Source organism: Eleutherodactylus coqui, chromosome 12, assembly GCF_035609145.1.
Source record: "Eleutherodactylus coqui strain aEleCoq1 chromosome 12, aEleCoq1.hap1, whole genome shotgun sequence".
Lineage (NCBI taxonomy): Eukaryota > Metazoa > Chordata > Amphibia > Anura > Eleutherodactylidae > Eleutherodactylus > Eleutherodactylus coqui.
Genome location: NC_089848.1, coordinates 114,968,430 through 115,111,499, shown reverse-complemented (window position 1 = coordinate 115,111,499; position 143,070 = coordinate 114,968,430). Strand labels below are relative to the sequence as shown.

Genomic DNA, 143,070 nt, shown 5'->3' with positions numbered 1-143,070 from the left:
ACCCTGGACTCCAGACTGATACATTGTAACAGACTTCAGAGACTTGCTAATGTGTTTACCTAACAGAGCATATCTACACTTGATATATTGTATCTTGTCAGCTGAGAGCAAGACAAGCTATGTACAAGCTTATGACCTTTGAATATATATACGAGAGTGTTCCCATTCACAAGCTGCAAGCAGAGGTCTTGCAATGGTAAAGCAATGAAGCACAAAGCATATGAGAAGGAAGGGGGGGTCCTCAATGGATTCTAATTGCAGAATTGCAAAACGCAGGCATTAAAAGGCATGTAGTTTTGATTTTTCCTTCACATTTGCGGATACAAATTGCGTATTCCGCAAGCGGAAGAAAAATTGCAGCGTGCTGTATTTTGCTGTGGATGGCCTCCATTGAAGTCTGACTTGCAGCCCCTACGCAATTAACATTGTGTTTGGGCTGCAGGTACCCATGACGTCGTTAAGCAACGGCGCGGGAAATACAAACAAAGAAAAAATACCCTGTACTGCGTATGACCGCCTGCGAGCCGCTGGGGTCACCGGCAATACAGTATAAGCAGGTACGCAGGGTCACCAGCCAGGCTCACAGCTGGAATCCACTGTGTGAATCCGTTTGTGTGAATCCAGACAAAGTTGCAGAGCTTTTTGTTTATTTGAAAATTAAGAATTCTTAACCTTAAGGCTTATTCAGATGACCGTATATATATCGGCTGGGTTTTCACGTTCGAACGATATACGGTGTCCCTCTCTGCAGGGGGAGGAGGCTGGAAGAGCCGGGAGCAGTGCACTGAGCTCCCACCCCCTCTCCGCCCCCTGGCACTATGTGCAATGGGAGGGGGCGGAGCTAAGTCTCAGAACATAGGTCCGCCACTGCCCCTCCCATTGCAAATAGTGGCGAGGGGGCAGAAAGGGGGCGGGAGAGGACGTGAAAACCTGGCCCATATACGGTCGTCTTAAGCCGCCCTAAAATTGGAAAATCTGCGTGAGTCACAAGCCACAGTTTAAGGGCTCACTCACATAGCTGTATGTTGCCTACCTAATATGCGCACATTTTTAGCACACATAAAATATGCAGAGCACGTGTATTTGCTGTGTAGGATAAATCTCCATAGCCTATATTGGTGCATTAAACATACGTGTGAGTAGCACAATAGAAATCAGTGGGCTTCTAGCCTAGTGTATTACGCGTGTGAAAAATGCATGCATTATATGCGGGCAACATACGCCCATATGAGTGAGCCCTGAAGCTTACTCTTTGGACTCCTCTCTGAGAAGCAGCGGTAGGAGGACAAGCCGTACACTATGCAGCGTTCAGGAACTTTGCCTTCCAGCAGGGAGGACAGACGGTCCAGTACATCCGCCCTGGAAAGTATTTACTGCTGTTCTATTATTTCCATTCTTCGTATTCTGCAGTACTGTACACCGGTCGGAATCACTGACATCAGTGGTCGAACCCAGAGAGGTACAATCAGAGGTGTAACCTGAAGCTTCTGGGCCCCAATGCAAAACCTGTAACAGGGCCCCATCTATAATGCTTTATTCATAGTACTGGGCTCCCTATATGGAGAAGAGAGGCCTTTTGGGCCCCATAAGGCCGCATGTCCACGGGCGCATTTGATTTGCGGAATCCGCGTGGGAGATCGACAAATCAAGCTACCCGTAGGGAAGCATGGGCGTCCACAAATTAATTAAAGCATCGGATTTGATTTGAGGACCTTCTGGTCCAGAAAACAAATCACAACATGCTCTATTCCTGTGTGGATCCCGCACTTACGGCTTCCATTGTAGTCAATGACGTGCCGCGGATCTGCAAAAAGCAGTGCAGAAGAAAGAAGACCCGGACTGGTCTGGAGGAGACCTGCACAGGTAAAAAAATGTCCTTGTCCGTGGGCAGGGTCGGCTCCTGCTGTGGGCAGAATCCCACCCGCCCGTGGACATGAGGCCTAAAGCTCCTGGGCCCGGGTGCACCCACATTCCCTGCACCCTCTATAGTTACGCCAGTGGGTACAATCAAATGTACACAGGGTAAAATGTAGCTGGAGAGTCAGACTAAGGTTCCTTTTACACTGCGGAGACGGAATCCGTCTCTGCCAGCAGCAGCTTCCGCCCGTACCTGGTCTTTTTTTCAAGTTTGTTTTACCACGTGCCGCTGCTAGGCGACAACGCGGAATCTGCGGCCCGTCCACAATGTTTATTGCAGATAGGCTGCGGGTCGGATGGCCTCCATTGACTTCATTGCAGGCAGTCCGCGTGGAATCCATGGAAAATGCAGCAAGCTGCAATCTTTCCTTCGCTTGCAGAAACTGCAATTGGTTTCCGCAAGTGTGGAGGAAGAGTCGATTTCCCATGGCATGCTAGGGAAGCTATCTGCCGCGGATCAGCGGTGCTGAAGCCCGCTGCAAATTCCACAGAAAATATCCGGCTGTGGGCAGGAGCCCTAAGAGATCCTTAGACGAGTGTATTCCAAAATATGCTTGCTCCTGTGCAATGTTTTTGCAGAATGAACAAGGGTACTTTGCGCACGAGCGTATTGGTGCAGACACAGTTGGTTCACATGAGCGGGGAATCACCCCACCCTGACCTAAATGGCTATTAAGCCAAACGAGGTGCCGTTGTTCAGGAGTATCTATGGGCACATTTGTGCACCTACCATAGAACTCTAGGGGTCTTTTTGGTATACAAATGCACACAAAATAGAACAGGTCCAATTTTTTGCACCCGCAAGAATCGCCCGCTCAAAAAAAAAAGGAGAATGGACCTATAGAAATCAATGCGCTCTGTTACCCGCCGTTTCAGTCGGATTTATCTGCATTGAAAAAACGCGGAAAAATGTGCTCGCGTGACACCACCCAATTAAAGCAGCTTCACACGGGCATAAGCGTATTAACGCGCTCATTTGCACTAGGTATTTGCAAAATGGGCATTGTGTTTCTATGCACATCTGTACGTATTTTACTATAGTTTTGGCGCACCTGTGCAAAAAAAGTACACAAGCATGTTGCCATTGATTTCAATGGGCAATTAGGTTTAATTAGTTTAATATGTGCCATTTTTGTGCACAATACACATGAAAATGGAACGTGCGGTGTATTTTCTTTTTGTGTGAATGAAATAGGCAAGTGCTATCTTGTGCGTAGTATTAACACGTGAGAATCCCACTTGTGAAAAGGAAACCATTGAAATCACACCCATGTGTTTAGGCCCTCAGGCTTCATTTACATGAGCGTATATCGGCTGCGCTTTCGCGGACGGCTGATATACTCTGCCCATCTGATGCATCATTTTACAATGCAACAGTTCAGATGGGTGTATTCTATTCCCGCGGCGTAAAAGTGCCTGGCTGGGCGCTTTTACGATGGCCGGGAAATATAGTTCACCAACTATCTTCCTGGCCGGAATACGGCGACGGCTCCATAGACTTCTATGGTAGCTGCCGGAGAAGGGAGGGAGTTTAACAGCATGTCTGCTAAACTCCCACCCCCTTCCCTTCTCCTCTCCATCCCTTGCCGGCTGTTTGCAATTGGATGGGGCGAGACGGGGCGAGAACTAGTGTGCTAAGCTCCCACCCTGTCCTGCGCCCTACCATTGCTCGCAGCTGACATGGGATGGGAGCTTAGCACACTAGCTCCTGCCCCGTCCCGCTCCCTCCCCTTGTTAAAACCCGGCAAGGGGGGAGAAAGGGGGAGGCAGTTTAGCAGAGCTGAACTGTCTCCCCCCAGCTGACGGCAATCCGGGCTTAGTGTATATGTGTATATGTGTAAACAGCAGATTTGTGCGCTCGTTCACGTGATTTTCTGTCGCATGCAAATCACAATGAAATCGCAGGTAAAGCTGGCTTCAGACGACTATGTGCAATTGCAGAAGCTTCAGCGCAACGCATTAACACAGTGAACGAGGTTTGCTGAGGTAGATGTTTGCACGTATCTCTGCATAGTACGGTACTTTTTGCACACCCAGGGCCAGTTTACAAGCGTGTGCGACACACCCTATCCATTATTTAAAAGGCTATTTAGCCTAAAGTCCAGATATCTTCTAATTCCCATTGAATTGCGCTGCTTATTGCGCATTGGTGCGCATATTGAGTGTTTACGCAACTCCCATTGACTTCTATGGGGTCCCCTGGTGTTCAACTACGCAGAAAAATAGAACAGGAGTCCTACATCTCACACAGATATACAAATGATTAGAGTTGTGGTGTGATTATTTCATACTATGCTGCGCTCCTGCATCATCTGAGAAGCGGGCCCACAGCTGAGGAAACAGCGGGGTAGAGAAAAGCCTTGTCACGGGGCTCTACCGTCTCCTCCCCTGGGGGTAGCTCGGGACCTGACCACGTTACCTCTGGGGGGGATCACAGTGGTAGTAATCGGGGGTTACCTTAAGTCCAGTTGTCACTTTTGACGCCACCGTTCCATCCTCTGCGCAGGGACGTAACTAAAGAGGATGCAGGGGATGCGGTTGCACCCGGGCCCAGGAGCCTTAGCGGGCCCATAAGGCCGCTCTTCTCCATATAGGGAACCCAGTACTATGAATAAAGTATTATAGTTGGGGGCCCTGTTACAAGTTTTGCATCGGGGCCCGGGAGCTTGAAGTTACGCCTCTGCGACTAATCTTCCAGATGTAATAAAGTAGTTGTTACCATGCAGGGCGGCGCTCGCTGCACCGGTGTTGGCTCCGGCGTCCCGGAGCTCTGCAGTCGGGGCTCTCCCGGCGGCGTGGGGCAGCCAGCGTGCGGCGGCGTGGGCGTGTTAAAAGGCTGGCAGTGACCTGAGCTCACTGCCAGTTATTGGTTCTGTTAGCCACTAGTTAATCTGTCTGCAGCAAGTCTCAGCAGCTCCTAGTTAGCTAGTCAGCTTCCTCCAGCCTGTCTTTGCTCAGTCTTTGTTTTGTTGGTCTGTTCCACCTGGCTCTTCTGTCGGCACTCTGTCCCTCGTTAGTTAGTTCCATCTAGGTAGTCACCAGGTCCCTAGCCAGAGCAGGGACCGCCGCCCAGTTGTCCGCCTGGGGTTAGCCAGGGCCGAGGCAAGTAGGCAGGGACAGTGGGGTGCGGGAAGTTCAGGGCACCCCACCTGGCGCTCGGGGGGCAGAGTGCCGTAACAGTAGTCCACATACAGGGCAACTTTCTGAACAAAAAACGGGGACAGTCGGTTCCGTCCGTTTACTGGAAACTCTTGAACTTTATTCCAAACAAACAGCATTGGTACAGAAACGACAAGCCAAAGTAGTGCAACAGGGAGGACTCTCGGGACATTCGGACAAGCCACAGTCCAAGTTATCTGTGTGATTCCCACTCCCGGCAAACTCTTTCTCTCTCTACTGGTGAACACTCACTCTGCTGTTTCTTCGTCTTCTCGCTAAGGAGTTGTTTGTTTCACTCCCAGAGCTCACCAGAAGTGCTGAGGATTCCTGAATTGGTTAGGTGCAGGCTGAGCATCAGACCATCGCTTGGCCTCCTCCATGCTCGACACACAGTCTGACTCGTTTGGTGTGTGGGTATCACTCTCCCACACTGCACTGACTAGACCAGACTTTCTCTTCTTGCATTCTTGCAAACATATATATAAAGCATAGTCACATGACTCACAATACGTTACATTTTTCAGACAGGACACCACATACTAGACATTAACCCATGCAGTCCTGCAAACATCCAATACACATAAATCAAATGCACTCTACAAATAAGACGCTGACAAGACAATGACACGAGACATATAACATTATGGAGGGGCCCTATTAACTCTGGGCCACTACACTCCCCCTCACTTTCTCCAAAGTCTTCCCGCTGTCAGTGCTCCCCGGCTTCTGGTTCTCAGTGTCCTGTAGTTGCCTCATCTGACCAGTGCTGCTGCACATGATCTCCAATGCGAAATCTATAACAGCGGACCCAAATATAATGCTTTATTCATAGTACTGTGCTTCCTATATGGAGAAAAGTGGCCTTATAAGAACATTAGGGCTCCTGGGCCCGGGTGCAACCGCATCCTCTGCATCTCCTATAGTTATTCCCCTGCTCAGTAGTAATAGCGACCCCCACAGTGGCCTCAGTAGTAATATAATACAGCCACTTATATCAGCCCCAGTAGTAATAGTGTCCCCTATATTGGGCCTAGTAATAATAGTGTCCTCTGTATTAACCCCAGTAGTAATAATGACCCCACAGTGGCCCCAGTAGTAATAGTGATCCGTATATTAGCCCCAGTAGTAATACTGTTCCCTATATTGGCCCCGTGTAGTAATAGTGACCCCCACAGTGGCCTCAATAGTAATATAATAGTGCCCCCTATATCGGCCCCAGTAGTTATAGTGACCCCAGTAGTAATAGTGTCCCCTATGTTAGCCTCAGTAGTAATAGTGACTCCCACAGTGGCCTCAGTAATAATAGTGATCCCTATATTTCCCCCAGTAGTAATATTGCCCCCTATATCCGCCCCAGTAGTATATTGGCCACAGTAGTAATAGTGACCCCCCCACAGTGGCCTCAATAGTAATATAATAGTACCCCCTATATCGGCCCCAATAGTTATATTGACCCCAGTAATAATAGTGTCCCCTATATCAGCCTCAGTAGTAATATTGCCCCTATATCCGCCATAGTAGTAATAGTGACCCCAAGGGGCCTCAATGGTAATATAATAATGCCCCCTATACACAGCCCTGGTAGTAATAGTGACCCCAGCAGTTTTTGTGTCCCCTATATTAGCCCCAGTAGTAATAGTGTCCTCTGTATTAGCCCCAGTAGTAACAGTGACCCCCACAGTGGGCCTAATAGTAATAATGATCCCTATATTAGCCCAAGTAGCAATATTGTTTCCTATATAGGCCACAGTAGTAATATTGACCCCCACAGTGGCCTCAATAGTAATATAATAGTGACCCCTAGAACGGCCCCAAGTAGTTATAGTGACCCCAGTAGTATAAGTGTATCCTATATTAGCTCCAGTAGTAATAGTGTCCTCTGTATTAGCCCTAGTAGCAATAGTGACCCCCACAGTGGCCTCAGTAATAATAGTGATCCCTATATTAGCCTCCGTATCAATAGTGTCCCCTATATTGGCCACAGTAGTAATAGTGACCCCCACAGTGGCCTCAATAGTAATATAATAGTGCCCTCTATATCGGCCCCAGTAGTTATAGTGACCCCAGTAGTAATAGTGTCTCCTATATTAGCCCCAGTAGTAATAGTGTCCTCTGTATTAGCCCCAGTAGTAATAGTAACCCCCAAGGTGGCCTCTGTAGTAATAGTGATCCCTATATTAGCCCCAGTAGTTAATAGTGTCCCCTATATCAGCTCCAGTAGTAATAGTGACCCCCCACAGTGGCCTCAGTAGTAATATAATAATGCCCCCTATATCGGCACATCTTGTATACAAGCTAGAGGCGGTACAACAGGGTACTAGAGCCTCCATGCCCACCCGTATCACATCTTGTATCCAATCTAGACATGGTACAAGGTACTAGAGCCTCCATGCCCGCCCGTATCACATCTTGTATCCAAGCTAGAGGTGATACAACAGGGTGATCTGGAATATGATTTCTCCAGCAGGCTTTGGGGTATTTTGTCGCTTTCCGAATTGAGTATCGTGTGCACACATCATCGAACCAGAATCAGACACCAATGTTGGTCTAAAACTGGGAGAGTCTCTACCATGTGTAGAGGCTCAGGCTTTTTATTATAACACATGACAACCGCCCTTCAATGGGCGTGCAACAGATTACATCAGTAACATATAAGATTCTCATTTGTCGGATCATACAGAATCCCCCACCTCTCTGCCCACCCCCTCCAAGTGGTGAGGTAGTATGGACTTTTGTCCTAGCTGAAGTCAGCTCCGTGTAGTGATGACTCATTGTTTACCTAGCTTCAGGATGAGGAGTGGAAGGGGGCTAGACAAACACTCAGTATTAAACACAGGATATAAGGATATACACAGAGACTATGGCCCTTAACTCTTAGAAGCTGGTTGTGCAACTTGTGTAACTTCTATGTACTTAACTAACATTAGATCAGACATCCATTGTCTAGCAAATACTATGATTAGATTGTGTGTGTGTCCTTTAAACTCCTGAGCTAAAAGTCATTACAATAGCAAAATACATTTGGGTTATATTAAACGATAGACATTTTATAAATAATCATCATGTCTATCACAAGGGTACTGGCACCTCCCTGCCCATCCATATCACATCTTGTATCCAATCTAGAGGTGGTACAACAGGATACTAGAGCCTCCTTTCGAGGGGTCAGTTTTCACAATAAATTCTCCTTTTGCTCTGTTATTGTAATCACTTATATCAAAGTTTTTTATAGCGAGTGTATGACTGTCAGACTTGCAGTACTAGATTGTATCACTAGGTGGCATTATTGTAGTTATATAATGCAGTGTCAGACCTGCAGTACTGGATTACATCAATAGATGGAATATTGCAGTCATATAAAGTCTGAGGGGGGGGGGGGGGGGTAAAGCCTTTCCTCGTGGAGACTGCCTAGTAGGTGTAAGGAGATTTAAAAGGCCATGCAATGCTCCTCTGGGAAATGTAGTATAGAAATGCAAGATAATACAATGCATCTGCAGCACTGCCTACTAGAGGGCAGCTCTCCAACCTTCTACCAGGCCTTGTAGCAATGACTAGGAATATAATCCAAAACCAGAATCTTCTCCAGAAGGAAAAGATAAGCCACATACAGACAGACTGTTCCAGAGTTTTTGTCCCTGATCAGTGTGCAGCAGGTCTCTGGCTGGCTGGATGAGAGGCCTATGGCATTGATCGGGAGGGATATAGTTTTGCTTAGATTCCAAGTCTTGTCACAAGACCTGTTAGGGACTTTTCACAAGTGCACCTATCTGCTGCTGCAGAGTTCTGCTCCATAACCCACAATGTATACAGGCAGACTTCGGTGCAGAACTTTCTGCATCTTTAGGTGCATCTTGCAGAAATATTCTGAACTTGTGAAAGGTCGCTTGGAAGGTCATACATTGACTTGTCGGAAAGTTATCTTCTAGTAGGTGGTGCTGTCAAGGCACTGTAACATCTCCCATTTACATGCAGTTATGTAATATGAAGTGCCAAACTTGCAGTGCTAGATTACATCACTAGGTGGCATTATTGTAGATACATAGTATAATATGTATAGTGTCAGATCTGTAGTAGGCTTCTTTCACATCTGCGGCGGGGTTCAGTTTTTCTGCTCAGTTCAGGCATCAGGAAAGGGGAATCCCTTAGCCGAACAGGTCCGTCTTATGACGGAATCGAACAGTGTAGAACGGACCGCATTGACTATAATGGGGTCCGTTCACTTCCCGCTCAGCTGGCCGGTATAGTCGCTATTTCCTCCGTTATTTTGTGCCGACTCTGCGACAGAATGGAGCTTCCAGCACAGATGTGAACCAGTTGTGCTAGCTGAAATAACTAGATGATATAGCAGTGAAAAATGGTTTTCCTCCCCAAAAAAAAGATTATATTTTGGAGACTTCTCACTGTATAAAATTAGGACGGAGGGATTTAACAGGAATTACGGCTCGCTGCTGTAGGTAAAGTTCAGCTGTACTGACTGCTCACTGAGATGCTCGTTTGTACTGTGAGTATGCCTGTGGTTCCCTGCTCTGGCTGATAATAAGGGGGGGGCGCCAGTGTGTCCTATGAGGAGGAGTTAGAAGGGAAGGGAAGCACCAATTTATTCTGCAGCGCTTTCAGGTAATTTATTTATCACCCCCCAGCACGCTGGGTACTCAGAAGGATGGAAGGCTGAGTCAACCTGAGGCTACCTAAACCACGTGGGGATTGCACCTGCAACCGTGAGCCTCTCATGAGCGAGAGATTAGGACTGCATACAACTGCCTTAACACTCTGCGCCACACTGTTGGTGGTCGGTGACCAATCAGCGGAAAATAAATGACAATATAACATTTTAGTATATAAAGTTTATTATTGTACATCAGGCAGACGATTATCTCTGGTCACATGACCGTACAATGGCAAAGTGGCTGTATTGTTGTCAGTCTATTATTACAGTGTTGCTCCACCTCTGATGAAGACTGCAGTCCGTGTCTCCAGAATTGGTGCGGTTTACTTCTCGCTTTTCTTTCATAGTTTTGCACTTTATTTCAGTTATTGTACTCGACTGTTCAGTTACTGATTTCGTACCATTTTAATCATGTGATTAATTATACCTGTGATGTGGCTTCATATAAGTTTCATATCTTGACACTAAAGGAGTTATCTAAGCAATGCCTGCCCTGATACACGGGAGTCGAAGTGAACATGCTGCTCCGACCCTTGTGTAGTGGCCAGCGCTCGTAATTGCAAGGGTAGCTCTTATTAAAATCAATGGGAATTACGCTTATAATTGCAGGCTAGGGTCCCATTGAATTCAATGAGAGCTGCACCTGCAATTACAAGCATATGCCACTACATAGGGTCGGAGCAGTGCTTCCACTCTAACCCTGATATATCCCAGTGGGCACTGCCTGGATAACCTCTTTAACCTACAAATAACCAAATCCACTTTGCATATTTAGATGTATTACTTATTCTTGTATCTTGGGGTGGGGTTCACACAAGCCATAACTAGAATGCAAATAAAGCCATAATAGGATCTGTCAGCAGCAGCATACTGATGGTTTCCAGGTGACGAGAATTATCCTACACTGCACAGATTGAGGATTGGCTAACCGTAACAAAAATCCTGAATGAAGGTGAAGTGTCATAATAAAAAGTAAGAAACATAATAATACAGAAACATACAGTGAGGCTGAACCCCAGAGCTTACGATCTACAGGACATGTAGATTGTCCATTCATAATAACTACACAGATTCGCTATTCTTTAATTGTATCATTTAAATAAGATATTCGACCCCCCCCCCCCCCCATGGTGTATGGAGACCCCCTCCAGTCAATTCGGACCCTCTTCTTCTTTTCGCTTCCATTGTGGTCTGTAGAGTAAGGAAGACACAACACTTAAGAAGTTTCTACAAAAATAACTATGTAGGGAGTTCCTGAAGGCCCCCTAATGAACGTGACCCTACATTTACATGTAAAGGTACCCTACAGTTTTACGCAAGCGTTTTAGCGCGGTTATTTTGCCGCAATAAAACGCCGGCCGAAAATCATGATCATCTGAAGCATTGGATTCCAATGCATCCGTTCAGATGGGCGATTTTCCATTAACACACCACCGGAAAAGATAGGACTTGTCCTATCTTTTGCAGGAATACACTGGCCGTTCCCATAGACTCCTATGGGAGCCTATGAGAGCCATCAGCATTGCTAAAGTCCCTCCCCTTGACAGTATCTCCCATAGGCTGGGGCGGAGAGGAGGAGGGAGTTTAGCACATAAAAACCCAGCAGTCTGAATGGGCGAGAAAATGGGAGATGCATCCGCGACTTGGTCACGGCTGGCTCTCGTTCATGAGATTTTCAGCTGCGATGGGCGGCCAAAAATTGCAGCGCCCGTGTGAAAGAGCCCTTAAAATAATGAATGGCACATTTGCCTCATTATATCGTGTTACACTGTTTCTCAAGTTTACTATGTAGGATTCCGGAAAAGCTGGTGACAATCCCAGTGGGGGTGGAATGGCGGCCATATTGGTTGTCACCAGCTTTCCCAGATACAGATTGGACATAATTGTCAACAGTACATCATTTTTGTAATCTTGATACAGACGTTTCTAATCCTACCCGCTGATCAATCGTCCTCCTCACTGGAGCTGGAATCGTCCCGAATGGGCCCCGACCCCAAAGCAGATCTACAGCCAAGATGGCGGCACCGATTTCCTGTCCTAAGCTGTATGGGCTGCAGTCTGCTGCGTGGTCCCTGGCGTCTGATCGCTGGCATCTGGAGGGAAGGAGACAGATCAAGCTTGGGTACAAAAGCTCTGCTATCACACATGATAGGATTAGATACAGCAGCTCAGCAGACAGTATCACACATGATAGGATTAGATACAGTCACTCAGCAGACAGTATCACACATGATGGGATTAGATACAGCAGCTCAGCAGACAGTATCACACATGATGGGATTAGATACAGCGGCTCAGCAGACAGTATCACACATGATAGGATTAGATACAGTCACTCAGCAGACAGTATCACACATGATAGGATTAGATACAGCAGCTCAGCAGACAGTATCACACATGATAGGATTAGATACAGCAGCTCAGCAGACAGTATCACACATGATAGGATTAGATACAGCAGCTCAGCAGACAGTATCACACATGATAGGATTAGATACAGCAGCTCAGCAGACAGTATCACACATGATGGGATTAGATACAGCAGCTCAGCAGACAGTATCACACATGATAGGATTAGATACAGCGGCTCAGCAGACAGTATCACACATGATATGATTAGATACAGCAGCTCAGCAGACAGTATCACACATGATAGGATTAGATACAGCGGCTCAGCAGACAGTATCACACATGATGGGATTAGATACAAAGGCTCAGCAGACAGTATCACACATGATAGGATTAGATACAGCAGCTCAGCAGACAGAATCACACATGATACGATTAGATACAGCGGCTCAGCAGACAGTATCACACATGATAGGATTAGATACAGCGGCTCAGCAGACAGAATCACACATGATATGATTAGATACAGCAGCTCAGCAGACAGTATCACACATGATAGGATTAGATACAGCGGCTCAGCAGACAGTATCACACATGATATGATTAGATACAGCAGCTCAGCAGACAGTATCACACATGATAGGATTAGATACAGCGGCTCAGCAGACAGTATCACACATGATAGGATTAGATACAGCAGCTCAGCAGACAGTATCACACATGATAGGATTAGATACAGCGGCTCAGCAGACAGTATCACACATGATGGGATTAGATACAGCGGCTCAGCAGACAGTATCACACATGATAGGATTAGATACAGCGGCTCAGCAGACAGTATCACACATGATAGGATTAGATACAGCAGCTCAGCAGACAGTATCACACATGATGGGATTAGATACAGCGGCTCAGCAGACAGTATCACACATGATAGGATTAGATACAGCAGCTCAGCAGACAGTATCCCACATGATAGGATTAGATACAGCAGCTCAGCAGACAGTACCACACATGATAGGATTAGATACAGCGGCTCAGCAGACAGTATCACACATGATAGGATTAGATACAAAGGCTCAGTAGACAGTATCACACATGATAGGATTAGATACAGCGGCTCAGTAGACAGTATCACACATGATAGGATTAGATACAGCGGCTCAGCAGACAGTATCACACATGATAGGATTAGATACAGCAGCTCAGCAGACAGTATCACACATGATAGGATTAGATACAGCAGCTCAGCAGACAGTATCACACATGATAGGATTAGATACAGCGGCTCAACAGACAGTATCACACATGATAGGATTAGATACAGCGGCTCAGATGACAGTATCACACGATGGGATTAGATACGCAGACAGTATCACACACGATAGTCTTGCACTCACCTCTTCACTTGAGCTGGAAGACTCGTACCTCCAGTCGGGGTTGCACTTGGGTGAGGTACAGGGCTGCTGACGCGCTCGCTCTTGCTGCGGCCGTTGTACCCCCGGTGTCACCCTTTTTTTTGGCCCAGTTGTGGTTTTTCTCTATTAGAAGAAAAAAAAAACATCACAAATCTTAGGGATAATATTTCCGTATAAATCACTGACCTGCAAGAAGCAAATATCTCCAGACTTTAAGTACATTTCCTGCTGTGACATCACTCGTCTACTAGATGGCGCTGCAATAAGGTTGCATTCACACGGCCGAGAGCAGGTAGTGCCTGAGATTCTCATCCCACAGCACAGGAACACGGTGACCCTGTATTGTGCGATGTGCGGCAGGCCGCATGTTACACGGCCTATTCCAGTGTCAAAAAGGCACAAAAATAGGACGTACAGAGATTTCTCAAATTCGGACCATCAGTGTGAGACAAGTCATATAACCGGCATAGAGCTGACAGCACCCATCATGCCGAGGAATGACCCTATCATGTGGTCACATCAAAACCGCCTCATCCTGTATAAACATCTCTACATGACCAGATGACAGATGTACGCGGCCGCCGTCCCTCGCCATCTAAGGATGCTGGAAACCACAGAACCGACCTTCTCCTGGGAGAGCAGAACGTTCCCAGAGCTGCGGATGAGGCAAGAACAAGCAGAAAAACAGGGTCCCAAGTTCAGGTCCTCTTTAACCCCTGGGAAACCTGCAGATCATTGCTCCAGAACCTCCACATGCTCTCTGCAGAACATTCCTCCGCTGCCTGCAGAGCATTAATCTGTCTCTAGAATCCAGTAAGGTGTTTTAAACCAGAACATTACAGCAGACGTTACCTGCAGAGTCTTACCCTAAGGGCGCCCACCCACTGGCGTTTGCGATTTCCGTGCGTGAAAAACGCAGCGTTTTCCACTGCGTTTTCGCTGCATTTTCGCGGCTTTTCCGTTAATTTCCATTGACATTCATGGGTGCATTAAGAGAAAAATAAGGACACATATGCAACTGACAGTTCCTATGTTAAAAATTGCAACGGACCGAAAAAAAAAACGCCAGTGGACAGGAGTACATTCAAAACTAATTGCTCTTGAGAAAAAACGCAAAACGCAAAGGAAAAAAAATCGCCAGTGGGTGGGCGCCCTAAGACAGAACATTGGGGCACATTTAGGAAAGGGTTTATGCCAGTTTCTAGCGTTACAAAGTCCACATTTTTGCGTAAATGTATACTTGCACAAAAATTAGCTTCTTCTTTCTGCGCCAAAGTGAAGAGTAGGTGGGGCTTGTTGGAATGTGGCGTGTCCGCCCCAAACCGGGAGATTTATGCATAAATTATACCAGAAATGTATGCCAGGTTGGACCTGGCGTATATTTCTGTGTAGGCGCACGCAGCTACCGGGGGTGTATTCAGGACACTGTGTGCCCAGGTAAATTATACTAAGGGCGGCGCAGGAAATGCTGGGCTTAGTAAATTGCCCCCATTTTTTAAACCGCCGGATCTGTTAAAATACCGGATCTGTTCGCATCCGTTTTTTAAATTTTGAAAAGAGAAAAAAAAATTCTGAACTTTATTCCATGGGGGGCTCCTCTAAAATCTCTTGCAGAACATTACTTCTTTGCAGAACATTTCACCAGCCCAAAAGGTGGAGTGAAAGGAACTTATTCATTGTAACAAACTTTAACTTTCTGGGAAGAACTAAGTAGAACAAGAATGTTCCATTTTGACAGCAAGCAGAGTTCTTAAAAATGGCAAGGGATTAAACAAAATCTATTAGAAAGTTGCAGAACTTGCCATTTTACAATTATTAAAGGGATATTCTTGGACTACACAATTGATGGCGTATCCTCAGGATAATCATCAATAGTTGATCAGCAGGGTCTACTGTTCGAAATCCCCACCGTTCAGTTGATTGAAGTGACAGCAGAGCTTGGGTGAGCACTGCTGTCACTTCAGTCCATATCAGGCACAGTGCTGTACATTGTATAGCGGCTGTGCCTGGTATTGCAGCTCAGTCCCACTCACTTGAATGGGACCGAGGCCATATAACCAATGAACACGATGTCACGATCCTGAGAAGAAGCCTAATGCCTAACTGAAGGCCGCAGCCTCTTTAATCAACTAAACAACAATGGCCCCCACCAATGACCTATCCTGAGGATACATCATCAATAGTGTAGTCCTGGAAATGTCCTTTAAGCATCATCTATATAAGCTGCATCGGCCCATAAAGTATATATGTATACACACGCACCATCCCTCTGTCTGCTGCTATGCGGTTCTCACCTCGGTCACAGTTGTCACTCTCAGGGTGGGGGTCACACTTTCCTCACAGCAGCCAAGACACCGGTCATTAATGGAATTTGGTTCGGTTCCCAGAGCTCCAAGCCTCTCTGAAGGGAGAAGAATCTGGCTCACTCTGTTGGGGATCTTTGGCGCGGTGGTAGCTTTACCCTGAGCACAAAGTGAAGAAAATCTCAATGTATAAGCTGCCCATGTAATAACAGTCCACTTGTCTTATATTGATCTTGTATGCATCTTGTTTTACACTCCAGTCACATCCAGAGCTGTATTCACAATTCTGCATTGCAGTTAGCTCTAGGCTGCAGAACCTGACTGCTGCTCCTAGGATACTGTACAGCAGTCCTATGTAAGACACCCTAGATCTCCCACAAAGTGCTGCAGCATCACACCTAGAACAGGAACAGGTTTAGGTCTTTGTGTGAGATTCTAGTGCTGCGTTCTTCATTATTTTGCGCTCTCTGGATGTTGGAGATTTTTCGGATGCCAGATTATATATTTCCCTCTGGGGGGTTCTCTGTTGGTTACTTACTGGGATTATATTTTTGTCTCCACAGCAGCCGAGGCAGCGATAATCCCCAGTCCCAGGCTCTACCGGTGGTGGAGAGACCACGATCACCTCCCCAGCAACCTGCAAGAAACGTGGTTATCTCCAGGACAGTGGTCAATCCGCTGAACTGAATGTATACTGTATGTGTATTATATGTACTGCATATGCAGCATGTGTATTGTATGTGTATTATATGTACTGTATGTGCAGCATGTGTATTGTATGTGTACTGTATTAGTGCTATATGAGCTATACCTCCCAAGTGTATGGGACAGGATAGAAGAATAGCAATGCACAGTGCTCAGATTATAGCTACATACATACGGCATGATACATTCCCCAAAGTAATATGAAAAACGTTTGGGACCGTGTTAGCCAATAGAGCAAAGTGTTATTGCTTTCAGTAGGAGAAACCAAGTAATCTTGTAGATATGATAGCTTTTAATGGCTAACAAAAATACATGGTGTTACAGCCAGCTTTCGGATGCTTCTGTTATCCACCCTTCATCAGGCTAAAATGAAACTGGTTTGGATGGCACACAATTATAACACACAAATGCAGAGGGGAAGGTGCACACCCCTCCAGATCTAAATAAATGTTCACACACAGAAATTTGAGACTTAAACTAACACTAATCTAAGAAAAGACATAAATGCTTAATCAGTCCACTGAGCAGAGGAATGTGACAGTTTTATGATATCTCTTATCTTTACTTGAACTGCAGATGGCAAGATGGTAATACTAGCTCTGCAGCACCACCTATTGGATGGCAACAATCAATTTCTTAATTTTTATGAGAAAAACAAAGCACAAACAATGGTTTGGAAGAGGACACCCATCTTAACCTCCTTCAGACCTTTCATATTCTCCACTTATGCAAGAATCCTGGGGCGAGGTTCATTCCATTCTTGAGGGCATCAAACATGGCCATAAATTTGTATTCCAAAATTCTTCTGTGACGCTCTGACTTGAAGTAGCCCTTCAGTATGATAACTCTGATCTGCTCTATGTTATGTCCGTGACCACTAAAATATTTTGCCACAGGTAATTGCGTCTTTTCCTCTCCAATTGAGTGGCGGTGAGATCTCATCCTGGCTCTCAGTTTTTGTCCTATCGGGGAGATCTCACTGCCACTCAATTGGAGAGAAAAAGACGAAATTACCTGTGGCAAAACATTTTTGTGATCACAGTCATAGCATAGAACAGATGAGAGTTATTTTACTGAAGGGCAACTTCAAGTCCCAGTGTCACAGAAGAATTTGGGCGTTTAAATTTATGGCCATGTTTGAGACCCTCAAGAATGGAATGAACCTCGGCCCAGGATTCTTGCATAAGTGGAGAATATGAATGGTCTGAAGGAAGTCAAGATGGGTGTCCTCTTCCCAACCATTGTCTGTTTTTTGTTTTTCTCATAAAAAAATAGAAATTGATTGTAACAATGTTGCCATCCAATAGGTGGTAGTATTATCATCTTTCCATGTGCAGTTCAAGTAAAGATAAGAGACATCATAAAACTGTCACATTCCTCAGCTCAGTGGACTGATTAAGCATCTATGTATTTTCTTAGATTGGTATTAGTTTAAGTCTCAAATTTCTGTGTGTGAACATTTATTTAGACCTAGAGGGGTGTCCACCTTCCCCTCTGCATTTGTGTGTTATAATTGTGTGCCATCCAAACCAGATTCATTTTAACCTGATGAAGGGTGGATAACAAAAGCATCCGAAAGCTGGCTGTAACACCATGTATTTCTGTTAGCCATTAAAAGGTATCATATCTACAAGATTACTTGGTTTCTCTTACTGAGAACAATCACACATTTCCCAAAGTCTCACACCAGACCATGTCATACAGTGCACACATGAAACCAAATAGTACCCACATAGTTCCATAAGTTACCAGTAGAGATGAGCGAGCATTGTCCTTAGCGGGTATCTCCCCGCTCGGAAGAAAAGGTTCGGCTGCCGGCGCGTGTGAGAGGTGAGTGGCGGCCATGAGCAGGGTGGAGCGGGGGGAGAGAGAGATCTCCCCTCCGTTCCTTCCCGCTCTCCCCCGCCGCTCCCCGCCCCCGGCAGCCGAATCTTTGCTCCCGAGCAGGCGGGTACACGCTAAGGGCAATGCTCGATCGAGCAATTGCCCTTAGCGAGTATGCTCACTCATCTCTAGTTACCAGCATAGAGACAGTATCTTCCCATATAGTGCCCCGTGGTAGTTACATTATAACAGTTGCTCTCATAATCACTACTTTGCAGTTTAAGACCCCCTTCACATGACGCACGCCTCAGTGCAACTTGTGCGTAGTGAACAAGGCTTTTTTTGCGCACATATCTGTGTATTTTACTGTATTTTTGGTGCCTGCATTTATTTTTATTTGCGCGTGGCAAACAAAGATGCACTGATTTAAATAGCTAATTAGTCTGAGTTCCAGATATTTTTTCCTGCGCAATTATGCAGTGTTTTATGCTTCTCCTAGCGTATTGCACGTGCATTTGAGCATCACCATTGACTTCTCTGAGGACTTTGGGTGTCCGAATCCAAGAAAATAGAACATGCTGCTTTTTTTTCTTTTTACGTGACTGAAATACGCAGAAAAAATACGCACGTGAACAAACCCAATGAAATCTAAGGGTTCTATTCTATGCATATTGCATGTGTAAATTTTGCATGCGCCAATATGCCCCTGTGAAGGGGGTAATTGGCTGAACTGGATGGGCATAAGTGATGTCTCCAGTCAGACCCCCAACCCTCTACTGCTCCATGTATAGTGAATTCACCAAGAATGCCAAGGATCTGTGCCCGGGGTTGTACGACCAGATACTTTTCTTCCTCCCACGTTGGGCCATGCGCACTGGCTGGTTAAGGCCTCCTCTTCTTCTTACCAACTGAATCTGCCCTGGGCTTTTCAACTGTTAGATACATGGAGAAAAAAATACAGTATTTATCGATGAAGGAGTCCACAAAGATCTTATATATATATATATATATATATATATATATACGCATACGTACATCTTAGCCTGATGTGGTGTGGTTTGTTATCAAAATCTGCCCTCATGTGGATGCATTCTGTAACTACATGCTATGCCTCATCCCCATCATCACCATAGCATCTACAGGGTAGGCCATGGAAAAGTAGCCCAACAATGCGCAAAGGGACCTCTATGTTGGTTTGCCCTGAGCATTTAATGTATTCAAAATAGCTGATGCCTTTGTATTAAGTCTATTATTCCTAATTCCACTGAATAATTGTCCTGAGCATGAATGTTTTTTATATATATATATATATATATATATATATATATATATAGACTGCAGTCGCCATCCTAGGACGGATTTTCTACTAGTTATTAATATGTATTATGGTTTATTCAGAAATTATGAGTAAACAGAAATCAGTTTTTTATTTTAATGCAATTCCTTCTACTGCCTGCAGGTGTCACTGTTACAGAGCACATATTATCTGGGAACTATACAGAATAAAGGTTGTGTGTTGTGTCCTCTAGCACAGGAATGTGATGCAACAATACAATGTACTATAATGGTGGGCCGATAAACCAGGCAACCCTATGGCCTATGTTCCTCTTTCCCCTCCTCAAGTGGTTGGTGCCTGTATTCCACCACCATAGTATCACCCACCTGTTGCCTTGTAGTGGCACCGTTGCCCTCTACCACCACACTCAGGGTGGTCAGCAGCAGGGTAAGGGACGTGAGGGTCTTCATGGTTGCACAAGTCCAGAGCTCGTTGAATGTTCTGTGTCTGGAGGTTCTGTACAGAAAAAAATGACAAGGAGAAGAGACGGTGAAACTGTGTTCTTTTTCCAGCGGAATTGCGAAGCATATTGCGCATTTGCATGCTCATAGACTTCTATGGGGATCTTTGCTGTGCAAATACAGAGGAAAATACAGTATATTTGCAAGCATGAGAAATGGGAAGTGTGTATGAACCCTCTGATATGAATGGGTTCTATTCTCTGCATATAGCACATGTGCAAATTTTGCGTGCCCAAATACGCACGCAGATTCGCTAGTGTGAATGAGCCCTTACGGTACTTTCACATGGGGCGATTATTGCCTGAATAGTCGTTTGTAACAGTGATTTTCATTGATAGTCATACCACGTCCACACAACCACTGTCAGCGCACTGAGCATAACATTTCTCAGTAGTCATTAGTCGCTTAATTTCAGCTCACTGAACCGAAACAACTATTGAGTAACTTCTCGTAAATTCTTGTAAATAGGAGTCATTCAGTCTTTCAACAATTCCCTTTTAAATGGGAATGGAGGACGGCAGCGGGGAAAAAGTCTCACGTCACTGAATGACTATTGGTCCTGGGTGAAAGCACATGAGCGATAGTCATTGGGAAGACGGTCGGGCGCTTATGCGCCTAAGAGTTGTCCTCTGTAAAGGTACCTTTAGTCTTTACTGTCACTGCTGTGTTGCCCCCAGTGGGCATACTGCAGTTCGCCGTGGGTGGGCTGCAGTGTGATTGACAGCTCTAATACTAGAACTCATATAATGCCATAATCCGGTGTTGGGAGATCAATACACAATGTGATACCAAGTCTGTTCACTGGCAGGAAGATCTATAGGAAAAGCTAATTCACCCAGCAGATCCCTACAATCGCCACCACGCTGGCAGTCTGAGGCTGGCAAACATACCAACCCCCCTCACCCTTGGCACAGCCTGCCCTGAGTAGACACATCTGCTCTCGCCTCAGCCTGAGCTCAGCAGATTTGGTGGGCTGTGTAGGGTCTAAAACATGACATGTTGCAGTCTTCCATCAGGAAAAACTCCATATGGCTGTCTATAAAACCACCGAGGTACAGTATGGCCCCATAGACTTCTACGGTTCTCTATGTGGAGCCTCGGACACAGATTCAGCATGAAGTCTCGGATGAACTAGCGAAACATGCTGCTGCTTCATCTGGGAAAATGTCAGGGGCATAAGAGAAGCTGGACGGACCATATTATAGTCAATAAGGTCCATTCAGAGTAATTACACCATACAGCGCACATAAAACCGTGTCATTAAGTGTCCAAATGTGCAGCACACCCATACTTGGCAGCAGTGTTGTCATAATCACTGCGATGGAGTCTTAAAGGGAACCTGTCATGACCCCACAGCACCATAAACTAAGACTTGTATAAGAGAAGGCACGCATCGGATTCTGAAAAGAGTCTAATTTTCATGCTGCGTGTCGACTTCAGGGGAGGATACTGTCAGAGCGGGTGAGTATAAAAAAATTACCTCCCCCGGCTCCCTGTCATTTCCCCTAACATCTCCATTACATAGCTTATGGTGTTGTGGGGGCGTGACAGGTCTAGAGTGAGTTACTATCCCTGCGATCATGTAAGGGGGGTGAGCAGTGCCCTGCTCCCCTCTTACTTATGATCACGGCTCAGCCACTGTTAGCCCCTTCGTGGCATTCTGGTTGGAGCTCTTTATTTAAAGGGGAATTCCGGGCTATTTTAATTCATGACCTACACTCTGGATAGATGATTAGTAGTTGATGGATGGGGGTCCGCCACTTGGGACCCCGGTCCATCGGCTGACCTCCTGGCCCACTGTCAGTGCAGCAAGCTGGACGTTGTCATCAGTTCTCACTGCAGGGTTCCCACTGCAAGGGGTTGCGCTGGGTTCACTCCCATTGAAATTAGTGGCAGCGCCGTGCTTCTCTTCCACTTCCTGCTTTTCTAATGGTCAAGACTGGTTGTGACATCCTGACCATAACAAATAGCACCGTGGCACTCCCATTGATTTCAGTGGGAGTGAACCTGGCACCCACCCTACTTCCAGCAGTGAGTGCTTATGAAAACTCCCGACCATTCTTTAGATCTTAAAAAGGAAAAGTAAAGGGGTCGCAACCTGATTGTTCAATTCTAAGTGCAAAAGTAAGTGACCCCCTATATAATGTACATAATCTAATTCTCTAACTTCCCGATGTTATACAAACTTGAAATTTGGCATGACCATTCTTTAGGTCATATATAGGAAAAGTAAATGGGTCGCACCTTGATTATTGAATTCTAAGCGCCAAAGTAAGTGCCCACCTTAGTTATGTGCCTAATCTAATTCTCTAACTTCCCGGTGTCATACAAACTTGAAATTTGGCACGACCATTCTTTAGGTCGTATATAGGAAAAGTAAAGGGGTGGCAACTTGCTTATGTAAATCTAAGCTACAAAGTAAGTGACCCTCAATGTTATGTATCCAATCTAATTCTCTAACTTCCCGGAGTCATACAAACTTGAAATTTGGCACGACCATTCTTTAGGTTCTAAATAAGAAAATCTGTGAAAATCTGTGAAACATGAGATAGTCCTTTTTTTTAGAAACCATAAAGCCTCTGTGTATATACTGAGGAGACACTAACACTCTTCTGTATGTATATATACTAAGGAGAATCTAACTGACCTCTGTGTGCATATACTGAGGAGAATATAACTGACCTCTCTGTGTATATACTGAGGAGAATCTACCTCACCTTTATTTGTATACTGAGGAGACTATAACTGACCTCTGTCTGCATATACTAAAAGGCTATAAAGTACATAAGGAAGCGGCCATGGACTGCAGGGATAGAACATGTCTTTAAGGCTAAGAAGGGGTTGCAACCTTTAACCCCTTCCCGCTGCAGGGCGTAAGTTTACATCCTGGCAGCCTGGTACTTCTCGCAACAGGACGTAAACTTACGTCCTGGAGATAGCGCGGGATCACATAAGATCCCGCCCTATCCCGCAGCGGGAGCCGGCTGTCAGTCACAGCCGGTGTCCCGCTGCAACAGCGGGGGGGCATCGGAGATGCGCCCCCCCGCTGTTAACCCCTTCCCTGTCGCGATCTAAGTAGATCGCGGCAGAGAAAGAGTTCACAGAGGGATCGCGCTCCCTCTGTGTCTCCGGCCGGAACTCACGATGTCATCGCGAGAGCCCGGCATCTCACCATGGCAACAGGACGCCAGACACTGGCGTCCTGTATTGCCAATGCCTATGCTCGCTGTATAAGCGATAAGGCATGGCAGAGCAGTAGCTCTGCCATGCCTTATGACAGCGATCATCGGTAAAGTGATGTAAGTCCCTCAGAGGGACTCAAATTATGTAAAAAAAAAGAAAGAAAAATGTAAAAAAAAGAAAAATGTAAAAAAAAATGTAAAAAATCCCCCTTTTTTATGCTTTTTCTCAGATTAGCAAAAAAAAGGGTTAAAAAAAATTAAACTCCACATATTTGGTATTGTTGCGTCCGTAACGATGTGTACAATAAATTGCACATGCATTTCACTGTGCACGCAAAAAAACGCTAAAAAACTGAGGCAAAATGCTATTTTTTAGCATTTTGCCTCACTAAAAACGCAATAAAAGTGATCAAAAAAGCCATATGTACCCCAAGATTGTACCAGTAAAATCTACAGCTCATCTCGCAAAAAATAAGCCCTCATAGAGCGCCGTACATCAAAAAATAAAAAAGTTACAGGACTTTGAATGCAGCAATTTAGAATAGAAAAAAGATTTCCAAAAAAAAGGGTTTTTATTGCAGAAAAGTGGGAAAACCTAAAAAAAATGTAAGAATTTTGGTAACGTTGTAACCGTACCGGTCCGCAGAAAAAATGGAATGTCTCATTTATGCTGCATGATAAATGCTGTAAAAAAAAATTAAAAAATCTATGGTAGAATTGATGCGTTTTCTCTCCCTGCTATCATTAAAAAAAAAAAAAAGTTTTACAATATAGTCTATGTACCCAAAAGTGGCACCGATAAAAACTACAGTTCGCCACGCAAAAAACAAGCCCTCACACGGCCGCGTCGACGGAAAAATAAAAAAGTTATGACTTTTGATATACGGAGAAGAAAATCCGCCAAAAATTGTTGCGTCTTTAAGCCCAAAATAGGCCGCCTCATGAAGGGGTTAAGGGTAAAAAGTGAGGAGAGTGGGAGGGGTGGCACAGCCGGGTATATCAGCTAGTATCTTCTTAATGCTCTTATTCCTCTGGAGCAGAATTATGTTTTCTTCAGCAAAAATTATATTTTTTATTAAAAAAAAGTGTGCTGCCTCCATCTGTCACCGCCACGCCATAAAGTAACACCACTCCCCTCCTGCTGCACCACAGTCCTCGCATCAGCTGCTGGGTGAAGACATTACAGTAACTCCAAGCTTCTGTCTATTAAGGACTTTTCCTATAGATAACCTACTGGTATCATCAGGATAGGTCATCCTTGGGCCCGCTGTTAGTACGGACTGTGTGAGAGGCTGATGGCGCTGTCCGTATGGCAGAGGTTTGGTTTGGTACATTGGGCACCGCTCCCATTGAAATCAATGTTGACAGTGCTATCTACTTCCAGCACTGTCCGCACTGACGGTCAGGCCAGGGATCCCAAGCGACAGAGCCCGCGGATCAACTATTGAAGACCTATCCTAAGCATAGGTCACCAATAGTAAATGCCTAGGAAACCTCTTTAATGATAATGTCATGTACAGCTGGACGTCAGCTGGGGCTGTCTCTCTTTTTTTGTCTTTTTCTCTTTTCTGCTCTTTTTTCTTTTCCTTTTTTTCCACTTTTTTTAACAGAATCCAGATGACTAAAACGAATCGTCCAGTCATAAATCTGAATTCTTGTATAATGACAAGTTCTGCAACCCTCAAATAAACTTTGTGCTTCAGTTTCTCACCATTGTCACATCTCTGCCTGGTGTCAGTGAATATAGATATTTTTGCCTGAGCCTCACACGCAGCTGCAGTTTTGTCACAATGTATCTGGTAGACAAATGCCAGAGGCATAATAATTTAGAGCTCCTGGGACGCCAACAGAGCCCTCCCAACTATCACATTTACGTCATTATACTAGTCTCCTCATATGAGGCAGAGGGACCTTGTTAGGCTCCCAGGTGTGGCCCCAACTTCCATAATCCCCTGCAGCCATCCCCTGTGATCTCTATATGAACACAAGCGAAAACCCAAATCTTTCTTTTGTCCTGGACTCCAGGCTCATAGCTGTGACCTACACCGATACATTGTAGCAAACATGCAGCCGTGCCAGTAGACTGATGGGGTTCCAGCCTCTAAGTTCTCTGGATAGTTGAAAAGGGGTTAATATTAAGTATATATCTATTCTGTACATGGCTCATCCCGCAGACATCTACTCAGATCACGTCAGCCAGTGAGCAGGATGTTTGGTCAAGAAATCACTTCCAGACCCCCCCACCCCAGATTTCCACATCTCCCCTATATTTATATAATTCCGGGTTTTCTTCTCACATTCTTCGCTTTCTCTTGGGGCTCAGGCTGAATCCCACTGAATGGATGAGCCCCCTGCCAGCTCAACGCCCTACGCCCCTCGTGGTTATGAGCCCCCTCCTCAGCCTGAACCAGACCACAAACAGCGCAGCGGCTCAACGCAGCATGTTCTGCAGGAAGAAGATCAAAATCCTTCTAGAAACAAGACTCAGAGTCTTCGGAAACCCTCTAAGTGTAAGAGCTCATTCACACACTGGAACATTTACAATGCGCCACAGAATATTCCGCTGTCGACATTCGCATTTTTAAATGGTGATCCGCTTTAAAATCCAGATGTTAGACTTTGGTGTGAACTTTTCTGCATGGCAATTCCGCAGCGAATTATGGATTGTTCTAATTCATGTGAAAGAGCTCTAAAGGCTATACTTGTCCCACTTGTGTAAGTGATCATGATGTCACAGGGTGCAGTATGTGATGTCATCTCTCTATTTTAGTAGCTTTATCTTAAGTGATGACATCATTCTGTAATTGCTTTTCCATTGCTCCTCTGCAGCGGGCATTTCTAGCACCAATGCTAAGACTTAATGCTACCTATGCATATGTGGCGCCCCCTAGATCTAGTACCTGAGGAGGCACGTAAATTCCCGCACACACCAGGTTATAATTTAGCAATCAGATTGCTAAATTATAACCTGTACTATTAAAGTAACAACTGTCATTTCATTGGCTGAGCTGGTTTTCATATAGAAATTAGATATTTAACATGTCTTAGGGCGTCTTCACACGCAACGATTATATTGTTCGGTTAATCGCTGGATTAAGCGGATGGAGATCTCCAACGCATTCCGCCTCCATTCAGTGAGCAATTATTGCTCTTGTGTAAAAGCGATAATCGTTGAGACATGTGACCTGGTCCCACCTGAGCTCCCACAATACACTGCTCTTTCACTTTAGAGAACTGGTAAAATTGTGAATGCAGCTCTGGATGTGACTGGAGTAGAAGCCATAAGGCGACTAGAATCAATGCAAGAAAGTAAAAATGGACAACTAATAAAAAAAAACAAGATAATCCCACGTCTCCCAGTGTAGAATACATGGAGCTCTGGGTTCATACCACTGGTTATAGTGAAGCAATCACAGCGCAGCGCGATCGTCACTTCTCTGAAGCCCTCCTGTGTGCGGTTTTATAACGTACCCAGTGTTATATATAGACCCAGACCTGTAATGAACCTACAGTGCGAGGAATCTGCTGACTGACCACAGGGATGAAATCCTGAGTCCTGCAGGACGGAATATACCAACTTTCTCGGAAATAGTATCACACATAAAAAGGCTTAGATACAGCAGCTGAGCAGACAGTATCACATGTAACAGGATTAGATACAGCAGCTCAGCAGACAGTATGTCGCATGTGATAGGATTAAATACATTGGTTCAGCAGACTGTATCACACATCATAGATTAGATACAGCAGCTCAGCAGACAGTATCACACATCATAGATTAGATACAGCAGCTCAGCAGACAGTATCACACATCATAGATTAGATACAGCAGCTCAGCAGACAGTATCACACATAAAAAGGCTTAGATACAGCAGCTGAGCAGACAGTATCACATGTGACAGGATTAGATACAGCAGCTCAGCAGACAGTATGTCGCACGTGATAGGATTAAATACATTGGTTCAGCAGACAGTATCACACATCATAGATTAGATACAGCAGCTCAGCAGACAGTATCACACATCATAGATTAGATACAGCAGCTCAGCAGACAGTATCACACATCATAGATTAGATACAGCAGCTCAGCAGACAGTATCACACATCATAGATTAGATACAGCAGCTCAGCAGACAGTATCCCACATCATAGATTAGATACAGTAGCTCAGCAGACAGTATCACACATCATAGATTAGATACAGCAGCTCAGCAGACAGTATCACACATCATAGATTAGATACAGCAGCTCAGCAGACAGTATCACACATCATAGATTAGATACAGCAGCTCAGCAGACAGTATGTCTGGCTTCATACAGGCATAAGCATAATACTCTGCATGCGTAATAATACTCTGCGCAAATATGCACGTGTGCATAAGCTCTATATCATACAGAATAGGATAACATATTGCAGCTCAGCAGATACATGCTAAGATTAGATACAGCAATTTAACAGACAGTATCACATATGATGTGCTTAGATACACAGAGAATACATATTCTAGAGGCCAGAGAATTTCCACCAGCTGCTGAATAGTCCGAATCTCATTGGACGCTCTGGGGCAATAGCATGGAAGGCTTCCTTAGAGTCAGTATACACAGTTGTATATGAATGCACTGGATTTTAACCCTTTGCAATCCAATTTTGGATTTAGGGTTTCCTAGGCGGGTTTCTCTTTCAGCCATTATACAATGGCGCCACCTGCTGGCTAGAGCCAATACTGCAGTATGGAACATGCTGGGGAGGCCCCCGACAACAGAGCGGCTAGTAATCTGCAGTAAGAATACCCTGCCGGACGTCTTCCGACATCGGAGCTGTACAGCCTTCAATCAGAATATCTTCAGACGTCAGACAGTGGATTGGAAAGGGTTAAAGACCTTTATATATGGTACTATCCAAAAGCAAAATTTACGAAGTACATAGCAAAGTGTCTCCTGTCTGCAGTTTTATAATGTACACAGAGGGCTATATACAAAGAGACCTGTAATGAACCTGCAGTGCGAGGAATCTGCTGACTGACCACAGGGATGAAATCCTGAGTCCTGCAGGACGTAACATACGAACATTCTCGGAAATAGTATTAGTCTGGGCTCACTGGGTTTGCCAGCGTACCGCACACTAGAGATACATGTGTGCTTGCTGCTGGCCGCCAATCCCCATGCACTATCTTGGTGTGTATGCATGCGTAATACGCACCAAGATAGAACATGTCGCAATTGTTTTCCACGCATATTTTGCGCAGCTCGCAAGTGGCACAACTGAAAGTCTATTGGGAGATTGGTACTGCGGATTAGGCGCAGAAAACCTCAGTGTGTAATACTTAATAGCCTATGCTAGTTTGAAACACCCTTACATATAAAAGGCTTAGATACAGTAGCTTGCAAATTAGTATCACATCTGATTGGATTAGATGCATCAGATAAATACATAGTATCACTCATGATAGGATTAGATACTGAGGCTCAGAAGATACAGTAGTATCACACACACTTGAATTAGCTACAAGAGTATCACACGTGATAGGATTATAATAGGACTAGATATGTAACTCAGTAGACTGTATTACACAAAATTGGATTAGATACAGCAGCTCAGCAGAAAGCATCACACATAATAGAATTAGATACATTGGTTCAGGAGACAATATCACACATGATAGAGTTAGATATACAGCTCAGTAGACAGTATCACACATGATAGAGTTAGATACATTGGTTTAGCAGACTGTATCACACATGCTAGGATTAGATATACAGCTCAGTAGACAGTATCACACATGCTAGAATTAGATACAACAGTTTAGCAAAAGGTATCACGTGTGATAGGATTAGATACACAGCGCAGCAGTGGTGTCTCCATGTGAATATATTGGGGTGTTTTACCTCCTTCAGCCCCTCTTCTTTCCCCCTGTACCCAGATCTCCCCTCTTCTCTTCCTGCTGGATCTGGCTGTGTGGACAGGAATGTCAGACAGTTCGTTTTGGCAAGAGGAGAATGTGGTCCATGGGTTAGAGTACAGCCCAACATCTGCAGGGCTCCTCCTCGCTGCACTCTGTCCTGCTCCTGTATAAAGCACAGCAGTCTGTGATGTTATATAGTGACTCACCCTGACTCACTGCTCCAGGCCCTGGGCTGATTATTTCCTGGCCGGTCAGAGGGGCACAAGCAGAATCCCAGCAGGAGCGGTTCCCAGGATTTGGCCAGAGATGGGAATAAATAATCCAGAGTTCAGGTAGTTTCCACCAACCACAGAGTAGTCAGACTCTGACCAGACGTAAGGGCCTGCAAGACTTCTATGGAGTTAGTATATAGAGATGTATATGTAATGACTAAATATATATATATATATATATATATATATATATAGAGAGAGAGACATTTGATTATCTGTATATAAAGTAATTTGCAAGATTATTCATTCCCCCGTCATCAAATATGTCTGAAATACAAGTGACGCTTTCATTGCAAACCAACATTTCCAGATCACAATTCATTATTTGGACTTGTTTAATATAACATTGAAAAACTGAAAATTGCTGCGTGCGTAGGGTTGTGGTCGACATTACTGGCAGCCTTGGTAGTTTATTATAAAAGAACAACACCTTAAGTGGCCTGTACTATCCTTTATCGTTAGAATACTTTCATAGTATGTCCAAATACATTCAGCAAAAAAGGTTCCCTCTTATCAAAAAAAGTTTCCCCATCACTATACATGCAGTCATTACTGAAAAGAATACACCGCAGTATATGACAAGGAGAGGATTAAAGGCACCTTCCCCAATACCCTGTTGGACATCCTTTGGCAACGATGGCCCCTGAATGTTTTTGGAGTCGTCTGGAGCTTTTTGCACCCGTCCGCTGGTCGTTCCTTCCACTGCAGTTCTCTCAAGCTGCTGAATGTTGGTTCCTCTTTCTGCTCTTTCCAAAGATTTTCCATTGAATTACGACCAGGACTCATTGCTGGCCAGTTGACATGAGTGAGCGTACTCACTAAGGGCAAATACTCGAGCGAGTATTGCCTTTTGCGAGTAACTGCCCGCTCGTCTCAAAAGATTCGGGTGACGGCGGGGGAGAGCGGTGAGTTGCGGGAGTGAGGAGGGGGGAGCGGGGGGAGAGAGTGAGAGAGAGATCTCTCCCTCCTCGTTCCTCCCCGCTCTCCCCCGCCGCTCCCTGCCCCCCGCCGGCACCCGAATCTTTTGAGACGAGCAGGCAGTTACTCACAAAAGGCAATACTCGTTCGAGTATTTGCCCTTAGCGAGTATGCTCACTCATCTCTACTGGCCAGTTTAAAACAGTCCATTTTCCCTCCTTAACCATTGTGTACTTCCAGCCGTGAGCTTTGATTGATTATTGTGCTGTAGGACCCGTTTTGTTTGATTCAAACCTATTCTTACACTTTGTAGCACATGATAATTCTCCGATTCCATTCTCCTTGTAACAAGTTCAAGCCTCCCACCCCAGAGGCAGCAGAACAGCCCACAAGGGCAAGGAATAAAACTGTTAAACATCAAAGCCATCCACCATTCATAGGCAAGTGAAAGTCATGTTAGTCCTCACAAGGTGGGGAGCGGTAAGGCCCCCTGTCCACGGCCGTGATGGAATATTGCTAGTGATATTCCGCCTCGGGGATGCAGGGGGGAGAGCTGTCAGCTCTCTGCAGTGAGCCTATCTGATAGGCTCACCATGGAGAATCGTGGCAAATCGCGGCATGCCGCAATTTGAATCCTGTGAGCGGAGAATCGCTATGATTCTCCGCTCGTGGACAGGGGGGCTGCGCTATGGAAAGCGTTCACTGCACTACCTGCAGCCGGATTATCGACGCGGGTAACTCAATGACCTATCGCCCGTGGACAGGCAGTCTAATTTCTAATTAATCACAGGTTACAGCTTGGTCACACTAGCCTTACTGATTTGCCTTCCTCTGTTCCGTTTTTGGAGCAGAGAAACAGAAATAAAATCGAATTAAACATTCCCATTTTTTCCCCATGGATTTCAATGGGTTTTCAAAAAAAATGGAAATGTTTCTGTTTGCTTCCGTTACATGTCATTTTTGTTCTTAATGCAAGTAGTGCAGCAGTCTACCCCTGATCCCCCATCCACACTGCTGATAACACCCCCTGCATTGCCCTACAGAGGATTCTGTACCTTCACCCAGATGACCATGTTATGTGGGATCCGTGGCTGCTTTTATTAGTGTTAAATGCACACTGTGCCGGTTACTTTTATAAGGGCCCTATGGCTGGCTATAATGCCACTAGTTATACGATTGCAGCATGTGAAAATGGGCCATTGGCATGGGATTAACTTGAATCCTATGGGCCCCAGGGAAAGTTTTGGGTTTGCCTTTCTCCCCCTGCTTGTTGTTTGAATACGTTGGTCTTAGTATTGTTGCTAAAGTCTATAAACATATATGTCTCGCCCTAAATAATAATACAAATAATGAATATAGAATTATATAGCCTGCAAACTGTGATTACAATACTGTTATATCAAGTGATCAAGATTGACTTTTTCACCAATTGGAGTAATTGACTTTCACTTTTCTTCTCTATCTGATCTAGACCACCATGATGACTTCTCCCAACCACAGCTCATCTCTGCAGATTTTAACACACAGACATCTTTAGTTCTTCTCTTTCCATAAACTGCTCCACCTTTTCCCCATCTCTGTACAAACTCACCATCCATAGTGCCCTAGATGGTAATGATGTCCCCTTTGTGTCCCCATACAGTATTATTGCCCTCTTTGTGTCTCCATTATAGATGAGCGAGTATACTCGCTAAAGGCAATTGCTCGAGCAAACATTGCCTTTAGCGAGTACCTGCCCGCTCGAGACGGAAGGTTCGAGTGCCGGCAGCGGGCAGGGAGCTGCGGGGGAGAGCGGGGCAGAACAGAGGGGAGATCTCCCTCTCTCCCCCCCCCCCCGCTCCCTCCTGCTGACAGCCGCTACTCACCGCTCCCCCGCGCCGGCACCCGAACCTTCCGTCTCGAGCAGGGAGATACTCGCTAAAGGCAATGCTCGCTCGAGCAATTGCCTTTAGCGAGTATACTCGCTCATCTCTAGTCTCCATACATTAGTAATGTTAGTGCCCCAATATAGTCATATTCTTTTAGTGCTCTCTTTGCACCAATTCAAATTTTAAAAAAACTCAGGTAACCCCATGCATACTACAAGCATCGAGGTCCTTTCCTGTTGGCTACACCTTAGCGCAGGTAGTACGATCGGTAATGTCATTGCACTTTCTGAGCGGAGAGCATGGCATCTCTGTGCTCCTCACTAAGAGTAAGTGGAGGGCAGGGAGCTGATGGCTCTCTGGATTGCCTTAGTAATCCACTGGATCTCCAACCTGAGGACATGGATGCAATTGAAAGCAGCACTCGCCCAGGGATCCAGTTGGGCTCGATTCCCCTCTAAGCCCAGATGCACACCCTCTGCGACCACAAGTGTTACGCCACTGGTAACCAGGCTATCACTTTATAGGGGCCTCAAGCCTCATAAGATGCAGCACTTTATTGTCTCCCAACTTTGGCAGAATCAGAGAGAAGTAGAAAAATGATATTAACAAAAGAATACGATTCAATAAGTTTGTATATATATATATACACTACCGTTCAAAAGTTTGGGGTCACCCCAACACCTTTGACATTCTAGCTGTTAATTTGCTGAGGTAAGCTTGTGAAATTGCACCCCACGCTTCTAGAAGCATCTCCCACAAGTTGGATTGGTTGGATGGGCACTTCTGGCGTACCATACGGTCAAGCTGCTCCCACAACAGCTCAATGGGGTTCAGATCTGGTGACTGCGCTGGCCACTCCATTACCGATAGAATACCAGCTGCCTGCTTCTGCTGTAAATAGTTCTTGCACAATTTGGAGGTGTGTTTAGGGTCATTGTCCTGTTGTAGGATGAAATTGGTTCCAATCAAGCGCTGTCCACTGGGTATGGCATGGCGTTGCAAAATGGAGTGATAGCCTTCCTTATTCAGAATCCCTTTTACCCTGTACAAATCTCCCACCTTACCAGCACCAAAGCAACCCCAGACCATCACATTACCTCCACCATGCTTAACAGATGGCGTCAGGCATTCTTCCAGCATCTTTTCATTTGTTCTGCGTCTCACAAACGTTCTTCTTTGTGATCCAAACACCTCAAACTTGGATTCATCCGTCCACAACACTTTTTTCCAGTCTTCCTCTGTCCAATGTCTGTGTTCTTTTGCCCATCTTAATCTTTTTCTTTTATTGGCCAGTCTCAGATATGGCTTTTTCTTTGCCACTCTGCCCTGAAGCCCAAAATCCTGCAGCCGCCTCTTCACTGTAGATGTTGACACTGGTGTTTTGCGGGTACTATTTAATGAAGATGCCAGTTGGGTACCTGTGAGGCGTCTGTTTCTCAAACTAGAGACTCTAATGTGCTTATCTTCTTGCTTAGTTGTGCAACGCGGCCTCCCACTTCTTTTTCTACTCTGGTTAGAGCCTGTTTGTGCTGTCCTCTGAAGGGAGTAGTATACACCGTTGTAGGAAATCTTCAATTTCTTAGCAATTTCTCGCATGGAATAGCCTTCATTTCTAAGAACAAGAATAGACTGTCGAGTTTCAGATGAAAGTTCTCTTTTTCTGGCCATTTTGAGCGTTTAATTGACCCCACAAATGTGATGCTCCAGAAACTCAATCTGCTCACAGGAAGGTCAGTTTTTTAGCTTCTGTAACGAGCTAGACTGTTTTCAGATGTGTGAACATGATTGCACAAGGGTTTTCTAATCATCAATTAGCCTTCTGAGCCAATGAGCAAACACATTGTACCATTAGAACACTGGAGTGATAGTTGCTGGAAATGGGCCTCTATACACCTTTGTAGATATTGCACAAAAAAACAGACATTTGCAGCTAGAATAGTCATTTACCACATTAGCAATGTATAGAGTGCACTTGTTTAAAGTTAGGACTAGTTTAAAGTTATCTTCATTGAAAAGTACAGTGCTTTTCCTTCAAAAATAAGGACATTTCAATGTGACCCCAAACTTTTGAACGGTAGTATATATATATATATATATATATATATATATATATATATATATGGTGCCGCGTGCTGACATAATGAGTTGGAATGTGCTGGACTGGACTGTATGTTATAATGTAACCATGCCGCACATTACAAAGAGTTAGAATGGAAGAGGACACCTATACTCCATTATATGTGTTGATCACGTCATTATAGGGTTAACCCAACAAACACATGCAGCTTACACAATTTCAGGACTGTTAAAAAGAAATTGTGATGATATCGCAGAGAACAAAATAACCAGAATAAAAGTCAGGAAATAATAATGTCTCAGGACGAAGTGGTGACCACAGGATGAAGGGCAGAAGCCACACACAGGGCCGACATCCAGCTCTCAGCAGATCCCACCCCAGCTGTAATAATTGTTACAATGTATCCGTTCCTCTATTTATTCTATTCTGTAAGAACAGCTACAATGTATCAGCTGGAGGGAGCAAACCCAACCCCAGGCCACGAAGCTGATGTAACTTGCAGAAAAAGTAGCACAAACCCCGCAAATCCTCATGTGTAATGACTACATTGGGAATTCACCCCTCTATTAAGGTTCCTCCTCTCAGTCTATGCACCAATTTCCATATAATCTTCTGCCTCTCACTGGGGATTTAGCTCCTTGTAGTTAATAATTTTCTGTCTCTGCTGTAATGTAATCATCTCTCCACATTCAGATTTCATGCTGAGTTTGTATGTATTCACAACAGTCAGTTTGAACGAGCAGAGCTGCAGTATAAAGCATGAAGGACAACATCAGATTCCAATACATAACATACTGTAGCTTTAAGTTACAGATCATAGCGTGTGAAAAGGCTGCAAACACTGCAGACAAGAATTAATATCACTCAAATGTAATGACTTTTATAGAATTGTTAGATTTCCAACCGATTGGAAAATATCACGACAATGTAAAATATAACCATGTGAGGCAATATATGCATTTATCAAATGGGAAATTCCAATAATCCAGAAAATGAGTAGCCGGCCAGATGTTATGAAAAAATCCCTCGTCTTTGCTAAATACAAAAAAGCCTAGACCTCCTGGGAATCCTCATTTTTAGGTTAGCCATTAAGGTACCTTTATATGGGTTAACTGGTGGGTGCATAAATGCCTGCTAGTCTTCCCAACGACAATCGGGTCTGTGCTTTTACATGAGAGCAATAGTCATTCAGTGAATGGAGGTGGAGTGCACCAAAAATTTCTACTGGACGGCCGCCTCTATTCACATTGAACAGGCAGTCATTCGAAGATTGAATGACTCCTGTTTACACTGAGCAAGAAGTCGCTCCCTAGTTGCTTCAGTGAGCAGGAACAAAGCGATCAGCAATTTCTCGATATGTGGTTGTATGTACAAGGTACAGCTATTGCCAAAAATCACTGTTTTGAGCGATTATTCAGGCGATCATCGCCCCGTATAAGGGTACCTTTAGTTTTATAGTTGGTGTCGCCTCCTAATGTCTCTTAGGACTGTGAAAAATCTGGACCATCAGACAATTTACACTTCTGGATGGTTTGCAGAGATGAGCGAGCATATTCACTAAGGACAGTTACTCGATCGAGCATTGTCCTTAGCGAGTACCTGCCCGCTCGGAAGAAAAGGGTCGGCTGCCAATGCAGGTGAGAGGTGAGTTGTGGCAGTGAGCAAGGGGGAGCGGGGGGGGGAGGGGGGAGGGGGGAGAGGGAGAGAGAGATCTCCTCTCTGTTCCTCCCCGTGCTCCCCTGCCGCTCCCCGCCCGCCGCCGGCAGCCAAACCTTTTCTTCCGAGCGGGCAGGTACTCGCTAAGGACAATGCTCGCTCGAGTAATTGCCCTTAGCGAGTATGCTTGCTCATCTCTGATGGTTTGTCATTGAGGCTATTCCAGATTATCAGATATTCTGGACTGTCCGATGATGTTATAAAGAAATGTAGCTGCACTACACAACCCTCTGTCTGAACCTCCTCTGTTTTGCTCTTTTCGAGACGCCCGGAAGTTAGAATCCATCTGATATGATCCAGCAGAGGCGCCAAATAAAATAGAAATGATCCCTGAGTTCTGCGTTCACGCCTGTGAAGAAAATCCAAACTAAACTGGGTGAGAGGAAATGTCTGCACAGGGTGCATTAGTGTGTATCTGCCAGTAAATATCATATATGCTGATATCTGCAGGTCCAATCACCCTTGAGTCATCAAGGAGGAAAAGGTGGGTGACGTTCAGCATCATAGACCCCACAACGGGTGTCACACTACTTAGGTATCCTTCTTCAACTTTACTATTCATACTTACTAAACCATTCGGGTGTCTAGAAAAGATGGGTGATTTTATAGATTCTATTATAGGGTCTACAGTTATCCCCTATGCGTATTACAAGATCACTCAGATATTACTACTTCAACTATTCGAGGGTTAATGGGTTATATTTCATTAGAAATTCTGGAGTCCTGGAAACCCAGATAGTGTACTGGCCTTCATATTAGGCGCAGTACAGACAAGATTCTCATAAAGCTGAGGGCAGCACCAGTTGTGAATGTAGCAGAGCTGGCGAAGCTCTCAGTATGAAGCAGCATCTCCATCTGCTGTCTGTTCTGGGTATTGCAGTCCATTACATTTACTCTGCATACAGTTTCCCCATTATAAAGAAGAGGACAAATAACTACTGTAACTTACATGTAACGATCCCAAAGACTTCAGTTTTGGATACTGAGCACTTTTCTGTGCAAAGGAACCATCAATATAATGATGAAAGTCCGATAACCAAAAATAGCTGCAAACAGTTGCATTAGAGTAAAAACAACATGGCTGCTTTATTCCAAAAACAACCTGTCCATTGGTTGTGTCTGCTATTGCAGTGTTCTCATTCACTTCAGTGGACCTGAGATGCAATATCAGACACAATCCATATCTAAATACATGGAGAAGGGGGTTCACTCTGTCATGAGATTAGCCTTCCTGCAATATAATCGCAGGGTGCAGAAAGTTTGTGATTGCAGCCTTAGGCCTAGTGAGAGCCTCCAGACCTGTCATCACAGTTCATCTATAACACCCTACTTCGGCAGGGTGTGATAGGATGAGAATCCAGAGCAATACACTGCAATACACAAGTACTGCACTGTATTGTACAAGTGATCAAGAAATCATATGTTTAAGAGCCATAGTTGGATTAAAGCTGGGCTCACACAACCATGAGCACCAGCGTGCTGCGTGCGAATCTCGCGCACACTGGCACGCAACAAGTACACAATGACATGTATATTTGCTGCATGCCACCAATCCTCATGCACCATCTTGGTGTGTATGCGTGCGTAACACACACCAAGATAGAACATGCTGTGTAATACGAGTAATACGCACACAAAAAACCCCGCTGGTGTGAGTGGCCCAATACAAATGGATGGGTCAGTGAAATGGTGATGCACACCGCACAATGACAATACGCCTGTGTGAGAGCGGCCTAAGAAAAATGGAAAAAAAGTGGGTTTTTTTTAATTTAAATAATATTAAAAGTTAAAATAAAACCTTTTACATCCAAAAGTTTCCAAACTACAAAGCTTCAGTGTAACTCAGGCCTCAAGATTGGTGAAAGGCTTGAAATTCCAACTATTACCAGCAGGTGGCACTAGACCATCTCCAACACAATACAATCCAGTATTATATAATTAGAGCAGGTAGAACCCGCCCAGAGTGTATAATGCGCTGGTTGTCTCCATGCAGATATTGTGCGCGTGATCAGGTGTTTACGAAGCTCACACATTTCATTTGTTTGTAGTTAGAGATCATGCAAATACATACTAATAGGTGAACACAGGCTATGAGCACCCATGGGATCTGCAAATGTGCGACACCCAGAATGTGTCGTAATCTCGTGATTTTTTTAGATTATAGTCACACAAGTGATTTTCTGTCCGATTTTTAGACCGAAAAAAATTGGACCAAATTCGGACGGAAATAAAGTGCAGTAATTTAAATGCTTCTTTTTTTGACACTTGCAATTTTTTAATCGGACAAAACAATCCGAGCGAAATAAACCGCAGCCCGTCCTATTTTGTTGTAACTTTCAGATGAAAATCACTCAATGAAGTCCAAGAGTGCATTTAAAATAACAGACTGCACTCATTTGATGCGATTGGGATCCGTTTTTCTTGCATGTAACCATGGTAACCTTAAAAAAGTGTGCAGAATATTTTTTATGAACATAAAAATTGGATTTAATATGGGTGAAAATCACATGAAAAGTCAGTATGATTTTTCAGGACTGAAAATAACAAAAAGCGGACATGTGCATACAGCCTAAGCGCCTATTTAGACGGCCGTAGGCGTTTTACGTTTGCCTGCTGGCGCTGTAAAGATGCCTGAATGGCAAAGGGTCTGGTGTATATACACTGAGGCCCCAATGCCGTGGGGCCTGGGGAGACATTCCCCCTTCCCTCTCCCTCGCTGACTCACCTCCTCTCTCCTCCCCTCCAGTTGTTTGCAATGGGAGTGGCAAGGGGCAGAGCTAAGCTCCCACCCCTCCCTGCCCCTTGTCTGCAGCCAGCAATGGGAGGGGACAGAGCGGGCAGAGCTTAGCTCCACCCCCATCCCGCTCCCCCCCCATTGCGAACAGCGTCAAGGAGCGGAGAGGAGAAGAGAAGGGAAGGGAGTTTAGCAGTCATACTGCTAAACTCTCTCCCACCTCCCTTCTCCGGCAGCTAGCATAGGCTCCCATAGGAATCTATGCAGTTGCCGGCGTCGGCATGAAAGCGCCCAGTTGGGCGCTTTTACACCACATAAATACGCCCCTGTGCACTGATGCATTGTAAGCCAATGCATCAGAGGGGCAGCGTATATCGGTTGAGTATGAAAACCTGGCCAATATACACCCGTGTGAATAAGCCCTAAGGGTGCATTCACACGGGCGATTTTTTTCGGTCATGAAAAATTGGACCAATTTTTCTTGCGATTTTCACACCTAATTTTCACCTGTTTTCCATCCGATTTTTACATGAGTATAAAAAAAATCCCATGATGGGCCAAATGATGGAATTAAGCGTTCTGCACACTTGTTTTATGGTTACTATGATTACATGCGATAAAACAAATCGCAATTGCATCAAACCAGTGCAATCAGATTCCTAATCGCACCAAGAGAATTGAATGCAGCTATCTTCGTCTGAAAATTGGAAGCAACTTAGGACAGGCTGCGATTTTTTTTCTTGCTTGGACTTTTCATCCGATTAAATATTACACATCTGAATATAACCATTTAATACAATATGTTAGATTTCCGTCTGATTTTGGCCCGCATTTTACAGACAGAAAATCTGATGGAAAACACTCAACCAGGGATGAACAGAAGCCGCAATCAGATGGAAAGTAGATACATTAAAAGGTTAGTCAACAACAGCAAGAACAACTAGCAGCCTTCTTACTGATTCCACTAGTTTCAAACAAGTAGGAAACTATTTTTCCAACATTGCAGAGAGTAGAACAGCCTAAAAAAATCATAAAAACAGGAAAAAATGAAGATATATCATACAGATTCAGAATTTTAGATTTGACGATTATTTTAGGTGACCTTTCTCATTTTTTTGCTGTTAGCAATCTGCTTTCAGGGAGGAGGCATTTAGCAAGCCTAGCATTTTGCCAGTAGTTTACTGTCCTGTACTTTCTTTCCCTCATTTCCCAAGCTGCATTGCATTGTCTGTGGTTGTCCAATCAGCAGGGAGGCAGTATATGAATGCCTGCCCTTCTGCTTTCCTAGGATGATCAGGCATTTAGAGACATTCTGGCCAAATGGTAAGTAAACCCACTATAGTGTGTGTGTAATATGTGCACACACACAGACACACACAAATACTGTGATAGCAGGGGATGTAGAGATTATTATCACAGTGTCTGCACATCTGTCAGCTTGCAACCTTTAAGTACAGGGATGCTGCCTGTGAAGATAGCCCCTGTTACTATGAAAACATTGTTGTGTCTTTGTTACCACAGAAGCTCTATACCTGACCACAGAGAGTGGATTGCAGAGAAGCTGAAAGGGAGACCTATAGTGGTGGACACTTTAAATGTGATTTACATTGGTAAAGCAACAAGCTTTTTAATGCAAGTATATTACAGAAATGATAACACTAACACAAGCTAGTAGATGAGCATTAGTCGTCTGAAAGTTTAGTGCCCCTTTAGCCTCTTAGTGACGGCCCAATTGTGTTTTTACAGCAGGACGTGTATGGAGGGAGATAGCGATGTTCGGGGGTATTGTACACCCCCCCCCCCCCGCAGTGAGATCGGGGAAGCCGTGCAGGTGTCATGGCAGCCGGGGGCCTTCTGAAAGGCCCCAGGGCTGCCTTAGCAGACTGCCTATCAAGCCATCCCCGTGGGGTGGCTTGATAGACTGCCTGTCAAAAAACAGTAAGACGTAATGCTATAGCATTACGTCATACTGCAGGAGCGATCAAAGCATCACTGGTTGTAGTCCCCCAGGAGGACTAAAAGAAAGTGTAAAAATAAGTTTTAGTAATTAATTTTAAAAAAAGTAATAAAAGTTAAAAAAAACCTTTTGCCATATTGGCATTAAAAAAAATCTAAATATTAAACCAAAAATATGTGTTTGATATCGCTGCGTCCATAAAAGTCCGATCTATCAAAGTAATGTATTATTTACCCCGCACGGTGAACGTGGTCTAAAAAAAAAAATAAAGAACGCTCAAAATGCACTCTTTTGGTCACCCTATCTCAGAGAAAAAATGGAATAAAAAACGATCAAAAAATCAATTGTATGCGAAAATGGTACCAATGGAAATGACAGGACATACCGCACAAAATGAGCCCTCACATAACTATGTGGTCAGAAAAATAAAAAAGTTATTGGGCGCAGAAAATAATTTTAAAAAATGAAATATCTTAAAAAAAAATACAAGTAGTACAGCAAACAAAAAACTATATATGTTTGGTATCATAGTAATTATACTGACACATAGAATAAAGTTATCAGGTCATTTTTGTTGCAGTTTGTGCGCCATAGAAACAGGACCCACCGAAAAATGATGGAATGTCGGTTTTTTTCCATTTCTCTCCGCTTAGAATTTTTTAAAAGTTTTTAAGTACATTATGTGGTACAATAAATAGCACCATTGAAAAATACAACTCGTCCCGCAAAAAACAAGCCTTCATAGAGCGACGGTGATGGAGAAATAAACAAGCTACGGTTTTTAAAAGGGAGGAGGAAAAAACGAAAATGGAAAAAAGCAAAAAAAACCTCCGTCACTAAGGGGTTAAAGTTGGAGGTGCACTTTAACCCTCTCCAATCCACTGTCTGACGTCTAAAGACATTATGATTTAAGGCTGTACAGCTCCGATGTTGGAAGATGTCCATTGGGGTTCTCTTACTGTATATGGCCAGCCTCTCTGCTGTCGAAGCCTATCCAAGGTGTCACCTCATGCAGTACTGGCTTTAGCCAGAAGATAGCGCCATTGTATAACAGTAGATAAAGAGTAAGCCCCCTAGGAAAATCAGGATACAAATTGGATTGGAAAGGGTTAATATTTCAATTCCTTACATTATTTTTCTTGCTGTTAGTGAATGGAAACAGTTAGTGAGGAATTGAAACACAAAGTCTGTTAGAAAGCTCCAGAACACTTCATTTATACACTGATTACACTCTTTTACATGGAATGGCCTTGGTAACTATGGGAGTCTTGCACATTACTAGTCGCAGTCCTTGTACTGCGGATGTATTTGAGGTCTTTCCATGCTCACATGCTACCAGCTTGTTGCCTCACTGCCATCATGATTACTTATAAATGTCCTTTTCTCTCAGTTAACCTTAAATGTCAGTGTGCTGCTGTAAAGCTCAGGGTTATGAGTAATGATTACTATACAATACAATGTTGCTGGTTTGTGAATTTGTTTGGACATGAAAAATTTAAAGGGTTCGTCCAGTTTGGAGCAGCCCATGTCATACTGCAGGGGTGCTGCAAACACCCCCAGACAATCTTTTCTGCCTGGTCTCACCAATAATTGCTGCTTACCAGCCCACACTCACTCTTAGGCCGGCTGCACACAGCCGGGTCGGATTCCACATGCGGGAGCCTACAGCGGAATCCAACCCTGTGCCCATCCGCGCGTACCTGCTTTTCTTCTTTGAAGGCCGTACTGCGGATGGACATGTCCAGTACAGCTTTTTTTTTTTTTTTTTTTTAAATCCCAGCTTTTCCTGCACCGTTGGTAGGCAAAAATGCGAAATCCGCGACCTTTCCGAAATGTTATTACGGAAGGGCCGCGGGCCAGACGGCTGCAATTGACTTCAATGGAAGCCGCCCGTGCGGAATTCGCACAGAAATAGAGCATGCTGCGATTTTTCCTCCACAAGCTTAAAATCGCAATTGATTTCCACTCCCATAGAGGAAAAAGTGTTTTGCCATAGGAAGCTGTGGGAGGTATTTGATACGGAATTCGGTTGCAGACGCCCGCCCTGGATTCTGCAATGCAAGTCCGCCCATGTGCAGGCGGCCTTACAAAACTAGGAGCTGCAATCTAAAACTATATTAGTTCTACTCACACAGCTGGAGGTTTGCTACAATGTATCAGGCAATCCTTCGTGATCTGAACATAGTAGCAGCATAAATCTATGTTTGGTCCTGGACTCCTTAGGCTGGGTTCACACTGGGGGCGTAAATCCCATGGAGATCTCTCGGAATGATCGCAGGGGGCCCCCACGGAAATACCGCAAGATTTCCGTGGCAGATATGCAGCTTCAAAACTTGCGCCATTCATCGCGGGTTTTGAAGCAGCTTTGCCTCCTGCATTCTGCTGCCGCCATCTCTCTGCATAGAGAGAAGAGATGGTGATACAATTGACATACCGGGGCTTTAAATTCCGCGCGGCAGTTCAGTTTTATCGCAGCTTGGCTGCAACAGCTTCTCCGCAGCATGAGGACGAGATTTTTTGCAAATCTCGTCCACTTTGCTGCTTTATCCTGGGATAAAAATTGTCTGTACGGACATTCTGCGGCAATTCTGCCCCGTGCGAACCCAGCCTTACTGCTGCTAGCTCTTTCCTGCACTGATACACTGTAACAATCTGCAGCTGTATGAGCTGAAATGTGTTGGACAGATTTCAGCCTTGAAATATAAAATAAATAAATATTCACATTCACTGACAGCAAGCAGAAATGTAAAAAATGGTGAGGAACTGATACACAAGGTATAGTAGAAAACCTGGACATGTCCCCCCCCCCCCGACCCAGAAAATAAAGCCTATAAGCACCCGGGGCTGGGGGAGGGGGGGGGGCGGGCGTGGGTGAACATACACTAAGTTGTTACAGTATGCACCTCTAACCAGTACCAAAGTTAATGAATTAATTAGACTGTTTGAAATACATGTTATAAACTGCTGATTGACAAAAGTTTTATCATACTGTCATAGCAAATGTTAAAGATAAAAAATTAAATAAAAAGTGAATTGATAAAAAAAAAAAAAGTCTGGACATGTAAATAAGAGCAGAAAATGATGTGACTGACTCCAGCACCACGGACAGCAGGACGGATGGAACATTTATCTGCTATCCCCTCCCTGACTTCCCTGGTACCGTCCTCAATCTGAAGACTCCTAATTAACTGATGTTACTCGGTCCCAAAAAATGAATACTCTGCCACTTATTATACCACTGACCTCTCCAGAGATCTGCAGAATATTGCTCTGCTCCCTCTACCTAAAACAGATGCATAGTGATATATCCTGCAGATTATTACACCACAACCCCTCAAGAGATCTGCAGAAGATTGCTGAGCCCTACTCTCTGCTGAGAGATCCAGCTTAGGCACTATGCCTTTATCGCTGCTGGAGGTGCAGGTTACAGGATACAACGGGGACAACGGAATTACAAAAATAGGAAGTTTTATATTAAACAAGTAACAGCAAACAGAACAGTAATATGAAATTTAGAGAACACAAACTTTTTATGGTACCGTTAGTCAATCCTTACTATGACTAAGGACTACAACTCCTATGTTAGGTGTACCTGGAAATGAGAACATTTCACGCTTTGTATGAGATAATTGCAATGTTAGCGACACACGATAGATAAGATAAATTCAACTACAATACATTATATTGAACCAATAACCGCGGCTTACCGCACACAAATGACAAATATACTCTCTGCGACCTAGAGGTTTGCAAATATTCTAATACTATTGTCCAATAGTCCCAAGCTTGATCCTGGCAAAAGTCACAGTGGCTGTTCTCTGCTAGATGTTCGGGCTTTGCAATACTAGTGTCCCAACAAATAGCGTTTGCCTTGCTACACTGGTAGTAAGCCTCCTTAGATCCTAAAAAGTCACAATTTGGTGTGCACATTGTTTGGCTTCTAATGAGGGCGGCCTCACTTACGACCTGATTTGTCAACCTCCTTAGTGTCTTCTGATGAGTCTTAATCTGTTGATTCTCTAGCGCAACTTTGATCCTTCTGTGTCTTGCGGAACAATTGGTAGCTCCTCTGCCATTTTGGCATGCTCTGTGTAGGCAGATACAAGCAGTCTCCAACTGAGCAATGAGTGTCCTCAGTGTCTCGAACATCTCCAGCCATTCAGCCAGCTGTACTCCGGTAGCTCTGCAGGCTGTCTCTCCTAGCAGACCTCTCCACCTGACAGCAACTCCGTTCACTTTACTGGATCTTTGTGTTCTCCATATGAGGCAGCCAGAAAATCCTTTTATTGGCTTAGCAGCAGCTAATCGGTGAATCCCTAATGAGGCATGCTTGGTTCAAATTGTCACAAATTTTGTTGCACATGCCAATTTTTCACTAAATTTGCTACATGTCATTGTCAAGCCATTTCTTTGACAACAGTTTAACTCTTTACGAGAAACCCCTTAGACCTTCACGTTTTGGGTCCTTTATTCAGAGCTGACCAATTACATAATATATCTGTTTATAGAAGGCTCTGTGTATCAGATAACAAATGATATAATTCTGACTGCCTGCAGCCACCACAAGGGGGAGCTCACTACATAAGGAGTTATACAGCAACAAATAGAAGCAGAATGCAGTGACCACGCAAGCAGAAGAAGCTGCTCATTACCTGGTCCTATTTGCATGGCAGATACCACCTTGGAGGTCTGTGATGTAAAATTACACAGCCTATATTAATATATTTGTGTACGGATGTAGAAGGGAAGGAGCGATGTTCTGCAGATCCCTAGAGAGCTCAGTGATGCAATAGTCTGTAGAATACTTTATTATGCATCCGTAGGAGGTAGAGCAGACAGATCAATGTTTTGCAGATCTCTAGAGAGGTGTAGGGTTTAATAATCTGCAGAATATATTACTATGGATCGGTCGGAGGTAGAGGGGAAAGAGCGATGTTCTGCAGATCTTTATTGAGGTTGGTGGTGTATTAATCTTATGAGCCTTTTTAAAGGGGCAGAAGATTTATAATCTCTGTCTTATTAAATGTCTTCAACAAAGGGTTAAAAGACTTGGGAGAAAGATTCAGCTCTGCCTGGAATATAAGTGATGTACAGTAACCATGAAGGGAGGGGGGTCCTTCCTTCTCCTCCGCAGTGCCTGGTGCACACCCAGCCTCGTGCTGACATCACGCAGAATGACAGAGCATCAGCCCCTTATCAGTCAGTGGAGCCGCAGCTTAGTGCGCAGCCTCCAACCTCCTCTCTGTCTTCTGCTAGCAGGAGGGATGCAGACAGATCCTGAGCCTTAGAAATCCTCCATTCATCCATCCATCCGTCCCTTGAGACGCTCGTCCTGACACACAGGGGGCTCCAGGATTCACACAAGGAGCAAGGAAGATGCCGGTGGATTCTACCCAGGAGGAGAGGGCTGCGCAGAAGGATGTCAGGACGCTGCAGGCTGAAGCAGGTGAGGGGAGGGTGGAGGATCTTATTTCGGAAAAGGATGAAGGATCAGAAGGGATTAGGAGTGAGACACAGGGATCAGCAGATCAGGGAGGGCGCAGATCATCGTGTACCTGACATGGGAAAATCTTGGCCCTGTGGCGAACAACCAGCTGAACAGTCCTTGTATTCAGGCCTCAGGCTCACTGACAAGGATTATCACTGGGGGGTGATAAGATTCCTTCCAGGCCCCGACACCAAGGATCTGATCCTTAGGTCCATCTGTCCAAACAGCCATATGACCAACTCTGACTTTGCATTGTCCGCCCTGTTCCTATAACGTCGCTCTTCTCCTCAACAATGACTCTGACCCACTTAACAAATATTTGTCTGACCTAATTCTTAAGTGCTCATTTACCCCAGGGCCCAGGGGTCGGGTCTTACACATGGAGTGGTGACAGTGCATGATGGTAGCTTGTCAGAACGGTGCGTGGTAGGCAGTGATGAGGTCAGTACGTCAGGGATCAGTGAGCTTGGTGACTTGGTCACTTTTGATACATTTACCTTAAATGATAGCAATTGCCAACTCAGATACTGCAGAGTCCGGGGCTACAGTGGTGCTCTGAGAGGGTTCAGTTGAAATATTGTCCTGTCTCTTTAAGTACTGATCTGGTAGCACTGTCGTTGACACTGTTATGGGGGGAACTATGGCTGGATCTATTCTTTATGGGGCCCCCATGGATGACTACGCTGAAGGCCATATAGCTGGTTCTGCTAAGACATTCCAAGAACAGTGGGTTGGGTCTTTGGATATAACGGTGCCATCCTGGACACTGGTGCCTAAGGGGGCTCACAGGATCCTCCACCATACAAAAGAACAGCAGAGTGATTATAGGCAGTGCAGAGCTGTGATAGTGTTGAATCCCTACTGCTACATAGTGTAAGGACACTGCATTCATATAGCATGTGGTATGGGGTCCTGGCACATGGCCTTACATTGGGACCAAGGAGCTCAGTTGAGTCATGAAGGTAAATCCTGACCCCTCTCGGAGAATGGCTCTGGAGAAAGTTAAGAATCTGAGCAGGAATATAAAGGATGAGGGTCATGGTGCAAAGTCAGGGTCTGGGGTCTGTGTGAGATGGTTGTGTGAAGAGGGGATGTGGGAAGTTGGGGTTGTTGCTCTTGGTAGGTAGGAGAGTGGATCTATCGCGGAGCCATAGGTGCAGTGACACTTGCTGATAGTCGGAAGGCATTACAGAGATGATACTATAATAAAATGTGTCTTGGCACCACAAGGGTTATCTGGAGCATAGAGCAGAGTCAACAAGGTTGGGCCTCACAGGATCAGAGATATATAGGAGAACGACATGGACCTTAGAAGTCTGGGAATAAACTGTCCCTAGAGCAATGAAGATCATTACTGCATGGACTGGATATAATTGTAGCAAACTCTCAGCTGGGAGAATTATTAGGTCCTCTGCAAATAAAGCCCAATCCTTAGTGTGAGGGCCCTTTAACACGGACCGAGAGAGAATGCGAAGGATTATCGTCCAATCTAAATGTACGCAGAACTGTAAGACGAACAATACGCTTGTTTGTTGATCAGTTTCCGCAGGCATAAAAACTGAACAACAGATCGGCCCACGTGAACAGGCAGTCAGTCATCTATGAACATCTGCCTGTTTACTGTGAATGGAAGCTGCACCCAACAGGCCATGCCGTGTAAAAGCACCCAAACTTTCTAATATGCTTTGTGTTTCAGTTCTTCACCATTAGCCTAATCCCTGTTTGCTGAAAGTGAAGGGAACGCTATTGTTTACATTAACCCCTTAGTGACAAGCCTATTTTTTACTTTAAGGATCAAGCGATTGTCATCATTAGATTGTAAGAGCCGTAATTTGTTGACATAACCGTATGTGGGCTTGTTGGGTTTTTTTTTGGGGGGGGGGGGGGGACAAGTTGTATTTTTTAATGGCACCACTCTGCGGTATATATAATGTGTTGTATAACTTTTATTAAACTTTTCGGGGGTAAATCAATGAACCGCTCAGAAGTGCTGCCATTGTTTTGGGGTTATGTTTTTACAGCGTTCACAATTCCGTAAAAATAAGCTGATCCCTTTCTTATCTTGATCAGCGTGATTACTGCGCTACCAAGTTTATTTCGATTGTTTTATTTTTTTGTAATTTTGCACAATAAAAACACATTTTTAAAAGAAACAGAATTGAGTCTGCATCCCCACATTCTAAGGGCTTATTCAGACGACCGTATATCGACTGTGTTTTCACACCCGGCCGATATACGGTGTCCTTGTCTGCAGGGGGGAGGATGGAAGAGCCAGGAGCAGGAACTGAGCTCCTGCCCCCTCTCCACTATTTACAATGGGAGGGGTGGGACGGGGCGGAGCTAAGCAATGGTACTTAGCTCCGCCCCTGTCTCACCCCCTCCTATTGCAAATAGTGGCAAGGGGCGGAGAGGAGGCGGGAGCTCAGTTCCTGCTCCTGGCTCTTCCATCTTCCTCCCCCTGCAGACAAGGACACTATATCGGCCGGACGTGAAAACCCAGCCGATATACGGTCGTCTGAATAAGCCCTAAGACCCATAACATTGTTATTGTTCCATCAGTGGAGCTCTGTGACGAGTTATTTTTTGTGAGGAGAACTGTAGTTTTTATTGGCACCAGTTGGAGGTACATGTGACATTTAGATTGCTTTTTATTGTGTGTTTTGGGAAGGCGAGCAAAAGAAAAATAGCAATTTTGATATTCCTTTTAAAAATTGTTTTTACAGTGTTCACCGTGTGCGATAAATAACAAAATATTTCATTGTTTGGATCATTACAAATGCAGCTATACCCATTATGTGCTGCTTTTTAAATATTTTCTTTAGTATTTTAGCAATTTAAAAAGGGGTTTTGTAGGAAAAAAAATTATATATTTTTTAACTGATTTTTTACCATTACATTAAACTTCATTGAACTATTTTTATGCTATTTTTTAGTCCTTCAAGGGGACTTGAAGATGTGATAGTTCGATCGCTAGAATAGTACACTGCATTACCTATGCAGTGCATTCTACGAAGCTTAGGACAGCAGCCTGTTAGACTCTGCCAGAGGCGGGGTCTAATAGGCTGAGTTACATGGCAGATATAGAGGCCTATGCCAGGCTTCCAGTTGCTGAGGGAACCCATTAGTACCTTGCAATCACACTGCGGGGTGCTGATGGGTAATGGAAGGATTCCCCTGTCACATGCTCATATGCTACAGTTGCTATTGATAATAAGGGGTTAAACTGCCATGAACTGAGGTTTCTCCTTAGAGCAGGAGCCTGGCTGTCAGTAGCCTTAAAAAAGACATATGTGCAGATTTAAAGCCCATTAATGTGGTCAGTAAAAAGGCATATTGGAAACCTCTCCTACCAAGCCCTGCTAACACAGCTGAGGGTTTCCTACAGTGTATCAGTGTAGACAATCCTCCGTGAGCTAAACACTTCAGCAGCACAAATCCAGAGCTGTCGTGCCCGAATATAAAATCCATAGCAGGCGCCCACGTACTATGTGCCATTTATAACACTGCTCTTCTTGTGTGGCAGTGAAGCCCCCTCAGGTACCAGGGCTCTGTTTCAATCTCTCTGCCATCATGAACCCCTGGCTCTTACCTACACTAATTCGTGGTAGCCAATCCATGTGATCAGGTGATTGGGGGAAGTTTCTAGAGTCTGCGTATAAAAAAAAAAAAAGTTCTCGTTCACCAACAGCAAGCAGAGATCTTGGTGCAGAATTGAAACACAAAGTCTAATAGAAAATGGCTGAACTGTTTATTATAGAAGGATGAAAGTTTATTTTCCGGGGACTGGATGAGGCCTACTATGACATCCCGGAGGGTTCCTCATCCTTCTGGTGTCTAGATCGTGTCATTGAGTCTCCAGAAAGTTGAGGTTTGTCTTTTTAGGTTGGTCCCCAGAACAGAATGTAGGGAGGAGAGTCCTGGTGTCAGCAGTGAATGTGCAGATTGTTACACGTCTCTCCGGGGAGCAGACGCTGAAGTCACACGGTACCAGATACAGAAATACATAGTGCTGCCTCAGCTCTGATCACAATATACAATGCAGCGTATGGCACATAGCAGGACAGTAACCCTCGGCACACAGAATAAGGGAGGGTACAGGGGCAGAGGTACTACAGGGGGGACATGTGTAGAGGTTCAGGGTCTCCCCTACTCTGTCTGTGCTCCTCCTTTACCCCCATGCAGGTGCGTACACCTGCATAGCCTATTAGTAAAGTCCATCATCTTTCCCTCAGGGGCGGGCACATCACCATGGAGACGGCAAACTACTAACTGTGTGCAGTCTCAGCACAGCACTGATTGGTGGAGCTGCAGTCCGCAGGGGCGGCTCCACCAATCAGCGTGCAGACTGCATGCCGCTGAGGAAGGATGGAGCAACGGTCACTGACAGCCGCAGAGTCCCTCCTGCCATCCTCCAGTCTCAGACCAGACACAGAATGTAAGTGGTCACTAACCTACACTAGTGTCTCCGCCATGTTGTCCTCATGAGGGAGGCGGTGTTTGGGTTGCACATTGGGGATGTGAAATCTGCAGGGGGAATATAGACAGCAGGAGTGGCAGGCACACCTGGCGGGTGCTGGGGAGGCTGCGGCTGCCTTTAACCCCTTAACCCTTTCCAATCCACTGTCTGACCTCTGAAGACATTATGATTTAAGGCTGTACAGCTCCGATGTTGGAAGACGTCCGTCGGGGTTCTCTTACTGTATGTTGCCAGCCTCTCTGCTGTCGGAGCCTATCCAACGTGTCACCTCATGCAGTACTGGCTTTAGCCAGCAGATAGCGCTGTTGTATAATGGAAAAAAAAGAGTGAGCCCCCTAAGAAAACCAGGATACAAGTTGGATTGGAAAGGGTTAAGGACATGGTCCTTTTTTAAAAAAAATTTGTTTACCAAAAATCATAACTCTTTTATTTATCTATCCACGTAATGGTCAGAGGGCTTGTTTTTTGCGGGTTTAATTGTATTTTTCAATGGTACTATTTTTAGAAAAAAAAATTATTTTCTGCCGCCATAACTTTTTTATTTTTCCTTCGACATACGTGTGCGAGGGCTCATTTTTTGGAGTACATACAACTTTTTGATGGCTTTTATAATACTGTAGGCCCTGGAGTGTTGCGGGGCTAAATGCCAGTACTAGACTGAGGAGGGCAGCTGAGAGGGTGAGGTGCAGCCGGCTGCTAATGTACAGCATCTTAAGACTAATTTCACACAGAGGAGTGCGATATCGGGCCGATATTGCGCTCTCCAACGTGCGACTTTCCCACGGATGTGAGGTGTTTTTGTATTAAAGCCGCCTCGCATCACTTCGGGGAAGTAGCGATCTTCCAGCGTGGCTGACATCGCACTGGGTGCACCTAGCATGCAGTGCGATGCTGCCCCATTGAAAACAATGGGTGATGCGATGCCAGGGCACGCCCAAAATATAGGACGTGCCGCAATTTTTTTGCGCGTCACAGAATGGAGCTCACATTCGTGGGAGATTTGTACGTCTCGTGCGCACACATCTCGCGTGAAAATCTCGGCTGTGTGAAAATGGCCTAATGTATCCTTTACATGGGCTAAAAATCTCGCATAGGGAACGAGCTGGTGACATCATCACCAGCTTGTTTGCGCTCGGGCAGTCCGTCTAGATTGCATGGTTCTCGTTCACTTATCTTCAGTGTTTCGCATTCCTACATGAAGCACTGAACGATCAGTGGTTAAACAGAATAAGTGCACGAGATGGCGGGTTTTTTTTTTGCCAACTGAGGTCTTAAACATACGAACGTATGCGCAAATATGATCGTTGCAACAGAACGTATTTGCGCATGAACAAGTTATAAGTCTTCGTTTTTTGTTTACTGTTCAAACCCTTCGCTACTGCGTGCACAAAAAAAAAAAGCAGAAAGATAGGGAAGGATCTATCTTTTCTCACATGTCGGAACGTGGGAAACACACTCGGGAGAACAAACCCATTGAAATCAATGGCTTCGCTTTGTCGCGTTTTGCGCAAACACATTCGTCTAAGTCCTAAAACTGAATGATGAGTGATAACCTCACGAGTCTCGCTCGCCATTCAGTCGTTTACCCGCATTTAAACGGAGCGATGATTGTTCAGTGCCAGCACCTTCTCAGTTGCCCCGCTCAGTCTACCTCTGGAGGCAGGAGCAGCAGCATTTATAGCCCCATGCCTCCTATATATGGTGTCATTTAGTATTACAGGTAGCCTACGGATTTTGGTGCGGAATTTACCGCTGCTTGCGGTGCGTCCTGCGGCGTAATCCTGTGCGGTATCAAAGTACCTTAGGGATAGCGAGAGGATGAATGCCTATAGTTCCACTGCTGCTTATACATTTACTACCCCATTCCCTCATTCTATGACTGGATATATAGTCTTGTGTAGTCTGGAATTGCTGGTGCTTGTAGTTCTACTACTATTAAGACTTGTGGTCTTGTGTTCTGATATACTCTAGGTCTCTCTAGGATAAGCTGGTATATGTATCTGGGATTGCACATGCCTAGGTAATACCAACATGAAAACATCACCGGCCTCTGTCTTTTAGGCTAGGGTTCCATGGCGACTTTGCCCGTGATAGAAGTTACACGACCAACGATCACTGTGTAGCCCTGCGACCTTGCACTGGAGTTGTAGTGTAAGACACAGGTTACAAATAACTCCAGCCGCTATGGATTATACAGCAATCTTTGGCCACGCCACCCCTGTTGTGGCCAAAGCTGCCGTGTAGCCCAGCTTAAACAGCGGCAGGTTTTTAAAGCCCGGTTACCTCTTCCACTTTTTTTATGGCAGGTGGAGGCAAATTTTAGGCCATACTCATGGGCCAATGTGGTGTCATCGTCCTCCAGGCTAAAAGTTGTCAGCAGGCCGCTCTACAGATCTGACGTCTGACAGGTCTATGTGGAAAGTATTTACTTGGCATGCAGTTCCATCTCAGGCAGCTATACAAATGATTAGAGTTGTGGTGATTAGATGAACGGTCTCGTCACCTGAGGCCCTAAGAGTGGTTCCCCTTGGCCTATAAGAGGCTCTCGGAGGCTCCTTGTGTTTAGTGACCTCTTCTTCCGCTGGTGTGGAGCTTGTTGACCACTAGACGCCTCTACGGCACAGAGAAGAGATTTCACCCCATTACCAGAGTGGTAGAGGGGCGCATTATTGGGATGTGAGAAGCTGGATGGTCGTATCGATGAATTGCCGCCACCTGGGCCGTTCTAATCAGACTGTTAGGGGGTGTTGGGACAAGTGGATGTGTGAGGGCACACAAGGCCACCAGGCTCAGGAAGCCCTTAACAGACCAACAGTAGAGAGGATCGTTTGATTATCTGATAAGCACACGTAGCTCCAACTGTTTTGTTGCCTGCCATCCAGAGATAGGTAGCGCCATTGTTATAGGCTCCTGTGTCTGTTGACACCATTTCCAGGTGTTTGGCTGAAGGACATTTGTTCTCATGGTGCCCATTAAATGTACGGCCTTTGACACCCACCGTCGCCTTGTTTACAGCGGTGTCATGAACAACTAAACTGGACGGCTACAGAGTGGAACCGGGTTGTCTTCAGCGACAAATTCAGGTGTAGTTTGGGCAGTGACGACAGCCAGGTTTGTGTCTGGAGACCCAGGGTAGGGCACCTCAATCCGGCCTTTGCTGTGGGGTGGCACACTGCCCCCTGCTGGTGTGCTGGTCTGAGGGGACCATCACATATGACAGTCGGTCCCCCGTAGTAGTGGTACAAGGGACAATGACAGCTCAGCGATAAGTTCAGAACATCCTGCAGCCACATGTGTTCCTCTCATGGCAGGTCTTGCCAGAGGCATCCTCCAGCAGGATAATGCTCGGCCGCACACACAAGGGGGTCCCAGGAAGCCCCCACAACATTGTCACACTTCCGTGGCCTGCCGGGTGACCAGATTTAGCATTAATAGAACATATATGCCAGTATGACATCTTGTATCCAAGCTAGAGGCGGTACAACAGGGTTCTAGAGCCACTGTGTCCACCTGTATCACATCTTGTATCCAAGCTAGAGGCGGTACAACAGGGTACTAGAGCCTCCATGCCCACCCTTATCATATCTTGCATCCAAGCTAGATGCGGTACAACAGGGTACTAGAGCCTTCATGCCTGTCTGTATCACATCTTGTATACAAGCTAGAGGCGGTACAACAGGGTACTAGAGCCTCCATGCCTGCCTGTATCACATCTTGTATGTAAGCTAGAGGCGGTACAACAGGGTACTAGATCCTCCATGCCCACCTGTATCACATCTTGTATCCAAGCTAGAGGCAGTACAACAGGGTACTAGAGCCTCCATGCCCACCTGTATCACATCCTGTATCCAAGCTAGAGGTGGTACAACAGGGTACTAGAGCCTCCCTGCCCACCTGTATCACATCCTGTATCCAAGCTAGAGGCGGTACAACAGGGTACTAGAGCCTCCCTGCAAGGGGTCAGTTTTCCACATTAAATTCTCCTTTTGCTCTGATATTGTAATCACTTACTTATACCAACGTTACAATCACACAGAGGAAGTATCTGGACTTGAAAACTGTATTATTCTTTTGAAATCGCTATATATATAGATTATAATCACAACATCTGTATGATTCAGCTCTGTCTGGCTCTCTCAGAGCAGTAAATCTCAGCATGCTGCATCCTCATTACATTTACTGCTTGTGAGACATTTTAGAGTGACCCTCCAGTCCTGGACAAACAAAGATGGCCATATTGCTTCTCTGACAACCTGAGGCGCGCTGTGCCATAGTATGCAGGGGTAGTCTAAGACACTATGTGCTGTTGTGACTGGTGGCGAGTGCTACACATGAGAGCAGCGCTGGCCAATCAAAGGAGAGTGTAGTGTGTTTGACCAATAATGCACAGCGTGTATCAAGTAGTCAGGAAAGCATTATGGCCAGCTTTGTTGGCCCAGGCCCAAAGGGTCGCTTTAATCTGCTACAAATTAGTCAGAGGCCATTAGGGGGAGCTGTGTGCTAGTGAACGTAGCATTGTAACTAGAGATGAGCGAGCGTACTCGTTAAGGGAAATTACTCGAGCGAGTATCGCCATTTTCGAGTACATGCCTGCTTGCCCGAAAAGATTCGGGGGCCGGCGGGGGTTCTCTGCATGTTGCTTGCACAAATATACTTGTATGAATTCGCCCTAAGTGTAAAATAGTCAGCGTCATATCAAGCCCCATTATACTGAGATAATGAAATAGACTGTTCTGTTCTAACATAGTTCATGCATTCAAATTACTATCAGGTCGGTATGCAATGATCCAGTGATCATTGTACAATATTACCATAGCCGTCTGTATGGTGTAGCGCCACCTACAGACAGAAATTATTATCCTTTTTATCTACTGCAAAATGACAGTGTAAATTTATAGAGTTACATATGATGGAGACTTCACATTTATTTATTCTTCATTTCAGGTTCATCTCCACTTGCTTCTACGGCATCAACCCCAAGTAGTGACTCCACCACTCCTAAATGTTTAAGTCCATTAGAGGAATCCCCATTGGTGACCCCAGCCTGTGCCCCCACCATTGCCCTAATGACTCCATGCCTTCAGGCCAAAGAAGGACACAGACCGCAGCCAGAGGGTGCAAGCAGTGAAATGCCTCCTGGGAACACCACTGGTACCCTGCATCTTCCTTCTAAGATATCTGAGTCAACTGTGACCCAAGAAGAAGAGTCAGAAGAAACAGAGCAACATGATCCTGAAGAAGTGCTGGACACCAGAATTGTGATGGGGGAAGAAACATCTTGTAGCCCTGAAGAAAGGGGGAATGTAAATAGGTTGCACACAATGATTCCTGAAAGGGAGATGGTGTTCGGAGATGCTTTGGAGGAAGTATCGTTTCACTTGAGTCACTCTAAAGTTGAAGGGAATTCAGGACAAGAAAGTGACAAAGCCATTGTGTCCGAGTCCACTGACGATTTGCACTTTGAGACCCATGGAGATTTTGCATTGAAAGATGAATTTTTTTCTCAGGGTGAATCTGTAGCTGATGTGCCTTCATTTCTCAAACCCACCAAAGAGTCACCCTGCAGCTCCACAGGCAATGATGTCCACTTATTACAAGCTAAGCCTGTGAGTACCGCTGACTCAGACCCGTACACCACCGCACCATCCACGCCAGTAAAGACCATGTACAGCCAATATAAACACCATGCCTACTCAAAGAGTCACCTCAATGAGGAGCACAACGACCTCGACAATGACAATATGTCTTCTCCTCCGACATCACCTTCAGGATCCTACGTCACTGCAGAAGGAGGCAGCTGGGCCTCCTCAGTCACCTCTAGTGGCTCTCCTTCATGTTCTCCAAATTTGATGGCTGACGTAGACACCATTGAATCTCCTACCCCTTATCCGGACCACATGATAGTTCATGAAGAAGGTCTATGTGAAGACCCTTGTTGTATGTCCCCTGACATGTTAGAAGATGAAGATATTCCAGAACTTTATGACAGAGATATAGACATTGAAGACTTCTCTCCTGCCAATGAGGATCTCATAGATGGGTACCCTAGTGACATCCATTCTAGTGAAGAAGAAGATGAAGATGAGTGGGAAACAGACTTTGCTCCATCTTTTACGAGCATCCCTCTGTGTCCTGAATTCATGAGCACGGTTTCATCAGTCGCGACGCATGTGCAGGATCCACCGCAAGCACCTCTGGCAGGCTGCTCTGCAAATGTTGAGGGTGTCCTACAGCCAGCGAGCCAGCAGGAACGTCACACGGTAAGCTTGCCAAGCACGGAAAATGATCACATGATTCCCGCTTTTATGCTTCCATTCCGGGGAAGTTTAATATTTGAGGCTGAATCAATGGAGATCACATTATTCCCACAAGGAGAATCAGCTGAAAGTGAGGCAATCGATGGAGAAGAGAAAGAAGAAGATGGTGAGGATGATGATAGTACTTCAGCCTCCTATCTACATTCATTATCTGAGACCTCAATCAATGAAGGTGTAGATGAATCGTTTGCTTATCAGGATGACACCTCAGAGTCCTCAGATTCAGCCTCTTACAATGGAGAAGAGGATGATAAACGCTATGGCACAGAGGAGTATGCAGTGACAACAGACTCTGCTGCACAGAGCGCAGAGGGCCCAGTGAGGGGTCAGCATGACTCTTCCAATTCTGGTTGTGAGAGCGAGATGGAGACATCGTCTGATCTGTCCGACTCGGATGACGAATGTGCGGTGTTTACAGCTCTGGGCATGAACAGTGAAGACCTTCTTGGAATTGAAGAACAAATTGTCAAAGTCAATGAAGCCAGAAATGAAGATAAAGAGCTCGGCGGTGAAGAATGCGATGAAGATGTGGGATTATCTCATCTAGCGCAAGGCTTTTCTGAAGATCCTTCTATCACACAAGACAGTTCCAGCGAGCTTGAAGACTCAAGTATCAGCAAAGCCCCTCATGAAGTGTGTGGAGAACCTATAAGAAGCACTTTAGTTCTTACAACAGAAGTTAAAATGGAACCAAATTCTGAATTATCTCCCAAACTAAAGGACAGAGAAGGAGCGATGAGGACGTGGTCCGATAGTCCTGTAGAACAACAATCATCCTCATCATCCTCTGAAATGGACCATATCCTTCGAGCTGGAATTGGCAATGTTGGTGAATGTTTGATTGCGTGTTTTGACACTGATGAAGAGCTGGATACGTTGCCCCCTCTGTGTACCCCTGTACAAAACCGACAAAATGACAGAACACAAGATGATGAGAACGGAAGGAAAACTTCCATGGCTGTGCAGCTGGCTGAAGATAGAAATTATTTCACAGTGAAATGTGAACATAATGAAGATGCCAAAAAGTCTGATGAAGAGGAAAGTGATGTCTCCCAAGGACCAGTGTGTACCACAGATGCCAATCAGAGGTATGAAAGAGAGTCAGAACTTGGAGAAGTAGATAGAACTAAGGAGGATATCACTTATGTAGAAAATACAGCCCAAGAAGAGTTGTTTGCATGCTATGACTCTGAAGAAAACCCTGACGAAGTTGAACCCTTGGATCGGGCTTCACTCCTTGCTCACATACAAAAACAACAAGAAGAAGCTGCTGCTTATATCACAGCCCAACTGTCCCATAACAAAGAGGAAGAACAGACATTGGATGGAACAACTACACAAGTGGATTCTGCAGCAACCTGTACAGACAGTGACATTGCTGACAGAGTGCATGATATATGCAACCATTCAAATAAAGCAAGAACTAGTAAGAAAGGGTCCAACATGAACTTGGTTACTGCTGAATTTACAGAGGACTCTTCTGGATTATTCACAAGTGAAACTTCTGGGTTGGGTAACAATAATACTTTATTCATTAATGACCAAAAGGACTTCCAAACTAAGGAGAACATGTATACTTGTGAGAAAACAGCAACTAAAGTGGAAAACATTACTATAATAGATCGTGTTTTATCAACTCATACCACAACTCCACCATCATTTCCAAAGACTTCAGAGGATCCCGCAGATCGAGTATTAATGTCAAATAAAATATCAAAGGCGCAAGATGATTATGATCTGAAGAGCTTTATAAAATGTCCGTATACTTCAAAAAGGGAATTGTTGCCCCCGTTCTCTTCAAAACCCAATGAGCCAGTAACAGAGGACAACCAAGGAGTCAGTAGGTGCCAGGTTTCCAACATAATGGAGATTGAGGACTCCGGTGACATACATGACCACCCTGTTTGTAAGGAACCACCAGACAGAGAAGATGTTCTTCAGAGCAACAAACAAGCTGAAAAGAATGGAGACAATCAACAGTTACTTGAATTTCCTACGAGTGATACTGGAAGCATCTTCCAGCAGAGCAGTTGTTCCCACATCGAGATGGATAGCAGCTTTCCAAATGATAGTCATCCAGGACAAGATAATACAGTAACAAATATTTTAGAATTGGCTAAACCAGAAGAAGGAAATAGGCAACTCAACAAAAGAAATGTATCTGATACAACTGGTGACAACAGGGGCTTAGAAAATATATCAACCACCGGTAATGTTTTGTGTATCTCACCAACCCTAAGAGACTGCAGAGACACTGCTCATAACCCACTGACCATCCCATTCTCTTCACTCCACCAAAATCTTTCCTGCACTAAAGGATCATCAGAAAAGAATAGTTTAGAAGATCGCCATTTCATAAAAACCACCATGACATGTACAGAAGCCAAAGAGCAAGTCAAGCTGTTAGAAAAAAAGGAGTCACAGGGCAAAAACGTTTCATATAGTCTTTTCTCAAATGTTGACTTGGAAGAGTCTTCAACTAATAAAGATTGGCAACTAGAAGAAACTCACCACAAGTTAACAAATACTCCACCCATATCTTACATATCAGAAAGAAAAGAATGTAGATCATGTGATGACACAAGACAAGAGGTCCTCCCACCATCAGTCAGTGCCTTGTCAGATTTAAAATCCAAGCCAAGAACAGACAAAATTGAGATGTTCGGAGACATCCAAGAAATGTCCAAGCTGCTACAAGGTTCCTTTGGTAAGCTGGAGGCTTTGGATCTCAGTATTCGGTCAGGTTCTTCAGAGGCCAATGCTTCCATTTCCTCAACTAAAATCCCCAAGGTCATTGATAGTAGAGATGTTGACCCTGGGGTTATAGCCCAATTGGAAAACAACAATGTAGAGTGCAAGACACAAAAGGTTGGATTTACTTGTGATATGGAAACACAATCAAGAAGGGACATGAGTCGGGATGAGGCACTGAAGTCTGACAAGGTAGATAGAGGCTTCACAAACAAAAAGAAAGTTAGAGACAAGACTTGTCTTGAATCTGAAAAGTTACATGATCAGTTATCCGATGAGGTTAAAAAAGCAGAAGGCATGCCTGAACAGAACATGAATAGTGGCTTCAGTAAGGACTCGAGGACCCCCAACCTACTCAACAAGAATCTAGAACATGAGCAGCAGAGCACCAGGAGTAATGACAACCAGGGCAAGATGTCAAATGTAGATGTTGATCGTGAGTTGTGCCGGCATGTAGCCCCTAAAATCAAAGCTGCTCTATCCCCTACTCCAGACTTTATGAACCCCGCTTCTGCTGTAAGTAAAGTGCCTCCTGTAAAATCTTTCTCCCTGCTGCCTGATGGAAGTCCTCAGGATCAAAACCTAGTCAGGCATCTGTCTGCTCCTGAAAATCTGGGATCCAAAAAGCTTTCATCAGGTAAATTTACTTTGTTGCCCATCACAGTCAGCTCTTCTGAAACCTTACCAATTTGAGACCACATCATCTACACTAGCACCGCAAACTCAAACCCTTCACAATAATGTACCTCCAAGGCTGTGATCATGCATTGTACAGCTTGAGTAGAGTTTGGGTAACCCTAATATTCCTGGATTGTAGGGCCAAGACTGCAGACCATGACTATTAATATCACATTATGCCCTGAACCTCCACCCATTGCTACATTATTTAGCCTAGTCATAGTCGGAAGGACATGTTGAGAGAGTGAAGCTTTCTACAATTGATTAGATTATATTTCTTATGTCATTTGGCTCAATATTAATACATTTCATGGTATTTCCAGCAACTTCTGAAGGCATCTCTACAACCTCCAATCTGAGCACAGAGCCTTCCTTTACCAGCCGGTGTCCAAGAGCCTTGCAGAGCCAAGAACAGGTGGGAAAGAAAACCCCACTGACTTGCCCCCCATCCGAGCCAAGCTCCTCCAGTGACAGTGAGCTAACATCTCGAGGGCAGGAGATGCACCTGCTGCGGGAGACATCTGCAGTAACCCTACTAGGTATCAGCAAACCCCTTCTGAGGCAACGAGGGTGTGAAACGCTAAGTCACAGAGGTAAGACATGATCATATTCAGATGCAGCAGTGCTGAACTTGTCATTGATTGGTGCATCATGTTGAGGAAAATGTGATTGTTCCCAGTAAGAGAAACCAAGTAATCTTGTAGATATGATACTTTTTAATGTATATACATATGTACACATATAAAAAGGCACAGACATGGTGTGATTAATTTGCACTTAAAACAATACCAGACAAGATTAGCAGAGGAGTAAATACTTAAAGGGGTTGTCCCGCGCCGAAACGTTTTTTTTTTCTCTTTTCAACCCCCCCCCCCCCCCCCCCCCCCCGTTCGGCGCGAGACAACCCCGATGCAGGGGTTAAAAAAGATTACCGGACAGCGCTTACCTGAATCCCCGCGCTCCGGTGACTTCTTACTTACCCGGTGAAGATGGCCGCCGGCATCTTCTCCCTCCGTGGACCGCAGGGCTTCTGTGTGGTCCATTGCCGATTCCAGCCTCCTGATTGGCTGGAATCGGCACGTGACGGGGCGAAGCTACACGGAGCTACACGGAGCCCCATTGAGAAGATAAGAAGACCCGGACTGCGCAAGCGCGTCTAATTTGGCCATTAGACAGCGAAAATTAGACGGCAACCATGGAGACAAGGACGCCAGCAACGGAGCAGGTAAGTGAAAAACTTTTTATAACTTCTGTATGGCTCATAATTAATGCACAATGTACATTACAAAGTGCATTAATATGGCCATACAGAAGTGTATAGACCCACTTGCTGCCGCGGGACAACCCCTTTAATTGGTCCACTGTTAAGAGATGTGACAGTTTTATGGTCTCTAAATTGGGGTTACACGGAGTGATGCTCGCTCAGACGACAGTTTGAGTGACAGCTTTGAGCGATCATTTTGAATAAACGATTGAGTAGCTACTTAATAGCAATTAAGCGTGCAAATGAAGCCTTTAGTTAAAAGCAGTTAACAGCCCGAGGGCTCTTATCTGCTTTCAGTTCCTTTGTTCTCCAATGGGAAACAATGCTATCAGGAGAACTCCTGATAAGGCTGAATGACGATTTTTAGTTTGGCCTAAACTTAACGACCAGCTAGCAGTCACGAAAAGTGCATGATGCCGCACGTTTAGACGCAATGATTATCGCTCAAACAATCGCTCTCTAGTGATTTTTGAGCGATCATCGCTCCGTGTAAATGGGCCTTTGGAGGGTCTCCAGGCCAGCATGTTATCGCTTTTTCAGATTTCTCATATTCTCCACTGATGCAAAAAGCCCCCTCCGAGGTGCATTCCATTCGCTGTGAATTGAAGTTGCCTTTCAATATGATTACTTTCATATGTTCTATGTTGTGTCCGTGACTAAAAAAGTACTCCACCACAGGGGATTCTGTCTTTCCCTCTTTAATTTTGTGGCGATGAGATCTCATCCTCGCTTTCAGTTTTTGCCCTGTTTCTCAAAGATAAAGGACCCCAAACAGGACATTTACTGCACAGGATCAGGTACACAACATTGGACATGGAACATGTAAATGTCCCAGGGATCTTATAGTCCTGCTGTGTGTTGGGGATTTGTATCCTGTCTGGGGTCAGTACACGTGAGCAGGTCTTGCAGCTCCTTACCTTGGAGGGATTACTTCCTTTTCGTGTGGCAGAGGGCAATATACTTCTGACTATAAAGTTCCTCAAATTTGGAGGTTGCCTATAACACAGAAGTGGAGGGTCTGGGAATATGTTTTTCAGACGGTCATCCTTGTGTAAGGTGGATCTTCTTTGCGGTTTGCCTTAGTACCTCTAGCTGTGAATTGTAGGTCACTACTAGAGGTACATGATTGTTTCTTTCTTTTGTGTATTGGAGTAGTTGCTTCCTGTGTATCCTGGTGGCTCTGGTCATTTGGTCATCAATTGAGGTGGGATGGTAGCCCTGATTTAAAAATGTCCTCTTAAGATGGTATAGATGTTCCTCTCTGTCTGTTGAGTTCGAACAGACCCGGTTGTGTCTGATGGCCTGGCTGTAGACGATGAACTTTTTGATGTGTTTAGGATGGGAACTGTCCCATCTGAGGTATGTGGGCCGATCAATCGGTTTTCAGTATAGGGATGTCTCTATTGAGTTGTTTGAAATTTTTATGATGGTGTCCAAAAAGTTGATTTCCGTATCGTGTAGCTTAATATCAGGTTTATGGTGAGGTGGAATGCATTGAATCTCTCATGAAATTTTATTAGTTCTTGTTCGTTGTTGGTCCAGATGATTATGATGTCATCAATGTAGCTGAAGTAGGCCAATGGTTTGCTGGAGCAGGAGGCCAAAAAGTCACTCTCCAGTTTTGCCATGAAAAGGTTGGCATATTGCGGTGCCATTCTACTACCGATGGTAGTTCCGGTAAGTTACAGGAATATCTCTTTGCCAAAGGAGAAATAGTTGTGCATGAGAATGAATCTTGTGAGTTGTAACACCGACTCAGAGGTAACCCCATTGGTCTCAAGGTGCGCCTGGCAGGCGGTCAGTCCATCTTCATGTGGGATGTTGGAGTATAAGGATTCCATATCCATGGTAGCCAGGATGGCACCATCGGGGATAGGAACTACGGTTGATAGTTTGTTCAGTATGTCCATGGTGTCCTGCAAGGAGTTGGCTGTGTTTCTCACCCATGGTTTGAGGACACCTTCTACCCATCCTGAGATTCATTCAGTGAGGGTTTCCTCACCTGAGATAATTGGCCTCCCTGGGTTGCCAGTTTGTGTAGTTTGGGAAGCATGTAGACTACTCCAACCCTGGGGTTCTCCGGTATCAAGTCCAAATGTTTTGTGGAGCCCACAGCCAGGCTTCTGATTACCATTCCCAATTCCTTCACATATTTTTGAGTCGTGTCTTGATCCGGTTTGGTGTAGTATCTGGTGTCCGTCAGCTGTTTGTCTGCTTCTTTCTTATAGTCTGATGTGTTCATGACTATAGCACCACCTTTATCTGCAGGCTGAGTTAAAACACTTATGTTGAAAAGGGAATTGAAACAAAGTGCTTTTCATGATGGACTCTAACAACCTGTTTAGCCTGTAAGCAAAGTCAGCTATGTCAAATTTCCTAACGTTTTTTTAGCAAAAATTACTGTTGTGGTATATTAATCAGTTATAGCAGAGAAGACGGAACAGTGGTGGTCCAGCAACCACTGGACCACGCCAACCAAGAACCAAGGAGTCCTGTTCTTATCTTCTGTGCATGTGTGGTCTGCTCTCCATTGGAGTGAATGGGAGCCATGGAAACCTATAACTGAGAAGGGTGCAGTCACAGAGCTTCTCTTATAGGAAAGATCAGCAATCAACTCTATATACCACCTCCTGTTCCAATCGTTTCACTTCTCTTTGGACCAACAGCAGCCACCACTAGAGGGAGCTGAGGAGTTTACTGTGTACTATTACCATGTTTAACTAAATGTTGCTGGGTACTCCTGACTGCATCTTACAATTTTTAAGAAGGTTGAAAAGCGTTGGAACTTGTCTTGTACCTGCCGCTTCTTCCTCTGAATATTAGTCTTTGCTCCAGGTTCCTGTAATGACACCGAAAGCAACGATGAATCGCTCCCTGAACTGGAAGAAGCAGATCTGACCGAGCCCCGGACATCCACCAGTCAGGTATCATCTTGCTGTTTTTCCACACTGACCCATGATATATCTCCAAAAAAGCACAGGCGTGATGGTTGTCGGGATGACTGCTGGCCACTTATGTGTCCGCCGGTTGTCCCGAGTTTACATATCTTGCATTACGTTGCATCTTACACTTCTGCTGGATTTCTTGTACTTCTTAGGTGCTAGGAGTTCACATGCTAGAGCAGCAGAGTGCTTAGCTGTATTGCATTGAGGTAGATGGAGCTCAGCCAGGGTGGAGCTCAATGATTATGTAAAGACCAGACAAGTTCTAGCGATGATGGGAGGTTGCTGCTGTTGATGCAAACTGGCTCTGACAGACTGATGAACACCACATCCTCGATCCGGCTGCCTTCACCCTTCAGTTAGGGCTGTCAGTTAGAATTTCATCTCCGTATTCCATTTATGGAGCAGAAAAACTGAATTAAAATGGAAATAAATATTTTTCTATTTTTTCCTCATTGCTTTCAATAGGTTTTAAAGAAAAAAAAAAGAAAAACAGGAAACAAAGTTTTCCATTCCGTTAGATCTCTGTTTTTTTTTTTCTTTTAACAGAATGTATGCAGCCTGCAGCCTGCACTATTTGTTCAGTAATGGAGCAGACGCAAGGGAAGATTTTTGGTAAAAAACAAAGAAAAAACATTGAAATGAGTGGAGGAAAAAACTTTTATTTCTGTTTTAATTCTATTGCTCTGTTCCAAAAATGGAACAAAGAGATGGAATTATAACTGACGGCCCTAAGTGAAGTGTGAATACAGCCTCAGATGTGTTTAGCCAGATCTGGGGGTATCAGGCCTATCTCCTCACTTAGGGTCCATCTCACTATATAGAAGATGTAGAACTTATACCAGCTATACATATACAAGGTGTAGTCAGAAAGCCTGATCTAGCACTATATGTTAGTACTGAGGTCTATATTGAAATAACCATAGCGTACTTGAATAGGAAGGCATGGAAGGACTACATAATGCTATGCTGCACGGGCCCCTAGGGGCCCCAGAACATGGATTTCAATTTTGTGTTGTGGTCCTGGTAAGGGCCCATTTACACGGGATGAGTGTTGGACAAACGATGCTCGACAGCGCCCCCCAGTGAAGCACGCTCATGTACTGTTATACAGAAGCGAGTATCACTGGATCACTCAGAGCGCAGCTAGCATGAAGATAGAGGTGTTTTCCCCCGCCTCCATTCACTGTAAGCAGGCAGTTGTTCAGTTCTCAGCATGCAGAAACTGAACGACTGAACAACTCTCACTCATGCATTTACATGGGCTTATCATCGTTCAAAACCCGCAGGAGTGAGTGTGCGGTTTCGAACAACTTCTAACGATAATTATAATCGGCTCGTTAAGAAGGGGTTTAAGAGCGAGAGAATAAAACCCAATTGCAATGCTGAAGAGTAGCACGCGAGAAGCACAAATCTGCTTCCTCCATCTAAGTCCCGTGGGACCGTGGCTATGACTGAAGTAAGGAAAGTGTACACTAAGGATGGGTTCACACGGGGCGGAATTGCCGCGGAATTTCCATGCAGACTTTCTGCATGGAAATTCCACAGTCAATCTTAAACTTGACATTAAGCAGCAAAGTGCACGAGATTTGCAAAAATTTCATCCACAGGCTGCGGAAACTGACATGCGACGTGGAATTGAAAGCCGCAGCATGTCAATTTATTGCCATTTGCGCTGCGGGCTCTCTCCTCCCTATGGGGAGTGATGGCCGCAGCGGAGAACAAGACGCTTTCAAAACCCATGGGACTTCAGATGCGGAAATCTCATGGAATTTCTGTGCAATCCCGCTGCGGACATTCCGCAAGATTTACGCCCCATGTGAACCCAGCCTAAGTGTTCTCCTTCTGTTGTGGTTTATGCACAGAGCAGTCATTGGACCCGTGTTCATTCCAGGGACTCTCAACGCGGATCAGTACCTGAATCTCCTTCAGATGACGGTGGACGACTTTCAGGATGATCTCCCCTATCGTAGCAGGAGGCGGCCACTTCCAGTACACTTTTCTTACTTCAGTCATAGCAGCCCCACGGGACTTAGAGAGAAGCGGAAAGCGGATTTCTGCTTCTCACATGCTATTCGTCAACTTTTCAATTGGTCTTTACTCTCGCTTCCGGGGGCCACAACATAATTTAAATCCATGTTCCTGGGCCCCCAAGGGCCTGTGCACCATACCACCCTGTAGCGTAGCCATGGCTTCCTATTCAAGTACATTATTATTTCAATGTAGGACACTAGTATTGAGATATAGCGCTGGATCAGTCTTTCCATCTACAACCTGTATACAGAAGAACGGAAGCAGCCCAGGTTATACCAGCATGATCCATAGCACTACAAGATGATGTACAGTATAACTCATATCACTATATTATCGTATACAATGTACAGACTTCAGAAAGGGATGCTAAATCTGACACCTTTGTGATTTCATAGTCATTTTGGGTGTCTGTGGAGACGGGTAGGTGAAGATGGGCAGATACAGGAGACGCTGTAGAGCAATTAGCTGACGTTCAGCGTTTCTTGCATGGAGCAGCCACAAGGGACAGGGAGATCAGCGGGTAAACTGCTCTGATTGCTGCTTGCCTTAGACCATATCCATTTGTCTTCCTGCAGAACCAGCTGGCACACTGTGTAGGCTCCGGCGAGGAATCCATCAGCAAAGCCAAGCAAAGCCGTAGTGAGAAGAAGGCTAGGAAGGTGAGTGAATAATTCATGAGACGATCAATGGAGATGGATTCTCCTAGACACTGCCCTTCAATGGCTGCTGCCTGTGAGGGACGGGCTCCTAGATGCCATGACCAGAGGTTGCAGATGCATCCAAGCCCTAGTGATTGAGCGGGCCAAGACTCCATTACTATGTAATAGGACAGAAGTGTTATAAATGGCACTTGATGACTGGGGAAGAGGCTGAAGCAATAGAGACATGGCCATAGGCCCCAGATCCCTATGACATAAGCAGTGATCACAGTCCCTACTAAAAAGTTTCATCAACATTATCATGGCTTCTGCTGCACTTTCCAACAAACACGGTAGATGGAACTCTTATTAAAACAACCCTCCAGTTTCAGGACAAAGTTCTTTTCCGGGACTGAAGGGGGGAGGGGGGGTATGATATATTACCCTCCAATCTTTCTCTCCATGATCCCACTTTCAGATATCGAAGAAGCTACTTAATGCACTGCTCGCTAATTGGTCAGTACTAATCAGAGAAGGAACCTCGTGTGGTACAGAGTGTTAAGGCAGCACAAATGGAGTCCTAAGCTCTTGCTCATGACCTTAAGGTTGTGGGTTTAATCCCTGCTTGGGCTAGGTAGCCGGCTCAAGGTTGACTCAGCCTTCCATCCTTCCGAGGTCGGTAAAATGAGTACGCAGTCTGCTGGGGGGTGAGTAAAGATGGCAAAGGCAAACCACCCCGCAAAAACAATATGACGTCACCCTAGGAGTCAGTCATGACTAGGTGCTTGCACCAGGGGACTCTACCTTACCAATTAGGAGGTATAGTGCATTAATAGTCTAACACTACCAATGCTTTATGGGGACAGCTGAAAACATGACCATGAACCAGCAGATCAGAGTGACATCAGCCAACAGCAGGTAATATAACTGCCTCCTCCAGTTGCAGGACAACATTTGGTCCTGAAACCAGAGGGTCGCTTTAAAGGTGTTGTGTGACAGAGGTCAATACATTCAATATTGAAAATAACTTTTACTAATGTTCACTTTTTTGTTTTCTCTCCTGCTCTCCTCTGTGGTGCAATCATGTAAATATTCTGCATTCTCTGGGGTTACCCAATAGACACAAGAGACAAAACTAACTTTGCGTGGACTTCCCTTTATTAAACCTCCACTCATAAGCTCACATTCATAGGAGTGGAGTTCACATGATCAGAAGTTTATACAAAGTTTGTTAATGTTACCATGGTAACCCCAGAGAAAGCACAATATAGTGATCTCTGATGTATGAGTGAAAAAGTAAACATGCCACATATATTTTCCCCATACAGTAGTTCCCACCTACTTATTAAAAAAGGAACAGAGTCCAGCCATTTGTCTCTAAAGGACTTTACAGTATAGCGACAAGAAATGTCGGACGATCAAGCTGCAGCAAGCTGACCTATGAGTCAAAGTTCCTGAATAGTTGCTCCCTCATAGCTGTAGACTGCCAATTCCAGGAAAGTGGGAGACAACCCCTGCAGGAACCATAAGAGCGGCCAGGTTGGCCATCACCTAGCTCTCCTAGAAATAGTTATCATTAAGAAACAGCTGAATTAACAATTTAAAAGGGTTGTACGAGGTTAGAATAATACAGCTGAGTTCTTTTAGAAACAGTGCCCCTCCTTTACACAGGTGGTATGTGATATTGCAGCTCAGCCCCATTTACTTGAACAAGCCAAGTTCAAGCACCAGGTCCAACCCGTGGACAGGTGTGGTGGGGTTTCAAACAGGAAGCAGTCATCTTTTTCTGATCCCATAAAACCCCTTGAAATATTTCAATACTCCATACTTACTAGTCTCTACCATGAATCTCTCAATTTTCATCTTATCACCAGGCAATGTCCAAGCTTGGCCTTCGACAAATACATGGCGTCACCAGGATCACCATCCGGAAGTCCAAGAACATCTTATTCGTTATAACCAAGCCGGATGTATTTAAGAGTCCTGCTTCTGACATCTATATCGTGTTTGGAGAGGCCAAGGTAAGAGAAGTTGACCAGGGTGGGATGTAGGGTAGCGAGAGTATGTAATTGCCTCAACTGCCTAGCAGCCTTTAGAGGGGCAGGATGGTGATGCAGTGGTATTTCTGTAGGTGCCACTATACAAGAGAACTTGTCCTCCCCATGGCAAGGACCCATGTTTGCTAAATACACTAATTTTCTGGGGAGCGGTAGTAGCTTTTACTCTACTCTGATCCCAATATTATCACAAGCTCCTACACCCCAATCCTGACCATTGACAACAAGCTCAGGACTAGCAACCATTTTCTGCATTACTACTGCTAGTACTAGTGGGGTGTCAACATAATTGCCCCCCCCCCCCCAAATCCTATAATTCCAATTTTCCAACTGCATCTGGTATTGGGGTCCACAAAAATAATCTTTATCAACAGGGTCAAGGATTTCTATTTGAAGGAGGACCTCATGAATGTGAACACCACTCCTCCCCACTGTAGAAGGACCATCTGGAGATATTCTTCCATCTAGACCCAACATTGACATTGGAAGGGGCCCCAGCACACCATAACCATTACATGCACCATAGGATGAACCCTGATATAGAAACATTAGTGGCTTCCACCTTCCTGCCTGTCTAGGACTTTTTTTTTCTGTTTTTGAGTCTTGTCTTACTTTTCTCCACCAGATTGAAGATCTTTCACAGCAAGTGCATAAGGCAGCCGCCGAGAAGTTCAAAGTCCCGATGGAGCATTCACCACTCATCACAGAAACTACGCCCACCCTGACCATCAAAGAGGAGAGCGAGGAGGAGGAGGAGGTGAGATGGTATCAATAGATCTGTTGCACTGGTTTTAAGTGGTTTCTAGCTCTTCAACCGATCCCATTGCCTTTTCCTTCTCTGCACCACAGGTGGATGAAACCGGATTAGAGGCGCGGGACATTGAGCTGGTGATGGCTCAGGCCAATGTCTCCCGAGCGAAGGCAGTACGAGCGCTGAGGCACAACAACAACGATATTGTCAACGCCATTATGGTGAGTTATAACAATAGACTACTTTCAGATGGCGTGATACAATTCTTTCCCGCAACAAACGCGATGCAGGGAAATGTCTATGACCCCATTGAAAAGAATGGAGTTCATACTCGTGCAAGATTTGTGCTTCTCACAACACACAAATCTAGTGTGATTTTCTTGGTCATGTGAAAGCAGCCTAAAGTCGGCTGCGCACAAGCGGGTCGGATTACGTATGCTGGAGCCCGCAGTGGCATCTGACCCTGATCGCTGCCGGCATCCATGTGTACCTGTCTTTTCTCTTCATCTGCATTGTGGAGGGCCAGAACGGGGGCAGAGCTAAGTTACGCCCCGCCCATTGCAAATAGTGGTGAGGGGGGGGGGGGGGGGGGAGGAGCTCAGTGCACGCCTCCGCCCCCTGCAGAGAGGGACAGCGTATATCGGCCGGGCGTGAAAACCCGGCCGATATACGCACGTCTGAATAAGCCCTTAACCTCAGCTGTGGCTACATGCAAGTCTTTTAAACTGATTCTAATAGTCAATTTTTATGAACCTTTTTTGGATAGTGCGTTACTCCTTGTTTGTATGTAGAATTGAATGTGATATAAAGTTCCTATCTGTTAATTCTTATAATATGACGGAGGAACGGTATGTGCACAGTTCATGTAATACGGTATTGCCTTACAACACTATGTATATTTAATTTAGTTGCTTGCCCTTAAATTCCTTCAAGGTCTCCTATATCCTTCATGGAATATGGATCCTACAAAGAAAAAAAAAATCATACTCCACTTGGTGTAGAGAAGTAATATTATTTGTTAAATTATGTCTCTAGTCACCTTCAAAGCCGCAGTCACAATTCTGCTAGTTGTCACTGACTAATACAGCTCCAATGCACAGCATGGAGACACAGCATTATGGCCACCATCTCCCCAAGTTGCCACAATATAGTATGCTCTATGTAGGCAGTGAGTCAACAAGGAGAGCTTCAGCTATGCCAAATGTCAAAAGGTGAATGCAGCTCTGGATGTGACTGGAGTAATAGTCTTACTTAATCTTGCATTACAACAGTTACTTAATATTATATGTAGACTTATTAGCTCACGTGGATAATATATCTTTCTTATTCTGCAGGAATTAACCATGTAGCCACTGGAGCCTCCCGCTACACTCCTGTATAGATGCACAGCTATTCATTAAATGCCTCTGTATTAGACCTGCATATACTCCTACTAGGATGCACAGACAAAGCTGCTCAATAAACCTTGCCTGATACAGCCCGACTCTGATGAGTTTCTATCACGTCATCCGATAGGGTTGGGGTTCACAAGTCAATCATGCCATCGTTCACACTGGTGCCTGGTGCACATTTCATAAAGTGCTTGTAGGGCTGCAGGTTCAGAGCTCAGTGGGTGTTCCATGCTTGTGGGGCTGCAGTTTCAGAGCTCAGTGGTTGTTCTCTGTACAGCCACGATCTCTCTTCTCCGGCATGTCTTCTCTCCTCCCTCTCACACATTGCATGGCTGTGTCAGCGGTGATCTCTAGAAGAAAATGCAGCTCAGAAGTTTCTACACCTGCCGTACGTGAATAACACTGACCAGATGACAGTACAGTGCTGAGGATGCTGAAAGTAAGAAGCAAGAGTCATGCATTTCTACAGACTCAGATTTCAGACTTAACGTTTTGCATCTGTGGAAAACAATAGCTTTGCATTGGAGCTGTATGCACAAAATGGAACATTTTCCAATTAAACTATTTGTAAAGTGGTCTCATTCTAAAACAACAAGGTGATTGCAATATTGCACATGCACTTTATTTTATCTGATCTATCCTCAAGACCCTCCCCTAATTATACCTTTTATACCCCTAGTGCATCAGGCACTACTATGTAACCACATGACCGACATCCAACATTCAGTGCAGGATCTACACCGCAGTAGACGGATCTCAAGGTAGAAGTCAACATCATGTGTCATAAATGAGGAAACAAGACAATGTCTGGGTTGGATGCACGTATATATTTACATATAAAAATAATACACACAAACTGAGGTGTACACACAGCTGAGTAAACCAAGAGGATATAAAAATAAAAAAAGGCACAAAAAAAAATCCAAAATTAAAAACAAATTAAAATTTCAGTCTCCGCCCAACACACAATACACAAACCTTCAAATCAGCACCTTCAATCACCAGACCTGATCAAGGTGGCTGCCACAGATGATCAGGGCCCTCAACTTATTCTCCACTACGACTAGGATAAATTGAACTCTTCAATGCAATATTTAAAGGGCAACTCCATTTTGGCCTCGTGTACAGCAAATTGCTTAACGGGCAATTCACTAATCTACTAAGACTAATTATGAAAAAAAAAAGCTTTGCCCATCTTGGTTTTGCTGCACTATATGCCCAGCTAGCAGGGAATTCTGGGAAATCTTGCTATCTGTGGTACCTTGACACGTGGCTAACCACCTACACAATGTAAATTTTGATTAAGGTAATGGGTTCTTTGCCATTTTCACGATTGTTGCTTGCCGTCAGTGAATGTACTTTTTTTGGCCGTGCATTGGCAAAGGTAAAAAACCCCTCATCCTGGCCTAATTCTCAGCACATTAAGTCTATTGTGAGCTCAAGACAGCAGGATACAATGTCTCCCCTGACCCGGCTGTCCGCTCTTATTGTTATACATCATTATCGGTGTCAGCAGGACAAGCTCAGCCCATCAGTTCCAATTAGTGACAGCAAGCAAAGATCTTGAAAACTGTTGGAATTTAACAAAGAATTTTTAAAAAACTTTTCATTATAGTGCTACATTTGAAAAATCACTTTATAGCAGTGGTCTCCAACCTTTGGCTCTTCTGCGGTCATGAAACTACAACTCCGAGCATGCCCAGACAGCCAAAGTTATAGTTTCACAGTAGCTGGAGATCCGCAGGCTGGAGAGCCCTGTTCTAGAAGTCTTCTCTAATACAATAACTATGGAAATACTTAGCTATATTCATCTTGTACTGATCGCTATTCATATCATAATCCAATCACATCCAGAGCTGCAATCACAATTCTGCTGTAATCCACTAATCACTGTCCCCACAGATGCAACTCTTAACAGAACAGAAGAACATGATGTAGTGCATTGTGGGAAATGCAGGTTTTCTATGTTTATGTCAACTGTATAATGTCTGGTATATTTGCGATATTTCCCAAAATGCACCATAACAGGACATGCTTTATGGAGACCGTGAGCAGAAAGGGGTTATACATGGTCATGGAGACAGAGAACAGAAGTCTAGCGAAACATTGAATACAGCTCTGCATGTAACTAGAGCAAAAGACAAAAGTAATGGAAGATCAGTACAAGTTACATAAAGCTAAATACCTGCAAAGTTATCTTAAAAAAAAAAAGTATTTGACCCCCTTTAAAAATCATCAAAGACGACAAAAGGGAAACGGAATGATTTCTAACATGGCCTGTATTATTACTGCAAGCTATCCAACACCCATATTAATCATGTGAAAAAGTAAGTGCCCCCACCCCCCTAGCAGGACCTGGAACGCACAGGTAATAATAGAAGTCCATCTATAGGAATTGGTGTTACCAGGTACTAAAAGGTACCTGTGCTTTCACAAAGGAGCGACAGTCGTTCAGTGAATGGAGGTGGAGAGCGCCGGGGATCTCTTCCAGCTGCCGCCTTCATTCACTGCGAACAGGTAGTTATTAACCCTTTCCAATCCTATTTGTATTCTGGTTTTCCTAGGGGGCTTACTCTTTTTCTGCCATTATACAACGGCGCTATCTGCTGGCTAAAGCCAGTACTGCATGAGGTGACACGTTGGATAGGTTCCGACAGCAGAAAGGCTGGCAATATACAGTAAGAGAACCCCGAAGGGGGGCCTTCCAAAATCGGAGCTGTACAGCCTTAAATCATAATGTCTTCAGAGGTCAGACAGTGGATTGGAAAGGGTTAAATGATTAAAAGGACTCCTTTATACTATGCGAGAAGTCACTCGCATCAGCGAGCTGAAACAAAGGGACTAATAAGCGATTTCTCGCTTGGAGCCCTGTTGGTGGTTGTGTGCACACGGGCTGACCATCACTTAAAATTGCATAGGTTTGGACGATCAATTGCCCCCTCTAAACATTACCTTTAAGATGGTAGTTACGTCTTCACATGGGTAGTTGGAGAACTTTAATAGCCGCAGTAATATTCAAAAACTTATGCGATTCTCAGGTTTTTGCCTAAAATATTCCCAGCAACCTGGTCAGTGCGATAAGTCAGCAACAAGGGACGTCTGGGGGACGGGGCGATTACTTCTGCAATGCAGATCAAATCTGTAACATCTCAGTGGAACTTAAAAATATAAGAACATTAAGTTGTGGCACGCTGGCAGAACTCATGGATAAGACAGCAACATGGTAGAACCGGATCCGCGAAAAATGAACAGCGAGATTGTCCGATTCTTGTAAACAGCGCAAGACGTTATATGAACAAAAACAGGGAACTATAAATACGAGCGCCTGAGGCTACAAGCCTGAGATCCAGCTCATGTAGCCGTAGACCACCATCATGGACCATGTCCATCCTGCACGGTCACCCCGTTTATGTAACTGCAGGCAAACACTGGTGTGAATACAACTTACACTGATATACATAAGGCGACACAAGAACACAAGCGTACGTCGTTCATCATCAAGTCAGCACTGACCTGCCCACGCATTTCAGGATTCACATTGTGGTAAACTTTTTGGTTTTTTTTTCTTTCTTCTTTTCACCTTTGAACTTTATACATATATAAAAAAACCACATTGAATCAGGAGTGAAACAATGTAAAAAGTTCTTGTGCAAACTAGAAAACTGTGTAAAAATTCAGTCCTGTTTTCGCAAACCTCAGAAATGTACAGGGTGGGTGTAACAAATGGGCTTGAAATATAAAAGTTGCCCACATTAGGGTCACTCTCGCACAGTCTTAAGGCCCAACAAAATTTGAGCACCAATATTTCTGTCTAGTAACAAGGGATAGAAGGCACGGCCATAAAGTGTGTGCCAATGATCCGACAGCTTCAGGGTTTGCACTTGCAATATGGCAGCCAGGAAGCTTTGAAATGCGACAATACCCACCAGTGGCATTGGACTTGTCCAGGGTGGGGATCAGGAATAGTTTACCGGCCCTGGTGGTGGGGGGTCTTGGTCCATGCTACATCCGAGGGCCTCAATGTCATTGCTAATGTCAGAGATCATCCTGTCCCACTCGTCTCCTTCAGACGGTACCGACTGGTCGTCCGATCCCTCTGCCGCGCCATTGCCGTTCGTGGTGGAGTTTGAAGCAGTGCTCATAGTCCGCCTGTACCTGCCGAAGCTGTCTGTGATTATTCCACGGCCATCTTTCACACCGATGGTTTCCAAGAAATTCTCAAAATGTTGGCTGTCCTTCTCAGGGATGAAAGGCCGGAGCCCTGTGCAGAAGAAGGGACAAGAAAGGAAGACTGTGAACGTGGAAAGCTGCAGATTCATATATTTTTTTAAACATTAAGAAGCCCTGTTTAATATAAGATGTTTAAATTACTAATAGAGATGAGCGAGCGTACTTGGTAAGGACAGATACTCGCGTGAGTATTGTCCTTACCATGACCTGCCTGCTCGTCCGCAAAGATTCGGGTGCCGGCGGGGGGGTGGGGGGGGAACAGGGGAGATGGAGGGAGATTTCTCTCTCCCTCGCAACACACCGCTCACCCCCGCCGGTGTCGACAGGATAGGGAATAAATATCCAATTGTAAAGGGTTTGACAAATAAAACCCTCCAGTGATCCCAAAACCAGCACACCCGGAATGCTCCATGTAAATTGAGCAGCAGTACACATGCTTGACTTCTGCTTTATTCACTTTTACAGGACAGGCGGATATCATTGTACTCTGCAATCTCACTCCATCCCGTAGAAGTGAATGTAGCGATAGTCACACATGTACCGCTGCTCCATTCACATAAGGTATTGGAGTGCACAAGGGTTAAGATCTTTGAGGATCCCAATATACGTACCCCCCCTGCCCCCCCCCAACAATCAGACATTTTATCCACTATGCTGCAGATAGGACTTAACATGTCTTTTGTGGTAAAACCCTTTAAAAGTGACCCTCTGGGTCCTGAACAAACATGGGCGCACCACTTCTCTAACTACCAGATACAAACTGTGCATTAGTATGCATCATTAGTCCAAGGCATTACATTCCGCTTTGATTGGTCAGTGCTGCCCATGTGAGCAGCAGGGCCAATCAGAGCAGGACATAGTGTCTTAGACTAATTACGCATATTAATGCACAGTGTGCATCTAGTAGTTAGAGCAGTGGTGTGACCATCTTGGTTTGTCCAGGACTGAAGGATCATTTTACTTCTTGTATGACAGAGAGAATCCCATTGATACACTGCTGAAGTGACTTCTTACCGAGTAGCAGAAACTTCCTGCTGTCCCCATACAGCTGCCGGAGGTTGATGCAGAACTCGTGGATGGAGGCGCCATTCCTGTACTCATGGAGAAGCATAGCAAACTGCTGGATCTCTTGGGAGGAAAGCTTCGTTCTCAACTAAAATAAAAAAGTCAAATAGGAAATGAAAACAGAAACACAACAGCAGCCTCTAAACTAAAACATTACAAAGACAGTCTGTCCCTGGAAAAGCTGGGTAGCAAATAATCTGGCCACCATTCTCCTTCCACGGAGTTTGGTACCCAGCTTTCCCAGACTACCAGTGAGAACTCACTCAGCAATATGGGGAATGTGCTACTGTATAAACTAGGGAGATTTGCCATTCAGAAGCCAGGAAAAGCTGTGTGACAATCAATACAACCTTCATTATAGCTCTCACAAGAGTTGTCAACCAGCTTTCCTAAAACTTTCATTGGGACATCCTTCTAGTTCTCTGGATCTGCCATTCAGAGATTGATGAAGCCTGGTGACCTCCTCCATGGGAGCTGTACGTGCAGCCATATTGGTTCTCAGCTTTAACAGACCGCAAAAATCTCCATTATTACACGGTGACACATTATCAATGATCATCACCAATATTGGTGAACTGGGAAAAGCTGGGTGCCAACCCCTGGGGCAACGCTTCTGGCGGCCATATGGTTGTCACCCAATTTTTCCGAACCCGATTGGCACATCTACCAATTATGCAACATTAAGGGCTCATGTCCACGGGCAAAATAAGAATTAAAATCCGCAGCGGATTTTAACTCTTCTCCTGCCCGCGGATCCGCGCCCCATAGGGATGCATTGACCACCCGCGGGGTAGATAAATACCCGCGGATCGTCAATAAAAGGAATTTTAAAAAAAATGGAGCATGAAAAAATCCGGACCATGCTCCATTTTCATGCGGGTCTCCCGCGGGCTTCTATTGAAGCCTATGGAAGCCGTCCGGATCCGCGGGAGACAAAAATCAGAGTTTACTCACACGCGCCGGGTCTTCTCTTCTCCGCGGTGCCATCTTCTCTCAGTCGCGGCCGGATCATTTTGCTTCGGGCCGGCGCATGCGTGGGGCACGTCACAGACTTCATCCTGCACATCCGCCGAGCCGAAGAAAGAAGATCCGGCCGCGACGCAGAGAAGATGACGCCGCAGCGAAGAGAAGAAACGGAGTGGGTGGGAGGTGAGTTTATTCTTATTTATTCTTATTTTCAGCGCTCATGTCCGCGGGGCAGGAGGGACCCGCTGCAGATTCTCCATGGAGAATCTGCAGCGGATCTGATTTTCCCCGTGGACATGAGGCCTAAGGGATGAATTTACCAGCCGTTTTGACAGACCTGCAGTTGAAAAAACTGGGTGGCAAACAGCATGAGGTGTGTAATTGCAGCCATATTGGTTGTCATCCAGTTTCCTCAGATACTATCCCTGAGATCTTATTGTGAAAGGGCTGAACAGAACTTGTATACCTCGCAATGGGTCATATGACCTCCTGGCAATCAATACCGTACTGAGCTATATAACCGCACCCTTACCGTCATCATGTAGTCATGCAGTAACTCTGCCGCTGTGGCACTCAGCTCACCCTCGCTGGCAGTCTTGTTGTGAGGTGGAGAATTTCCCTCAATATCCGGCGAATCCTGGAAGGAGCTGTCAGAAAAGTACAATGATAATTCCAAAACACAAGATGTCTTCCAGCACTCATATGAAGTTATACGAAACACAAAAGCATTCTCATAGAAGCAGACTGTACGGTGAGAACAGCCTTCATGAGCAAGAGTTAGAGGAGTGCGTCAGATCAGGTCTGCTTATACCAGTCTTCAGACCAGCATCTCCCAAGCTGTGGCTCCAGCTACTGCCTGCGGATGTCAGGCCATTATGGAGGTTAAAAGTTTTGCAACTGCTGGAAGGCAACAAGTTGGGAAACTGTTCCAGACCATCAGGTACCAGGCTAATGTCCTGGAATACTAGGAAGCACTCAGCTGTACCCTGGCTTATGAATAGTGGAGGTCTCTAATCTCATGACCCTCTTCTCTACCCTTCCTCCATGGCACATTCACTGCAGTTCCGGTTACAGGAAACATGCAGGACACTCATTATATACAATGCACTCCTTTAGGATGTTTTCACACGTTGCCGATTTGCTGCAGATTTTGGTGCAGATCTCACCCTTTCAATTGAAGGTTAAATCTGCTGCAGATCCACACTAACATCTGCAGCAAATCAGCAAAGTGTGAACACATGTGCAAGTTTTACGCATTGCGAGAGGCACAAAATGTAGTGTGTTCTTACATGGACGATACTTCTCTCCCAGCGATGCTGCAAGACGAAAAAATAAAATAAAGTGCATGCTCTATTTCTGTGCAAGTCTCACGAGAGAATAGAACATGCAGAAGTGCGGTCTCCTGCACATCACATAGCACTCGGATGGGAGTCGTGGCCATGTATGGCGGCCAAATGCACTCTTATTAGGATTGACAGCATGTTACACTGCAGCAGGGATCTAACACAAGATATGATTGATCATCACTATACCAACTTACAAGGCTCCAGCTTCCAGGTCATAGGCTTCTTTCACCTCCACCTTATTCGAAGAATCGTCTGAAATAAACACACAAAATTTACACTCATTGTAAAAAGAACATAAAATAAAAAAATATCAACTATAAGGAGTCAGAATCAAATGAAAACTTAATATCTGTGATTGTAACATTGATATAAGTAACTGATTACAACATCAGAGCAAAAGTAGAATTTACGGAAAATGGAACACTTAAAGGGAGGCTCTAGTACCCTGTTGTACCACCTCTAGCTTGGATACAAGGTGTGATACGAGCAGGCATGGAGGCTCTAGTACCCTGTTGTACCACCTCTAGCTTGGATATAAGATGTGATACGGATGGGCATGGAGGCTCTAGTACCCTGTTGTACCACCTCTAGCTTGGATACAAGGTGTGATACGAGCAGGCATGGAGGCTCTAGTACCCTGTTGTACCACCTCTAGCTTGGATACAAGGTGTGATACGAGCAGGCATGGAGGCTCTAGTACCCTGTTGTACCACCTCTAGCTTGGATATAAGATGTGATACGGATGGGCATGGAGGCTCTAGTACCCTGTTGTACCGCCTCTAGCTTGGATACAAGATGTGATACGGGTGGGTATGGAGGCTCTAGTACCCTGTTGTACCGCCTCTAGCTTGGATACAAGATGTGATACGGGTGGGCATGGAGGCTCTAGTACCCTGTTGTACCGCCTCTAGCTTGGATACAAGATGTGATACGGGGGGCATGGAGGCTCTAGTACCCTGTTGTACCGCCTCTAGCTTAGCTGCAAGATGTGATACGGGTGGGTATGGAGGCTCTAGTACCCTGTTGTACCGCCTCTAGCTTGGATACAAGATGTGATACAGGCAGGCATGGAGGCTCTAGTACCCTGTTGTACCGCCTCTAGCTTGGATACAAGATGTGATACGGGTGGGTATGGAGGCTCTATTACCCTGTTGTACCGCCTCTAGCTTGGATACAAGATGTGATACAGGCAGGCATGGAGGCTCTAGTACCCTGTTGTACCGCCTCTAGGTGGATACAGTATGTGATACTGGCAGGCATGGAGGCTCTAGTACCCTGTTGTACCGCCTCTAGGTGGATACAAGATGTGATACTGGTGGGCATGGAGGCTTACAGGTGCAGTATATAGGATCACATTTGCTGTAACAGCCTCTAGATTAAGCAAATTTGTATATTGTCGAAGTTGGCGTTCCAGATGGTCTGTTGGAGATAAATCTAGCGACTGGGCAGCCACGGAAATGTGACAATGTTGTGGGGGCTTCCTGTGCCCCGTGTGTGCGGCCGAGCATTATCCTGCTGGATGCCTCTTGGAAGCCGCCATGACAGGAACACATGTGGCTGCAGGATGTCCTGAACATATCGCTGAGCTGTCATTGTACCTCGTACCACTACTAGGGGTGGCTGACTGTCGTATGTGATGCCCCCCCCACAGACCATCACACCAGCAGGGGGCAGTGTGCCACTCCACAACAAAGGCAAGATTGAGGCGTTCACCCCAAGGTCTCCCGACATGAACACGGCCCCCGTCACTGCACAAACTAAACCTGGATGCGTTGCTGAAGACAACTCGGTACCACTCTTTAGCAGTCTAGTTTTGCCGGTCACAACATCACTGCAAATGGAGGCAACAGTTTATGGGTGTCAAAGGCCATACACCTAGAGGGCACCGTGAGGCCAAATGTCTTTCAGCCAGCCACCTGGAAATGGTTTTCGACAGACACAGGGGTGTAATGGCGCCACCTGTCTCTGGGTGGAACAGTTGGAGAGGTCATGCTTGTTGGACAATCAGATGATCCTCTCTACTGGTGGTCTGTAGGGGGCGTCCTGAGCCCGGTCACCTTGTGTGCCCTCACACATCTACTGCTCCCAACACCTCCTACCAGTCTGGTCAAAACAGCCCAGGTAACGGGCAATTCGTCTATATGACCATCCAGCATCTTGCATTCCAATAATGCGTCCCCTCTCAAACTACTGTGTTCCCCCAAAATAAGACAATGCCTTATATTAATTTTTGCCCCAAAGAGGCACAGTGTCTTATTTTCGGGGCTCGATGAACCAATCACAGCCATACAATGATGTCATTCACTGAACAGCTGTGATTGGTTCTTTCACCGTCTCTTGCTGGAGGTGGGGTATTCAAGCCCCATTACCAGGAAGAGAATGCTCAGTCAGCACTGAGGACTACACGGAAGCTTGACGGAGCACCGCAGCCCAGCGTGAGGGACCCAAACTCCGCTTCCTAGGTGAGTTTTTTTTTTTTGCTGCATGTAGTGTAGTCGGGGAAACATGGTATATTAACGAGGTGAAAGCTCTTCCCTGCGTTGTAGAGGCGTCTAGTGGTCAACAAGCTCTACACAAGCGGAAGAAGAGGTCACTACATGCAAGGAGCCTCCAAGAGCCTCTTATAGGCCAAGGGGGAACCACTTTTAGGGCCTCCGGTGACCGTTCATCTAATCACCACAACTCTCATCATTTACATATCTGCCTGAGATTTAACTGAATGCCAAATTTTTCAACAAAACGACAATTCCTCCTAGGTGCTTGATTTTGTTTTGTCAAAGTATTTATAACCTGGACCCCAAAATACCGCAGTGTACCCACCCAGATATCAGGGGGTCAACGTAAAAAGGTTCTGCAATACTTAAAGGGGGCTTACATGTACTATGAAGCTTAAAAAGGGACCAGTCACCAGATTTCCAGTCTGTAAAACAATTTCCCAAATTCATATCTATTACCACTGAACAGTTCAGCATACCTTATTGTGAAGAAATCAACTGCAGTATATATATATATATATATATATATATATGAGTCTACCAAAAGGCATACTGTGTTTCCCAGTGGTAACAAATTTGATAAGGCGTTTTAGACTACAAACCTGGTGGGAATAGAATAGTTTGGTGGGGGTACCTGGTGACAGGTTGCCTTTAGTTGCTGTACAATGACAACATCTGCAGCAGTTTAATATACTTGGTCTATTCCTGCTTAGAAGAGCTCTGCTTGCTGTCAGTAAATAACATTCTTGTTTACATCCAGAGGCTGAACATACACAATGCTTCTGCTGTATCCATTTTACACAACCCTTTGTGAGGAAAGTAATGCAATCCAGATTGATACATTTCTATCTGCATTGATACACTGTTATACAGATATGTGTTGTTGACGTGTTTAGCTCACAAAGGATGGTGCGGTCGGGATACAGTTGTAAAACCCATCATTACTCAGAAGCATTAGGTCAGAAATGGATTTTCAGACTCTGGATAGACACAAAGTTTCCATTTACTGACAGCAAGAAAAGATCATCGAAATTACAATGAAAGTCTATAAGGAAGTTATACAACACTGTATCATACGATGACTAATCTGCATTTACAAAGGACTACTACAACTGTGCTTCTTCTAACATGAGATTAGATAGGATGGCAATATCTAGTCTGAAGCCCCTTACATTTAGGGTACTTTTACATGGAGCGACTATCGTACACTTAAGCGCTTGGCAGTTGTCCCAGCGATCATTTCTCCTCTGCTTTCGCACAGAAGCGATGGATCGTTCATTGAATGGCGGCCCCATGCGCCTCAGTCCTCCTCCATTCACACAAAACAGGTAGTCACTCATAGATGAATGACTGCCTGTTTAGACAGGCCGACAGTCGCTTGGATTTTAGGCGAGCTGAAAACCAAACAACTCTCGCTCACTTGTCTTTCAGGTCCAAATGAAATTAAAAGTACCCCAAGTCCGCAGGTCTTAATGATCTGTAATAAGAGATTTAAAAGGTCCTTTAAGATTATCTACTGAAGATTTCATTATGGCTGAGCTGTTTAACGTACCACTGTGTAAAGACAGATGGCGAGTGGGGGTTGATGCTCCATCGAATATGGCCCTGTCCAAAAAGTCGATGGTGGATTCTGTGTACACGATCTGAAAGACCTGGCCGAGCAGGGAGCACAGCTCCTCCGCAGCTGCCTGACGGAAGAAAAAGGGAGGAATGAATGTGAAGCACACCGTGCATAGGAAGAATGGTGGTGAATAAGATGGCAGAGGTCTTCACCTTATTCTCTGTTGCCAGGATCACCAAGCAGCAGGACTCGACGGGGCCTGTCCCGCACTCCGACAGCGATCCTGACGTTAACACTTTGCCGCTCTCAGCAGACAGGCTCTGGCTTGGAGAAATCCCCGGGTCTTGAGCTATAGATCAGAGAGATCAATCATCAAATTTGGAAGGGTCACTAACTCTGAGCCACACACACTGGACAAGATAATCAGACCATGGGATTATCAAATGCTGGATTACAAGACTCTCTCTGCATACAGACTGTACATAGGATGACATCTTGCAGCTTACCTGTTTTGAGAAGCACCAAGTGCAGGCAGTCATCTCGGATGTAGGAGACGGCGGCGATGTCATGAATGGGGACTCTGAGTATTATGTCTTCTCCGTCTCTCCAAACCACCTTGATATTGTAGGCTGATAAGCTAATGACTGCGTCGTGTTCCTGGGTGAGCTGCACAGGGAGTTGGTGCAGTCGCTGTATGAAACAAAAGGAGTTAAGGAAATAAATCTATCTTGCAGTCTCATTTTAATCGTCTGTCCGTACACCGCTACTCTGCATGACAACTACATCTCCCAAAATGCAGTGCACTTCTGAGGGTATTCATATACAATGCTGCCAACTTTATAAGGTGGTGATGGAAGGGGGGGGGGGCAGATTCACTCAACCACAGTAAGGCCACTCTCACACTGGTGTCTATAAAAACACTACGTTTTAAAATGAGGTGTTAACAGCGTTTTCGAACGGTGTTTAACATACCCCATTATTTCAATAGGTGTTTAAAACCAAAAACACTAAAACACACTAAAATAGAGCAGGCAGCGGTTGAAAATCGCGGCGTTAAAATCGCCACATTTGAACACGGATTTAAGAAGCCCCATTGAAAAATCGAACAAACAGCCTGAGTGAGAATGGCCAAAGAGAATTCTAATTATAATGAATGGAAACAAACTTTAAAAAATGTTGCACCCTCTGGTGGCTGCACATCAGAAGTACACCCAGGGTACTGACAGTTTATGTCCAGAGCTGATAGAGGATTACATTTTCTGCATACGATTGCCATGTGCTCTATGAACACCACATTGCATCATGTCTGAAACTGCTGTCTGAGGACACTGCTGGAGAGCAAAGGATATAGATATATATATATATATATATACATACATACATACACATACACATATATACAGAGAAATATAAATACAAGTGAAATCCTTTCCCGATGGAGGTTTAGTTACTTGTAACTTATAATATTCCGTCCTTCTCTCCATCTTCTTTCTGACTTCCTGCTCAGTTTTTGCTTATACACAGCAGCTAACCTGAATAAGCAGAGCTGCAGTGTAAAGTATGGTGGAAAAGTAGAATATCAGCCTGAGCTGGAACCCCTGACCATAGCTGTGTCCTAATGCATCAGAGCTAAAAGCAGCCAATAGTGAAGGAAATAAGCAGCTTCAGATCAGAGCTGACCAATAAGGGGGCTTTAGATAACGGATCAATCTAGAAATAAATGCAGCCTCACGTCTGTCACTCACCTTCGCATTGTCAAGAAGCTGCAAAATTTCTGTTCGGCTGGATGGATTGAGGTATCCGGGGATAGAAGTCAACTGCCCTAAATACTAAAGAAAGAGAAGAGTGAAGTGAATCCAAGACCATTCATGTTGGCACCCCCTGGTGATTCGCTAGGATCATGGCAGCAATAGGGTTAAACATCAATCCTCCACTTTGTGTATGGAGAAATAGCACCAATACATGGTGTTTATTCATCATTATGTCACTGCCAGAAAATGAGGAAATGCAGAAGAGGCCATTACCAGGAGAGAAACTAAGATCACACTGCCACCTAGTGGCAGAGCAAACCTCCGAGGAGAGCTGGAGCGTGCAGCAACCAACACTGCGAAATACTGCACCTTGTGGCCTAAATCATGACATTGACACCGACTCGTTCCACGCTCTCACCTTCACTTCTTTCTCTATGTAATCGTTGAGCAGCACGTCCGGCTCCACGCGATGCTCCGCCTGCGACACGGAGACGGTGTGCAGAGGCCTCCACGCCGTCACCTTCTCCTGAGCCTTCTTGTCTCGCCCCTTCTCCCCCTTCAGGAACACCCGTTTGAATGGAGACACGATTCCAGGCTGCTGGGAAAGAAGAAGACAAAGAGCTCTGATTTATCAGGACTGAAATATCTGATTACTACGGCGCAAGAAGAGAATAGCCAGCTGTGGGCACTAAGGGTGGTTTTGGTAAGGGGCAACTGTTGGGGGCTTAAGTGACAGACAGCCGTCCAAATAACTACGGCTCCTGTGCTTTCACATAGGAGCGGTACTCCATCAGTGAATGGGGGCATAGCATGCCAGAGATCTCTCCCGGCTCCATTCACTGCGGCCAGACGTCAGCTTTCAGCTTTGTCCACACCGACAGCGATCGCATAACAGCTGATCGTTGGAGGTTCCAAGGGGCAAATGATCGCCGATCCTGAGGATCGGTTCAGTCCTGAACAACCCCTTTAAGTTCACGTCAGCAGGCAAAACTCATCTGCTGGATGAGCCAACAATCCGTGACCGGTTCGCCCCCCCAGCAGAGATACCAGGTGATGAAAGAGGAACTAGGTGTCTATGGGTGAGGAGGAAGTGGTAATGAGCCCGCAGCGAGGTGCAACCGACTCCACCTGACCCCAAGTCCCTGTGTACGAGGGGGCGATATAACTTAGAAGGCCTTCTATGGTTGCAACCCCTCTCCATTTCTCCTACCTCCCCATCCATCGGTAAGAGTGGAAGGCTTGGTGTTTACAGACGTCTGCATGAAGTGGCAGGCCGGCCGACACTTGCACTGTTTGTATACTTCATACACCAGTCAGTAAGCAGGAAGGCGCAGCGACCACAACTTCCTGCCGAGCAGCACGAGGCTGCATCTGGCGTAATAACAGGTTAGAGGTGCAGAGCATCAGATTACCAGAGAGCGCAATGGAGGCGCGGGGAAGAGCGAGGCCTCCTTTACAGGAAGCACATCAGTTGCAAGGCATTGGTCAAGGTTCCAGCATCTTTAAGGTGCTTTCACAAGGGACGACCTGTCGGGCGCAAGATGCCGCTAACCGGTGTTAGGCTTGTGTCACACGAACGTATTCGGGCAGCTTTTTGCACGTGCCATACGCAATGAATAGGACGCATTGATTTCAATGGGTTCATTCACATAAGCGTACTTTGCCCGCGGATTTCATTTGCGCAAAAAAAAACTAAAAAACAGCACGCTTTATTTTCCTGCGTATTTGTGCACAAAAACAGCACATATTGAACTAATTAACTTAATTGTCCTTTTCAATAAATGGGAGCGTGGTTGTGTGCGGGGTTTTTTTGCATGTTCTGCTCAGAATATGCCCTACTGTCCATTATTGCAGGCCGATTCATCACATAAAACACCTGTGTAGGGAAGCTCTGTGCCCGACTGGATAAATGATAATATTCTAGATTTCTGCAGCCACCACTAGAGGGAGCTCATTAGATATGGATTCACACAGCTAGCATGGAATCTGCATTCATTGAGCTGCCCCTAGTGGTGGCTGCAGGTACCTTACATGACAGGGTCCCGTTCAGTGTCAGATATCATAACTGTGGCCTGCCCCACATCCGCACGGGCTAGAGAACCAAAATCAATAAAATGGCAAATGATATAGGAAAGACATGCAGTGGAAGTCATCGTGCATCACGGAGCCCCTTGCTTGCCTGCTCTACCGGAGTCATAACAGCATCCTGCGCTGCCCTCTCTGCCCACACCAAATGGGGCTCATTAACCTTCAAAAGCGCTTGTCTAATTTTATGTAGATGAAGCTTAATCAAATAATGGGAAGCTGAACTGCAAGCTTCTAATTAACTTTGTGTTTCAATTTATCACCGTTTTCTGCTTGCTGTCAGTGAACGGGGGTGGGGGGAAACTTCCTTAAAAAAAAAAATTTAAAAAAAAATTAATAATATACACACTGACTTAATACTTCTCACAGATGAGGGTTTGTTACAATGCATCCAGTCTTGGCAATGTTCTATGAAGTGAACACAGCAGCACAAACTTTTGATTGTTACATTGTATCAGTCATTACAAAATAGTCCGTGTAAATGCACCCTAAGTTCTAACTGCACACTCCTCTACCTCCGTACATGTCCATAGGTCCAGGTGCATGATCTGAATGAAAAATGACAGCAAAGACTGACACTTGTACAGACGAAGCAGTAAAGGATTGATCAGAGAAACCACATTAACACATAGATTCCATTTAGAGCCTGAAATACCAGAGTGCCAACCTCAATAGGCACCATGCCCGTCCCTGTGCCCATCAGGCAGGGTAAACGCATTTGCAGCAGCTACAAGTTTGTCCAAGAGTGACTGCAGGATCGCGAGAGGCAGCACTATGATCTGACTGCTAGAACGTACCATGACATGGAGAGCGGAGACCCTCAGATGAAGAGTTGAAGGTTAGCGGCGTCCATTGTGTGCATGATAAATATAGCCTGCACTTTTATACAGTCCTCCCAGGCAAGGCAGCGGGCGCCCCACCTCTGTGACAGAAGGAAAAGACAATTCCCAGGAACTGACTGGTGAGACCTTCATTCCAAGGGAAGTGATAGACTGGACAGAGAACAAATAGATTTCTCAACTCCACCCAAAGAGTGAGAGGAAACCGCGAGAAAGGGGGCCGCACAATGCTACAGTACAGGGGTGTATACTGAGGGCCAGACTGCCAGCTACACACATGCCCAGAGCATGGGAAACAAACATGAGAAGCGGAGCTCCTAACACAGGAAGAGAAATAGGTCATAGGCATCACAGAAACTTGGTGGGATGATACATATGATTGGATACAAGGCTTGAAGGATACAACTTATTTATAAGGAACAGACCTAAAAAAAAGGGGAGGAGGAGTTGTGTTGTATGTTAGGAAAACATTCCTCTCCACAGAGATTAAAGCTTCAGAGCTGGGAGTTCTGTAGAAACAGTTTGGGTAAGAATACAAGGAGAGAACAACAGAAAGGACCCCATTGTAGGCATTTACTATAGGCCGCCTGGACAAGCAGTAGATATGGAGGAACTCTTTCTACATCAGATGGCCAAGCTCTCATGGAAGCCCAACATAGTGATCATGGGAGATTTTACCCATCCAGACATTTGTTGGGAAACTCTCTCAGATAAAAGTAATGGATCCAACAGATTCTTATCCGCTCTCACTGACAACTTAATCTTCAAAAAGGTAGAAGAGAAAACAAGGGGATCTGCTATCTTGGACCTGATTCTTACCAACAGGGAGGAAATGGTTGAGGAAGTAAGGGTGGCTGGGTCCATAGGGGGCAATGATCATGATATCCTTGGATGTTGGATAACAAGGGGAGGAAGACCTGAGAAAACTCAGACCTCAAGGTTGGATTTCAGAAAGGCAGATTTGAATGAACTCAGAAAGAGGATAGAAAGGAATCCAAATCGCTGGATGTTCTTAAAGGAGATGTCCCGCGCCGAAACGGGTTTTTTTTTTTTTAAACCCCCCCCCCCCCGTTCGGCGCGAGACAACCCCGATGCAGGGGTTAAAAAAACCACCCGCACAGCGCTTACCTGAATCCCGGCGGTCCGGCGTCTTCATACTCACCTGCTGAAGATGGCCGCCGGGATCCTCTGTCTTCATGGACCGCAGGGCTTCTGTGCGGTCCATTGCCGATTCCAGCCTCCTGATTGGCTGGAATCGGCACGTGACGGGGCGGAGCTACACGGAGCTACACGGAGCCCCATAGAGAAGAGGAGAAGACCCGGACTGCGCAAGCGCGGCTAATTTGGCCATCGGAGGGCGAAAATTAGTCGGCACCATGGAGACGAGGACGCCAGCAACGGAGCAGGTAAGTATAAAACTTTTTATAACTTCTGTATGGCTCATAATTAATGCACAATGTACATTACAAAGTGCATTATTATGGCCATACAGAAGTGTATAGACCCACTTGCTGCCTCGGGACATCTCCTTTAAGGGCAGAAATGTCCAAAAAGGTTGGAAAATATTGTGAAAAGAGATTCTCAAAGCACAATCGTTAACAATCCCTGAAAGAAGGAAGAATGGGAAGCATTTAAAGAGACCCAGATGGATGAACACAGAACTTGTACACATGTTAAAGAGGAGGAAAACTATGTTTATCAAATGGAAAGAGGGGGGAATATCTAAAGAAGAAAATAATGGGGTCTGCAGAAACTGTAGGGAAAGTGTCAGAAAAGCTAAAGCTGATAATGAATTGAGGCTTGCAACAAAAGCCGAAAGCAATAAAAAAGGATTTGGGGGGGGGGGGGGGGGGGTCAAAAGCAGAAGAAAAGACAAAGGTGCTATTGGATGCTTACAGGATGAAAATGGAGAATTGGTTAAGAATGATGTTGAGAAGGCCGAACTTTTAAAATTCCTACTTTGTATCTGTTTTCTCTCAGAAAGTAGATGGAACATTAAGGCTGGGTTTTCACTCACCGGAATCCCGGCAGAAATCTTGCAGTTTGGCCGCAGCGAAATCGCAAGATTTCCGCCGTGAGAGGCGCTGCTTCAATACCCGCTGCACTTAGCCGCGGGTTTTGAAGTGGCCCGGCCGCTCGCTCTTCCGCTACGGTCGGCGCACCCGTAAAGGAGAGTGCGGCCGCAGCGGAAGAAGGGGAAAAAATTTACACGCTGCAGCCAGCGAACCCGCACCGCAGCGCCAGCTTTGCCGCAGGGGTTTCGCTGTCCCTTGTGGACGAGATTTCTGAGAAATCTCGTCCACATGGCCGGCAAATCCCGGGATTAGCGGCCGCAAGCGGATTTGCCGCGGCGAAATTCCGGACTGAATTTCCGCGGCAAATCCGCCCAGTGTAAACCCAGCTTAACTGATCTTGCGGACGACACAAAGCTAGGAAGGTTGGTAACACTAGGGAAGAGAGAGCGAGTATTCAAAAAGATCTACAAAAGGTGGAACAGTGGTCGGCGACTAACAGAATGGTATTTAACAGGTGAGAAATGCAAAGTCCTACATCTGGGCAAGAAAAACAAAAAAAGCACATACAGAATGGGAGGAATTGGGCTAAGCAACAGCACATGTGAAAGACTTGGGTATACTAATAGATCATAGACAGAACATGAGTCAACAATGTGATGCAGCAACCAAAACCGCAAACACAATTCTGGGATGTATTAAGAGAAGCATAGAGTCTAGATCACATTATCCCCCTCTACTCTTCCTTAGTATTCCAGATGAGGTCTGACTGTGTTCAGTTCTGGGCACCCCACTTTAAAAAAGACAAACTGGAGCAAGTTCAGAGAAGAGTTACCAAGATGGTGAGCGGTCTGCAAATCATGTCGCATGAGGAACGGTTAAAGGATCTGGGAATGTTTAGCTTGCAAAAGAGAAGGCTGAGAGAAGACTTCATAGTGGTCTACAAATATCTGAAGGGCCGTCACAGTGCAGAGGGATCAGCCCTATTCTCATTTGCACAAGGAAAGACCAGAAGCAATGGGATGAAACTGAAAGGGAGGAGATACAAATTAGATATTAGAAAAAACTTTGACAGTGAGGATGATCAATGAGTGGAACAGGTTACCACGGGAGGTGGTGAGTTCTCCTTCAATGGAAGTGTTCAAACACAGGCTGGACAGACATCTGTCTGGGCTGATTTAATGAATCCTGCACTGAGCAGGGGGTTGGACCGGATGACCCTGGAGGTCCCTTCCAACTCTACCAGTCTTTGAGTCTATGACTGCTAAATATCACAACCTACTAACCATCTACTGCAAAGATCTAGTAGTTATATTCTTGTACATGGAGGCAGTATTATAGTAGTTATATTCTTGTACATAGGGGACAGTATTATAGTAGTTATATTCTTGTACATGGAGGCAGTATTATAGTAGTTATATTCTTGTACATGGAGGCAGTATTATAGTAGTTATATTCTTGTACATAGGGGACAGTATTATAGTAGTTATATTCTTGTACATGGAGGCAGTATTATAGTAGTTATATTCTTGTACATAGGGGGCAGTATTATAGTAGTTATATTGTTGTACATAGAGGGCAGTATTATAGTAGTTATATTATTGTACATAGGGGCAGTATTATAGTAGTTATATTGTTGTACATAGAGGGCAGTATTATAGTAGTTATATTATTGTACATAGGGGCAGTATTATAGTAGTTATATTCTTGTACATGGAGGCAGTATTATAGTAGTTATATTCTTGTACATAAGGGGGCAGTATTATAGTAGTTATATTCTTGTACATAGGGGACAGTATTATAGTAGTTATATTCTTGTACATGGAGGCAGTATTATAGTAGTTATATTCTTGTACATAGGGGGCAGTATTATAGTAGTTATATTGTTGTACATAGAGGGCAGTATTATAGTAGTTATATTATTGTACATAGGGGCAGTATTATAGTAGTTATATTCTTGTACATAGGGGGCAGTATTATAGTAGTTATATTCTTGTACATAGGGGGCAGTATTATAGTAGTTATATTCTTGTACATAGGGGCAGTATTATAGTAGTTATATTCTTGTACATAGGGGGCAGTATTATAGTAGTCATATTCTTGTACATAGGGAGCAGTATTATAGTAGTTATATTCTTGTACATAGGGGGCAGTATTATAGTAGTTATATTCTTGTACATAGGGGGCAGTATTATAGTAGTTATATTCTTGTACATAGGAGCAGTATTATAGTAGTTATATTCTTGTACATAGGGGGCAGTATTATAGTAGTTATATTCGTGTACTTAGGAGGTAGTATTATAGTAGTTATATTCTTGTACATAGGGGGCAGTATTATAGTAGTTATATTCTTGTACATCTGGGGCAGTATTATAGTAGTTATATTCTTGTACATAGAGAGCAGTATTGTAGTAGTTATATTCTTGTACATAGTGGGCAGTATTATAGTAGTTATATTCTTGTACATAGTGGGCAGTATTATAGTAGTTATATTCTTGTACATAGTGGGCAGTATTATAGTAGTTATATTATTGTACATAGGGGGGCATTATTATAGTAGTTATATTCTTGTACATAGGAGGCAGTATTATAGTAGTTATATTCTTGTATATAGGAGGCAGTATTATAGTAGTTATATTCTTGTACATAGGAGGCAGTATTATAGTAGTTATATTCTTGTACATAGGAGCAGTATTATAGTAGTTATATTCTTGTACATAGGAGGACAGTATTATAGTAGTTATATTCTTGTACATAGGGGGCAGTATTATAGTAGTTATATTCTTGTACATAGGAGCAGTATTATAGTAGTTATATTCTTGTACATAGGGGGCAGTATTATAGTAGTTATATTCTTGTATATAGGGAGCAGTATTATACTAGTTATATTCTTGTACATGAGGAGCAGTATTATAGCAGTTATATTCATGTACATAGAGGGCAGTATTATAGTAGTTATATTCTTGTACATAGGGGGCAGTATTATAGTAGTTATATTCTTGTACATAGGGGACAGTATTATAGTAGTTATATTCTTGTACATGGAGGCAGTATTATAGTAGTTATATTCTTGTACATAGGAGGCAGTATTATAGTAATTATATTCTTGTACATAGGAGGACAGTATTATAGTAGTTATATTCTTGTACATAGGGGGCAGTATTATAGTAGTTATATTCTTGTACATGAGGAGCAGTATTATAGCAGTTATATTCATGTACATAGGGGGCAGTATTATAGTAGTTATATTCTTGTACATAGGAGGCAGTATTATAGTAGTTATATTCTTGTACATAGGTGCGCAGTATTATAGTAGTTCTATATATTGTACATAGAAGGCAATATTGTAGCAATGCCATAACGGGGCAGTATCAATTGTTGCTGATTATGTGGCAAGACCAGACAACATTCCAATCAGCTTTACTGACAACTACATCTGTGAATTGTCAATTCTCCTCCCCCGCTCTACTGTGTGGATACAAAGTTTGTTACTGAACACCGAATATGAATCATTTAGTCTGGGTCTCTTGCTATGATTATCCCACAACCTTCTCCAGGTTTGTGGCTGCGCTGTGGGCACGGTCCTGCATGCCCATAGGGGGCAGACAAGGTAAGGCAGGAGAGCTGCAGCAGACAACACCCGGTATGTTCCGCTTTCCTGTTATGATTGTTCTGGCACCGGCGCTGGAAACGCAGATCAGTTTGCAGAATGAGAAAGTGCAGAACTCACAGAAAGTTTCCAGGACGGAGCGCTCCTCACCTGCTCTGCACAAACATCATGTCACCGGGGGGTGGGGAGACGGCAGCAAAGGCCAGATGCTTCTTATTTATGTATTGGGTGTAGTATAGGGACTTGCATGAGCACAGGAGAAGTCTATGGCATCCACAACCTCCCAATCGTTGCGTGGCATAGTTCACGTATGCGGTTTTTCTGTTGTATGTTACTTCTTTTGCGCTGCGGCGGTTGCAGACGTCTTTCTAACACCATCTATTAGGTGATAGTTTGCCTTTTAGAAGGAGGGTCATTCTCATCCTAGTGGCTGCGTGCCGCCAATTGCCATTTACTATCATGTCGTGTATGTCCACATAGGAGTCAAGATGGACCATGCTGCGATTTTTCTTGTATGCATATTTCACGCAATTTGTGTAAGCAGCAACATGGCTGCCTACAGGAGATTGGTACAGCGTATTCTGCGTGGAATAATCTATACTAGTCTCTCATAGGCGGCAACACATTGCCGCTCACCCGAATTGTGTGCACAAGGGAAAAAGCGCAGCATGCTCTATCTTGGCGCGTATTATACACGCCAAGATACTGCATGGCAATGGGTGGCACACAGCAAGTACACAATGTCATTGCGCACTTGTTGCCGGCAGCACGCAGGAATTTATCTGCATCTGACCTATTAAGAAAAAGCATTTCAAAATATGCATTAGTTACACTGGAGGGTCTCTGCTTTGTGAATAGCTGCCATCTCAAAGTAAGAAGACAACGATGAGCCTTATCAGGAATTCACAGCGGGATACAGCTGATACTATTGTTTCAGCTGTATCCCGCTCCCTGATGACAGGCTGGGTATGAAGAACAGAGCGGTCCAGCTGTGTTCTGCATACCCCAGATGGAGCGCTCGGCTGTATAACAGCCGGGCGCTCCGAACAGAGAACAGCTGGATGCAGAAGGCAAGCAGGGACACCCCGCTTGTCTTCTGCATCCTCCGCTGGCAGCGCAAGATGATCCCTCATCTTGTGCTCTAAGTGACACAACGATTATCGCTCAAAATACATCTTTTGAGTGATAATCATTGTGTCTAAATGGGCCTTAAGAAGTGCGAGGAGATCAACTTTCAATGCAGCTGTACATAAACATCTACTAATAGGGCCCTTTCAGATGAGGGTATTTTACTTTGTATTTGGCCTGTGTTTTGCAGACCGTAATACAGAGCTAATGTAAGTCTATGCATCCATTTACAGCAGTGTTCTAAAACCGCGCCCCGCGCCACTTTTCTCCATTTTTGCCTCTGTATTTGAATTCATTAGTATTTTCTATTGGGTAAATACGGATCCATATTTCTCCAGTAGAAAATGAAACCAATGACAACAAATACAGATCAAACCATGATGACATACCGACGCCAAGAGCTGCCATGTCATCTGTACCACGCCTGTAGTATGGATCCGTAGTTTGTCTGAAACTGGCCATAGACTGAAGGTTCATAAACTGTGTGGGATACAAAGTGGCGAAGTGTGACACTACATGGGGCTCCTGCCCACGGCTGGATATTTGCTGTGGAATCCGCAGCCGTTAACTCCCATAGCATGCTATGGGAAATTGATTCTTCATCCACACTTGCAAAAACCAATTGTGGTTTCCACAAGCAGAGGAAAAAAAAAAAAAAAAAAAAAAAAAAAAAAATCAATGGAACCCGTCCGATCTGTGGCCGTTCTGCAATGTAAATGCGGAAAGTTTGCGGATTCCGCAGGAAAAGCGGGAGTTCAAAAAATAAGAAAATCTGTATGGCGCACGTCCGACAACTCGCCGTGTGGATCAGTACAGAGTGATGCTACTACTGGTAGGGCCGGATTCCGCTGTGGGATTCTACATGCGGAATCCAGCTCTGCCGTGTGCAGCCGGCCCAAGACGTAGAGGCAATGGGGCCAAGAACTGGAGACCCAGGAACAAACTTCAAGCCAACTTTTGGAAATGATCTGAAGCAGCGCTCACAGACAACATATTGAGGACCAACTAATAGCGGACGTGTGTAAATCTGTGGTGATTGATTGTTAGGATGACCTAAAAATGACCATTCGATGGCATTAGAGGCCCTCGTGTAACCAGGTACCTACTAGTCATTAGTGGAGGAGACAGAAGGAAAGGCAATCTCAAAAGCTATTAAACAACAAGAAAAAAAAATAACAATTGTTGTTACATATAAATGCATGCTTTTCGAACATTATAACTTGCTATATTGACAATCAGCAATCGTTTTTAGACATTTATATTGAAGGGCGGAAGGACCCTAAACAAGATTCTCTATATTAATGATCTGGTAGAAGGATTGTAAAGTAAATTATCAATTTTTCCAGATGATACAAAACAGTTGTAAATGGATCTGGAGAAATGGGGGACAGAAAAGTCGTTAATGAGGTTTAACACTGATAAATGTGAGGTTCTGCACATGGGCAGGGGAGACATGTCACCATTACATGCTAAATGGGAAACCACTGGGTAACACTGACATGGAAAAGGACTTGGGGATTTTAGTTAACGGTACGCTTAACTGGAGCAACCAGTGTCAGGCAGCTGCTGCCAAGGCAAATAGGATCATGGGGTGCATCAAAAGAGGTCTAGGGGGTACATGATGAGAACATTGTTCTTCCTCTTTACAAGTCACCGGTCAGACCACACATGGAATATGGTGGACAGTTTTGGGCATCTGTTCAGGTTCAAAGACTGGCAACTAAAGTAATAAATGGAATGGGCAGACTACAATACCCAGATAGGTTATCAAAACTGGGGTTACTTACTTTAGAAAAAAAGACGGCTGAGGGGCGAGCTAATAACTATGTATAAATATATCAGGGGACAATACAGAGATCTCTCCCATCATCTGTTTATACTCAGGCCTGTGACTGTAACAAGGAGGCATCCTGTACGTCTAGGGGAAAGAAGGTTTCTACACCGACATAGAAGGGTTTCTTTTACTGTAAGAGCAGCGAGACTATGAAACTCTCTGCCTGAGGACGTGGTGATGGCCAATTAGATTAAAAAAAAAGGCCAAGAGGGACCTGGATGCCTTTCTTGAGCGATACAATATTACATGTTATTATCACTGATTACTTCAGTAGGGTCGGTGATCCGGGGATTATTATGTTAGCCGGACTTGGAGTCGGGGAGGAATTTATTCCCTTTAAAAAAAATTAAAAAAAATAGGGAAAATTGGCTTCTATCTTATTGGGGGGAGGGGGGTTTGCCTTCCTCTAGATCAACATTGGGGGGGTGACAGGCTAAACTGGACGGACGCGTGTCTATTTTGGGCCTTAAATACTATGTTACTAGCTAGCGGTTTTCCTCTAATACATTGCACTTGTGCTAAATTCATGTCCTTTCTGCACACGTTGATTGACGTTGGTCGGGTGAAAGATGTCTTTTTCCCCAAAAGTAATAAATAGGGATGAGCGAGTATACTCGCTAAGGCACTACTCGCTCGAGTAATGTGCTTTAGCCGAGTATCTCCCTGCTCGTCCCTGAAGATTCGGGAGCCGCCACAGCTGACAGGTGAGTCGCGGCGGGAGAGAGAGATCTCCCCTCCGTTCCTCCCCACTCTCCCCGCCCCGGTCCCCGAATCTTCAGGGACGAGCAGGGAGATACTCGGCTAAAGCACATTACTCGAGCGAGTAGTGCCTTAGCGAGTATACTTGCTCATCCCTAGTAACGAACATTATAATCACATCCTTCCATCCACATGGAAAGAAAAGTGGGCTTCATCTCCACCTAGTGGACAATCTGAATATGACTACATGCATAGATTACTCCGTCCATATACTTTGCTGAGTCAGAGTAGAGCGCCAGCATTAGGGCACACGGACACATACGATTTTGGTGTGTAAATATTGTACTGTTTTCACTGCGTTCATGTGTGCATTTAGTGTATTTAGGGCACAATTGCTTTTTTTAATGAGCGTATTGCATCTGTTACCATAGTGTTTCTCACACGCAAGAAGGTCCAATTGAGGTCACAATTATATGTACTGTTTACACGTCACCCCATGGACTTTAATGGGCGATTTCAGTCCGCAATGTCGACCAAAGCTCGACACTCATCTGAATATCCCAATACAAATCATTGGGGTTAATGCTGCCTGTATTAGGTCTATAAACAATGTGCCCTTCGGCTGCTATTCCACAAGCGCCTGGGGGAGGTGCTAGCGCTCACATGTTCTCAACAACTGCCGGGTTAGCACTATTAAATGAAGGTTAACAGCGCTATGTAATAGCAGCCTTAGTCTACCTACACACGGGCGAGCATGATTTCGGACGGTAACCCTCAGCCCGATTTCACACTCGCCAATGTGCGATTTACCCGTGGATGTAAGGAGTTTCTGTCAAAAATACCTCCCATCACTTCTGGGAAGCCGCGCCTGAGGATTATTTTCAATTGGAAACCTAACATCGCACTCGCGTGCAGATTGCGCGTTGTGCGATGCGTTTTCCTTTTTCATTGAACGTGAAAATATAGGACATGTTTCGATTTTTTTTTCCCGCATTGCAGAATGAGGGGAAAAAAAACCAAAAACTCATGTATATGACTACACTTACAAGAATGAGGTTCATATTCACGTGAGATTTCTGTGTCGCGGTTGAAAGCGGCCTCAGGGTCCCTTCAAGGGCCATATTTGCATAAATTGAGGCGCCCCTGATTTATTTGGCTGCAGAGTTTTTCCATATGGGTGAGATTTTTGAATTCTTGCTCACATGGCTTGTATGGTAAATACTGCAGATTTTCCACAACATGTGTGAAGGCATCCTTTAGAGCACTCTCCTGCTGATGGACCTGGCTCGGTGGTGCATTATAGTGATGGACATACTACGTAACGGCGCATTACTCTGATGGACATACTACGTAACGGCGCATTACTCTGATGGACATACTACGTAACGGCGCATTACTCTGATGGACATACTACGTAACGGCGCATTACTCTGATGGACATACTACGTAACGGCGCATTACTCTGATGGACATACTACGTAACGGCGCATTACTCTGATGGACATACTACGTAACGGCGCATTACTCTGATGGACATACTACGTAACGGCGCATTACTCTGATGGACATACTACGTAACGGCGCATTACTCTGATGGACATACTACGTAACGGCGCATTACTCTGATGGACATACTACGTAACGGCGCATTACTCTGATGGACATACTACGTAACGGCGCATTACTCTGATGGACATACTACGTAACGGCGCATTACTCTGATGGACATACTACGTAACGGCGCATTACTCTGATGGACATACTACGTAACGGCGCATTACTCTGATGGACATACTCTGATGTAATGACATATTACACGGCTGCACTACTTCCACTAGGGATTACAGGGACACTGAATTTTCGGTTGTGAGTGCTGAGGGGCGGGACGCGACCATTACTAGCACAGATCCCAGCCAGTGTCCAGTGTTCCTTCTCAGGTAATGTAATAGGAGCCGTGTAAGTTATCCAAACCCCACCGTGTACAACCGGAGGAGGCAGTTGTTCTATACAGCAGCTGTCGCCCCGGGGTGACGGACCGTGTTACCAGCAGAGATCTACAAGGTGGAGCTGAGAGCACTGGACACCACGCCATCAATAATGCAGAGATCTCTGGTTCCATGTTTAATCCGTGTATCATGAGAAGCTGCTTATCAAATGCATCTCACAGTGGAGGGTTTGTTACTATAGCCACTGCAGACTCGTGTTATCTGCACTGATACATTGTAACAAACTATCACAGTAGGAGAGAGATTTGTGCTGCCGACATGCTTATCGTTGTCTAGACTGGATACTATTGGAACAAACCCTCAGCTGTGAGGAGTATTCGTTTGCAAATAAGGAAGATAGAACAATACCTCTGCAGCGTCACCTATTGGAAGGCAACATTCCTGCAAGTCAATGTTAGACTCTTTATACAAGCCTTAAAAAAAAAGGTAATTGTTATAAGGCTTGTGAAAAAGAGTCTAACATTGACTTGCAGTAATGCTGCCTTCCAATAGGTGGCGCTGCAGAGGTATTGTTCCATCTCCCTTATTTGCATATGGATGGCCTTATAAGTCTCCTCACTCACCTTCTAGGTGTTCTCGTTGAGGAGAAACGATACCCTTCCCGACCCTAGTATTCGTTTAGAACACGGTGCCTGGATGTATGCAATGGTTTCCATTCACTGACAGCAAGTAGGAATCTTGTAAATGGTGAGGATTGAAACAAAGCATAAAAAATTGCAAACCTTCTCCTAATACTTTTGCATGTTCACAGACCACCCGAAGCCACATGGTGTGACGGTCTTACAGACCTGTGCGAGGTATAAGGAGGGGGACAGCCTTCAGCGCCCCAAGCAACTTCCTGTGAAGTATGCTTCTGTGGCCTCCACAACGCCCCTCAGCAGATGTTACACTTATTAATAGCATCTGCTACAACAGAGGAGGTGCTTCCTGTCATGTCAACAGCTCCTTAAAGGGGGATTCCAGGCCTTTAACTATTAATGAGCAGTCCTCAGTTGATCAAACAGGGATCCAACCATTCAGCCAATTGTACGGTCTTTTATTGCCGCGGGACGGACGTCGTCATCGCTAGAAGTGTAATATGAAGCAGCGCTAACATTGACTTCAATGGCAGTGAAGTCAGCTATTACACTTCTGGCGCTGACCAGCAATGACGACAGCAGGCTGAAGATCAGTGGGGATCAGCGGGCTCCCAATCAATCATCGATGACCTATCCGGAAGACACATCAGCAATAGTTAAAGTCCTGGAATACCCCTTTAATCCACTAAATCTAATGAGGTTTTCTGGATTTTCAGGAATCTCATTTGTTTGCAATGGAAGTTACATAAGGGGGACAAGCCCGGGCTACTGACATCACATGAGCGGAGTCATCCCGCAACACTCCCACAATTCCAATACACAAGCTTGTGACGTACAGAACTGGAGGATGAGCGTCCGCTGCGCAAAGAAACACCAGTATGCGAGGTAAACAGGAAAGAGTCACAAGACGTCTTCTGGGTGTCTCCACATATGAGCACCAAGTCACAGTTTACTTACAGGATTCAGCAGCTTAAAAAAAAGTTGAGACGTTTTGTAAACATTTATTCCTGTGCTGACCCCGACTCATATCCTGTATTATACTCCAGAGCTGCCCTCACTGTTCTGCTGGTGGAGTCACCGTGTTCATACATTATATATTCTATGCTGATCCTGCATGCTGTTGCATGTTAGTGGAAACAGTCAGCAAGCCTGAGGACAGACCCCCACCTTCCTAACAGCTGACCAGAGTTCCTACAATAAAGGCTGCTCTCACAGAGGGGTCTGTAAAAATGCGGCATTTAACAGCGTTTTTTTAATGCACGTCATCATTGCAATGAGTGAGGAGGTGCATTGAAAAAAAAGGCTAAAACGCACTTTAACCCCTTGAGTGGCGGGTTTCCTACCACCCTGTCGTGCCCACCAGAGCAGGTTTTTTAAAATGGTCTAATCATTGAATTTCAACTAATTTTGCAGTTGCGTCTCAAGAGCCATAACTTTTTCATTTTTCCATTGACATGGCCATATAAGGGCTTGTTTTTTGCGGGACAAGTTGTGATTTTTTAAACGGGGGGGGGAGGAAAACAAGAAATGGGGAAAAAAGAAAAAAAGGGGCCATGTCATTAAGGGGTTAAATAATGTATTAACTTCCTTCTCTGGGTCATTACGACGCACACGGATACCACATGTGTGATTGTATTTTTGATTTTTTTACAAAGTAAAGGGAGACAAGTGTTTTTATAATTTTTTTAAACTTTTTTTTTTTTTTTTTTTGTCCCTTTAGGGGACTTCCACAGGGACCCATCAGGACCCCCTGATCACATTCTGGGGGTCCGATGGTGACAGCCCTTTACATGCTGCAGTGACAGCCCTTTACATGCTGCAGTCACATAGACTGCAGCATGTAAAGGGTTAACACAGCAGAGATCGGAGGTTTTCTCTGATCTCTGCTGTAAGAGCAGGTACCTAGCTGTCCTCTGATAGCCAAGCACCAAGCTCTCCCTGCCACAGAGACCATCGGCTTGCTTCTGACAAGCCGATGGTCTCTATGGCAACCTGTAAACAAAGCAGGACATTGCCGACATGTCGGCAATATCTTCTGCTGGTTTTTCAAAGCCCTTGCTTTGTTCTCTGTGGGTCTGTGCAGGCAGAGCACACTGTCACAGCTTGTGGCATTGTGCTCTGCAGCTCCCATAGTGATACATAGCCCGGAAATCTTCCGGGCTATGTCACTATGAGCAGTGGAGCTCGTCCCGGAAAATTTCCGGGCGTGCCACTCAAGGGGTTAATAGAGCAGACAGCGTTCAAGAAACTCGAACGCCCGTCTGAGAAGCCCAATTGAAATCAATGGAGGAGTCTTACGCTGTGCAACATGGCCTGTGCGAGCCGCCTCAAGAGCGGTCATTTACTTCTAAGTCAGATGACGGTACTGTGCCTGGGGTGACTACAAAGTTTCCCAGAATCAAGTTCTCGAAAACACTCTGTGCAGACACTGAATAAGCAGGAGATGCTGGAGAATGTCAGCTCTGAAGGCTGCAGAAGTTTGTACATAAGCTAAAGTCCTCTAACTCCGCAGGAATGAGAGCTGCTCATTTAGAGAAGACCCTATATTGTACCGCAGCGTAGATGGAGTTTTGCACTTTATTTTGACAGATCTCAATATTCCACGTGGCAGCAGGTAACCCAACAGACATTAAACCAGCAGGGAGACAAGAAGTCGCTCCACCTGAGAGGCAACAGGAAATCAGCAAAACCGTGAGCGCGTCTGGAGCCCAGGTATAGTGCTGGTACAGAACCAGAGTTAAAGGGTTTCTCTGGGATGAAAGGATTGCTGATCTCTTCTCAGGGGTCAGCAGTAGTTGATCGGTGGGGTCCGCCACTTGGGACTCTCACCGATCAGCTGATTGAAGTGACAGTAGTGCTTGCCTGAGCACCAGACACTTCAATCCATACCAGGCGCAGTACTGTACATTGTATAGTGGCTGCATCTGGTATTGCAGCTCACCTGAGTGGGACTGAGCTGCTAACAAGTGACCGATGAACATGACATCACATAACCCAAGAAAGCTGATCGTCGGAATCTCAAACAGCAGATCACCACCGATCAAGTATTGATCACTTATCCTGAGGGTAGGTGATCACTTATCCTCAACAGTTCGGTCCCGGAAAATACTACGGTATTATAACAACCCACAACTTCCCAAAAAGTGAGCCCAAGAGTTTACTCTCTCACTCCACATACCGACCGCTCATACACCAGGCTCCACACACTGCTTCTTACCTTTTTGCCCTTCTTACTGTCATCTTCCATCTCTCACCTGCGGAGTCTCCTCCTCCTGCGATCCTGGGCGCTAGATGACGAGTGGGGAGAGGTGGGGGGTGGTGTTGCTGTCGCCCGTGATGGGGAGTTCAATGACATGCCTGCAGCACGGCAGCCACAGGTGGGGATTATGGGAACGAGGCACCCTCTGGTGGGAACGGCCGTGAAGCTGGATATGGAGTAGGGGCAGATGCGATGGGGCGATATTACTGGGGCGGTTGTACTGAATCCTGGTGGCAGTGTCCACGTGAGCGCTGCATCTGCAACAGGAAAACCAAATTAAAGGCTGGAAAGAAGAAAACGGGAATAGAAAATAGTGAGGCCCACTGGTGTGGTGATAAGAGAAGGGGACAGGTTGGGCCGGGCTCACACGAACGGGGAGGAATCCACATGTGGAAGGCCTGTGATACATTGCAGAAAGTAATTGTGGTTGGTTGCAGAAGATAGCAGATGTGAGTGTTTTTCCCCGGCGGATGTACGTATGCAGAGCATATTGCCCGCGAGCAAAAAAGATCGCAGGTAGGGAAACACCAAAAAGTAGTAGAACACCCCCCAGCTGAGAATTTGATACGGGGCGGGGAGAGCTGGGACACGCCGCGGGGAGAGCTGGGACACGCCGCGGGGAGAGCTGGGACACGCCGCGGGGAGAGCTGGGACACGCCGCGGGGAGAGCTGGGACACGCCGCGGGGAGAGCTGGGACACGCCGCGGGGAGAGCTGGGACACGCCGCGGGGAGAGCTGGGACACGCCGCGAGGATACTGGGCGGGGAGAGCTGGGACACGCCGCGGGCATAGCTGGGAGGGGAGAGCTGGGACTCGCCGCGGGCATAGCTGGGAGGGGAGAGCTGGGACACGCCGCGGGGATACTGGGCGGGGAGAGCTGGGACACGCCGCGGGCATAGCTGGGAGGGGAGAGCTGGGACACGCCGCGGGCATAGCTGGGAGGGGAGAGCTGGGACTCGCCGCGGGCATAGCTGGGAGGGGAGAGCTGGGACTCGCCGCGGGCATAGCTGGGAGGGGAGAGCTGGGACTCGCCGCGGGCATAGCTGGGAGGGGAGAGCTGGGACTCGCCGCGGGCATAGCTGGGAGGGGAGAGCTGGGACTCGCCGCGGGCATAGCTGGGACACGCCGCGGGGAGAGCTGGGAGGGGAGAGCTGGGAGGGGAGAGCTGGGAGGGGAGAGCTGGGAGGGGAGAGCTGGGAGGGGAGAGCTGGGAGGGGAGAGCTGGGAGGGGAGAGCTGGGACACGCCGCGGGGAGAGCTGGGAGGGGAGAGCTGGGACACGCCGCGGGGAGAGCTGGGAGGGGAGAGCTGGGACACGCCGCGGGGAGAGCTGGGAGGGGAGAGCTGGGACACGCCGCGGGGAGAGCTGGGAGGGGGAGAGCTGGGACACGCCGCAGGGAGAGCTGGGAGGGGAGAGCTGGGACACGCCGCGGGAAGAGCTGGGAGGGGAGAGCTGGGAGGAGGGGACAGGTTATACCCCTACACCCGGTAGTAAGGAGGAGGGCGCTACAGCCCCGCCATGGGGAGGGGACGGGCTGCAGCGCTCCAGCCCCGCCGTGGGGAGGGGAGGGGACGGGCTGCAGCGCTCCAGCCCCGCCGTGGGGAGGGGGAGGGGACGGGCTGCAGCGCTCCAGCCCCGCCGTGGGGAGGGGAGGGGACGGGCTGCAGCGCTCCAGCCCCGCCGTGGGGAGGGGAGGGGACGGGCTGCAGCGCTCCAGCCCCGCCGTGGGGAGCGGAGGGGACGGGCTGCAGCGCTCCAGCCCCGCCGTGGGGAGCGGAGGGGACGGGACGGGCTGCAGCGCTCCAGCCCCGCCGTGGGGAGGGGAGGGGAGGGGACGGGCTGCAGCGCTCCAGCCCCGCCGTGGGGAGGGGAGGGGACGGCTGCAGCGCTCCAGCCCCGCCGTGGGGAGGGGAGGGGACGGGCTGCAGCGCTCCAGCCCCGCCGTGGGGAGGGGAGGGGACGGGCTGCAGCGCTCCAGCCCCGCCGAGGGGAGGGGAGGGGAGGGGACGGGCTGCAGCGCTCCAGCCCCGCCGAGGGGAGGGGAGGGGACGGGCTGCAGCGCTCCAGCCCCGCCGAGGGGAGGGGAGGGGACGGGCTGCAGCGCTCCAGCCCCCGCCGAGGGGAGGGGAGGGGACGGGCTGCAGCGCTCCAGCCCCGCCGTGGGGAGGGGAGGGGACGGGCTGCAGCGCTCCAGCCCCGCCGTGGGGAGGGGAGGGGAGGGGACGGGCTGCAGCGCTCCAGCCCCGCCGTGGGGAGGGGAGGGGAGGGGACGGGCTGCAGCGCTCCAGCCCCGCCGTGGGGAGGGGAGGGGAGGGGACGGGCTGCAGCGCTCCAGCCCCGCCGTGGGGAGGGGAGGGGAGGGGACGGGCTGCAGCGCTCCAGCCCCGCCGTGGGGAGGGGACGGGCTGCAGCGCTCCAGCCCCGCCGTGGGGAGGGGACGGGCTGCAGCGCTCCAGCCCCGCCGTGGGGAGGGGAGGGGACGGGCTGCAGCGCTCCAGCCCCGCCGTGGGGAGGGGAGGGGACGGGCTGCAGCGCTCCAGCCCCGCCGTGGGGAGGGGAGGGGACGGGCTGCAGCGCTCCAGCCCCGCCGTGGGGAGGGGAGGGGAGGGGACGGGCTGCAGCGCTCCAGCCCCGCCGTGGGGAGGGGAGGGGAGGGGACGGGCTGCAGCGCTCCAGCCCCGCCGTGGGGAGGGGAGGGGAGGGGACGGGCTGCAGCGCTCCAGCCCCGCCGTGGGGAGGGGAGGGGAGGGGACGGGCTGCAGCGCTCCAGCCCCGCCGTGGGGAGGGGAGGGGAGGGGACGGGCTGCAGCGCTCCAGCCCCGCCGTGGGGAGGGGAGGGGAGGGGACGGGCTGCAGCGCTCCAGCCCCGCCGTGGGGAGGGGAGGGGAGGGGACGGGCTGCAGCGCTCCAGCCCCGCCGTGGGGAGGGGAGGGGAGGGGACGGGCTGCAGCGCTCCAGCCCCGCCGTGGGGAGGGGAGGGGAGGGGGACGGGCTGCAGCGCTCCAGCCCCGCCGTGGGGAGGGGAGGGGAGGGGACGGGCTGCAGCGCTCCAGCCCCGCCGTGGGGAGGGGAGGGGAGGGGACGGGCTGCAGCGCTCCAGCCCCGCCGTGGGGAGGGGAGGGGAGGGGACGGGCTGCAGCGCTCCAGCCCCGCCGTGGGGAGGGGAGGGGAGGGGACGGGCTGCAGCGCTCCAGCCCCGCCGTGGGGAGGGGAGGGGAGGGGACGGGCTGCAGCGCTCCAGCCCCGCCGTGGGGAGGGGAGGGGAGGGGACGGGCTGCAGCGCTCCAGCCCCGCCGTGGGGAGGGGAGGGGAGGGGACGGGCTGCAGCGCTCCAGCCCCGCCGTGGGGAGGGGAGGGGAGGGGACGGGCTGCAGCGCTCCAGCCCCGCCGTGGGGAGGGGAGGGGAGGGGACGGGCTGCAGCGCTCCAGCCCCGCCGTGGGGAGGGGAGGGGAGGGGACGGGCTGCAGCGCTCCAGCCCCGCCGTGGGGAGGGGAGGGGAGGGGACGGGCTGCAGCGCTCCAGCCCCGCCGTGGGGAGGGGAGGGGAGGGGACGGGCTGCAGCGCTCCAGCCCCGCCGTGGGGAGGGGAGGGGAGGGGACGGGCTGCAGCGCTCCAGCCCCGCCGTGGGGAGGGGAGGGGAGGGGACGGGCTGCAGCGCTCCAGCCCCGCCGTGGGGAGGGGAGGGGAGGGGACGGGCCTGCAGCGCTCCAGCCCCGCCGTGGGGAGGGGAGGGGAGGGGACGGGCTGCAGCGCTCCAGCCCCGCCGTGGGGAGGGGAGGGGAGGGGACGGGCTGCAGCGCTCCAGCCCCGCCGTGGGGAGGGGAGGGGACGGGCTGCAGCGCTCCAGCCCCGCCGTGGGGAGGGGAGGGGACGGGCTGCAGCGCTCCAGCCCCGCCGTGGGGAGGGGAGGGGACGGGCTGCAGCGCTCCAGCCCCGCCGTGGGGAGGGGAGGGGACGGGCTGCAGCGCTCCAGCCCCGCCGTGGGGAGGGGAGGGGACGGGCTGCAGCGCTCCAGCCCCGCCGTGGGGAGGGGAGGGGACGGGCTGCAGCGCTCCAGCCCCGCCGTGGGGAGGGGAGGGGACGGGCTGCAGCGCTCCAGCCCCGCCGTGGGGAGGGGACGGGCTGCAGCGCTCCAGCCCCGCCGTGGGGAGGGGACGGGCTGCAGCGCTCCAGCCCCGCCGTGGGGAGGGGACGGGCTGCAGCGCTCCAGCCCCGCCGTGGGGAGGGGACGGGCTGCAGCGCTCCAGCCCCGCCGTGGGGAGGGGACGGGCTGCAGCGCTCCAGCCCCGCCGTGGGGAGGGGACGGGCTGCAGCGCTCCAGCCCCGCCGTGGGGAGGGGACGGGCTGCAGCGCTCCAGCCCCGCCGTGGGGAGGGGACGGGCTGCAGCGCTCCAGCCCCGCCGTGGGGAGGGGACGGGCTGCAGCGCTCCAGCCCCGCCGTGGGGAGGGGACGGGCTGCAGCGCTCCAGCCCCGCCGTGGGGAGGGGACGGGCTGCAGCGCTCCAGCCCCGCCGTGGGGAGGGGACGGGCTGCAGCGCTCCAGCCCCCGCCGTGGGGAGGGGAGGGGACGGGCTGCAGCGCTCCAGCCCCGCCGTGGGGAGGGGAGGGGACGGGCTGCAGCGCTCCAGCCCCGCCGTGGGGAGGGGAGGGGACGGGCTGCAGCGCTCCAGCCCCGCCGTGGGGAGGGGACGGGCTGCAGCGCTCCAGCCCCGCCGTGGGGAGGGGAGGGGACAGGCTGCAGCGCTCCAGCCCCGCCGTGGGGAGGGGACAGGCTGCAGTTCTGCACCCCAGTCATAAGAGGAGGATGGAACAGGTAATAGCGCTACACCCCTGCGATGGGACAAGCTACAGCCCCACGAGGGGACGGGATGGGTTGCAGCGCTACACCCCGGTTATAAGAGGACGGGACAGGTAATAGCGCTACACCCTGGGGATAAGGAGGAGGTGAGACAGGATGATAGGAGGAGGGGTGATCCATAGCAGTGGGACACCAGTCCTAGAAGGAGGGGACACATAGTAGTGAGACACCGGGGATAGAAGGGAACCGATATCAGTGAGACACACTTTGGTGCTAGGAGGGGACAGGTAATAGTGAGGCACCCAGTGATGACGAACGAGGAGCACTCACAGTCCCGCCTCAGGCGTCCTCCGCCCCGCTCTCTTCCTCTCGCCGGCCGCCCCACAAGCTTTTCAAGTCTCCTGCCATGTTGGGTGTAGACTTCCCAGAATACAGCGCGGCACGAAAAGTGGAGGGGGCGTGGTTGGAGGACTGACGTCATGTGAGCGGCCGGACTACGGTGAGACGTTCTGCCCTTGTGTACTCTATGTCTTGTGTCATGTGCGGGCGGGGCTTGTTGGACCGTTATCCGCCATCTTACTGGAGGCAACTGATCAGCCAAGGAGAGGGGACGCTGTGATGTGAGTACAAGGCTGTGTCGTGTGTGTACATGGGGGGGGATCCCACGTGACCCTGCCTTGTAGCACAGCTGCATTATGTGCCGCACTAGATAGATGGGGGTAGCGATATGTGTGACACCTGGGAGAAGCCTTCACAGGGCGATACCTGAGCAGCAGGTCTTAGCAAAGTAGGAGAGATCTACCCAAGGGGGTGTGGCTTATATAAAAGGGCGGGGCTACATATATTTAGACTTCTTTTATTAAAGAGCTAGTCTGGGGAAAAAAGTGTATATATTGAAACCTTCTAGTAAACACAAGAAAAAACCTATATTAGTCTTACTCCGTCCCCCTCCGTCCCCCCCCCACCTCCATACCCCGCTGCGCTGGATTTCCAGCCCCGGCGTCCACGATTTTTCATATGGACCCTCGAATCACGGGGAGAAGATGGCTGCATGTGCCGTTATATATATATATATTCATCTTGAGTTCTCAAACTTTCAGCGCCGCATCACTTGTTCGCGGCGCCGGGTCTGTTTACAGGCTGCAGAGGCGGTCAGTGACGGGACATCACAGACTACTGCAGCAAGTCACCGGTTTCAGTGGTTGACTGCTGAGCTGTCTGATTGGCTGCAGCAGCCTGTGACATGCCAACCCGAGGCTGACTGCAGCCTATAAGTGGAGTAGAGCAGAGGTGCAGTAATGCCTGGGCCCAGGTTGGTTGAGTATAGGAGCTTTTATTTTATTTTTTCCATGGCAGCCTATAGAAAAAGAAAAAAACTTGGAAAACCCCTTTAAGGAGGTTTTCCAACTTTTTTTCTTGGGCCCCATGTGACCAAAAACTCTGTAAATTCAATATACTGATGGCGCTGTTGGACTTCCGCTGCCGCGGCATTTCACAAGTTACGTCACCCGGCAGGTTTAGGCTGGGTTCACACAGGGTGGATTTGGCGCGGTTTTGCCGCAGCAGATCCGCCCGTGGCAAAACTGCCCGCGGCCACTAATCTCGGGATTAGCCAGCCATATGGACGAGATTTCTCAGAAACCTCGTCCACACAGGACGGCTAATCCGCTGCGGTAAATCCAGCTGAAACCGCGGCTCCAGCCGCCGCAGCGGCGGTTTCAAAAGAAGCAGCATGTCTATTTACCTTTTCTTTTTTGTTCATTTATGTCATGGCTGCGCTCTCCTCTATGGGAGAGCCGGCTGCAACGGAAAAGCAAGCGGCCGGGCCGCTTCAAAGCCGCCGCGGCTTAAACCGCGGCGGTTCTCCTGGCAGAAATCTCGCGGTTTTTGCTGTGGCCAAACCGCGAGATTTCCGACGGGAATCCGCCCTGTGTGAACCCAGCCTCACGGACGCCTTTGGTGACTTCCCCATCAAGCGTGCTACTAGCTGAGGCTGTCATGTGGGTAGATAACCATGTGACCGCTGTAGGCCAAAGTAGGCATTTGAGCGGAGTAATGGCGGCGGGGAAGGAGTGCGGTTTCCTACCGCCACCATTGGTTTTATTATTAAAAAAAATAATAAAATAGACCTCTATTAGGCCGCGCTCACACGGCCGTAAACGTAAAACGCTGCGGAGCCAGCCGTGACCTTGTGCACCGCTGCGTATGGCGGTGAAATTGTACCGTGTATGATCGCGTACTCGCATGCGCAGTACATCTGTGGGTTTTTTTGTCTTTATGTCCCGCGCTGTCGCCAAGCCACGGGGTGTGTACATGTTATATATATAATTAATTATATTTTCTCTTCCCCCCCCCCCCCCCTCCACAAGTGGAAACTGCAATTGATTTCCGCTCGTGTGCAGGAAGCATCGTTTCCCCGCAGCACGCTATAGACGGTATTTGCTGCGGATCTGCGGTGCGGAAGCCTAATACTGATTCCACAGCAAAAATCCACCGTTGTGCGGACGGCCTAATGGTTCCGTGTCGGCACTCCTCATAGTCATGTGACCCTATATGTCTCTTCAGATCATGGCCACGCTGTTCCCGTCGCTGTTCCCACAAGTCACGGAGTCGCTGTGGTTTAACCTGGATCGGCCGTGCGTGGATGAGAACGAGCTGCAGCAGCAGGAGCAGCAGCACCAGGCCTGGGTGAGTCCACAGCATGGCCGCCACCTCCCTGCCGTTGCCTGTTGTACTCTAATGTCCATGTTCTCCCCAGCTCCAGAGTATCGCTGAAAAAGACAACAACCTGGTGCCGATCGGGAAACCCGCCTCCGAGGTGAGGACCATTCTACTAGGCGGCAGGGACACCGCGCATTGTATGCTGCACTGACGCGTCCACTTCTCTCCTTTCCCAATTCTTAGTAATACCTGAGGGAAAGTTGTGTGACAACTAATGCGGCCGACATTGTAGCCCATCGAGGATCGTCACCCAGCTTTCCCAGACCCCTGCACGGTGTATGCAGTGCTGTGAGTGAGAATCTCTGATCAGGCAGATTTACCTTTCTCACTCCTTGGTCATCGCCCGCTGATTTGCGCTAGCAAGCAGCACGATTTCACTTTAACCCTTTCCAATCCACTGTCTGATGTCTAAAGACATTCTGATTGAAGGCTGTACAGCTCTGTTGTCAGAAGACATCCAGCAGGGTATTATTACTGTAGATTACTGGTTGCTCTGTTGTCGGGGACCTCTCCAGCATGTCCCATACCGCAGTACTGGCTCTAGCCAGCAGATGGCGCCATTGTATAATGGCAGAAAGAGAAAGCCCCATAGGAAATCCTGAATTCAAAATTGGATTGCAAAGGGTTAAAATGCCGGATTGCCGGTCGACAATTAGAACAAATCCCGTTATAGTCAATGAGGATCCGTTCGCTTTCGTCATAAGATGGAACAGTTCACAAAGGGGGTGCCAATTTCCTGCTCTCCAAATGGAGCAGGAAAACTGAAACCGTGGATCCCAGCAAAACGCAGATATTGAAAAACACGGACTCTTGCTTTTCCGTTCACACTTGCAGATATGAATTGCGTATTCCATGAGCAGAAGAAAAATTACAGCATATTTTGCCGTGGACTCCGCACAGATGGCCTCCATTGAAGACCATGAAACGTATGGTCTGACCTGCAGACCATACGCAATTAATCTTGTGTTTGGACTGCGGGTACTTGCGTCATCGCTTAGCGATGGTACAGGAAATACAAACATTGGAAAAAAAAACGTACTGCGCATGACCGACGGCGAGCTGCTGTGGTCATCCGCAATACAGAAAATTCAGGTACGCAGGTTCGCCGGCTGGTCTCACAGACGGAATTCGGTCCGCCCGTGTGAGCCCGGCCTTAGCTATACAGCAGAGAATGTAACACTGGACGTCTTATTTACCATCTTTAGTTACTTCCTGTCAAGCCCAGAGCTGCATTCACAATTCTGCAGTCAGCTTTCTGGGATCGGTTATCTGCGTCTATGTCTTCATCATGCACTGCACTCTGCCACATCTTTTACATCAGTCTTAGGGTGGATTCAGACGACCGTATATCGGCTCGGTTTTCACGCCCAGCCGATATCGGTCGTCTCTCTCTGCGGGGGGGGGGGGGGGGGGGGAGCCTGGAAGAGCCAGGAGCAGGAACTGAGCTCCCGCCCCTCTCTGCCTCCTCTCCGCCCCTCTGCACTATTTGCAATGGGGAGAGGCGGGACGGGGTGGGGCTAATTCTTAAAACTTAGCCCCACGCCTGTCCTGCCTCCTCTCATTGCAAATAGTGCAGGGGGCAGAGAGGGGGTGGGAGCTCAGTTCCTGCTCCTGGCTCTTCCACCCCCCCCCCCCCCCATCCCGCAGATGAGGACACCGTATATCGGCTCGGCGTGAAAACCAAGCCGAAATACGGTCATCTGAATGCAGCCTTACGGAAAATCCTGGTGGAAACCCTACATTTCCCATGATGCGCTACAGCAGAGTCCTCCTCTAAAATGAGATTTATCAGTAAAGGTTCCACTAGTAGTCAGATCTAGGATCTCAATTATTTTTAAACTTGCGTTTGCCAGCCTTATGACGAGGAGGAAGAGGAAGACGACGAGGATGATGAGGATAGCGAGGAAGACTCTGAAGATGATGAGGACATGCAGGACATGGATGAGATGAATGACTACAACGAGTCTCCAGATGATGGTGAGATAGAGGTGAGTTGATGATCCCGTGATCCTGTGACGTCTTGGGCGCTCAGGACTGATTTCTCTTGATCGTCCTCAGGCTGATATGGAGGGAGCGGAGCAGGACCAGGACCAGTGGATGATCTGAGACTCCTTCACATGATGTTCGATCCCGAGATAACCTGTAGGAGGCAGCGCAGAATGGGTGGGGTGCTCCCTCTGCTGGATCCGCTCGTACAGATGCCGCCCAGAACTGCAGCCAGATTGTGGATCTCTCACTCAGGATCTGTTTAGTACATTGATAACTGACTATTGACCAGATCGGAGTGGACCTGCCCCGTTCTATTTGGTTTGGAGGGTGGGGGGATGTTTGTGACTGCTGTTACTTGATATTTATTGATTTTACAATAAACGCACAATTTTTATACAGCCGCCCCTTGTCATCTTTATCTGAGGTTCTGTCTTGTTAGTTCTCACGGTCGTCAAGTTCACTTGGCTGTAAGATCATTCGTTCTAGGCTTCTGAAAGTTGTAGAGTTTTCATTTCGTAGTTGTAAACTGGGAATGCTTTCATTCACTGACAACAAGCAGGGATCTTAACCCTTTCAAATCCAATTCCCCTGCCACCCTCACACTCCGCAGCTCTTGGGTGGGGAAAAAGCACCCGTTGTGGATTCCCTGGAATTACTCAACAGAAACATTAAATATATATTGTACAGTATTATTACGCATGATCCCGATGTGAAACACTCAGAACTCACGTTTATGTAAAAAAACAATTGCTAATACAATCCTCATTACAGGTCATTATTAGTTATAACATGCATTTATATAATAAGACTATTTAGAATTTCTCTAATATCTATCTCTGTAATTCAGTGCCAAACAAAGGCATCCTATAACTGCATTGCATATTTCTAACACTACGCAGGACAGCGCTCCAATGTCGGAGAGCTATCCTGCATGGTGTTAGAAATGGTGTCGGACCTCGTCTGACATTGGAGCAATGCAGAAACTCACAGAAAGGCTGGATTCAGATGTATATCGGCTGGGTTTTCACGCCCAGCCGATATACGTCGTCTCTCACTGCAGGGGAGGGGGGGGGGGGGCTGGAAGAGCCAGGAGCAGTGCTCTGCCTCCTCTCCTCCCCCCCTGCACTATTTGCAATTAGGAGAGGGGGTGGGGTGGGGCTAATTATCAGAATTTAGCCCCGCTCCAAACCACCTCCTTTCATTGCAAATAGTGCAGAGGAGGCAGAGAGGGGGCAGGAGCTCAGTTCCTGCTCCTGGCTCTTCCGATATACGTTCGTGTGAATCCAGCCTAAGTTTGTATTTTAGCTAGAGATGAGCGAACGTGCTCGGCCACGCCCCTTTTTCGCCCGAATACCGCGATTTTCGAGTGCTTCCGTACTCGGGCGAAAAAATTCTGGGGTCGCCGTGGCGGCGCGGGGGGTTGCAGCGGGGAGTGGGGGGGAGAGGGAGAGGGCTCCCCCCTGTTCCCCGCTGCTACCCCCCCACGCCTCCCCCCGCCCCCCGGTGCACCCGAGTACTTTTCACCTGAGTAGTGAAGTACTCGAAAATCGCGGCGCTCGATTGCGAAATCGCCCTTACCGAGTACGTTCGCTCATCTCTAATTTTAGCCAAAATACATAAGCTGACGGGCGACGGCAAGGCCACTGCGCACACACCAGAACCTACGCTATCTCGCTAATGGCTAAATAAAATCCCAGAGGTTCATGGTGATACCTTGCAGGGCAGGCCCGATCACCATATCCCCTAGTAGCATGCAGAGAGCCAGACTGCAATATGAGGGAGCTAAATGTTCAGTGCAGACTAATGTGCCGGCCAGTCGGAGCAGCATGTAGTGTCCTGGACTATCCATATGTACTAGGCGCAAAATGCATCAGATAGAGAAGTGGAAAGTTTCCACGATGAATCTGCAACCTTTTTGAAAAACGCTGTGGATTCTAAATCTGCAGCATGTCTATTTATTCTGCGCCTTTCTGCTGTGGATTTCAACCCTTTGGTTAAAATCCACAGACAATCCACAACTTCGACCACCTGTGTACACAAGCAGCTTTTTGCTGAGGAATCCACGATGGGCGGATCCCCAGCAAATACCAAAATCGATTCCTTCTAAACACAAGCAATAACCAATGGTTTCTGCTTGCGAAGGAAAAAAAAAATCGCAGCATTCTCCATTATTGGACGGATTTCACACAGACTGTTTCTACTAAAGTCAATGGAAGCCATCCGACCTGCGGCCCTTCCTTAATTGAGATTGTGGAAAAGTTGCGAATTCTGCGTCATCACTAGTTGGTCATGTGGGAAAGGCAGGAGTTTAAAAAAATATATAAATTCTGTACTGTGCATGTCTGACAGCGAGCCGTGAGGACTGTCCGCAGTACAGAAAAAGAAAAGAAACTACAGGTACGTGTGGACGTTGCTGCTGCTGCTGCTGCCAGCGTCGGATTTCGCTGCGGGCTCCTGCATGCAGATTCTGGCTCTGCCCTGTGCAGGCGGCCTTAAACCTTTATTCTGCCACGCTGCACATCTTGTCTCTGCTGGGAAGAAAGAAAAAATTATATATAAGCCCCGATTTAAAGAACTATCACAACACACTAAATACAGCCCATAAAACAGAGAACTACCGCTTCAGCTCTGCTACATCTGTGCTAAGTTTCTGCTATTCTAATGCATGTTCTCCCTCTGCTGCACAATGTGAGTATTGCATCCATTCAGACCGCACCATTTTCGGTCTCCGGAGGGGGATCTGTTTTCTACATCTCTACTCTCTACTTCTTCCTCAGCTCTCTTGTCAGATTGATACAAATTCCACATTGAACGGTATTATAAACATCTTGTGTATATTGTCAATCAGCGCGATCGTAGTATCAGCGTGTAATACTCTGTGATGATAATGGTATCGCCCAGAGGAAGGAAGCGGCCGGGCTGGAGAGAGGCGGTTGAGACTACACGTGGCCGGCAGCGGGTGAGGGCGGCTGTGCTCTGCTCTCCTGGTTGTGGGTTAGGCTTTCAGTTAGTCTATATGAGTTGGGAGAGCAGTGAGGATGATGAGCGGCTACAGATCGGCCCTGGTATGTATATAACGTGCTGTACATAATAAGCTTATAATACTACATCTGTATGATGCAGCCCTAAGGACACTATGTCTCCTGACCATTATAAATGCAAGGATTGATAGTTCATACATGGACGGCATTGTGTGGTCATGGAGTGATAGTGGCCAGATATTGTAATACCTGTTCGGCAGTGAAGGAAGCGTCCTGAGCCATGCCTGTAGAGGGAGGGATCTGTAATAATTACTTGGCGGTAGTATATGGCACCAATGACTACTTACTGAAGAACAAGTCAGTATTGGGTAGGAAGGTTCCAGGTTGATTGTGTGATTTTTATATCAAATGGGCTGGTGTAGGGCATAAAGGCCCTGTGCTGGTCACGTGACCTTATATAAGATGGGCTGGTGTAGGGTATAAAGGCCCTGTGCTGGTCACGTGACCTTATATAAGATGGGCTGGTGTAGGGTATAAAGGCTCTGTGCCGGTCACGTGACCTTATTACTCAGATTGGTGCAGGTACTCCAGCATGGTGGGGCTTGTGGTAGTCCTGTCCATTCCTGTAGATCTGCAAGATCAGACTTGGGACGGTTTGAGGCCTCTGCCTGCTCCTCCTGGCAGAGGTTATAAAAATCCCAGACACCTTGTAAATGTTATATATGGACTATATAGGGTATTAAAAACTTATATTGTTTTGTCCCTCAGTTGTATCCACCATGACAAAAACTATGAAACCGCACAATAGACGGGAATGTATATGGCGGTGATAAATATCGCATGGAGAGGGGGACGGAACAGCTGAAGGAGCTCCTAATGGAGAAGGTAAGATGATGTGATACCTAGAGTGATGAGCAGGTCTTCCAGCATGGTGGGGCTTGTAGCAGTCCTATTCATTCCTGTAGACTCTGCTAGATCAGACTTGGGATGGTTTGAGGCCTCTGCCTGCTCCTCCTGGCAGAGGTTATAGAAATCCCAGACATGTTATATAGGAGAGAGAAGTACCAGGTTATTGAAAGACATTAGTATGGAGAAGGTATTGTTCCTGACCTGGTGCAAATGGTCCACCCCTAACTTGTGAATTAGTTGACCTTGACACCCCCTTCCAGATGATGCTTATATTATATCGCATAGACTCATGGGATTGTTTCGTGTTCCTTTTGTCTTTCAGAGTATGGACTGTCTGATGAATACATCACCACAAGGTGTGTATGGTCCTCTGAAAGTTCTTCAGGGCAGGTCTTCCAGCATGGTGGGGCTTGTGGTAGTCCTGGCCATTCCTGTAGATCTGCAAGATCAGACTTGGGACGGTTTGAGGCCTCTGCCTGCTCCTCCTGGCAGAGGTTATAGAAATCCCAGACACCGTGTGAATTTATAATGGCCTTTATAGGGTATTAAACACTTATTGTTTTGTCCCTCAGTTGTATCCACCATGACAAAAACCATGAAACCGCACAATAGATGGGAACATATATGGCGGTGATAAATATCGAATGGAGAGGGGGACGGAACAGGTGAAGGAGCTCCTAATGGAGAAGGTAAGACGATGTGATACCTAGAGTGATGAGCAGGTCTTCCAGCATGGTGGGGCTTGTAGTAGTCCTAGTCATTCCTGTAGACTCTGCTAGATCAGACTTGGGACGGTTTGAGGCCTCTGCCTGCTCTTCCTGGCAGAGGTTATAGAACTCTCACACACCTATTCTCAAAAGTTGACATTGACACCCCCTTCCAGATGATGCTTATATTGTATCGCATAGACTCACGATATTGTTTTGTGTTCCTTTTGTCTTTCAGGATATGGACTGTCTGATGAATACATCACCACAAGGTGTGTATGGTCCTCTGAAAGTTCTTCAGGGCAGGTCTTCCAGCATGTTGGGGCTTTTAGTAGTTCTGTCCATTCCTGTAGATCTGCTAGATCAGACTTGGGACGGTTTGAGGCCTCTGCCTGCTCCTCCTGGCAGAGGTTATAGAAATCCCAGACACCTTGTAAATGTTATATATGGACTATATAGGCTACCCTATAGGGTATCAACCACTTATATTGTTTGTCCCTCAGTTGTATCCACTGTGACACACAACCCATGAAACTGCATGATAGATGGGAACATATATCGCGGTGATAAATATCGCATGGAGCAGGAGGACGGAACAGCTGAAGGAGCTCCTAATGGAGAAGGTAAGAGCATATGATATCTGCAGTGGTAAGCAGGTCTTCCAGCATGGTGGGGCTTGTAGTAGTCCTATCCATTCCTGTAGATCTGCTAGATCAGACTTGGGACGGTTTGAGGCCTCTGCCTGCTCCTCCTGGCAGAGGTTATAGAAATCCCAGACACCGTGTGAATGTTATGTATGGCCTTTATAGGGTATTAAACACTTATTGTTTTGTCCCTCAGTTGTATCCACCATGACAAAAACCATGAAACAGCACAATAGACGGGAATGTATATGGCGGTGATCGCATGGCGAGGGGGACGGAACAGGTGAAGGAGCTCCTAATGGAGAAGGTAAGATGATGTGATACCTAGAGTGATGAGCAGGTCTTCCAGCATGGTGGGGCTTGTAGTAGCCCTTTTCATTCCTGTAGACTCTGCTAAATCAGACTTGGGATGGTTTGAGGCCTCTGCCTGCTCCTCCTGGCAGAGGTTATAGAAATCCCAGACACCTTGTAAATGTTATATATGGACTATATAGGCTACCCTACAGGGTATCAAACACTTTATATTGTTTGTCCCTCAGTTGTATCCACCGTGACACACAACCCATGGAAACGTATATGGCGGTGATAAATATTGCATTGAGCAGGAGGACGGAAGAGCTGAAGGAGCTCCTAATGGAGAAGGTAAGAGCATATGATATCTGCAGTGGTAAGCAGGTCTTCCAGCATGGTGGGGCTTGTGGTAGTCCTATCCATTCCTGTAGATCTGCTAGATCAGACTTGGGACGGTTTGAGGCCTCTGCCTGCTCCTCCTGGCAGAGGTTAATAAAAATTCCAGACATGTTATATAGGAGGAGAGAAGTACCAGGTTATTGAAAGACATTAGTATGGAGAAGGGATTGTTCCTGCCCTGGTTCAAATGGTCCACCCCTAACTTGTGAATTAGTTTAAGAGGGGCTTTGTAGGTGAACACTACTGATTATCCCTTAGGCTAGGTAATTAAAGGGGTTGTCCCGAGGCAGCAAGTGGGTCTATACACTTCTGTATGGCCATAATAATGCACTTTGTAATGTACATTGTGCATTAATTATGAGCCATACAGAAGTTATAAAAAGTTTTATACTTACCTGCTCCGTTGCTGGCGTCCTCGTCTCCATGGTGCCGACTAATTTTCGCCCTCCGATGGCCAAATTAGCCGCGCTTGCGCAGTCCGGGTCTTCTCCTCTTCTCTATGGGGCTCCGTGTAGCTCCGCCCCGTCACGTGCCGATTCCAGCCAATCAGGAGGCTGGAATCGGCAATGGACCGCACAGAAGCCCTGCGGTCCATGAAGACAGAGGATCCCGGCGGCCATCTTCAGCAGGTGAGTATGAAGACGCCGGACCGCCGGGATTCAGGTAAGCGCTGTGCGGGTGGTTTTTTTAACCCCTGCATCGGGGTTGTCTCGCGCCGAACGGGGGGGGGTTTAAGAAAAAAAAAAACCCGTTTCGGCGCGGGACATCTCCTTTAATACCAGATGAATGGCATTTATACCACTTGGGGAGTCCCTGCCGATCAGCTGCTGTCATATCAGTGTGCGATATCAAAGGTTAGAACAGCGCTCCACCGAATAAACTTATTATGCCTGAGAAAGTCGCAGTGTGGTGACGAAACGCGTTGCAATTATTGGAATAAGTTGTATGTGGATAATATCCAGGAGTCGTTTTCCACCGAGCGCTGGGACTTTTTTCAGCTATATTGGTATTTTACATCACTGGGCGAGAGCTGCAATACCAAACTGGGTCGCAGCCGAAAGGACAGCATTATAAGTTTTCCGGTTGGCTGACTCTTCTGATTGGCAGGGGTCCTGAGAAGCGGACCCCTGCCTATTTGCTATTGATGACCTATGCTAAGGATAAGTCATCAGTAAAGTTCAACCAGATAACGCCTTAATGCTATAGGATGTACAGTTAAGTCCTGCAGTGTCGGGGTATGTATGAAAACTTCATACAGTGTGGGCACCGGCTGTTTCTTACAGACGGCACCGATGAGCTGCGCAGCTCATCTGAGTTGTTGACCTTTTAAATGCCGCTGTCAAATCTGACAGCGGCATTTAAATCCCCTGGCCGATGTTTAGGGGTCCCGTACGCCCCCCCTATGAGACTCCAGGTTGCCGTGCGGGTGTCATGGCAACTGGGGGCCTTAGGGTGGCTTGATAGACTGCCTGTCCGATTGCAGTATGATGTAATGCTATGGCATTACATCATACTGCAGGAGCGATCAAAGCATCGCATGTTTCCTCTGGGGACTAAAAAAAAAAAACAGTGAAGTTTAAAAAAATACAACTTTTGCCATATTTAATAAAATCTAAAAGAGTTTAATAAAAACACATATTTGGTATCGCTGTGTCCGTAAAAGTCTGATCTCTCATTATTTACCCCAATGGTGAATGTGGTCCAAGAAAAAACCTGCTAGAATTAAGAGGTTAAAGATGGTGGCACCTAATTCAGTTCTTTATGGTCTGTTCTCAAGTGTCATATGACTAAATAATAATGGGCCCTTTTGTATGGGGTCCAATCAGACAGGCCGATTGTCTGTGGCCTAGTGATTTTCGCTCTTGTGCTTTCACACAGGAGCGCTCGGTGAATGGAGGCGAAGCGGTCAGATCTTTCCAGCTGCCGCCTCCATTCACAGTAAACAGGCAGTTGTTACTAGATGAATGACTGCCTGTTTACACAGGTCGATCGTCATTTGAAAACTGAGTGATAAGCGAACGAATCCTCGTGGTTCAGTCACTGGCAGTTTACACTGAATGATATTGTTCAGATTCCCTCGCTCCAGCCAGAATCTGAAGATAATCGTTGCATGTAAATGGGACTTCGGAGCTTTACTTAGTTTTGAGAAATGCTGTTTTCACTTGTGTTCATTCTGCTCCTCTTATTAATTCATCTACTGTCTACTTTTACTTACAGCAGAACGAGCCGGGCTGTAGAAGACGGAAATGATTCTTGTGTTATCCTGGTGGCCTTCTCGTCGGCCGTCTGTTATAAGGAAGTGACTACAAGGGGTGTCTGCTGCCGGCCGTGGATTATGTCTTTAATGTTGTGCCTGGTCTAAATAAAATATAAAATTGGTCATCAGTAACACGCGTGCCCCTGTTTACTCCCCCCCCCCCCCCCCCCCCCCCCCCCCCCCTCACACTTTCCACAGTAGCTGGGGCATCAATAGGAGGGGGCACACCTCCTTGTGTGACAGTTACTGTTTGAGCTGCTCTGTGTCTGCTAGGACCCTGCAGCTCTGCTGTGGCAGGGGGCACCCAATGATCATCCATGCTGAATAGTGGAAGTGGCACTTCTGCTTTCTCCATTTTCTACATAGCGCTTCACTGACTGCTATGTAGTCTGCAAGAGAGGAGGCAGAAGCTGGCCAGCGTGCGATGCAACTTTTACAGTAGGAAATCCTACCAAAAAAACTCTAAGCCTTGTCTGCACGAATCTATCACCCAACAGGCGCTGTCGGCTCTGCCGCGTGTCTCCTCGGCAGCTCTGGCAGACTTGCTTGTAGGTTTCAGTCAATGCTTCCTGGTTTGGAGGTTCAAAATCCCCACCTCCAGGAAGTGCTGACTGAGCTGCGGCGCTTGAGAACCAATCACAGCCATTCAATGGCTCATCTGTAATTGATTCATCAAGTGCTGCAGTGATTGGCTGAGCTGTGGCGCTTCCTGGAGGTGGTGATTTTTGACCCTTCAAACCAGGAAGCGTTTGCTAAAAACTACAAGCAAGTCTGCTGGAGCTGCAGAGGAGACGTGCAATGGGACCTGACAGTGGCTGTTAAAGTTTTTTTTTTTTTTTTTTTTTTTTTTTTTTTATGCAGCTATGGCTTATTTTAGGGCTCTTCCATAGGACTACTACGTGTGAAGTACCATACAAGAAAATCTGCCCATAGTAACCAATCACTGCACTGCTTTCATTTTATACTACTGAGGTAAATTGAAAGCTATGCTGTGATTGGTTGTAATGGACAACAAAGGCATTTTCTTCTAGACAGTGTGGTGGTGGGTTACTTTTCATTGGACCATCCTGAATGATGGAGAGATTAGTAACACTTTGTGTTTTGGAGACATTGCCATACTGAAGCACTTCCAAGGGCCACAAGGGTATTCCCATCTAAGTATATGCCATAATAAATCAAAAGTATGTTCCACTACCAGGACTTCCACCTCTTGGGAGAATGGGGGTCACTCCAGAGTGAGGGAGACTATGTGGTTCTCTCAGTTGTAGATGCTGGACGTTGAGGTAATGATCTGGCATTTCACAAGTCCTATAAACTACAATGGAGAGAGCTGAAAGCCTATACAAGGTCTCCAAGGGTGGCTTCACATCTGCGCTGGGGATTCCGCTTTCCTGCTCTGTTCAGGGAGCAGGAAAGGGGAATCCCTGCGGCGAAACGTTTCCGTCTGGATGGAACCCAACAGCGCCGGACGTACCTCATTGACTATAATAGGGTCTGTCTGCTTTTTGCTCAGCTGTCCGGCTTTTGGACAGAAGAAAAAGTGCTGCATGCAGGGCTTTCTCTTCCGGTATATGTGATAAAACCTCCAACGAGGCAGGTTCACATTTGCGTCAGAACCACTAACTCATATATTCATTTCTGGAGGGCCAAACGGGTTAAGAGACTTTTATTCAAATATATAGGGCACTCGGCCATGGCTACACAGTGCAGCCTTAGTACTTGTCCGCTGCTGATGCCCTGCTATGGGCCACTACGCTTCACCCTGAGGCTACCTACACACGGGCAAGCGCGACATTATGCTGTGAAACTCGGCTCGGTATCACTCGTGAACGTACAATTGTATCTGTCAAGTTCCAAAGCTCTCAGACAAATGTCGCATGCAGTAGAGGATCGGAAGTGTTCAATGGGAAACCTTGCATCGCCCTCACGTATACATCACACGGCATGCGAGACCCATGCGATGCATTTAAATCAATGGGCGATGCGTATTTGAGGAATGTGATAAGATGGGACAGGCCGTGTGTATGGCTCCATTTAAAAGAATGGGGTTCATGCAAGATTAGTGCTTCTCATAACGCACAAATCTGCCTGGCATGGAAGTGGCATTGGGGGCCGCATGTTGTTGTAGCTGTACACTATAGGTATAAGGTGCCTGCCACATACACTGCTGTGAGAATACAACCCTGCTTCCAGCGAGGGGGTCAGTCAGGAGGGCGGAGGTAAGATGCACCTCATTTGTAAACCTGCCTCGGCCTTCTTGCATGTAGTGACCAGTCAGGAGAAGCTGTTATTTCTTAAATTGTTATAAAAAGCTGAAAGTTGGACTGATTGGGGGCCGAGGCCAAGAAGAACAATGTCTGCTCAACCGGTTTAGCTTCTGTTCATGTAATAGGGCGGGCAAGGTCACGTAGGAAGCAACAGACTATTCCTCCCACGGGAACGCCCAAAAATACAGCATGCTGTGAGGAGGAAAAACGCCCATGTGAATAAATCCATTCAACAGAATGGACTTCATATTTGCGAGTATCGCACAAAACTTGCTTGAATTTCTCGTTCGTGTGAATAAGCCCTTATAATGGGGGCCGATGACTTTCTATTCTTTGACAGCTGAATTCTGGGGATTATAGGATACAAATCCCAGTTACAACATCCAGAGCTACAAACAATTCATTGTTTAAAGATGAAAAATCAGAACGTGTCCCAAACCTAAAAGGTGAAATGGTATATCCCAAATCAGTAGGTTATGGGCCAGCTCCAGTCTTCCTGTGTGTGAACCACTAGTGGTCACTTAATGGGGTTTTCCCACAAATGACATCACTGGGGGTCCCACCAACCTCTACTCCCCCTATGACCGCTCTGAGGAGGACTTTGTATGGTTGAGCATGTGCACTGCCACTCCATTCAATGTATATGGGAGTGATGGAGACAGGCCTACAGAATAATACATGAATGCCATTAGTTGAGAAACCCCCTTAAACTCTTTCATGCACTGTAAAGCATACAAGAATAGGGGTCTGCATCCCCTTAAATGGAGCAGTATTGAATGTGTAACCACCTCTTCATTCATTATCTATTGGACTGAGCTCAGAGATTGCCATCCCATAGACCAGTGATTCCCAACCGGGCGGGGAATAACTTAGCCGACATTAAATGGGTTTTCTAGGCAGTGCTGTCCGGGATACATCCGGGTCAGAGTGCAAGCGCTGCTCTAACCCCGGTGTAATGGCTGGTGTTCATAATTGCAGGTGCAGCTCTCAGTGAAATCAATGGGACACCAGCCTGCAATTATGGGCGCCGGCTGCTAAACGGGTCGGATCCTTATAGGCTGGGTCCACAAGGGTTGGATTTACATTTAAATTTTCGTGAGGACCCTCCACACAGCAATTACAATTGCAGCAAAGTGAATGATATTTTACAAATCTTGTCCACAAGCAGCGATGCGAGATTATTCTCCCCAAAAAACATCGCTGATGCAGACAAATTGCAGTGAATAGGGCCCAATGCACACTGCGGGATCCGGAGCGGACGCTCGCTTCCGGATCCTGCAGAAAATACTTCCCATAGACATGCTATGCAAAACGCTTTTCCATGCCCATGAGCCGAAATCAACTGCTATTTTCCGCTCGTGGGGGGGGGATCGCAGCATGTCCTATTCTTTTTAACTTTGTTTTATTTAACAGAATACAAAATCATGGTACAGAGCATACTTGCTTAGAAAGAAGTATTATACATGGCATTGAGTGTTTCTATGCGAATAATATTTATGCGTACAAGTACATTTAACACTGATCTGTACCTCTATAAACTGGTCAATAAAAAAGAAAAGACATTGCGTTTTGTTTTGCTTAGTTTCATGTTGAACAGTTGAATAACAATATAGGGGGGAGGGAGAACCGGAGAGCCCGCGCCGGGCAGCCGCTCAGTGCCTGGCGGAAAAATGGGGGGTACATTAGGGGTACGAATGGAACGTAGGGAGGGATGAGAGAGATACGAAGTATAGAGGGGGGAGGGGAAGGGTGGGAGCCCGGATAAAGCTCAGGTTGCTGATAAAGTTTGTCGGTTGATGAGCCAGAGGCCCCAGATCTCCTGAAACCTACCCGGGCATCCTCTGTTCTTATAGATAATTTTTTCATATGGAGTGACATCATTTATTAGTTTTATCCATTGTGTAAGGGCTCATGTCCACGGGCAAAATAAGAATTAAAATCCGCAGCGGATTTTAACTCTTCTCCTGCACGCGGATCCGCACCCCATAGGGATGCATTGACCACCCGCGGGTAGATAAATACCCGCGGATCGTCAATAAAAGGAATTTAAAAAAAAATGGAGCATGAAAAAATCCGGACCATGCTCCATTTTCATGCGGGTCTCCCGCGGGGACGGCTCCCGCGGGCTTCTATTGAAGCCTATGGAAGCCGTCCGGATCCGCGGGAGACCTAAAATAGGAATTTACTCACACGCTCCGTTTCTTCTCTTCGCGCGGCGCCATCTTCTCTCAGTCGCGGCCGGATCATTTTGCTTCAGGCCGGCGCATGCGCGGGGCACGTCACCGACATCATCCTGCACATCCGCCGAGCCGAAGAAAGAAGATCCGGCCGCGACGCACAGAAGATGACGCCGCGGCGAAGAGAAGAAACGGAGCGGGTGGGAGGTGAGTTTATTCTTATTTATTCCCATTTTCAGCGCTCATGTCCGCGGGGCAGGAGGGACCCGCTACGGATTCTCCATGGAGAATCTGCAGCGGATCTGATTTTCCCCGTGGACATGAGGCCTTAGTATGGGTGGGTCTGCAGCCATCCAGTGCAGTACCACTACTTTGCGGGCCAGGAACAGTATTTTCCTGAGGAAGGTGCGTGTATATTTGGGCCATTGATCTTCCGGCAGTAGACCAAATAGAATTACTTTGGGATCCATTGATATAGTAAATGGGGGTAGTAAAAGTGAGTTTGTAAAGGCTGTAATGTCAGACCAGAAATTGTTTACTGGTGGACAGTCCCAGATTAAGTGCCAGCATGTCCTATTCTAGTGCGGGCCTCGCACAGACTGCTTCCATTGACGGCAGTCCATCCTGTGGCGACTCCGAAATGTCAATTTCAAAATCGCCACAGATCTGCGTCATCACCGGCGTGTCATTCTTTGTGGATTCTGACTCGAAATCAACTGCAATTTCAGAAGATACTGTGTTCCTTCTACCTCCAAAGTCTTCGCACTCTTGCGGCCTCTAGCGAGCTCAGCTCCGCTGGTAAGGTGATGTGGAAGTGGCCAGGGGCAGTGTGCTCACTAGAGGCACCCGAGTACCTGGAATATCGTAGGTAAGATCATACGTCGTGATAAGCCATGCCCTCTGACCACATCCCCCTTTTTATAGCAGTGCCCCGCGGTAAAAATTTTTTCCAGGAGTGCCCCAATGCTGAAACGGTTAGGAAACACATCCCAGACAGTGACCAGAGTGAAGTTCACACAGGTGCACTAACGCTCCACTCAGGACCTATGTGATCAATGGGGGTCCTAGCAGTTATACTAGTGGATACATATATTGTTAGTATGCCACTGACTGTGTGGGCACAGTGGTTGTACCCATATTATCATCCATGAGGGGCGACTGCCACGGCTTTGGGGCAATTGCTGGGTTCAGAGAAAAGTTGTATAGGGATTGCAGCATCACAAGAGAGGAAAAGGGGGCAGCCCCGCTTGGCCCTGTCCTGAGATAACGCGTTAGGCTGTATTTACACAGGCGAGTGCGACATTGGTCCGAGAAACCTGGACTAATATTGCATTCCTAAACCTATTTTTCTGCGAGTACAACAGGTTTTGCGAGAAAAATGAATTGCATCACTGCATGTGTGATTTTTTTTTTTTACATGCGTGAAAATTGTATGTTGTTTCAATAGTAAAAATTAAAAACCGCATCGCACCACATTTACATCAGAGCGCGATGTGATCTTTTTAACGCAGTCATAGAAATGAAGGGTAATATCGGCCAAAAATAGGGACATGCTGTGATTTTTCTCTCAGACTCTCGGTCCGAGAGGAAAAAGCACCCAAACAGAAAATAATAGGTTATATACTTGTGTGAGTTCCATCCATATTGTAAGCGGACGGAGGGAATCGCCTGTGTAAAAACGACCTTGGGGCGTACGCTGTGTCCTGCAGGACAAAATGAGCCATCAGCAGGTTAAAGGCTGGGCACCACTGATGCTGCATCTGAGGGGCAGCACTAAAGTCGGTTAGTGGGAGCAGATGGTGACCTGTAAGTGGTGGCAGTACCCTGGATTTACAGTTCAGATCATGGATTTGGCTCCTGGTCTCCACAACTCCATATAACAGGACATATAGAGGGGTGTCTATAGGTGGGATCTGCAGAACTATAGAGACTCTGCTATACGTCCCTGTGACTGGCACCAGGTGGCTTCAGATACTGCTGACACTATGTGAAAAAGCCAAAATCTGAAGTATCCCCCTGTTCACAGACCCCTCATACACTTCATCCCCAGCATCCCTCTTCCCCCTGATCACAGACCCCTCATACACTTCATCCCCAGCATCCATCCCTGGCACTGCCCTCTCTACTCTGCCCTGGGCTGGGGAGGGGCGCTGCTTTATTATGTGGGAGGAAACTTTTTGTATGAACTTTCACTTTCATTTCTTTGAGAAGGAAGTTTCATCTACGTCCTGGGGGTTCTCTGGCAGGCCCCAAACCCCGCTGCACTTGGGGGCAGAGCTCAGGTGAGGGGCAAGGGCAGCACACGGGGGGCAGAGCTCAGGTCAGGGGCAGCACACGGGGGGCAGAGCTCAGGTGAGAGGCAAGGGCAGCACACGGGGGGCAGAGCTCAGGTGAGGGGCAAGGGCAGCACACGGGGGGCAGAGCTCAGGTCAGGGGCAGCACACGGGGGGCAGAGCTCAGGTGAGAGGCAAGGGCAGCACACGGGGGGCAGAGCTCAGGTGAGGGGAACAGCACACAGGGGCTCGGCCGGCGGCTAATTATAGCTACAAACTGGACAATAAAGGGTTAATGTCTATCGACGGCTCTAGTAGTTAAAATGTAACTGTAATCAGCCAATCAGCGCGCAGGAAAGTCACAACAAGTAACGGCTGAGCGGTCACTATAGATAAGTGTTCTGCCAGGCTCTATACACATAGAAACCCCTGGCACTGCCAATCACTAGTCAGAGCAATCCCTGCATACTGGCACAGCTTGTGTTTCTATAAGGTTATCCTTGAACCCTGGCACTTTTTTAGGGCTTCTGCAGACGAACAAGAAACTCGCACGAATATGAGATCCATTCTTTTGAATGGATTTATTCACATTAGTTCTTTCCTCATAGCATAACTGCGAGGAATAAAGAACCGCAGCATATCGTATTTTGGGGGAATCGCCCATTGTTTCCTATGGGACTTTTGTTGTGCATGGGGTCGTGATGCAATCCCCCCCTACCCCCCTCGCAGTTTCACAGATGCAATGCGATTTTTAATCAACAATGCATTGCCATGAAAGCCGCACTTTGGCAAGCGCAATATAGGAGCGGGTTTCTTGGCCCAATATCACGCTCACCCATGTGAATGTAGCCTTACAGGATGAGCCACTAAAGAGTAGGCTGCCTCTGATCCCAGCGCGACACTCTTTATGCTAAGGGCTCCTTCACATGAGCGCATGCACAATTGCACACGCCTCAGCGCAAAGTATTAGCACAGTGGACGAGGTAGATTTGCGTGCGCATCGGCACATAGTACTGTACTTTTTACGCACTCGGGGTCAGTTCATGCGAGCGCAACACACCACTTATGTGGTTTCGAAGGCTATTTAGCCTAATGAGATCCAGATGTGTTCTTTTCCCCATGGTTTTGCGCAGCATATTGCCCATTTGCGCATGTATTGAGTACGCATTTTTGCACCTCCCATAGACTTCTATGGGGTCTTTGGTGCGTGAATGTGCAGAAATAGCACACTAGAAAAAAGAGCAATGAGAACTGATTGAAATCAATGGGTTTGATTCTCTGCGTATTGTATGCACAAATATGTGCACAAACACATCCGTGTAAAGGGGCTCTAAGGGTGTGTTCATATTTAACTGAAATGCTGCAGATTTCAAAATCTGCAGCAATTTCTACAGCAAAAAGTTGCGTTTATGTCTGTGTTGCATCCATATTTATTGCATTTTTCACATGTGCAAAAAAAAAGGCCCAACTGATGTTACTCCATCGCATTGTGTGCACCTAGTACCTGGTGCAATGCTGCCGCCGCACCCATTGAAGGCAATGGGCAGTGCAATGCGAGAGCCCGCATGAATATAGAACATGCTGCAATTTGTTTCTCGCATAGCATCGCATCGCGGTGCCATGCAGGAAAACATCGCTCATGCGTATGACCCCATTCAAAAGAATAGGGTTCATATTTGTGCTTCTCGCAATGCACAAATCTCGTGCGGTTTTCACGCTCGTGTGAGATCAGCCTTTGTTTATCACTGCGTTTTTTTTAACACGATTGTCAATGGGACTTTCTAATGTTATAAACGCAACGCAGCACAACTTGCGTTTTTGGTGCATTGCATGCATTGCGTTTTTAACATTAGAAAGTCCCATTGACAATCGTGGGGATAAAATAGGCTAGTGGAAAGGCACCCTTAGGGCAGCTTCAGATGTCCATATATCAGCTGGGTTTTCATGCCTAGCCGATATACGGCGTCCCTCTCTGCAGTGGGAGGAGGCTGGAAGAGCCGGGAGCAGTGCACTGTGCTCCCGCCTCTTCTCCGCCCCTCAGCACTATTTGCAATGGCAGGGGGCGGGATGTCCTGGAATTTAACTCTGCCCCATCCTGCCCCTCTCATTGCAAATAGTGCTGAGGGGCGGAGAAGGGGCAGGAGCTCAGTGCACTGCCCCCGGCTCTTCCAGTCTCCCCCCGGCTCTTCCAGTCTCCCCCCGGCTCTTCCAATCTCCCCCCCCGGCTCTTCCAATCTCCCCCCCGGCTCTTCCAATCTCCCCCCCCCACTCTTCCAGTCTCCTCGCGCCTCTTTCAGTCTCCTCCCCCTGCATAGAGGAACACCGTATACCAGCTGGGCGTGAAAACCCGGCCGATATAAGGTCGTCTGAATAAGCCCTTAGGCTGCGGTCACCCATGCCTTCAGAAAACGCCGCACAAAACCGTGGAATTTTACAGTGATTTCATGCTGCGTCTTTGAAATCATGTTACAGCATTTTTTAATGCACCCCATCACTGTGATGAGTGATGAGATGCGTTTAAAAGCGCAAAAATAGAGCAGACCGCGCTCCAAAAATTGCGGCGCTAGAAACGCTACATTTGATCGCTGGTCTGCGAGGCCCCATTGAAATCCATGGCGGCGTTGTAATGTGGTTAGCGTGGCGATCAGGACGCCATGCTAATCATGGTAAAAAGTGTCGAGAGTGGCCTAAGACTTTCATGGGCGATTTTGGTCTATGACACGGAGCAAAATAGGACACGTTACGATTTTTCTTTCCACACATAAAATACATACAAGACGCAAAGCTGAATCCGGCAATTTAATTCAGTGGGTCTGTATACAGTCAGTAAAAATACGGCTTGAATACAGACAGAAAATACCCCGTGTGAATGGGCCCTCAGTGCCAGCGCAGCCTCGTAGCAGAGACCACTAGATATTTGTATGGATATACATTACATATGCAAAAGTATGTGCCCCCCTTCAATTTCAGCCACTTAACCCACTCTATAGGGCAGTGATAGCGAACCTTTTAGAGACCAAGCGCCCAAACTGCAACCCAAAACCCACTTATTTATCGCAAAGTGCCAACATGTCAGGGGGCGGGGCTTATCACCACGTATGATTTTTACCTCTGTCATTATAAAAAGGACAGGACTGCTTCAAAATAGACAGGGTGCAGATTTTGACTGCTTTTAAGGCCCCTGTCCACGGGCGTGGCGGTGCCCGGGAGCAGTAGCCGGCACACGGTTCTCCGCAAGTCAGCTTATCTGACAGGCTGACCGCGGAGAATCGGGGCAATTTGCGGCATGCTGGGAATTGCCGTCTGCGAAAGGAGAATCGCAATGACTCTCTGCTTGTGGACATGAGGTCGGCGCTTTCCATAGTAACACTATGGAAAGCTTCAGCCGGCGTGATTCGCCGGCAATTTACCGCTTGCGAAATCACGTCCGTGGACAGGGGGCCTTAGGATACAGAAATGCTGCAGAATTTGCCATAGAAATTTCCGCTGAGCACATTTCCGCCACGCATAAACATACCTCAGCTGTAACAGTGACGCCCCCCCCCCCCCAGACACACACACGGCAGCCCCAGCTGAAATAGTGACACCCCACCCCCCCACGGCAACCCCAGCTGTAATAGTGACACCCCCCCCCCCCCCCACGGCAACCCCAGCTGTAATAGTGACACCCCACCCCCCCACGGCAACCTCCGCTGTAACAGTGACACCCCCCCCAGACACACACACGGCAGCCCCAGCTGTAATAGTGACACCCCACCCCCCCCACGGCAACCCCAGCTGTAATAGTGACCCCCCCCCCCCCCCCCACGGCAACCTCCGCTGTAACAGTGACACCCCCCCAGACACACACACGGCAGCCCCAGCTGAAATAGTGACACCCCACCCCCCCACGGCAACCCCAGCTGTAATAGTGACACCCCACCCCCCCACGGCAACCCCAGCTGTAATAGTGACACCCCACCACCCCACGGCAACCCCAGCTGTAATAGTGACCCCGCCCACGGCAACCCCAGCTGTAATAGTGACACCCCACCACCCCACAGCAACTCCAGCTGTAATATTGACACCCAACCCCCCTACGGCAACCACAGCTGTAATAGTGATTTCCCCCCCACGGCAACCACAGCTGTAATAGTGATTTCCCCCCCACGGCAACCACAGCTGTAATAGTGATTTCCCCCCCACGGCAACCACAGCTGTAATAGTGATTCCCCCCCACGGCAACCACAGCTGTAATAGTGATTCCCCCCCACGGCAACCCTAGCTGTAATAGTGACCCTGCCCACGGCAACCCCAGCTGTAATGGTGACCGCTCGCTCATGGCATGCCCAGCTGTAATGGTTCTAACGTTGTGAGCAGCCGATGGTGGCGTGTGCCAGCAGGGAGGGCTCTGCGTGCCATAGGTTTGCCACTACTGCTATAGGGCATAATATTCTACATCCAGGCCCCATATTGGAGAACTTAACCTCTTGCAATGGGGCAGGGGGTTGGAGTTGAGGGGTTTAAAGCGACCCCCTGTGCCTGGAGAAACAAAGATGGCCGCACCGCATCTCTGATGTACACTATGCATAGTATGTATTGGTAGTCTAACACGCTCTGACTGTCCAGGCTGTTCATGTGGGTAATTAAAGCAGGTGTAGAGTCTTATACTAATACACAGGGTGCATCAGGTAGTCAGAGAAGCTGGTGCGGCCATCTTTGTTTCTCCAGGCCTGGTGGGTTGCTTTAGTTAAGCTTGCTGACAGTCTGGTTGTTAGGGATATGCTGCTTAACAACCTGAATGTCTTAATAGGGTTGTCAGCTGCCCAGTAAGCAGCCTGTCTGATATTACTGAGGGCAGAGGAAGGGCAGGGCGGTTGGGCGGTACAGGTGGGGCACTGCTGCACTGGTCCGTCATCTCCGGCCTGTAGGGGGTACAGTACACTCCATGCCGGGTCTAATCTGTCCTTTTTTTCTTTTTTAGTTTAGACCAGGTCCCATCCGCTGTTTTCATGGCTGACAGACGAGTTATAGAAGTATCCGGTCTCCCCAGTCGCCCCCATGATAATGATTTTATCAAAGATCAGCTTTTATTGTACTTCTTGCGAGCCAGAAATGGCGGCGGAGGGGAAGCCTCCGTTCGTTACCCCACAAAGAAGGAGGGCGTGGCCTTACTGGAGTTTGAAGACGAGAAAGGTGATTTATTATTTTAATTGCATTTTAGGTTTTCCTTAATTGAGAACTGAAAATTCATATCACTGTAGCAGATGTTACAAAAATAGCTATTTTTTAACCACAAAGAAATTAGGATGGGCGATCCTAAAAACCGACAAGGATATGTCTACTTTTCTAATATTATTAGCACTGCATCGCATAAAAAATGAAGCAAATAGTTTTACTTAATCTCCTATTATTTTGTGTATGCAGCTCTCATGCAGAACTATGGGGGAGATTTATAAAACTGTCTCTAAAATGAAAACTGTCTTTGTTGCCCATAGGAACCAATCACAGAGCAGCTTTCATTTTTCAAAGGCAGAGTATGAAATGACAGCTGAGCTGTGATTGGTTGCTATGGGCAACAAAGACGGTTTTCATTTTAGACCATTTTATAAATCTCCCCATATGTGTCTCCATAGTTACAGACTACAATAATTCCCTGTGTAATCTGATCACGCACCCCCTCTCTGCCCCCTACTCCTTTCATACCTTCTAAACGGACATTACCAAGAAGTACAACACAGATGGAAATGAGCATGACTACAGGATCAGAATACACAGGCTTTAGGCTGCCTGCACATGAATGGGTCAGATTCTGCAAGTGGGAGCCCGCTGCAGAATCTGGCCCTGACTGCGGCCGTGGGATATAGCTTCTGCCACTAGGAGGCGACACTAAGCACAAAAAAGTTAGCTCCGCCCTCTGGCTATATCCCTCCTGCCGACACCAGGCTAATTAGTTTTTAGCTTAGTCTCTCGTAGGATCGCCGGACGAGTCCTCTTAAAATGGAGAGAGAGGGTCCACAGGAGCGGGAACAAAGGAAGGTTCCTTCCTTTAAACCAAGCTCCTCTTGGTGGGGGCCCCAGCCCACAAACGGTACCGAAGGCAAGCCCCCCGCATGAGGGACTGCCCCCCACCTGTTTCGGACAAGGTGGGGGGATGGCTTCTCCAATTCAGCCAGGTCTGGTCGTCTCAGGTCACAGACACCTGGGTATAGGAGGTCGTATTCAGGGGCTATGCGATAGAGTTCCTCTCACAACTGCACGACTGCTTCTTTCGGTCCAGAACCCCAAAAGAGGACAGCTCCGTCCGTCCGGTTCTGGACCTAAAGAAGCTGAACAAGTTCGTAGCGGTCCGTCATTTCCGCATGGAGTCGGTACGAGCGGTCATCGCATCCTTGGAGGCAGGGGAGTTCCTGTCCTCGATAGACATCCAGGATGCATATTTACATATCCCCATTTGTCAGGCGCACCAGCGCTTCCTCCGGTTCGCGGCACGGGGTCGAGTGACCCTCCCGGAAGCAAAATGTCAGCTGCTTCAGAGGCAGGTGCGGTCCCTTCTATCGCGGCGACCAGTGGCGATTCGGCATGCAATGAAGGTTCTGAAACTGATGGTATCGTCTTTCGAGGCAATTCCTTTTGCCCTGTTCCACTCCCGCCCCTTGCAGTGGCCGATACTCTCAAGGTTGGACAGGTTAGCGCGATCCCTCGAGGGGAAGATAAGGTTTCCACCAGGAGTCACTCATGTTGTGAATTGCCTCAATTCTCCGCAGTCAGCCTATTTGTCAGATAGACTGACCTGCGGAGAACTGTGTGCCGGCTACTGCTCCTGGGCGGCCCGTGGACAGGGGGCCTAAAAGCGACAAGCTTGTAAGACCTCACTCCCCCACACTAACCATGAGAGCTCTCTAACAGGGAGTGCTGAGGTCTTACAACTTGTTCTTGACGCTTGAGATAGGACGACAGCCAGAAGGGGCGCCTGGAGGAGGAGACCCTTTTCTGTATTGTCCGCAGCAGTCAACCTGATATTAAAATGGGGATTAATAAAAACATTTCAGTTTGCGAATTCAGTTCCCCTTTACGTTATAAAGTATCTTCTAGCGCAATGAGGTGTTTACATGGCTGTATCCTGCTTTATTATAGTGGCACAGAGGATTCTGAGCAGAAGGCACACACTGGTAATAGATGACTGTGCCCACCCTCTGGAGGTGAGGCGCCCTCAGCCCCGCAGCTCACAGGTAAGTGTCCATCAACCCACTTAGTGATATCTGCCCTTCTACAGACTCGTAACAGTAACTTCACATATAATCTGGTTCTCTAAATAATCCAGCACTATTCCAATAGTCCAGAATCTATTATTTTCCAGGCCGTTTCCTGAGGGAGTCTGAAGCTGGGGGAACTGTGTATACCAGACCAGGACCCCTATCCTCCTGCAGCTGACTGGGACCCCTTCTGGTCCGACATTTTGTTGCTGAAGAATTGGAATTTTACTATAAACTACATATACTTTGTTTCAATTCCTCACCATTTCTAAGAACTGCTTGCTGTCATTGAATGGAAATGTTTTGTGTACATCTGTCTAGCTGAAACACTATTCCAGCCCATGCTTGTGACAATTCTAAATGAATTGAACACAGGCGCAACACAAACCTCTCTCCTGTCTTAGTCCCCAAGCTGTCAGCTTTTATCTATATGATACATTGTGACATAACCTGTCTAATACCCTGCTATGCTGAAGCATAGCAGAGTATTAGAAGAATAAAAAAAGATTATGCAAGTCCCCTAAAGAAACTAAAATGTACGGGAAAAAAAAGTAAAAAAATAAAAATAAAAACGTCCAAATTCCCACCTTCTCCCTTTACTTTGTAAAAATTTAAAAACAAAATTACATATGTGGTATCCCTGCTTTGTAATGACCCAGAGAAGGAAGTTAGTACATTATTTAATCTGCAGAGTGCATGGCATGGAAAATGTTTTTTTTAAACATGGCAAAAATGGCTAATTTAGCTATTTTATCTCACCATACAAAAAATGGAATAGAAAGATACAGCTCTGTTGATAAAAAAAATGTTAATGCTAGGGGTCTTTGAATGCAGCAATAAAAATGATTATATATATAATTATTATTTTTTATTTTTTTTTAAGTGTGAAAAAGTAGCGAAAGAGCAAAAAAACTATTACAGTTTGGTATTGACATAATCGTAGAATTACTTATATAATTAATATATTACTTATACTGCTCAGAGAATGCAGTGAGAAATAACAAACTGACAGAATTACAGATTGTGTTAATCTTGCCCCTAGAAAAAATGTAATGAAAAGCGATCAAAGTGTTACATGTTCCCAAAAATTAGATAAATGAAGACTAGAGTTCATCCCGCAAAAAACAAGGCCTTCTAGAGCTCTGGCAATGGAAAAAAAATTAATACAGCTCTTGGAATGTACAAAAAAACTGTATAAACTTGGTATCGCCAGAATCGTGTGACTCAGAGAATAATGTTATCACACTATGTATTCTGCACGCTGAACGCCATAAAAATGAAATCCAAAAAACAAATGGCAGAATTTCTTTTTTTTCCCCCAATCTCCCTACAAATTTTTTTACAAAAGTTATGCAATAAATTATATATACCCCAAATAATGCCATTAAAAAATACAACTTGTCCTGCAAAAAACAAGCCCTCATATGGCCGTGTCAATATAACTTTTTCATTTTTCTGGCTGTTGGAATGCGACTGCAAAATTAGTTAAAATTAAATGATTTGCCCATTAAAAAAACCTGCCCTGGTAGGTCTGACAGGGTCGTAAGAAACCCGCCACTGAAGGGGTTGAAGGGGTATTCCAGGCTTTTTTAATTGAGGATCTATGTGCTAGATAGACCATCAGTAGTTCATGAACAGGGGTCCGCCTCTTAAGATCCCCATCCATTCCCTGATCATGTGACCCGCTGTCAGTGCAGTGGGCCAGACGTCATCATCAGTGGTCACCGTAGGAGGTGAGAGGGCTGGCTTCACTCCCATCGAAACCAATGGGAGCACTTTGCTTCTCCCCCACTTCCTGCTTCTATGGATGTGACGTCCTGACCATGAGAGAAGCAGGAAGTGGAAGAGAAGTGCGGCACTCCTGTTAATTTCAATGGGAGTGAAGCCAGCGCTCCCACTACCTGCGGTGACCACTGATGGATGGCCGTCCCAAGCAGTGGGCTCCTATCAACTACTGATGGCCTATCCACAGGACAGGTCATCAGTTGAAAAAGCCCTGACTACCCATTTAATCCCCACACAGTCTTTTGAAAAGGTGCAAGAGCGCTGTAGAATAAAAAAGTTACAATGTTTTTGTGCAAAAATGTAGTGCGCCGAAAGGTGCAACTTTTTTTTAACAAAGAAACTGGCACAAAGCCCTTGACAAATTTCCCTCAAAGTATATTATAACATTTTAGAACTTTTTATTCCACATTCCTGAAGCTTTCTGTACATGTGACTGGACAGTCTTGCTTAATCCTTTGCAAATATGTAACACTTTTGAATTGTTCCTTGCTCTGCAGTTCTCCTTGACTGTTAAGACGTCCCTGGACCTGTCATATTTCAGCAATGTTCCAGAGGTAAAGAGGCTTCTGGAGCGACACAGACTATGCATATTCCATGAGAACAGCTCAGTACTTCATATCAAAGGGGATTTCTGTGATTTGAGAAAATGTCGCCTGGACTTGTACAAGATCCTCAATAGTCAGAATCTTGTTAAGCAACGCTATTCCTCAAAGGAACCTACAGCAAGCAAAGATCTTCTATCAGAACAGAAAGGAAGAAGAGCATCCCAGAATGTCACCACAACCCCAGAACAGAAGTCACCATCGTCCTCTCATCTGAGCAGAAGACTACCTGAAGGAAGAGGGCACTTGGCACAAGATAATTTTACAAGAGATCATAAGAACAGTTGTGGTAGTCCAATCCAACATTCGTCATCCACAAGAGCCAGAGCGCCAACGCCAACACGTGTCCAAAAAGTCTCCAACATCAAATCACTGTTGCACACCTTTCTTGTAGACCCTGCTGTCTACAGATATGTAACAACATTCAGACAAGAAGCGATTGATGCTTTTCTAGGACCATATAATATTGATATGAGTGGGAAAAATAATGAAGACTTGACCTGCATCACATTGACCTCCTTGTCAGAGCAACCAGAAGTCATTGAAAAAATTTGCAGTGATATTAAAAAAGTCTTTCACTATTATCATAATCGTCTTCGAGTAGAAGTCATTGAGCTGCCGAGCAACTCAAGGTTTTCAAATGCAGAAATGACAAGAAGGATACAGAAGTATTTACATGATCTTCAGATCTGTTCATTGCCAATGGCCAACAATTCACTGCAAGTTATCGGCCCTCCAGAGAGAATACTAAGGTTTTTGCATGGTTGGAAAGAAACTCCAGACAAAATGGAACAAAGTATCTTTGAAGGTTCAAGCTCCACCAATTCCCGCACTATAGGGATGAACAGAAAGAATTTAGCTACAAATGGCAATAACTCAATACAACCTGGGGTATTGGATGGAGGATTGAGGGCCAGTCGGGACATCCACATTAGGGGAAGAGAAAAAATACAAGAGGGAGCAGGTTCTGATAGAAGAAAGCTCATGGCTAATGACACAAGACGCCGCTGGAAATGACGTCCCTGGAAATGCACAGGGCAGCTGTGGGATGTAAAGGTCCTTTAGGCCAAGAACAAGAGCCATGATATCCAACCATGGGCCCCGTGCATATACAGCAAAACCTTCACTATATCATATTATATTGCAGTCTTCAGTGTAGAGTAAAAAAAAATATGATTTAGCACAGCTGAATTTTCCATTGAACTTCTTTTAAAATAGTTATTACTATGCGTTATCTTAAGCCTGGGTTCACACTGCATTTCTATGTCCACCTTTCCATCCCAGGGTTCTGTCTGAATTGCTGAAAACGGCATTCAGGCAGAACTGGAGTTGAGCGAACATACTCTGCCGAGCTGGATGCTCGTTCGAGTATAAGCGTACTCGATGGTGGTCGTTACTCGAACGAGCATCAAATCGTGTTCGACCCCCGCCCCAGTTTTTGGCCTGTTTTGGCCCCTCCCCGACGCAGAGAGAGAGACCAAGAAAAAAAGAAAAGCTCGGGACCCAGTGGCCCACATACAAAAATGCTCGGTCACCTATTGTAGCCAATGGGGTTCGTTACTCGAGTAGAGCTCTCGAATTTTACGAACAGCTTGACTCGAATAACGCGGACCCGAGCATTTGGGTGCTCGCTCATCTCTAGGCAGAACCATAAAAAGAACAATTGGCTTTTCTTAATCAAATAGAGACCAAAACTGCAAACTTTGGCCGCATTTAACTAGGTTTACTTTCCATTTTGGCATTTGTGTTGCACAGAATGGCGCAGTCGACTGTTATTCTCTACGACACAAATGCCAAAAAGGAATCGAAATCGGGTCAAATAGCCACCAAAATGATCTTGTTTGACTAATAAAAGGCCTATGGTTTTAGTGTTCTGTCTGATTTCCGTTTTTAATGTTTTACATGGAACCCCAGGATGAAAAGGCCAAACGCACATAGATACGCAGTGTAAACGCAGCTTTAGGAAGGGCTCACATGACCAGATTTGTATTGCCGATTCTGCGATCAACGTCCGCACAGACTTAACGCAGTAAAAGGCGAGCATTGGAAAGCATGCATTTTCAATTTTTTTTTTCCTCGCACTCGCAGATATGTACTGCGTATTCCGCGAGCGAAAATGATTGCAGCATGCTCTATCTTACTGTGAAATCCACGTGAACAGCTTCCATGTCAATGGAGGCTCATGACGTTGCCCATACGTATTTAACATTGCGTATGGGCTGCGGGTACCTGCGTCATTAGGCGGCGGCGTGGGGAATACAAACAAAAAGCCTGTACTGCACATGACTGCCTGTGAGCCTCCGCGGTCATCCGCAATACAGGTAAGTGCTGTACGCAGGGTCAGCAGCCAGGCTCGCAGCTGGAATCTGCTGCAGGCCTCTCGCATGTGGAATCCAACCTGGTCATGTGAGCTCGGCCTTACTGTTACGTAGGACTGCAGTTATCGCCTAGTCCAGTATCTGTAAAGTTATCACAATTTGTTACCTGTAGCGTTACATAGGACTGCAGGTACGTAGACTGTTAACAGGATGTACAAAAGAAACAGCTAAATGACGAAATCGGTCTAGTCATAGTTATTTAATCAAACATTTATAAAATGGCATTTTTTTCAGTCTAATTTGTCATACTTTTCTAATCATTTATTAAATTATTACACCAATTCTCATTCTCTGCGTATGTTAGTCATCTGCAGCATTGCATGATGGGTGCAGCATGGTTCTCTTTAAGACAGTATCACATATGACAGATTAGATTCATTCTCTATGTAGTGGCGTAGCAAACTGGGTGCGGGACGCCCCGGGTGCTATCAGTGAGGGAGTGACAGCTCAGCCAGACAGCTGTGGCGGCGGGAGGAGAAGCTACTATTGGAGCTGCTGTAGGAGAACCAGCGCCTGCCGTTCACCCTGTCTGCACTCTACCCAGTGCCACGTGTGACTGACTACCGCAGAGGAGCTTCCCCGTACAGCCCAGTCTTCCAGAAGCCCCTCACAGAGCCTGTACTGCTCCCTAGCGCCGGTTAAGCCTCCCCTGTCAGTGCTGCTGGAATTGTGAGTCAGGCAACCCAAACAACCAATCAGGTTGCTGGAATGAGTGGAGCTGTGTGTGTGTAACGTCTGGGGGTCAGGATGGATGTAGCGGAGTTGTGTTTGTGACGTTTGGGGATCAGGATGGATGTAGCAGAACTGTGTGTGATGTCTGGGGATCAGGATAGATGAAGCGGAGCTGTGTGTGTGATGTCTGGGGATCAGGATGGATGTAGCGGAGCTGTGTGTGTGATGTCTGGGGGTCAGGATGGATGTAGCGGAGCTGTGTGTGTGATGTCTGGGGGTCAGGATGGATGTAGCGGAGCTGTGTGTGTGATGTCTGGGGGTCAGGATGGATGTAGCGGAGCTCTGTGTGTGTGTGAGGTGTGTGGGGGTCAGGATGGATGTCCAGACGGCCCTGCAGTGACAGTGTTGGGACCCGAGGATGAGCAGTACATGCGGTACAATGTACTGCATGTAATCTTGCATGTTTAGGTGGTATACATTATAACCTGGATATGTCCTGTACATAATTATATCAGCATCACTATATACAGGGAATGTATATCTGCTATATATAGTGTTATGGATCATGCTGGGGTAACCTGGGTATCTCTTGTATATGATTTTATATGTGCTACTGGTATAAGCTAGCCATCCCCTGTATACAGTGATATGGAGCATGTTGGTATAACCTGGGTATCTCCTGTATATAATTATATATGTACAGCTGGTATAAATTATATATTCCCTGTATAAAGTGATATGGAGCATGCTGGGGTAACCTGGGTATCTCCTGTATATAATTATATATGTACTACTGGTATAAGTTATACATCTCCCGTATGTAGTGATATGGAGCAGGCTGGTATAACCTGGTATATCACTATACATAGCAGCTGTACATACCTAATAATATACAGGAGAGGTAGGGCTCCTTCACAAGGGAGAGTGCGATATGTGAATCACGGCCTGATATCACGCTCCCCACCATGTGAAAGACCCATGGATGCGAGGAGTTTTCATGTGAAAACAGCCTCGCATCACTGCAGGGATGGCGGGAATCCCCGCCGCGGCTGTCACAGCCACAGCAGAGGATCGCGAGCTTGGCTGCAAGTCAGCAGGGAAACAGTAAACATGATACAAATAGCACATTTTTCACTTGCTGTTTTTGGGTCAGTGTCTATTTTTTGGCTTTTTTTTTTTAGATGTTTTTGCTTAGGCCGCCTGCAGACGGGCGGGTCGGATCCGGCGGCGAGGATTCTCGCCGCGGGACCCGAGCACCTGCAGGGACCAGCGCGTACTCACCCGCGCCCGCGCAGCTCAGGCTGTTTGATGTGCCGGCTTGCCGGGCAGCCGATGCATGCGCAGACCGGAGTCGGCGGCGGGTGAGTGACAATTCTGTGCGGGGCTCTGCGAGCCCCGCACAGAAATAGAGCATGCCGCGATTTGTTTGCCGCGCGGCTGTCTGCAAGGGATTGCATTTGTTAACGCAAGCCTATGCAGGCTTCCAGCAGCGGAAATTCCGCGGGAAATCCCGCAGCGGAATTTCCACTTGTTTGCAGGCGGCCTTAGACTTCTCCATGAACAATAGCAGAAAAAAATGTAACAAACATATGTAAACAAATAATCACCACCCAACAAACACCCGTGAAAATCTCTTGTGTCAGTTAAAAAAATGTTGACATTTTTTAAATCCATTTTTGATGGTTCAGGGAAACCTTAAAGGAAATGTATCATCTGTATTCTTTTCACCAAGGAAAACCAGATAGTGAAACATATTCCATTTTTCTCTTTTTTTTTCCCCTATTTTTATTTTCTCATTATAGATTTTCTTTTTATTCTATTGTCTGTACACGACTACGGGGCGGCCATCTTGTCTTTACTGCAGTTCACAGCATTTAGAGAGATGCTTTACTGTAGAACTCATGGGCCTTTCACACAGTGGACAGAAGCTGACTAGAGATGAGTGAGCGTACTCGCTAAGGCAAACTACTTGAGCGAGTAGTGCCTTATGCGAGTACCTGCCCACTCGTCTCAAAAGAGCTAAATTGGCTGGTTGGGTTTTTTTTTTTGCCTTCCTCTGGACCAACAAGGGGGTGGGGGGGGGGGGGGGGTTGAAACATACTGAACCAGACGGACATTGTCTTCATTCAGCCTAACATACTATGTTACTATGTAAGGTTGATTGAGTATACCTTTTCGCTTACCCTCGTCTAATCTCAGAAAACAAGTGCCCGACAATCCAAACTATTTTTCTCATTTCACCTAAAAAGAGAGAGAATTCATCTACCCAGTTTTTGTATCTGGCTATCCTTCAAGTCCAATGATATCTCAGTCACTGCCTCTATAGGGAAAGAATGGGACGCTAGTCTAACATTCTGTAAACCTAAGATTTGCATACATCTTTTTAGCACAACTGAAAACATAAAAGTGAAGAATCATCCTAATGCGCTGAAAAGGAACCCAAATTTTTATTCCTAAGGGTGCCCACCCACTAGCGTTTTTTTACTGCGAAATTCGTAGCGTTTTTTTTTTCTGCAGGGGTCTTTGGGCTATGGGACATGCAAAGCTAAAATCGCGATCGCGCAAAATCGCGATATCGCGGTAAATCGCGATTTTTACATTACAAGTCCCATAGACCCCCTGCAGAAAAAAAAACCTGCGAATTTCGCAGTGAAAAAAAACGCCAGTGGGTGGGCGCCCTTAAGAAAATGAAGATGGAAGACTAACTGGGCAAAATTGAATACCTTTCAAACTATTAATTTTTATCGAAGAACCCCCCCCCCCCCCGACCATCGTATCTGTTTTAGACCGACACAACCAGATAATCACAAAATCGTCACCTAAATTGATGTCTGACCCCTCCAAAGGAAATTCTACGCACTTAAACTGAGCAACTTATTTCATATGCCATTTTGCAAACTTTTGGTAACTCTAAATTTTTATTCCCACGAGCGTATATTGGCCGGTTGATATACGCTACCATCTGAG

At 46.7% G+C, this 143,070-nt stretch overlaps 5 protein-coding genes, 1 long non-coding RNA gene and 8 other non-coding genes across 22 annotated transcripts; 12 read left to right on the top strand and 2 right to left on the bottom strand.

The window, feature by feature from the left end:
- Positions 1-9,905: 9,905 nt before the first annotated feature.
- LOC136586730 (uncharacterized) lies at positions 9,906-29,356 on the bottom strand. Its single transcript, XM_066584917.1, has 8 exons — positions 29,207-29,356; positions 20,004-20,133; positions 19,142-19,273; positions 16,351-16,449; positions 15,804-15,971; positions 13,492-13,632; positions 11,679-11,835; positions 9,906-10,933 (listed from the first exon to the last, which is right to left on the bottom strand). Exons 2-7 carry the CDS (start codon positions 20,085-20,087, stop codon positions 11,686-11,688), a joined length of 774 nt encoding a protein of 257 aa, XP_066441014.1. The 5' UTR covers positions 20,088-20,133; positions 29,207-29,356; the 3' UTR covers positions 9,906-10,933; positions 11,679-11,685.
- A 16,622-nt stretch (positions 29,357-45,978) lies between these two features.
- On the top strand, positions 45,979-72,094 carry LOC136587187 (NAC-alpha domain-containing protein 1-like). The gene is made up of 9 exons (XM_066585724.1): positions 45,979-46,211; positions 55,675-60,435; positions 60,800-61,069; positions 64,576-64,664; positions 67,292-67,375; positions 69,229-69,375; positions 70,037-70,168; positions 70,261-70,383; positions 71,497-72,094. Exons 1-9 carry the CDS (start codon positions 46,142-46,144, stop codon positions 71,509-71,511), a joined length of 5,691 nt encoding a protein of 1,896 aa, XP_066441821.1. The 5' UTR covers positions 45,979-46,141; the 3' UTR covers positions 71,512-72,094.
- A 267-nt stretch (positions 72,095-72,361) lies between these two features.
- Positions 72,362-108,251, bottom strand: CCM2 (CCM2 scaffold protein). 5 transcript variants are annotated; one of them, XM_066585610.1, is made up of 11 exons: positions 108,147-108,251; positions 102,976-103,274; positions 85,386-85,565; positions 84,962-85,045; positions 83,723-83,906; positions 83,429-83,565; positions 83,208-83,343; positions 79,355-79,412; positions 78,347-78,461; positions 76,798-76,936; positions 72,362-75,814 (listed from the first exon to the last, which is right to left on the bottom strand). In XM_066585610.1, the coding sequence occupies exons 2-11, from the start codon at positions 103,003-103,005 to the stop codon at positions 75,510-75,512; spliced, it is 1,368 nt and encodes a 455-aa protein (XP_066441707.1). In that variant the 5' UTR covers positions 103,006-103,274; positions 108,147-108,251; the 3' UTR covers positions 72,362-75,509. The 5 variants fall into 5 exon arrangements, with proteins under 5 accessions (XP_066441707.1, XP_066441708.1, XP_066441710.1 ...); XM_066585611.1 differs by having other exon boundaries at positions 85,386-85,562; XM_066585613.1 differs by lacking the exons at positions 102,976-103,274; positions 108,147-108,251 and adding an exon at positions 87,850-88,031.
- Positions 108,252-108,364: 113 nt separating this feature from the next.
- Positions 108,365-112,924, top strand: ANAPC15 (anaphase promoting complex subunit 15). Of its 2 annotated transcripts, XM_066584968.1 has the most exons (5): positions 108,365-108,436; positions 110,382-110,504; positions 110,575-110,634; positions 112,391-112,525; positions 112,596-112,924. In XM_066584968.1, the coding sequence occupies exons 2-5, from the start codon at positions 110,385-110,387 to the stop codon at positions 112,641-112,643; spliced, it is 363 nt and encodes a 120-aa protein (XP_066441065.1). In that variant the 5' UTR covers positions 108,365-108,436; positions 110,382-110,384; the 3' UTR covers positions 112,644-112,924. The 2 variants fall into 2 exon arrangements, with proteins under 2 accessions (XP_066441065.1, XP_066441064.1); XM_066584967.1 differs by lacking the exon at positions 108,365-108,436 and having other exon boundaries at positions 110,370-110,504.
- A 2,511-nt stretch (positions 112,925-115,435) lies between these two features.
- LOC136586673 (uncharacterized) lies at positions 115,436-120,846 on the top strand. 4 transcript variants are annotated; one of them, XR_010787313.1, is made up of 9 exons: positions 115,436-115,591; positions 116,276-116,392; positions 116,739-116,772; positions 116,989-117,105; positions 117,362-117,395; positions 117,627-117,746; positions 117,964-118,074; positions 118,307-118,409; positions 120,675-120,846. It is a non-coding gene; the product is annotated as an uncharacterized lncRNA (long non-coding RNA). The 4 variants fall into 4 exon arrangements; XR_010787314.1 differs by lacking the exon at positions 116,739-116,772; XR_010787315.1 differs by lacking the exon at positions 117,362-117,395.
- On the top strand, positions 116,084-116,215 carry LOC136587255 (small nucleolar RNA SNORA9). Its single transcript, XR_010787442.1, has one exon. It is a non-coding gene; the product is annotated as a small nucleolar RNA SNORA9 (small nucleolar RNA).
- Positions 116,420-116,552, top strand: LOC136587258 (small nucleolar RNA SNORA9). The gene has a single exon (XR_010787445.1). It is a non-coding gene; the product is annotated as a small nucleolar RNA SNORA9 (small nucleolar RNA).
- LOC136587256 (small nucleolar RNA SNORA9) lies at positions 116,801-116,932 on the top strand. The gene has a single exon (XR_010787443.1). It is a non-coding gene; the product is annotated as a small nucleolar RNA SNORA9 (small nucleolar RNA).
- On the top strand, positions 117,133-117,265 carry LOC136587260 (small nucleolar RNA SNORA9). Its single transcript, XR_010787447.1, has one exon. It is a non-coding gene; the product is annotated as a small nucleolar RNA SNORA9 (small nucleolar RNA).
- On the top strand, positions 117,424-117,555 carry LOC136587259 (small nucleolar RNA SNORA9). Its single transcript, XR_010787446.1, has one exon. It is a non-coding gene; the product is annotated as a small nucleolar RNA SNORA9 (small nucleolar RNA).
- LOC136587253 (small nucleolar RNA SNORA9) lies at positions 117,774-117,905 on the top strand. The gene has a single exon (XR_010787440.1). It is a non-coding gene; the product is annotated as a small nucleolar RNA SNORA9 (small nucleolar RNA).
- Positions 118,102-118,234, top strand: LOC136587254 (small nucleolar RNA SNORA9). Its single transcript, XR_010787441.1, has one exon. It is a non-coding gene; the product is annotated as a small nucleolar RNA SNORA9 (small nucleolar RNA).
- On the top strand, positions 118,437-118,569 carry LOC136587261 (small nucleolar RNA SNORA9). The gene has a single exon (XR_010787448.1). It is a non-coding gene; the product is annotated as a small nucleolar RNA SNORA9 (small nucleolar RNA).
- Positions 120,847-127,360: 6,514 nt separating the features above from the next.
- On the top strand, positions 127,361-139,713 carry RBM43 (RNA binding motif protein 43). The gene is made up of 4 exons (XM_066584813.1): positions 127,361-127,440; positions 132,395-132,606; positions 134,548-134,642; positions 136,949-139,713. The coding sequence occupies exons 2-4, from the start codon at positions 132,423-132,425 to the stop codon at positions 138,068-138,070; spliced, it is 1,401 nt and encodes a 466-aa protein (XP_066440910.1). The 5' UTR covers positions 127,361-127,440; positions 132,395-132,422; the 3' UTR covers positions 138,071-139,713.
- The last annotated feature ends 3,357 nt before the right edge of the window (positions 139,714-143,070 follow it).

Bases quoted from the DNA above. Each gene is read 5' to 3' on its own strand.
- RBM43 (XM_066584813.1), top strand. From the start codon at position 132,423: ATGGCTGACAGACGAGTTATAGAAGTATCCGGTCTCCCCAGTCGCCCC. The intron at 132,607-134,547 runs GTGATTTATTAT...GCTTTATTATAG, and splicing joins GGAGTTTGAAGACGAGAAAG to TGGCACAGAGGATTCTGAGC. The intron at 134,643-136,948 runs GTAAGTGTCCAT...CTTGCTCTGCAG, and splicing joins CTCAGCCCCGCAGCTCACAG to TTCTCCTTGACTGTTAAGAC.
- LOC136587187 (XM_066585724.1), top strand. From the start codon at position 46,142: ATGCCGGTGGATTCTACCCAGGAGGAGAGGGCTGCGCAGAAGGATGTC. The intron at 46,212-55,674 runs GTGAGGGGAGGG...TCTTCATTTCAG, and splicing joins GACGCTGCAGGCTGAAGCAG to GTTCATCTCCACTTGCTTCT. The intron at 64,665-67,291 runs GTATCATCTTGC...GTCTTCCTGCAG, and splicing joins CCCGGACATCCACCAGTCAG to AACCAGCTGGCACACTGTGT.
- ANAPC15 (XM_066584967.1), top strand. From the start codon at position 110,370: ATGTCTCTTCAGATCATGGCCACGCTGTTCCCGTCGCTGTTCCCACAA. The intron at 110,635-112,390 runs GTGAGGACCATT...TGCGTTTGCCAG, and splicing joins TCGGGAAACCCGCCTCCGAG to CCTTATGACGAGGAGGAAGA. The intron at 112,526-112,595 runs GTGAGTTGATGA...GATCGTCCTCAG, and splicing joins CAGATGATGGTGAGATAGAG to GCTGATATGGAGGGAGCGGA.
- LOC136586730 (XM_066584917.1), bottom strand. From the start codon at position 20,087: ATGAAGACCCTCACGTCCCTTACCCTGCTGCTGACCACCCTGAGTGTG. The intron at 16,450-19,141 runs GTGAATTCACTA...CGTTTCTTGCAG, and splicing joins ACAGATCCTTGGCATTCTTG to GTTGCTGGGGAGGTGATCGT. The intron at 13,633-15,803 runs GTGAGAACCGCA...TTCTTCTAATAG, and splicing joins GAGTGACAACTGTGACCGAG to AGAAAAACCACAACTGGGCC.
- CCM2 (XM_066585610.1), bottom strand. From the start codon at position 103,005: ATGGAAGATGACAGTAAGAAGGGCAAAAAG. The intron at 85,566-102,975 runs GTAAGAAGCAGT...CTTCTTTCCCAG, and splicing joins ACAGTAAGAAGGGCAAAAAG to CAGCCTGGAATCGTGTCTCC. The intron at 76,937-78,346 runs GTAAGGGTGCGG...TTTTTATTTTAG, and splicing joins TGCATGACTACATGATGACG to TTGAGAACGAAGCTTTCCTC.